Here is a 117,094-nt window from a genome sequence, read left to right as displayed (position 1 = left end):
GAGCCCTCGCGGGCAGGGTCCTCTCTCCTCCTATACCAGTCTGTTTTGTACTATTAAGGATTGTTGTACGTATACCCTCTTTCACTTGTAAAGCGCCATGGAATAAATGGCGCTAAAATAATAATAAATAATAATAATTAGACACTTATGTACGCAATCATTTAAATAAACACTCAGCTATCCTTTTTCCCCTGCTGCTACGGTCTACTCTGGTTATAGTTTGCAGCTCTGCATAATGGGTGTACAAAAGTGAAATCATTGCACCCACTGTGCTTGAGGAACTGATTTGTATGAAAACTTTGCTTAATTGAAACATTAATTGATCTCCTCACAATGCTGAAATGACCATTTACTATTAGCTAAAAATCAACATATTTAATACCACCACTATATCCAATTTCTGTTCCTCGATAACCTTTGAAATGTTTCAAACAAGACTTATTTTCCAATAAATTAGGCAATAAATGAAACAATTATTATTTTTGTTGGTCTAGTTTGCGTCCTTATCTTTTATTGTCTTATAGCTGCGTGTGTTCTTTGTGACAGAGTTTTGGGTTCCCCTGTCTATCTACACCGTGTTCAGAATTATTAGGCAAATTGTATTTTAGAGGATTTTTTTTATTATTGATCAGCAACTATGTTCTCAATCAACCCAAAAGACTCATAAATATTAAAGCTTAATATTTTTGGATGTTGGAGTGGAGTAGAGATGAGCGAACCGGTCGCGGTTCGGCTCGAGGTTGGTTCGCCGAACGGACCTCCCGTTCGAGTTCGGTTCGTCGAACGTTCGACGAACCGAACTCGAACTGCATAGGAAACAATGGCAGGCAATCACAAACACAGAAAAACACCTAGAAAACACCCTCAAAGTTGTCCAAAAGGTCACAAACAACTCACAACACATGGGAAAGTGACAAGGACATATACTCATGCGAAAACAAAAGAGCTGGACAAGGAAAAAGAGGAGGACACACAGATATATGAGTATATGCAAGGAAACATGCCATTATTGTGCAACTTGAGCCCTGCTCATTCTTGGCTTCCAATCTTGATAAATTGCCTGAGCTCGCCACGTACGTCTTGGGGATCTTGTCGTGTCCTGCAGCCAGCGTTCTCTCGGAACCTGTCTTCAGTGCTGCTGTGGGTCTGCTGGCAGATAAGCACACGTGTCTGTCCACTGACAATGTGGACATGGCTCTCAGAGGACTTTTCTTCCCCGGGGTCAGCCAGGGGACGGGAAAGGCACGCGTATTTTTGAGAGTGCTTCATGCAAAGCATCTTTTTCTTTTTCAAAAGGGGGCTCAACCGATGCCAGTCAAGTGGGGTGTGTGTGGCCCAGTGAGTGGCAACGAGGGAGACTGTGGTTGGAGTCCCCTCGCTGTGTTTCTAAAAGAACCAAGATGAACAAGTCATGGCTCTCAGAGGACTTTTCTTCCCCGGGGTCAGCCAGGGGACGGGAAAGGCACGCGTATTTTTGAGAGTGCTTCATGCAAAGCATCTTTTTCTTTTTCAAAAGGGGGCTCAACCGATGCCAGTCAAGTGGGGTGTGTGTGGCCCAGTGAGTGGCAACGAGGGAGACTGTGGTTGGAGTCCCCTCGCTGTGTTTCTAAAAGAACCAAGATGAACAAGTCATGGCTCTCAGAGGACTTTTCTTCCCCGGGGTCAGCCAGGGGACGGGAAAGGCACGCGTATTTTTGAGAGTGCTTCATGCAAAGCATCTTTTTCTTTTTCAAAAGGGGGCTCAACCGATGCCAGTCAAGTGGGGTGTGTGTGGCCCAGTGAGTGGCAACGAGGGAGACTGTGGTTGGAGTCCCCTCGCTGTGTTATACATGCTTTTAGAAGGGCATGACATGGCTTGGAGGTTGACTTTCATAAAATGCAAACTGTTGGCTACCAAAATGCTGCCTTTCCAACAACTGTGGTTATAGGCAATGAGGAACATACTGATGAAGATGAGACGCAGATACCCGATTGGGATGACAACTTAAATATTCGGTCAGGGCAAGAAGAAACTCGGTCTGAGGGGGAGGGGAGTGCAAACACAACAATTGATGATGAAGTTCTAGATCCCACCTACTGTCAACCCACAGTCAGACACTCGAGGAGGTCAATAGAGGCGGTGGAGGAGGATGCAACCGACGTCGAAGTAACCTGGCGCCTTCCTGGACACAGTCGGAGCACTGGTAGCACGTCTACAACTGCATCCTCAGCCACCACTCTGCCTCTGAGCATTATTCGGGGTGGATCAACAGGTCGCATGGCCTCTAAGCCTTGCCTAGCCTGGTCCTTTTTTGACATAAAAAAAGATCGGCCAAATTATGTGATCTGTAACATTTGCCATGGTTATCTTAGTAGAGGTCAAAACCTCAGCAGTTTGACAACTTCTTCCATGAATCGTCACATGAATAAATATCATATGGCCTGGTGGGAAGCTCACCGTGCTGCAATGCGGCCTAGTGGAGCCAACCATCCACCGCCTGCCCCTTCCAGGGCATCCGCGCGCTCGTCATCTTCTAGGACTGTGGGGACAGCTGTCACACCTGTTTTTCCACCCACAACTTCCACCACTGTAACCGCAACAGGCAGTTTGCTTGGTAGGTCGTCAGTTGGTTTGGAAGGGGAAACAAGTGAGTGTGTACAGCTCTCTCAGACATCGATAGCACCAACTTTGGATGAAGGCAACATCATGTCTCCGCCTGCACTTTCCTCCCAAAGCTGCATTTTTCCAGGGACACCCTACTCAACACCGTCTACACACAGCAGCCAGATCTCTGTCCCTCAGATGTGGTCAAATAAAAGGCCACTTCCTTCGACCCATGACAAAGCGAAGAGGTTGACTCTATCCCTCTGTAAGCTGTTGGCTACAGAAATGCTGCCTTTCCGCCTAGTGGACACACAGGATTTTAGAGACCTTATATCTGTCGCTGTGCCCCAGTACCAGATGCTTAGTCGCCACTACTTCTCTAAGAAAGGTGTGCCCGCGCTACACCAGCATGTCGCACACAATATCACCGCTTCCTTGAGAAACTCTGTGTGTGAACGGGTGAATTTCAGCACCGATACTTGGACCAGTAAGCATGGACAGGGACGTTACATGTCGCTGACTGGGCACTGGGTAACTATGGTGATAGATGGTGAAGGGTCTGCTGCACAAGTCTTGCCGTCCCCACGACTTGTGTGTCAATCCTCTGTCTGTCCAAGTTCCGCCACTGCTTCTGCATCCTCCACCTCATCTGGGTCCTCCACCTCCGCCCCAAGCCTGCCTGGTCAGGCCACCAGCGTTCTCACTGCGCAGAAGGAATCACGCACCCCTCATTACTATGCTGGCAGCAGAGCGCAACGGCATCAGGCGGTCTTTAGCTTGACATGTCTTGGGAATAAGAGTCACACAGCTGAGGAGTTGTGGTCAGCTCTGCGGTCCGAGTTTAATAAATGGTTGTCTCCACTCAACCTGCAGCCTGGTAAGGCCGTGTGCGACAATGCTGCAAACCTGGGTGCGGCCCTTCGCCTGGGCAAGGTGACACACGTGCCTTGTATGGCTCACGTGTTGAACCTTGTTGTCCAGCAATTTTTAACACACTATCCCGGCCTAGATGGCCTTCTGACCAGGGCACGGAAACTGTCTGCAGTGCTCACTTCCGCCGTTCAAGCGCCGCAGCTGAGCGACTTGCATCGCTCCAGAAGTCTTTCGGCCTGCCGGTTCATTGCCTGAAATGCGATGTGGCGACACGCTGGAATTCAACTCTCCACATGTTACAGCGACTGTGGCAGCACCGCAGAGCCCTGGTGCAATACGTCATGACGTATAGCCTGGGCCAACGAGATGCAGAGGTGGGGCAGATCACCCTGATGGAGTGATCTCAGATCACGGACCTATGCACCCTTCTGCACAGTTTCGACATGGCGACGAATATGTTTAGCGCTGACAATGCCATTATCAGCATGACGATTACAGTCATTTACATGCTGGAGCACACGCTAAACACTATTCGGAGTCAGGGGGTGGGACAACAGGAAGGGGAGGAACTACAGGAGGATTCATATGCGCAAGACACAACAACATCACCAAGGTCCAGACGTTCATCATCACCAACGCGGCAGGCATGGGACCATGGGGGACAGGGATCAACAAGGGCGCATGGTAGCAGGCGAGATGTTGAGGAAGGTGCAGGAGGACATGAAGATATGGAGGACGAACTGTCCATGGACATGGAAGACTCAGCTGATGAGGGGGACCTTGGTCAAATTTAAGTTGAAAGAGGTTGGGGGGAGATGACAGAGGAAGAAAGAACGGTTAGCACCTCTATGCCACAAACACAGCGTGGACTTGGTCCGCATGGCTGCGCAAGACACATGAGTGCCTTCTTGTTGCACTACCTCCAACATGACCCTCGTATTGTCAAAATTAGAAGTGATGATGACTACTGGCTTGCCACACTATTAGATCCCCGGGACAAGTCCAAATTTTGTGACATAATTCCACCCATAGAAAGGGACGCACGTATGCAGGAGTATCAGCAGAAGCTGTTACTCGATCTTAGCTCGGCTTTTCCACCAAACAACCGTGCAGGTGAAGGGAGTGATTCTCCCAGTTGTAACTTGACAAACATGGGACGGCCTCGTCATCTTCAACAGTCTACCCGTACCAGTAGGACCGTATCTGGTGCTGGTAACAGCAATTTTATGGAATCTTTTCATAATTTTTTTAGACCCTCCTTTGCAAGGCCACCAGAGACATCAAGTGTGTCACATAGTCAACGGATGGAGAGGATGACACAGGAGTATCTCCAAATGAACATCGATGCCATGACTTTGCAAATGGAGCCTTGCTCCTTTTGTGCTTCAAATCTAGAAAAATGTCAAGAGCTCTCCAGTTACGCCTTGAAGATTTTGTCGTGTCCAGCTGCCAGCGTTGTCTCTGAACGTGTCTTCAGTGCTGCTGGGTGTGTGCTGACAGATAAGCGCACGCGTCTGTCCAGTGACAATGTGGACAGACTGACGTTCATCAAAATGAACAAGTCATGGATCCAGAAGGAATTTACTACCCCTGTGTCATCCTGGGGAGAGTAAATGCTTGTGGATTTGGAATGTGCTTGATGCAAATCAAAACATCCTGTTTGCAACTAGGGCACAAGTCCTGCCACTGATGGGGTGTCTGTGTGCCCAATTTGGGGAAAAAAGGTAGACTCCGCTTGGAGTAACCCTTGCTTGCTGTGTTTTTTAAAAATGATACAAGATGAACAGATCTGAAGGCAAGATGAAGGCAACATCATGTCTCCGCCTGCACTTTTCTCACAAACCTGCATTTTTCCAGGGACACCCTACTCAACACCGTCTACAGACAGCAGCCAGATCTCTGTCCCTCAGATGTGGTCAAATAAAAGGCCACTTACTGCGACCCATGACAAAGCTAAGTGGTTGACTCTATCCCTCTGTAAGCTGTTGGCTACCGAAATGCTGCCTTTACGCGTAGTGGACACACAGGATTTTACAGACCTTATGTCTGTCGCTGTGCCCCAGTACCACATGCCCAATCACCACTGCTTCTCCAAGAAAAGCATGCCCGCGCTACACCAGCATGTCGCACACAACATCACCACTTCCTTGAGAAAATCTGTGTGCGACAGGGTGCATTTCAACACAGATACTTGGACCAGTAAGCATAGACAGGGTCATTACATGTCACTGACTGGGCACTGGCAAACTATGGTGAGAGATGGAGAAGGGTCTGCTGTACAAGTCTTGCCGTCCCCACGAATTGTTTCAATCCTTGTTCTGTATGTAGAAGTTAATACACTGCTTCTGCCTCTTCAACCTCGTGTGGGTCCTCTACCTTGGCGCAAACCCTGTGTGGTCAGGCCACCCTTCCTTGCAACTGCGCACAAGGACTACCACACACCTCCTTACTATGCTGGCAGCAGAGCTCAATGCCATCAGGCGGTCAAAGTTTTACTTTGAAATGTATGGGAAATGTGAGTCACACCGCTATTACAGAGAATAGTAGTCAGGCAGGGTCAAAACATTAATTGAGGAACAGGAACAGAATGGGACGGCCAGGAAAGAATCAGAAAACAAGCAGAGGTGAAATGCGTATCGGCCAACAAGGTACATAAACAGCAAGCAGGAAAAGTAGTCAGGTAACAAGCACACAAAATCATAAAACTGAACTGGGGGTAAAATTAACCAGAGGTTCATAGCTATGTCTGGCAGTGGTCTGCAGACAGGATGGGCATAAAAAAGGGTGTGGTGTCTTCCCATTGGTTGTAGCTGAATGATGGTATTTCATCTGTGAGATACCCACCAGCTACATTCAGCCAGAGATTCTGCATCTGTCAAGGTAATGCAGCCCAGTGGGTGAGCATAACCTGCGTCCACCTGCGCCGCTGGCATCGACTACTCTCCCATCATCAGCACTATTCATGAAAGGAACACGTTGTCACCTGGCGACCGGAGTACAAATTGACGGAGCGGACTCCGTTGGTGACTTAACAGCCGTGTGCGGCAATGATGCAAACCTGGCTGCGGGCCATCCTCAGGGCAATGTGACACACGTGCCTTTTAGGGCTCACGTGTTGAACCGAATTCGCCAGCCATTTTTAAAACACCATCACGGCCTACATGGCCTTGTGCAGTGGGCACGCTCGCTATGTGCTCACTTCCATCGTGCGCACACAGCAGCTCAACAACTTTCATCACTCCGGAAGTCTTAGGGTCTGGCAGTTAAACGCCGTAAATGCGATGTTTCGACACGCAGGAATTGGAATCTGCACATGTTGCAGCGTGTGTGGCAGCACCGCAGAGCCCTGCTGAAATACGGTAAGACATATAGCCTGGGATAACTTGATCCAGAGGTGGTGCAGATCACGCTGCTGGAGTGGTGTCAGATCAAGGACCTATGCACCCTGCTACACAGTTTTGAAATGTCGACGAAGATGTTTAGCACTGGCAATGTCATTCTCAGCGTGACAATTCTGGTCATCTACATGATGGAGCACACTGTAATTATTATTCGGAGTCAGGTGTTGGGACAAGAGGAAGGGGAGGAAGTACAGGAGGAGTCATATGCGGAAGGGATAACAAGATCTACGAGGTCCAGATGGTCAGCGGCACCTATGCGGCAGTCATGGTGAGGGAGAGGGATTAACAAGGGCGCATAGTATCAGCAAAAAGTGTTGATGAAAGTGCAGGAGCCCATGAAGAAATGGAGGACGAACTGGCGATGGGCATGGAAGACTCAGCAGATGAGTGAGAGCTTGCTCACATTTCGGTTGTGCGAGGTTGGGGGGAGAGGGCAGAGGAAGGATGCACGATTCTCACCTCTCTGCCACCAACACACCAAGGACTTGGTCCTCCTGGATGCACAAGACACATGAGCGCCTTCTTGCTGCACTACCTACATGACCCTCGGATTGTATGAATTTGAACTAATCCTGAATACTGGGTTGCCACACTGTTAGATCCCCGGTACAAGACAAAATTTGGCGAACTAATTCCTGCCATAGAAATAGACGCACGTATACAGGAGTATCTGCAGAATGTGGTACGCAATCTTAGATCTACTTGTCCACTAAACACCAGTGCTGCACAGAGTGAATCTCAACGCTTTGTCATGGATAGGAGGAAATGGTCTTTTACTTGTCCACATCGGAGGGACCGAGGGCTGGCTCCTGTGCTGAGATGGCATTAAGTACAGTGTCCCTGCACAGTTGCACTTTTGGTCATATCCCAAAATGAGTTGAAAAAGGACAGATGCTGTTGGAAAGGGGAACAGGTGTGTTGGAAAGGGGAAAAAAGTTTTGGTCCGTGGATTTGGTGGTTAAGCAACTGTAACATTTGCTGAAGAAACAACATCTGTTACAGTGGGACTGGCAGATTTGGATAAAGTGGTATATAATCTGTGACCGCTATATAACGAAAATTAATAAGAAAAGAAAGAGAAAGGTATATATCCCCATCAGCAGTCAGTGTCCACCGTGCTCCCAGTTGGAAAAGGAGAGGTTGGCAACTTGAAGGTTTGGTGGAGGATACAGAGCTGTGTGGCTATGAAACTAATAGTAGCCTGAACCGAGTTAGACGCCATTCGGATCTGGAGACTGTGAGCCCTGTTAGCGTCACAGGGTCCACATGCCCACCCAGCCCAGGAACTCCCTGTTAACAACACAGGGGCCATTGAGTACGCTGACCGTGTGCGTAGGGGCCACACCTGTGGACAGCAGGCGCATCAGCAGCAGCAGGCCTGTTAATGCCACTGGGCTGCACAAGCAGGACTGTTAGGACAGGAGCTGGTCTTAACCGTTCTGCGTTACCAACTGTGGTGGTGGCCTGCATCCACCACCCGATCCCTGCCTACCTCTGGCCTAAAGCCGCAATGGGTTCAACACATGGAGGTGTGCTCTTTCGGAGCATAATAGAAGACTGCGCACCTCCTTGTTGGCTCCAGCCCCTTTTATAACCTGGGTCCGCCCCAAACCAGGGTGAACCACAATGCACCTCCTGGAGACAAAAGTAGAGTGACACGTCATGAGTGGCATAACTAGCGTCCTATTTGGAAACGCAACTTCAATGATGACCTCATGGCTGCCATGACCCAAACACCTCACCAGTCATCGTCTGAGCATCAATAATGCGGTGACAAGTCATAGGTGTGGGCCTCTGCAAGCCATTTGGGAGGACACCTGATGCCCTGTGGTCTATATGGGACCCCCACATCAGGGCCAGGGCCAAAGAGTTCATTACCGGACCTAGTCTCTGATGCAGGAAGTGCCTGAGCATGCTCAGTAGCATGAAATACAGTCTCTGAAAAAAGACTATCAGCATTAGCATGGTGTCTATGCCCAAAACAGGACTTATACCCGGCACGGAATGCAAGCACCTGTGCAAAGAGGCTTTTCACACTTAGTGTGGGAGCATGCGCTGTATCCCGAAATGAAAACTTAGCGTCAGGAATGGCACAGTCAGGCTGAGCATACTCACTAGGCGAAACACTGTAATTATGCTGCAGCTGGGGTACATCGGCACACGCATGCGCACTAGCTGCCTCTCCACACTTAGACGTGGAGGGGAAATTTGTCTTGGAGATGCTGTCTATGAACAGAAGGAAAAGCTAAAGGAAGCCTGACTTTCTATCCCTCCGAATTATGAAATGCAGCAATGAATTCCATGAGTTTGCTATAACATTAGCGTAGCAAAATGTGCATGAGGGTGTGATGTAGAGGTGCTAGAAATAGCTTGTCACCAGTGGGGCACTAATGGAATACAACAGCCAGTTCTATGATGCCACAAAATGGCAGTATTTTGTGCTATCATTATAGCTTATTAAAAACAGAGCACGAGGTTGTCATGCAGAGGTGCTGCACATAGATTTGCAGTAGTGTGAATTGACAAAAGTACAATAGCCACGTTTAGGATACAACTAGGTACAGTGAGTGTTTGCTAGTATAATGGCTGAGTTTAAAAAAGTTTGAGTGTGCAATGCAGGCAGACGTGCTGCAAATAACGTTCCAATACTGTGAATTGACAAAAGTACAATAGCCACGTTTAGGATACAACTAGGTACAGTGAGTGTTTGCTAGTATAATGGCTGAGTTTAAAAAAGTTTGAGTGTGCAATGCAGGCAGACGTGCTGCAAATATCGTTCCAATACTGTGAATTGACAAAAGTACAATAGCCACGTTTAGGATACAACTAGGTACAGTGAGTGTTTGCTAGTATAATGGCTGAGTTTAAAAAAGTTTGAGTGTGCAATGCAGGCAGACGTGCTGCAAATAACGTTCCAATACTGTGAATTGACAAAAGTACAATAGCCACGTTTAGGATACAACTAGGTACAGTGAGTGTTTGCTAGTATAATGGCTGAGTTTAAAAAAGTTTGAGTGTGCAAGGCAGGCAGATGTCCTGCAAATAACGTTCCAATACTGTGAATTGACAAAAGTACAATAGCCACGTTTAGGATACAACTAGGTACAGTGAGTGTTTGCTAGTATAATGGCTGAGTTTAAAAAAGTTAGAGTGTGCAATGCAGGCAGATGTCATGCAAATAACGTTCCAATACTGTGAATTGACAAAAGTCCAATAGCCACGTATAGGATGCCACTAGGTACACTGAGTGTTTGCTAGTATAATGGCTTCGTTATAATTAGTTGGAGTGTGCAACGCAGGCAGATGCGCTCTGCAAATGTCTTGGCACTAGTGGGACTATAGCAAAGTCCAATAGCCACGTATAGGATGCCACTAGGTACACTGAGTGTTTGCTAGTAAAATTGCTTAGTTTAAAAAAGTTGTAGTGTGCAATGCAGGCAGACGTGCTCTGCTAATGTCTTTGCACTAGTGGGACTATAGCAAAGTCCAATAGCCACAGATAGGATGCCACTAGGTACACTGAGTGTTTGCTAGTAAAATTGCTTAGTTTAAAAAACTTGGAGTGTGCAATGCAGGCAGATGTGCTCTGCTAATGTCTTTGCACTAGTGGGACTATAGCAAAGTCCAATAGCCACGTATAGGATGCCACTAGGTACACCGAGTGTTTGCTAGTAAAATTGCTTAGTTTAAAAAACTTGGAGTGTGCAATGCAGGCAGATGTGCTCTGCTAATGTCTTTGCACTAGTGGGACTATAGCAAAGTCCAATAGCCACGTTTAGGATGCCACTAGGTACACTGAGTGTTTGCTAGTATAATGGCTTACTTAGAATGAGTTGGAGTGTGCAGAGGACAAGAGGGTACAGTGGCAGGATTGTGGTGCTCTGGGTAGAGGAATGGAAGCCTGCCTTTCTATTCCCTCCTAATGGTGAAATGCAGGGAGGAAATCCCTGACCTTTGCTACACAGACGCTGGCGCTGTTTGCAGGACCTGTCACTTATGGCTCTGACCCTGCTGCTTTGAGCCCTTAAAAGGACTGCTAGAATGTGCTCTCCCTAAGCTGTCTAACGCTGTGTATGCAGCGCATACAGCTGTATCGGCTATAGGACTCAGGAGGACGGAGCTGCGACACTGATGTCTGACACCAAAGACGCAGAAGGCAGATAATGGCGTTCGTGAAGAAAATGTCCGGTTTTATAATGCAGGGACATGTGACATGCAGATCCTATCACACATGCCGTTGCTTCTCTGGCTCAAAGTCCACTTAGGTGTGTGTGTGTCTGTGATTGGCTGACATGCTGGCCCGCCCCACAAGACGCGCGCGCTTAGGGAAGGAAGACAAGAAAAAAAAAAAAAAAAATGGCGATCGCCATTATAGAAACAGCAGTGATCTGAAGGCGCTGTTCACGCACACTATACACTGAAATGTGATAATAGTTTGATTCACAGAGTGACTTACACTATTACAGCAGAAACCAAGCTAGGATTTAGCTGTTTTTTGGCTGCTAGAACCGTTCTCGAACGTTTCTAGAACTATCGAGCTTTTGCAAAAAGCTCGAGTTCTAGTTCGATCTAGAACATGCCCCAAAATCACTCGAGCCGCGAACTGGAGAACCACGAACCACGAACCGCGCTCAACTCTAGAGTGGAGGTTTTATAGATATGGCTATCTTAGGAGGATATCTGTTTGTGCAGGTAACTATTACTATGCAGAATTATTAGGCAACTTAATAAAAACCAAATCTATTCCCATCTCACTTGTTTATTTTCATCAGGTAAACAAATATAACTGCACAAAATTTAGAAATAAACATTTCTGACATGCAAAAACAAAACCCAAAAACATTAGTGAGCAATATAGCCACCTTCCATTATGATGACACTCAGCAGCCGACCATCCATAGATTCTGTCAGTTGCTTGATCTGTTTACGATCAACATTGCGTGCAGCAACCACCACAGCCTCCAGACACTGTTCCCAGAGGTGTACTGTTTTCCCTCCCTGTAGATCTCACATTTTATGAGTGACCACAGGTTCTCTATGGGGTTCAGATCAGGTGAACAAGGGGACCATGTCATTATTTTTTCCTCTTTTAGACCTTTACTGGCCAGCTACGCTGTGGAGTAGATGGATGCATGTGATGGAGCATTGTCCTGCATGAAAATCATGTTTCTCTTGAACGATACCGACTTCTTCCTGTACCACTGCTTGAAGAAGTTGTCTTCCAGAAACTGGCAGTAGGTCTGGGAGTTCAGCTTCACTCCATCCTCAACCCGAAAAGGTCCCACAAGTTCATCTTTGATGATAACAGCCCATACCAGTACCCACCTCCACCTTGCTGGCGTCTGAGTCAGAGTGGAGCTCTCTGCCCTTTACTGATCCAGCCTCTGGCCCATCCATCTGGCCCATCAAGAGTAAAGCGGGCTTTACACGCTACGACATCGCTAATGCGGAGTCGTTGGGGTCACGGAATTCGTGTGAATTCCGTGACCCCATTGCGTGTGACATCGATAAGCGATTTTGCATCGTTGCAAAAACGTGCAAAATCGCTAATCGGCGACATGGGGGTTCATTCTCAAATCTCGTTACTACAGCAGTAACAAGGTTGTTCCTCGTTCCTGCGGCAGCACACATCGCTGCGTGTGACGCCGCAGGAACGAGGAAGCTCCCCTTACCTGCCTCCCGGCCGCTATGCGGAAGGAAGGAGGTGGGCGGGATGTTACGTCCCGCTCATCTCCGCCCCTCCGCTGCTATTGGGCGGCGGTTCAGTGACGTTTCAGTGACGTCGCTGTGACGCCGCACGGACCCCCCCTTTAGAAAGGAGGCGGTTCGCCGGTCACAGCGACGTCGCCGGACAGGTAAGTATGTGTGACGGCTGTGGGCGATGTTGTGCGGCACGGGCAGCGATATGCCCGTGTCGCGCAACAGATGGGGGCGGGTACCCACACTAGCGATATCGGGACCGATATCGCAGTGTGTAAAGTAGCCTTTACTCTCATTTCATCAGTCCAGAAAACGTTTTTTTTTTTGTTTGCATCTTTTTATTAACATTTTACAAATTTTAATACAAGAAATACAAGGAATAAGGGAGGAATTAGGGAAAGGGAAAACAGGAATAGACATGAAGGAAAAATGGAAAAACCAACATTTAAGTGTCGCCTTTATGGCCAATGCTTCCAAAGTATTAACATCAAACGTTTTGTCACCAACGTGCTTGGAACAACAAAAACAATAATATACATGAGAAATAATAATCATTAGGCCCGTTTCACACATCAGTGAAAAACACTGACGTTCTTCACTGATGTGTAAAACACACACATGTCCTTATGTGTTCCGTGATTCACGGAACACGTGGGTTGTCCATGTGCAATCCATGATCTGTGATCTGTGATCCGTGATTGCAAATGGACATTACTCACCTGCCTTCGCTCCTGCTGTCCAAGGGGCTGAACTCCTCGGCTCTGCAGGGTCCGCCCACCGCTCTCTGCAGCTACTTCCGGGTCGGCTGTTCCTGCTTTCATGAATATTCATGAGCCGGGCAGGAGCTGCAGAGAATGGAGGCTGCACAGAGCGTTGCTGGAAAGGTTATTTGAAAATGTATATTATTTGATATGTCAGTGTTTTCTGGTACGTGTTTCACGGACCACACACGGATAACACCATAGTGTGGTCCGTGGGTCATCAATGATGCTAGAAAAAAACTGACTTGTCTCCGTGCAGAATCACGGACATGCGTGCACGCTGCATGGAGACACGTTCAGTGAAAAATCACTGATGTGTGAGCAGATCCATTGATTATAATGGGTCTGCCTATGTCAGTGATTCTGGTACGTACAAAAAAAAAGCACATACGTACCAGAATCACTGACGTGTTAAGGGGGCCTAACATGTCAGGAGGCTGTTATATGCAGACTAGGCATAAATGTTTCCACCCATAAAGACCATCTCAATTTGTATCTCAAAAAGTTATTTTCTTTCAATGCAAAACTATACTCATATGAATTATGTGATGATATCCGTTCAATAATTTCTATTATGGAAGGTGCCTCCACCTGTCTCCATTTTGAAGCAATAAGATGTTTTACAACAGTAGAATACGGCAAATTATGTGTCTGCGTGGGTCTTTAAACACTTCTATACCAATTAACAATAGTGCCAGTTGGGGGGAAGAGAATGAAACTCTGTGATGTAACTATTTATTAGATCACACACTTCTTCCCACATCTTTTTTAAGCTGGACAACTCCAAAAAATATGCAAAAAGACCCATTTTCTCCACACTCTCTCCAGCACAAAGGAGAGTTAAGCCTGCTTTATACCTTTCAATTCTGAATACGATATCGTATGTGATGTGACCCGCCCCCATCGTATGTGCGACACGTTCAATTTGTTGACTGTATCGCACAAACGATTATTTCCCGTCACACGTACTTACATTTCCATACGACCTCGATGTGGGCGGCGAACGTCCACTTCCTGGAGTGGGAGGGACATTCGGCGTCACAGCGACGTCCTGTGGCAGGCGGCCAATAGAAGTGGAGGGGCAGAGATGAGCGGGACGTAAACATCCCTCCCACCTCCTTCCTTCCGCATTGCCGGCGGGAGCTGCGGTACACAGGTAAGCTGCAGTTCATCGTTCCCGGGGTGTCACACATTGCGATGTGTGGTACCTCGGGAACATTGAACAACCCGACATGCAATTTTAAGGAAATGAACGACGTGTATGCGATGAACGGTTTTACGTTCAATCGCAATCGCACGTAGCTGTCACACGCTGCAACAACACTAACGATGCCGGATGTGCGTCACTTACGACGTGACCCCACCGACATATCGTTAGATTTGTTGTAGCGTGTAAAGCCCGCTTTAGATACGTACATTGTGTAGCTTTTGAGGAGTAAAATACCAGCGTGAAGGCACCTTAAAGTAAGTTTCTTGCAACATGGCGCAGGAAGTGTTGGATAACGTTAAATTCAATGATTTTTGTCACTGTTCCAATTGAAAAGTCAGACCAAGATCTTTCTCCCAGTTCAGAATATTTCATCTTTTATCAAATTGGAGGTCTTCATTAATATTGGCGCAAATGTTGCTAGTTTTCCAATATAACCTATTTTGTGGGTTAAATAAAATATCCAACAAATCTACTGGTGGTGAAAAAGTTAACTTTTTGTTTTTATTTAAGTACTGGTTAAGGAGTGTCCAATTTGCCACTTTGTTTAAAGGGAGATTAAATTGATGACGAATTGTCTGGAAAGGTAATAAGCTGTTATTACATGAAATATCATGAAAACTGTTTATATTATACTTCCTCCATGTTGTTAAGTCTAGCCTAGGGACCAATACTTCAAATATTTCAATTAAGATTGTCCTGATGTCTACAAGTTCACTTTTATTTTTACATAAAATCCTATTGAGTTGTTTCCATGCAGAGATTGTAGCTTTTATTGTTAGAAATGTAGGTAAGGGAGTTTTTGAATTTGTAAGGTGAGCTAAGATTGTGGCTCTCATAGATCTGTTTTTATTTGCATTTTTTTCTATTCGTACCCAACTAGATTCCGGATCATCCAAAAGATATTTCTGTGACTGTTTTAATAAATTTGATAAATAATAGGGGTAAATGTTTGGCAAACCAATTCCTCCTCTTTTCTTATGTTTAAACAAAAGCACCTTAGATTATCTTCGCCTGTTGTTTCTCCATACATGTCTAGATAGTTGGGTATGCAGTTTTGAAATTTCTAGCTTTTTCATGAGGATTGGAATGCATCGGAAAAGATACAAACTTTTTGGGAGAACAATAGCTTTATAGGTAATGATTTTACCTAACCATGATATTTCTGTTTTAGCAATATTTGTTATTTTTTTTTAATATCCTCTAATAATATATTTAAATTACTAGGGATCAAGTCTTTCAATTTAGCTGTAATTATACCTAAATACTGGATACTTGTTTTTTCTCATTTAAAAGAAAATTCTGTTTCTATACCTTCTTGTGTCATGGGATTTCTATTAAATCCTAATATGTGTGACTTAAGGCAGCTTTACACGCTGCAATATCGGTACCGATATTGCTAGAGTGGGTACCCACCCCCATCGGTTGTGCGACACGGGCAAATCGCTGCCGTGGTGCACAACATCGCCCAGACCCGTCACACTACTTACCTGCCTAGCAACGGCGCTGTGACCAGCCAACCGCCTTCTTTCTAAAGGGGCGGTCCATGCGGCATCACAGCGATGTCACTAAGCGGCCGCCCAATAGAAGCAGAGGGGCGGAGATGAGCGGGACGTAACATCCCGCCCACCTCCTTCCTTCCTCATTGCGGGCGGGATGCAGGTAAGGAGAGGTTCCTTGCTCCTGCGGTGTCACACGGAGCGATGTATGCTACCGCAGAAACGAGGAACAACATCGTTACTGCAGCAGCAACGATATTCGAGAATGGACCCCCATGTCACCGATAAGCGATTTTGCACGTTTTTGCGATGATGCAAAATCGCTCATAGGTGTCACACGCAGCAACATGGCTAAAGCGACCGGAAGTGCGTCACAAATTCCGTGACCCCAACGAGATCGCTTTAGCAATGTTGTAGCGTGTAAAGCGGCCTTTAGAATAGTTAACCTTATAGTACGAGATTTCTGTAAACTCTTGCAGTACCTTGGTAGCAGTTCTCAGAGAATTTAAAGGACGGGATACTGATAAAATAATATTGTCAGCATACAACGTTATCTTATACTGTTTTCAATTTAAGAAAACACCATTGATTTCGTTATTTATGCTGATATTAATGGAGCCACTAGCGGAGAATAATTCAAACAATATTGGTGACAAGGGACAACCTTGTCTCGTGCCATTGGTTATCCAAAAATCTTTTGATAAGCAGTTGTTGATATATATTATTGCTGACGACCAAGAGTACAGGGCCAAAATAGAGTTTATAATGTGACTCTTAAAGCCAAATTTAAAGCCTTAAAGCCATATCTTCAGGGTTTAGGATGGATTTTGAGAAGGTCCATGGGGTACTTGACTTAGATTGTCCACAAAACTTGAAAGCATTGCAGTGCTTTCTAGGTTTTACCGACTTTTACTGGATATATATTCAAAATTATTCAGCAATTGTGAAACCTCTCACTGACTGAAAAGAGTTGGATTCTTCTAAATGGTCCTACTCTGCCCAGCAGGCTTTTTTCTCTTTAAATAAATGTTTTCAACAGCACCTTTACTCATCCAGCCTTTTTCACAGCCTTTTATTGTAGAAGTACATCCATTGGAGGTGGGGGTTGGGGTTGGGGCTGTGTTGTCACAGGGTCCATCTCCTGGTAATTGGCGTCCATGCTAATTTTTTTCAAAGAAATTGTCTTCAGTCGACAGAAACTATGATGTTGGCAATTTGGCAATAGAGAACAATTGGAGACAAAATTGGCTTTTGAGGAATGGTGTCATTGATTTGAGGGGGCAGTCCATCCCATTAGCATAATCACAGACCATAAAAACCTGTCATACCTCGAGTCTGCCAAACATCTCAATCCTAAGCTGGCAAAATGGTCTTTGTTTTTTACTACTTTCAATTTCACTGTCACTTACCATCCAGGGGTTAAAAACATGAAAAGAAGATGCCAGAGCTTTCCTATTCGTAGTGATCATGTGAACCCTGTCCCCATTTTTCAGGAAGGGGTGGTCGTCTAGGCCTTGTGCTCAGACCTGGAGGAGGAGGTGTTGGAGGCTCAGTGGGATGCTCCGGCCTCATGACCTCCCAGGGAGGTAATTTGTGCCATCTAATTTTCACGGTATAATAATTGGAGAATATTACAATACTGTACTTACGCATCATCCGGGTAGAAAATCAATCTTGGACCTTCTTTCCCATCGCTTTTGGTGGGCAGGGTTCCATCAGGATGTGGTTGTGTGGTGACTGTCTGCTTGCAGTATTTGCTTACTTTCCAAGATTACGCACACTCTGCCATCTGGTTCTCTGTTGCAATTGACTATCCCTAGTAGACCTTGGATGCAGTTGTCCATGTATTTCAATACTGACCTACCTTTGTCTGTAGGTAAAACTGTGGTTTTAATGGTTATGAATAGGTTTGGTAAGATGGTGCATTTCATAGCATTACCAGCACTTTTTGAATGCCAAGACTCTAGCTCATGTGTTCATCAATGAGACTCTGAAGCTTCATGGGGTTCCTTCCAATGTGACCTTAGATTTGGGGACTCAGTTTGTTTCCTAGTTTTGGAAAGCCTTTTGTGCTTGACTAGGGGTACAGTTGTCTTTCTCTCCTGCCTTCCAACCTCAGTCAATGGTCAGACTGAGCGCATAAATCAAAATTTGGAAACATACCTCAGGTGTTTGGGCATCTTACTTACCATTAGCTGAATTTGCTGTAAACAGTCATCCTCAGTAGTCTACTGGCAATTCAATTTTCTTTGGTGTATATGATTTTCAGCCACAATTTGTTTCCTTAAGTGGAAAAGGGGCTTTGACACATGAGTAATAACATTTTGCCTAATCACTCTCTCTATATAGCAAGGGATTCAGAGTAATTTGAAGGTTCCTTCCTGCAATCTGGGACCTAGGTTTATTGGTCCCTAAAGTAATAAGTTAATCACCATCATCAACCCAGCAGCATTTCGTATGGAGTTATCTCAGGCTCTTAGCATCCACAGGTCTCTGCTCAATAAGTGTGTGGTACCCTTGGAACAGTCTCCCTTGCTGCCGGCCCCAATCATGGTTGATGGCAATTCAGAGTTTCAAATAACTAGGATTGCTGATTTTTGTTTTCTAAGTCGTTCCCTTCAATACTTGATGCACTGGAGGGGTTATGTACCTGACAAGAAGAAGTGAATCTGAGCATTGGATGTGACTGTCACAGGATTGGTTCGTTCATTTCATGCTGCCCATCTAGATAAACCTGGTTCTTAATGTCTGGAGACGGAAGGGGGGGGGTTCTGTTCCAGTTGTGTCATGAGTTACAGACAGTCTTGTGGTGTCTGGCAATAGAAGATCACAGTGTTTGGCAGTGCAAACTATTTCCTGACCTTCTGCTATTCCTGCTTGATGTATCTTGATGTATTTGGTATCCTATGTGTCTCCTCTGCTTTGTTTTCATTTCTTTCCCTTTAGGACCCTGCAGAGTTCCTCATCCTTTCAGCTGCTTTTCATCAGCACTTTCCTTGTGTCTATATATACTTTCATTTTTCATTTTCTCATACTCAGTCATGGTGATAAGTCCTCTTCCCTTATTAAGTCTTTAGTGCAAGCAGTTGGCTTGGATTCATCTGCTGTAACCTGGTTGCTGTTTGCAGTTCCTCTTTCTGAAGTATCTGGAAAAAAGTTTTTGTTTTCTTCCATTTCTTTATTATCCCTGGATGTCCTTTAGAGCTCAGTGAGGTTTACAAAGATCTCATTCCATCCACTCCCTATCAAACGCCCAGATACAGGGTCAGCCTAAGGTCAGGTATCCTGCTCAGCACATAGGTGCATAACCTATATAAGGTGGTGAGGGAATCAAGGACCAAGCGGTAGGTTTGGTCAGGGGTCACCATCTCCCCCTTCCCTAGACACAAGGTTTCCTTTCCCTTTCGCCGTATGCTGGGTATTTTCTTCTACCTAGCATGGCATCAGATATATTGTGTCACATACCTAATTTAGTAAATACATACCAAAATAAACCAGAGTAACTAGATATAATGTGAATAGTACCCCTCAAGAAAATGTCATAGTGTAATACACAGATTGACAATTACATACCTGAAACAATGATATAGGTCTTAAAGCGTGTGCCCACAATAACATCCTCCTCAATGCGTGTTTCACCTCCTGTGTGGTTTTGTCAGAAGGTTTGTTGCAAATAACCCACATTACTTTTATAGAGCACCTTGTCCTCATCAAGCCACCAAATGATGTGCATCTGTGCTCTGCACTGCATGTTGCATAGATGCAGTGAGGAAGTGCACACCACACGTCATCAGGTCAAACATCCATATCACATGGGGAGTGGCCATGATGATGCATGCTTCACCGCTAGATTACAGGATGCTGGAGAAGCAATCCATCCCTCAGAAAAAGAGGCACTCCCCACTGCCTCCTTGCAGCACACGCCCACCAAGCGTCATGCATTCCCTGGCCTGAAAGTAAAAGGCAGCAAGTCATGTGTTTGCTTAGGATGTACAGTACAGACCAAAAGTTTGGATACACCTTCTCATTCAAAGAGTTTTCTTTATTTTCATGACTTTCACATTGAAAGCATCAAAACTATGAATTAACACATGTGAAGTGAAATACTTAACAAAAAAGTGTGAAACAACTGAAAATATGTCTTATATTCTAGGTTCTTCAAAGTAGCCACCTTTTGCTTTGATTACTGCTTTGCACATTCTGGGCATTCTCTTGATGAGCTTCAAGAGGTAGTCACCGGAAATGGTCTTCGAACAGTCTTGAAGAAGTTCCCAGAGATGCTTAGCACTTGTTGGACCTTTTGTCTTCACTCTGCGGTCCACCTCACCCCAAAAAATCTCAAGTGGGTTCAGGTCTGGTGACTGTGGAGGCCAGGTCATCTGGTATAGCACCCCATCACTCTCCTTCTTAGTCAAATAGTCCTTACACAGCCTGAGGTGTGTTTGGGGTCATTGTCCTGTTGAAAAATAAATGATGGTCCAACTAAACGCAAAACGGATGGAATAGCATGCCGCTGCAAAATGGTGTGGTAGCCATGCTGGTTCAGTATGCCTTCAATTTTGAATAAATCCCCATCAGTGTCACCAGCAAAGCACCCCCACACCATCACACCTCCTCCTCCATGCTTCACAGTGGGAACCAGGCATGTAGAATCCATCCGTTCACCTTTTTCTGCGTTGCACAAAGACGCGGTGGTTGGATTCAAAGATCTCAAATGTGGACTCATCAGAGCAAAGCACAGATTTCCACTGGTCTAATCTCCATTCCTTGTGTTCTTTAGCCCAAACAAGTCTCTTCTGCTTGTTTCCTGTCCTTAGCAATGGTTTCCTAGCAGCTATTTTATCATAAAAGCCTGCTGCACAAAGTCTCCTCTTAACAGTTGTTCTAGAGATGTGTCTGCTGCTAGTACTCTGCGTGGCATTGACCTGGTCTCTAATCTGAGCTGCTGTTAACCTGTGATTTCTGAGGCTGGTGACTCGGATAAACTTATCCTCTGCAGCAGAGGTGACTCTTGGTCTTCCTTTCCTGTAGCGGTCCACACGTGAGCCAGTTTCTTTGTAGCGTTTGATGGTTTTTGCCACTGCACTTGAGAACACTTTCAAAGTTTTCCCAATTTTTCGGACTGACTGACTTTAATTTCTTAAAATAATGATGGCCACTCATTTTTCTTTAGTAAGCTGCTTTTTTCTTGCCATAATACAAGTTTTATCAGTCTATTCAGTAGCACTATCAGCTGTGTATCCACCAGACTTCTGCACAACACAACTGATGGTCCCAACCCAATATACAAGGTAAGAAATCACACTTATTAAACCTGACAGGGCACACCTATGAAGTGAGAACCATTTCCGGTGACTACCTCTTGAAGCTCATCAAGAGAATGCCAAGAGTGTGCAAAGCAGCAATCAAATCAAAAGGTGGCTACTTTGAAGAACCTAGAATATAAGACAAATTTTCAGTTGTTTCACACTTTTTTGTTAAGTATTTCACTCCACATGTGTTAATTCATAGTTTTGATGCCTTCAATGTGAATCTACAATTTTTTAGAGTCATGTAAATAAAGAAAACTCTTTGAATGAGAAGGTGTGTCCAAACGTTTGGTCTGTACTGTATCTGTGATTATATCACAAATTGATACGGACTGCCTGCCTGTGCATACACAGCAAGTAAGCCATCATGGCACAAATGTGTGCGAGAGTAACTCACCTATATTACGTTCTACTTACTAGGGTGAACCCTGATGCCGCACCAATTGTATGAAAATGCTGGTTGTTTTATTAACTTCTTTGATCTTCTCTTGCACCCTAATGTTTTATAACCATTAAACTTTATGACCAAAAGCTACAGTAAACAAAAAAGTGTCACTGACAATAAACATTGTAGAAAAGGCATGACAATGGACATGAAGGAAAAAAACACTGTGACAAAAATTGTGGTTACTGGTAGCAGAAGCACAGCCACCACTGCTGGCAGCAGCCATTTGGGCATTGACAGTACCAAAGTATGCACAATTGGCCTCCTTTGCCTTTGGAAAATGTATTATTCTGGAGGTAGCAAAGGGTGTAATGGAGAATTTGTCACATCGGGATAATGTTACCTCTGATGGTAACACTGTCAGCTTGGATCAATATTTTGCCCAGATCACTGCCTCTGCTGCCACTAAAACACTCAAAATTGTAATTTGCTGAATTCCAAACCATCAAAAACACCTGTACTATTCTGAACCTTAGTCCACTAACATACAGCACTAAATGGACTAAGGATAATATTGAGCAGTCAGCTTTGTACTCAGATGACACTTGTTTAGAAGATATGGAGGGCACGCGTGAAATGCTTAACTGCGTTGTTGGCTCTGAAAGGCATGGTGGTAGTAACACACTGGGTCAGGGCAAATTTACAAGACAAAAGGTGTAAGGCAGACGCGAAGCCAAGGAGTTGATGTCATCAGAGGAGGAGGATGTTTGCCTTGGTAATACACAGTGTGGGGTATGCTGCATTTCAGGAATCCTCTGGAACAAAGTCTGCTGTATTGCCCCTCTCCCTCACTTTATGTTGGAAGATGAGTCCACTTATGTCCCTTGTTCTCAAAGCAACACTTGACAATACCAGACATAAGGGTGGCTGCTGACACATTTGAGTTTTCTGCTCCAAACTGGCAGAGGAGAGGTGTTGGCATTACGGCAGAGCTGACACTTCTAGGGAAGGAGGAGAGCTGATAGAAAGGTTTACAATGTGATAAAGCTTAAGTTAGATGTTCTGCCCTTCCACTACATGGACCCTATCTGAAAGGTATGCGTCATCGGTGCTTTAATCTTCAAGCATGTTAGATTAGTAGATCAGGGGTGTATCATTAAATCTCATAAACTGAGGAATCTAAGTTTTTGAAGTGACATGTTGTATTTGAGTCTCTACTTGTTTTTATTTTTCTTAAAAAAATAACTATGGGTTGTGCTATTACCCCATTGGCACTGGTCAAATTTCAACTTTTTGTACTGCTGAGATTTGTTTGCCCTTTCCTCTTTGTTCCTTTATTTAATTTTATCAAAAAAGATCTAGGTGAAGGTCCTAGTCCTAATCTGACCAAGACATCTCAAAAGTTTCCAATTTTTTAGAGCTGTTTTGACATCTTTGTTCTTTAAAGTATAAATAAATGGATTTAAGAATGGGACAATGACAGTGTATATGAGAGCAAGGAACCTGTCATTTTGACTGCCTTTGGGTTTAACATACACAATAGTGGTTGAGCCATAGAACAAGAAGGCTACCGTGAGGTGGGATGAACAGGTGGAGAAGGCTTTCTGCTTGCCTCTTGTGCTTTGAATTTTTGAGATAAGGGCAATGATGTGGATATAAAATCCTATAATGATCATGAATGGAACAGTGCTTCCCATTGCAGCTGCTACACTTGTGACCAAATTGCTGACCGTGGGATCAGAACATGCTAGATTTTGTATTGGAGCAAAATCACAGAAGTAATGGTTGATTTCATTGGGTCCACAAAAATCTAGCTCCGCTGTAGCTATTGTAGGTATGGCAGTGATGATGAGTCCGATAATCCATGGGGCAACTGAAAGTTCAACACATAAAGAATTGCTCATTATCCTGGAACAGTGCAGGGGTTTGTTAATGGCTAAGTCCCGATCAAAAGCCATGACTACTAGAAGATAACATTCTGCTACTCCCAAAGAATCAAATGTATAAAATTGGGCAAAGCATCCAATGAATGATATTTTCCTGTTTCCTTCTATTAAATTAACTAGAAGTTTAGGAATGATGACAGATACAAATAATATTTCCAGAAGAGCAAAGGTGGCAATAAAAAAGTACATTGGTGTATGAAGTCTACGCTCATATCTTACTAAGACAAGGATGACACTGTTCCCCACAACGCAGATTATAAATGGCAAAAGGACAAATACAAAAAGCAAAATTTGTAGATGGTGTAAATCGGCAAAGGCCAGAAGTATGAATTCCGTTACCATCGTCTTATTGAAGTCATGGAGTTCGTAAAGTACAAATTCCTATAAAAATAAGAAAAATAGTTAGGTAAATAATGCAAAGTATCTACAGTATCTTAACCCCTTAAGGATGAAGCCAATTTTGTACCGGGTAACCAGGCCATTTTTTTGCAATTCTGACCAGTGTCATTTTCACAGGTTATAACTCTGGAACTCTTTAGCAGATCCTGGTGATTCTGATATTGGGTTTTTTTCATGACATATTGTAGTTCAGGATAGTTATTAATTTAGGATGATTTTCTTTACTTTTATTCATAAAAAAATCAAAAATTTAACGAAAAAAATCAAACTTTTGATTTTTATGCACTTAACCCAGAGAGTGATGTCACCCAAAATAGTTGATAAATAACATTTCCCACTTGTCTACTTTACATCAATGCAATTTTTGAAACAACATTTTTTGTGGTTAGAAAGTTAGAAGGGTTCAAGGTTCATCAGCAATTTCCCATTTTTTCAACAAAATTTACAATGTTTTTTAGGGACCACATCACATTTGAAGTGACTTTGAGAGGCCTAGGTGACAGAAAATACTCAAAATGAAATCATTCTAAAAACAGCACCCCTCAAAGTACTCAAAACCACATTCAAAAAGTTTATTAACCCTTCAGGTGCTTCACAGGATCTAAAGTGATATGGAATGGAAAAAAATATATAATTTTACCTAAAATTGTTGCTCTAGACCCAATTTATTCACTTTTAGAAGAAATAACACAGCAAAATGGAACCTAACATTTGTTACCCAGTTTCTTCTGAGTGCACTGATACCCCATGTGTGGTCACAAACCTTTGTTTGGAAAAATAAAAGTTCCCGGAACAGAAAGAGCAATATTTGAATTTTGGAACACAAATTTATCTGTAATAGATTGCGGGACCATGTCGCATTTGCAGAGCCCCTAAGGGACCTAAACAGCAGAAACTCCTCACAAGTGACCCCATTTGGGAAACTAGGCCCCTCAAGAAATTTATCTAGATGTTTGGTGAGAACTTTGAATCCCAAGGGGCTTCACAGAATTTTATAACGTTAAGCCAGCCGTGAAAAAAAAAAAGATTTTTACCATAAAATTGTTACTTCAACCAAGTAGCTATTTTTTACAATGGTAACAGGAAAAAATGCACCATAAAATTTATTTTTCAATTTCTCCTGAGTATGAAGATATCATATATGTGGTGGACATCAACTGTTTGGGCGCATGGCAGGGCTCAGAACGGAAGGAGCAGCATTTGAATTTGGAAAACTTTAAATAAATTGCGGGATCATGTTGCATTTGCAGGGCCCCTAGTGTACCTATAAAGCAGAAATCCCCACAAATTACTTTATTTTGGAAACTAGACCCCTCATGATATTTATCCAGTGGTAAAGTGAGCATTTTCAACCCACAGGTACTTCACAGAATTTGATAACTTTATGTCGTCATATTGAAATTTTTCATTTTTTTTCAACAAAATGTTGTTTTAGCACAACATTTCTCACTTTTTCAAAAGCAGACACCAAAAAGTGGACCCCACAGTTTGTTATCTAATTTCTTATGAGCACAGAGATACCCCCATGCTGTCAAAAACCTCTGTTTGGACAAACGATAGGACTCTGAACAGAAGGAGCACCATTTGAATTTTGGAAAAGTTTAAATAAATTGCGGGTATCATGTCGCGTTTGCTCTAGGGTGCTGTTACGGGGGGACCAGCAGATTAGTACCAGGGGTATATATCCCAATCGCCAGTCGGGGCCCACCGTGCTCCAGATGGTAATGGAGCTGCTGGCACCCTGTGGGTTAGTTTTTTTTTTGTTTTTTTTCATAGAAAAAACTCACCAAAAATAAAGCCAAACCATAAACTGGTCAGATAGTAGTAAAAGCACATGCAAGATGCATACGGTCCCCCCATGATAAAGGTTAAAAGATCACAGGTGCAGAATGCCTTTAAAACAACCACCCCCAGCCTATTACCACAGGAGGGGGAGGTTGCTGGCAAAATAACTGCACACAAAGATCTAATATAGGGCGTCAGTCACACAGACTCGTGCAATGCACAGTGTCCAGGCAAAGCCTATTGATCACGCCCTTCTATTAGATCATGCGGGCTGCCCAGCACCTAAGTGCACTGGCACAGTGGACCGACATCCCAGAAGACCGGCTGCATCCTGCAAAACTGTGCGATAATAAATGATAAAATTGATAATAAATGTGAGGTATTGGTCATATTTTGGCCATAATATATAAGCTCGTAACCCAAACGTCAAGGGTCCCCACGCTTGTGGGTTAAGCGGAGACTATAGAGCTGGATGGCTCTGAGATAACTCAAGGAACCGGTCACGTGTGTAGGGACACGTCAGACCGGACGACAACCCAGTTAGCGTTTCGGTGGAGCAGACGCTACTCCGACCACGTGTGTAACAACACGTCAGGCCGGATGGTAACCAGTTAGCGTTGACCGAGAAGACCGCTGCGACAGCGTCCTGTCGGCCACGTGTGTAAGACATGTCAGGCCGAGCGGTCCTCCGATTAGTGTTTCTGGCCACCACTCGACTGGCCACGTGTGTAAAGGACACGTCAGACCAGGTAGTCACACCAGTAGCATTTGACTGGGAAGCCGAGGATGATAATAGGGTTCACACACCCAATCCAGGAACACCCTGTTAACTTCACAGGGGTTCTGGGGTGCGCTGTCCGTGCGCGTAGAGGGCACAAACGGACAGGTGGCGCAGCAGGTACACTGTCTGTGTGCGTAGAGGGCACTCTCGGACAGGTGACGCAACAGGTATTCTGTCCGTGTGCGTAGGAGGCACAACTGAAAAGGTGACGCAGCAGCCGCAGCCCAGTTAACGCCACTGGACTGCTCTAGCACAACAGGAACGGTAGCAAGGAAGCACGGCGCCTGACCCTCATGTGTTGAGCCACGAAGCTTGGCGTGAAAAGCACCGTTCGCCTAGCCCTACCTACCGCTTCCAACAAGGCTTATGCCACCAAGAACTCTAAATGAAGACTGCGCACCTCCATGTTGTCTCTAGCCCCTTTTATAACCTGGGTCCGCCCCAAACCCAGGGTGGAACCACCAAGGTCCAATAGCAGAGTGCCATGTCATCAGTGACGTCACATGCGACCTATCCGGAACCGCCACGTCATTGATGACCTCATGGCAGCCATGCCCCAAACACTTCACCAGTCATCATCTGACGACCAATGGTGAGGTGCCAGATCATAGGGACGGGCCTCTGCGAGCCAGTCCGGAGTTGCCACGTCATCAGGACACCTGACACCCTCTGCCCTATCAGGGCCTGCCACCTCACGGAAATGCTCAGTGAGGTCCTTACCGGACCTAGCCTCTGATGCACTAAGTGCCTGAGCAACAGGCTCAGAAAGCAGACTATCAGTTTGAGCATGCTCAGTAGGCACATCCCAGAACTTAGACACAGCACGAAGTCCAAGTACCTGTGCAAAGAGGCTGTTAGGGTTAATTGTGGGAGCATGCTCAGTAGCCTGAACTGAGGACTTAGTCTCAGACATAACACAAACAGGCTGAGCATGCTCACTAGGCAAAACACCGGGCTTAGACTCTGGCTGGGGTAAATCGGCGCACGCATGCGCACTAGCCGCCTCTCCACACTTAGATGTGGTGATAGGAACAGCCAACTCGACAACCCGAGGCACGGCCAGGAACGGCAGCCGGCGCCTGGGCGCAACAGGAACCGCAGCAGACTGCTTGCGGCTATGGCGGCGTCGGTTCGTAACAGGTGCCTATACAGCAGAAACCCCCACAAATGACCCCATTTTGGAGACTAGACCCCTCAATGATTTTCTTCAGGCATATAGTGTGCATTTTGAATTCCGAGGTACTTCATAAAAATGTTGCTGTAGCACCAAATTTCTCACTTTTAGGCTATATGCCCACAATCCGTTGACATGGCATCTAGTACATAGTGTCAGCCCTCCTACGGACATGTAAGTGCTGTCCACAGGAGAATGCAGCTGCTTCTGCCGGCAATCCGGGTTCATGCTGCTGCAGACTTTAGCTCTATTTTCCCTGTGAAGAACACTCTCGTGAGTGAGCCGCAGCATAAATTGACATGCTGAGGCTCAGGAAACCGCGCCACAAGTCAGTTTATGCTTGAGTGAAAAGAAGGACAGTGTGCAAGAGAGTTCAAAAATCCTTCCACTGCACGTATACTGCCCAATGCAGCTTTTTAGATGCAGCAAAAACACTTTGCATCCAAAATGCTGCAAACCCTAATCGTGGGCACATAGCCTAAAATGCTAGGATGGATGGATGTCAAACACTTATATAATGTCCCACCCCCCTGCATATTCTGAACTGGCATCCTTTAGTGACTTTCATGTAGCACTAAAGGGTGTTAAGTCTTGTATTTAGCCAAAAAAATAAATAAATAATTTAAAAAATGATGTGGGGTCCCCCCATTTTTGAAAGTCAGCTAGGGTAAAGCAGACGGCTGCAGCCCGCAGTCCACAGCTGGCAGCTTCACCTTGGCTGGTAATCCAAAATGGACGGCATCCCTGGCTGTTTTTTTTAATTTATAAATAAACAATTTAAAAAAAAAGTGGGGTTCCTCACAAATTGGATCACTAGCCAAGGTAAAGCGGACAGCTGTGGTCTGGTGTTTTCAGAGTGGGAAGAGCCATGGTTATTTGGCCCTTCCCAGCCTAAAAATAGCAGGCCGCAGCTGCCCCAGAAGTCGTGCATCCATTAGATGCAACAATCCTGGCTCTTCACCCTAGCTCATCCCGTGCCCTGGTGTGGTGGAAAACAGGGTAATATATGGGGTTGATACTATCTGTAATGTCACCTGGCATCAAGCCCAGCAGTTAGTAATGTCGCGGCATCTATCAGATACCTGACATTACTGTCAGTAATAAAAAAATAAAGACAAAAAAAAATTATTTGAAAAAATGCACCTCAACACATTCTCTCTTTCACCAATTTATTGAAAAGAAAAAAAAAATCTGATCCTTAATAACCCATTTTGGAATATGGGGGACACGCTCAGGGAATGTGTCTCCCCCATTTTCTGGAAGTGCAGGCACTCCATGTGAAAAGTGTGGATGCAGTTACCTGAGAATATTGTAGCCAATCTTCCCGGGTCCACAGCATATCAGTGTGAGCTACAGTAAGCTCAGTGTCACTGCTTGCAAGGCCTGCTTACAGCCACTCTGCACATGCAGCCGGCATCTGTTGAGAAGGAGGAGGGATAGCGAGCATCATCACTGCAGAGGGTAACGAGAGAGTCCGGTGGGTGACAGTGGGTGACGGGGTGACTTGGCTGGACCTTGGGAGGACTTTTCTGTCGCATCTGACATGTCACTTGCTACAGAAATCAGTGTAGGAGGACGAAAGCAGAGTACGTGCCACCATTTTAGATCATTGGGAGGGGGAAGGGGTGGGGGGCACTTTGGCCATACCAGGGGCCTGGGGAGGAAATTAATCTCCCATCTGACATGTTTGATCATGGAGATAAATATTTTTTTACCGGCGCTGTCATTTACTGTAACATGAACATCTTTATATGGTCTATAACTGTGATCACATGACCTGGGACTGGAAAAAAACAGTCCGAATTGTGATCTCCAGGGTCTCAGCTACCCCCAGTAGCTGAGACCCTGGAAATTTTCCGATGCTGGGGGCGCTATTCACCTTTTTCTTGATGCTATTTTTAAACTGCAGATAAGTACTCTTTCCTACTGCTATTTTATTTTATGTAAGGCTGTGGGGTTAAAACCTGTTATCAGATTGATTAATGCTGCCCTAATTGCGAGCAGCATTAATTAGCCACTGACTGTGTACAACTGCAGTAAGGTATGTTTTACTGTGAATTTGCCAAGGTACATAGTCCATAAAAAGACATAGTACCCATTTTTTTAAGTATGTTTACACTAAAATGCCACAATTGCTCATGTAATGGAATGTGTTAAATTATCTCTTCCTCCTTATCCTTTAAATCTTCTGAATTTGTACTAAAATCTCATTTTGCATTATAGTACAGTTGGAATAATTTGTGAATTTACAATTTTTATTTTTTGCATGCCATTCTCAAGCAGTGCTGGCTCTCACTTTTTATTGTTAAGAATGAGATATGGTTAAACTATTCAGCTCACCCAAAGACTTTGATAACCTGAATGGGTATGATATTTATTGCTACATGTTTTGGATTTTGGATTGGTTTAGTTTGGGTTGATCAAGTAAAAGAATGAAGTTCCCCTTCAATTAATTTAGGATTTAGTGGTTCTTAGTGGAAGAGTGTTTCCCATTCCAAAAATGGTGGAAAGATGCAGACTTACAGAGATGTCAGTTCAATAACTATACTCAAAGAGAGGTGACATGCTTGATGGATTCCCTGTCTCATTAAAAGTCGATAGTTTATACTTATGACAATTTGCTGGCAATCTCCTCAGCAGCACTTCATTCACTCTGTAACATTCTTTGGTAAACGTTCTCAGAATAATACTACCACAGTGCTAGCAACATTCACATCTCTTTGGCATCAATAGCCTATAGCAGTGTGTCTGGAAATATGCAAAATATTGCAGCTTACTCAACACAGTTACTGTGTATCAGTTTTTGTATTTTTTTATATTGCTCTCCTCACAATCAGATATAACCATCTAGACTATTCTAATGTGCTCCTCCTTGCTCCTCTGGAGGAACTAATCCCTCAACTAACAGTGTAATGCATGTTATAGAATAATCTTCTATGTACCTTTTTTAGTGAAGAATACCTCACTCTCTGATGTGCACAAACATTAACTGCAATTTTGGTTGGAGCTTTATAAGTGGTGCACCTTCATAGAGAGCGCTACTCACTCCCACCTGCTAGTTAACTAGAAAGCAGGCATCTATCTTTGCTGCACAACATCTCCAGCTCTCATTTGTCTGACCTCAACTGTTATGACAATACTTTGAAAAAGTAGAATCCAGCTATTATTTGTCCTAAACCAAAAATAGTCTTGGGCAGGTTGAGGATTAGAATTCTCACCAAGAGACTAAGGCGGGCTCACCGATGCTGCGATGCCGAGCACGATAGTCCCCGCCCCGTCGCAGCTGGGATATCCTTGTGATAGCTGCCATAGCGAACATTATTGCTACGGCAGCTTCACATGGACTCACCTGCCCTGCGACGTCGCTCTGGCCGGCAAACCACCTCCTTATTAAGGGGGCGGGTCGTACGGCGTCACTGCGACGTCACACGGCAGGCGGCCAATAGGAGCGGAGGGCCGCGGTGACGCCGGTAGGAGATACTCCTTGCTCCTGCGGCTTCACACACAGCGATGTGTGCTGCTGCTGGAGCAAGGAACAACATCGGACCATCGCGTCAGCGTAATTATGGATTATGCCGACGCTGCTCCGATGATACAATTATGACGCTTTTGCGCTCATTAATCGTATCATCTTGGCTTTACACACTACGATGTCGCCTGCGATGCCAGATGTGCGTCACTTTCAATTTGACCCCACCGACATCACACCTGCGATGTCGTAGTGTGCAAAGTACCCCTAACAGACACAACTTTCATCGGTCTAATGCAGGAAACCAATAATGTAAATTTGATGTTACGATACATATGAGGTTTTCTATATGTAAATGTATGCAAAAAATATTTTGCTGCAGAGGAAAATTAAGGAGATTTATGGCTACTTGGAAACCCTGTGTAACTAGAGACGTCAGAAGACATTAAGAATTGTTGGTTGGTATTTTTTTAGATAAGGAAGTTTTTTTGTTGATAAAGTATTTTCTTTAGATGAGGAAGTTTTTTTTTTATAATCTTTGTTACAACCATATCATAGTTGACGTGCCCCCGGGGAATTTACTCATCACCGGGCCGCGGTGCTTCTCCTGGGACGCCGAGGTGGCCTTGCTCAGTTTCGTGACCCAAGGTGTCAATAAAATGGCTGGGAATGGGGACGATGGGGGTAGTGGTTGTTTGTGATGGCACCTGTGGTGTCCGGCCAATATGAGCTGCTACTGCGGGACTTCTCTGCTGGGGCGGATGACTACACAGCTTGGATGGTTTAGCTCTCCATAGGAAGAGCTGTGCCCCAGGGAGGATGATGGGGGTGGTAGTCTCTCAGACGCCAATAGCGCTGGTGTGGTGTGGAGGCCGGTAATAATGGGTTAACACAAGCGGTGCAGTTCGAGGTCTCTTTACGCACTGCTCACACATGCAGCCGTGGAAAACGGCCGATCCCTGCTGTGATGGGTGGAGGTCGTGACTGGTGGTCCCTTCTGTTAGTTTCCTTTCTGTGGTCTCCCTCCACCCGTGGAACGGGTCACGGTTGCCTGCTGCACTGCCCACAAACCCTGGGATTTCCCTTCTTTTAGTAAGAACCCATGTCGAGCTTCTAGCTCCAGACCATGGCCCCAACTGTTTGTTGTTTGCTGCTCTTCCCTAGTGCGACCTCACACGGACACTGTCCGGTGCTGACTTCCTATTGTGAGTCTGATGGCTCCTAACTTCCCTTTGTTGAAGCCCCACCTCCCAGGTTCCTGACTAGTGGGCATGAGGTCCCATACCTCGTGATGGCCACCCCAGCTGCTACGCTAGCCCGGTCCCAGTGACAGAACCCCCATGTTATGTGTTGCTTGTGGCACTACCGAGGACGACCTCCTTCGCATTCAAGATAAATACTGCACCTTGAGTGAGGTGCAGTAGCCTGTGGCAGAGTATGCCAGATATACTGTATTCAATAATCAAATATGTTGTTAGGAACAAGTTAAGATGTATATTAACTTCTACAAGTAAAGTTTTATTTATAAGGCTGTGTCTGTTACATAGCTAGTTATATAGTTACTAAGGTTGAAAAAAGCCCTAGGTCCATCTAGTTCAACCTTCCTCCACCAGTTCTACATTTAGTCACTAAGTCACTTATAACCAACAATGTTGTGTGTACTGAGGAAATCCTCCAGCCCTGATATAAAAGCTGTTATAGTATCTGCCATTACTACCTCTTGTGGTCGGCATTCCACAGTCTGACTGCTCTAACTGTAAAGAACCCTTTCCTCTTTAGCTGTCAGAATCTCTTTTCTTCCACTCGCAGTGTATGCCCCCTTGTTCTTAGTATTGTCTTTGGAAGGAATAAGTCATGCGCCAGTCCTCTATATTGACCACACATGTATTTATACATATAAATGAGATCTCCTCTGAGACGTCTTTTTTCTAAGCTAAACAAATCTAACTTTTCCAACCTCTCATCATACGGGCGGCCTCCATTCCTCATCATACAGGCGGCCTCCATCCCCTGTAGTAGTCTAGTTATCCGCGCCTTTGAACTGCCTCTAACTTCTGAATGTCCTTTTTAAAATGTGGAGCCCAAAACTGGATCCCGTATTCCAGATGTGGCCTTACAAGTGATTTATAGAGGGGTAACAATACGTTGGGATCACGGGATCTAATCTCTCTTTTTATACACCCTAAAATCTTGTTTGCTTTTGCAGCTGCTGTTTTATGTCTGCAAAAAAATAGACTGTGGTGCTAAAAACAAGCCTTTATTAGACTTTATCTTTGGAATCAATCCAAAAGCAAGATAAACTTCCCCAATTTATTAGTATAGGTAAAAAGGGTCCTGGACAAGTAAAAATATTGCATCAAAAGTAAGAACTGTCCTTAGCAATTTTTTGAAACAGTGTTAAAGACGTGATTTAAATAGAGAAAGCAGCTAAAACAAGACAAACCCAATTGATTGAGGAAGTAAAAAAGAACAGGAAAATTGTGGAACTATTGACTAAAATGTGAGAAAGCAAAGGCAGTAACTCAACAGTTCACAGATAGCATGAAAAAAAAACAAGATCAATATTAAGGAGCTCAAAGATCAATCAACAATCAAGTGCTGAAGCCTACTGTCACACTGCACTAGAAAGATACAAACGTTATCAGCAATGTAACTTCAGAGTGCAGTTAGCAGGTCAACCAGCAGAGGGCAGCAGCGCAGTCAACAAACCAAGTCAGCAGCAGGAGGTCAATATTGGTCACCAAAGGAATAACCAGAGAAGTCAGGTGGTATGTCAGGGTCAGAGGCGGGATTTCACGTATGAAGCCGAAGTCACAATCAAAGCAAAGTCAGAAGCCAGGTAAATGACTGGAGTCGGGGTACACGGGTCGGGACAGAGAAAGACAAACAAGATAGGACAAATATACAGACCGGGACAGGGAGTCAGGGATGAGGAACAAACGAAGGGAGCAGGGGAACATAAGTCTGGGTGAGGTAGCGGGGAGGCAGGACAGAACAGGTATTCACAGGAGCCAGGAATGAGCATTGCAGAGCAAAACTATTACTGGCACCGGACGACAGGTGCGGAGCCAGGATATAGTGCTCTGCAACCCAGAATGAGGCTGCACGAAGTTAACTCTGTTATGCCCTGAAACCCGCACACATGACAGCTTACCAGGAGCTAGGCCAGGCCTAAACTCCTCAATAGCAGTTGTCAGTGGAAAGAAGGATCAAGCAAGTTGGTGGTCAACATGTCTGGTCCGATGAGGTTTCTGGCAGTGTCTCCCATATAAGAAAAAAAATCTGCAGATTTAGATCATGAATTAAACAAGTGAATACAATAAGAAGCTATTTTCAGAAGTGTTGACGACTTACAGAAAATTTAGAAACATTTATGCACCCATGAACATGACAATATTTGTCATATCTCTGGATCTGGCAGGCCTAGAAGCAATGGATTTTCTGAGTGAAAGCAATACTAAAAGTTGCAACAAAGTACAAAACTTTACAATTGAATAGGCAGTATGGGAAATACGTAAACATATTTCATTAACCCCTTCATGCCATGGCCATTTTCCGTACTTTTTTGCTCTTTTGTTTCTTCTCCCCTTCTTCCAAGAGCCATAACTTTTTAATTTTCTGTCAACATGGCTTCTTTTTGCAGGACGAGTTGTACTTTTGCAGGACACCATTCATTTTACCATATAGTGTACTGGAAAACAGGAAAAAAAATGAAAATGATTTAAAAATGCAGGAAAAAAAAGTATTCCATAATTATATTTTTGTTTTTTAATTTACCATGTTCACTATATGGTAAACTGGTCTAGCAGTATGATTCCACAGGTCAGTATAACTGTGTAGAAATCAATTATTTATATATTTTATTTTTTTTTTTAATTTGTGATTTTTTTTAAAAAAAATTGTAAAAAAAAATTGTTGCTTTTGTCGCCATTTTTCGAGACCCGTAGCATTCTCATTTTTTAGGATCTCCAGTTGTGTGATGGATTTTTTTTTTTGCACCCTGAGCTGATGTTTTTATTGATATAATTTTTGGGTAGATGTGACGTTTTGATCATCTCTTATTATATTTTATTGCACTGTTGCTTCAGCCAAAAAAACATAATCCTGTTATTTTTTTTCATTATGCTGTTTACTGATCGGATTAATTTATTTTATATTTTGATTGATAGAAAATATCTGTACTCAGCGATACAAAATATGTGTACTTTTTTTATTGTTTTATTTTCAATGGAAAGAAACCTGCCATTTTTTTTTAATTTTTTTGAATACTTTTTATTTACTAATTCACTTAGGGGACTTGAAGCTGTGATGGTCTGATTGCTTGTGGTGTACACGGTAGTGCATCAGCACTGCTCTATACAGCAGAAATCATGATCTCCTATGAATGTCGCTCACAGCTGGCATTCACAGAAGGATATTGAAAAAGAAAATATTTTTCAATGCTTCCATGGAATAAAAAAGTTTTTTTTCATTGAATATCAATCTATAAAATAAACTGTCAGTGTGGGAACAAACTAAGAAGGATCATAACTAGGGATGATTGAATACTTGAAATATTCGGCTTCGCGAATATTTTCCGAATAGGTCGCCGCTATTCGATTTTTCTCGAATATTCGATGTGCACTGTAAGTCTATGGGAAACCCGAATAACAACTATTCAGAACTATTCGGGCTTCCCATAGACTTACATTGTGCATCGAATATTCGAACAGCGGCAACCTATTCGTCGGATATTCACGAAGCCGAATATTTCAGGTATTCGATCATCCCTAACATAATGAAAGACACAGAGGTAATCAGCTGATCCCTGGCCATCATGACAATCCATTGGCGCCCTGCAATAACATTCCACGAGCGCCAGTCAGAGCGAGGAATGACGCACTCCCATCCGGCCCATTTTCAATCAGTAAGAGGCTGAGTGGGATTTAACAAGTTAGCAGCCGCGGTCAGATCTCCGATCCACACACGGCTATTAATGGCATTTTATGGCTGATAAGATCAACCATTATGCAGGGACAGATGTGGGCTCAACATGTGAGCCCACATCAAAGGCACGGATACAACCTATGACGTAAGTATACATCATACAGTTAGGTCCAGAAATATTTGGACAGTGACACAATTTTCGCGAGTTGGGCTCTGCATGCCACCACATTGGATTTGAAATGAAATCTCTACAACAGAATTCAAGTGCAGATTGTAACGTTTAATTTGAAGGTTTGAACAAAAATATCTGATAGAAATTGTAGGAATTGTACACATTTCTTTACAAACACTCCACATTTTAGGAGGTCAAAAGTAATTGGACAAATAAACCAAACCCATACAAAATATTTTTATTTTCAATATTTTGTTGCGAATCCTTTGGAGGCAATCACTGCCTTAAGTCTGGAACCCATGGACATCACCAAACGCTGGGTTTCCTCCTTCTTAATGCTTTGCCAGGCCTTTATAGCCGCAGCCTTCAGGTCTTGCTTGTTTGTGGGTCTTTCCGTCTTAAGTCTGGATTTGAGCAAGTGAAATGCATGCTCAATTGGGTTAAGATCTGGTGATTGACTTGGCCATTGCAAAAGGTTCCACTTTTTTGCACTCATGAACTCCTGGGTAGCTTTGGCTGTATGCTTGGGGTCATTGTCCATCTGTACTATGAAGCGCCGTCCGATCAACTTTGCGGCATTTGGCTGAATCTGGGCTGAAAGTATATCCCGGTACACTTCAGAATTCATCCGGCTACTCTTGTCTGCTGATATGTCATCAATAAACACAAGTGACCCATTGCCATTGAAAGCCATGCATGCCCATGCCATCACGTTGCCTCCACCATGTTTTACAGAGGATGTGGTGTGCCTTGGATCATGTGCCGTTCCCTTTCTTCTCCAAACTTTTTTCTTCCCATCATTCTGGTACAGGTTGATCTTTGTCTCATCTGTCCATAGAATACTTTTCCAGAACTGAGCTGGCTTCATGAGGTGTTTTTCAGCAAATTTAACTCTGGCCTGTCTATTTTTGGAATTGATGAATGGTTTGCATCTAGATGTGAACCCTTTGTATTTACTTTCATGGAGTCTTCTCTTTACTGTTGACTTAGAGACAGATACACCTACTTCACTGAGAGTGTTCTGGACTTCAGTTGATGTTGTGAACGGGTTCTTCTTCACCAAAGAAAGTATGCGGCGATCATCCACCACTGTTGTCATCCGTGGACGCCCAAGCCTTTTTGAGTTCCCAAGCTCACCAGTCAATTCCTTTTTTCTCAGAATGTACCCAACTGTTGATTTTGCTACTCCAAGCATGTCTGCTATCTCTCTGATGGATTTTTTCTTTTTTTTCAGCCTCAGGATGTTCTGCTTCACCTCAATTGAGAGTTCCTTAGACCGCATGTTGTCTGGTCACAGCAATAGCTTCCAAATGCAAAACCACACACCTGTAATCAACCCCAGACCTTTTAACTACTTCATTGATTACAGGTTAACGAGGGAGACGCCTTCAGAGTTAATTGCAGCCCTTAGAGTCCCTTGTCCAATTACTTTTGGTCCCTTGAAAAAGAGGAGGCTATGCATTACAGAGCTATGATTCCTAAACCCTTTCTCCGAATTGGATGTGAAAACTCTCATATTGCAGCTGGGAGTCTGCACTTTCAGCCCATATTATATATATAATTGTATTTCTGAACATGTTTTTGTAAACAGCTAAAATAACAAAACTTGTGTCACTGTCCAAATATTTCTGGACCTAACTGTATATCCTGAAAAGGTTAAAATTCTTGATTTGTGCCAAAATATACACACAATATGATGTAAGGATTAATGGTATTTACCTCTGATTTATTCCCCATATTTTAATATAGGTGTTCTTTGGTGACAGCACATTATCTTCTTGTATTTCATGGATGAATAAGGGCTGCGATCAAATAATACAATGATCCGCGCTATTTATAATGATCTGCATTGGAAATGATGTTGTAGAAAGTAATCCTTAGGGAAGACTTTCCATTGGAGAATTCACAACCTGAGCCAAGATTTTTTAATGGAGGAGCTAAAAATGTCATTACACTTGATATAGGAAAATGATCTGCACTGTATGGCAATCTATCCATAGTATTAACTCAGTATTCTGCTTTATAATACCTCAATCATGTCCTACAAGGAGAGCCAACTTTCTTTTTTGGCATGATCTGGACCAAGAACATGAGAAACAAATGATAGTATTATCCTAAAGTAGACAATGAACTGAACATTTGATATCTATGTAATAAGGATGTATTCTACGACAAGGGTCTCAAACAGGTGGCCTAAGAGCCTATGTGGCAGTCATCTAGATCCCACTGAGCAACAAAACTCCAGAAACATCCTCCAGACAGCAAATAAAAGGCTAAACGAGGAACGCAATCGTGTCCCATAAAGGGAATATGTCAGCAGCTTTTTGCTATGTAATCTGACAACACCATGAGGTACACAATGATTCCAGTGGGTTGAGCTGTGTAAAACCCTGCCCATATTATTGATTGGCAAGTGTCTGTGTACAATTTTAGTGTTAGGACTGCCCCAACAGAGATTTGCCGTGAAGTGGCAGGGTGGCTCAAGAAATTGCAATTATTTGCCAAAAATCTCATATTTATAATAAGTACAGTTTGGAATTTTTAGTGCTGTAGTGCACATTTAGTGCTGGCTTTTTGTTTTTTCTTCATTGAATTGGTCGGTGGCTGACCCCTACCTTGCTCTGCACCCCAATTTGGGATGTATTCCATCTGTCTGGATTTTGGCGGTTGGTGACTGTTCACATTAAGTCATCAGGCTTTGTCCACAGGCTATTTACTTCATGCAGCATTTGCTTGGACCTGTCCCGCCCACAGCCATGACTCAGTCATGGGTACAGGATTGAAATAGACCAGGTGAGTGCTGCTAAGAGCAGTTCTACTATTCATATGTGAGGCCGTTTGGCACATTTTATACAAATATTTTAGTGTTAGGACTGCCCCAACAGAGATTTGCCGTGACGTGGCGAAGCAGCTCAAGAAATTGCAATTTTTTGCCAAAAATCTCATATTTATAATAAATACAGTTGGAATTTTTAGTGCTGTAGTACACATTTAGTGCTAGCTTTTTTGTTTTTTCTGTCTGTGTACAATGTATACTGACAAAAAGCTGCTCATTAGTAGTTTGGGCATAGTTGGACCAGAAGGCCAGTTATCCAGTAGTGATGACATCCATCTGTTGACAGATCTAATGACGTTATGCTGGAATACAGTGTGTCAGAGCTGAGGTGTCTCTGCAGATTATTAGATCAGCGATCCAGCAAATAAAACTTAAAGCTCCATATGGGAACCAAGTAAAAAAGTTATAATAATTTTTTAAACAAAAAATATAAAAAAAAAATGGAAAAATACTTTGCTGCTAAAAATGCTATTTTAGTTACAAACATCCCAAAAAGTACACGTTTGGTATCACCGAATCCGAAGGGACCAAAGAAATGACATAAAATCATAACCCATATTATATCACTGTTAATAACCATCAGACATGTACCTACTTCATAGCTATTGATTGATTTTTTCATGTTGCAATTTCTTTGAACTTTGGAAACAATTTTATTCTTCAATAAAGAATTAGATTTTATTCTTGAAGCTGGATCTTTTCTTCTATATGACCCCCATAGTCCTCCATATACAGTATTTACTATGCACCCCCATAGTCCTCCAAATAGTATTTTGCACCCCTATAGTGTTCCATATAGTATAATGTCCCCCATTAGTCCTCCATATATTATAATGCTCCTCCTTACTCTTCCATATATTTAAGTTCACATCTCATTGTTCTCCATATATTAGAATGCACCCCCCATAGTCCTCCAAAGAGTATAATGCACCCCCATTATAGTCTTCCATATAGTAAAATGCACCACCATTATAGTCTTATGGCCATTACCACTAGTGTACTAAATGATTTAAAAAAAAATAATAAGTACTCAACTATCCTCTTTCCCCTTCTTCTCTGGTCTCCTCAGTATGTAGTTTGCAGCTCTGCACATCTTAGCACAGCCGACACTTAGTGGGGATGTCATTGCATCCGCTGAGCTGAAACATCAAAGAGCAGACACATAAGGAAAATGAAGGCAGTGGGAGAGGAGTGCTCACTCTTTCCTCATTGCTTTTAACTGTATCCGCAATCACAATACCAATACAATTGGGAGTGCGATGCTGGGCGTGGGGGAGTCTGATGCCCACTGCCAATGCATGCTCTGCCTCCGACTCATGGGCCAAATAGTGGGTGCATGGTCTTCTGCCATTGATGGTATGCCACTACTTGAGTTATTGTATGTGCTAACTATCCAATTAATGTAGGACTGTCCATGTGACTTCACAATACAATATTTTAGTGATACAAACTCTCTTTGGCCTTGACGAGGTTGAACTTTGTGTTGTTCGTCCTAATAATAATTTGTCAATTCACTGTGTCAGTTTGGTCCTCCTCTTCTTTCATGGGGTATGTGCATAATGTGCACACTTTACTATTCAGCCATGTATTTAACTGACAACTTAAAGAAACCTAAAACTGTAATATCCCAATGCAAAATCTCTCTTGATTATCTAGTCATGGGTATTGAGTGAGAGACACTGCTATGAGCAACATGGACCAGAGGTATTGATGCTGCGGAGCTAGACTTGCCAGATGGCATGAGGACCAGCAAGGGCCAGTACAGCTGGATATGGCAGGTGGATAGGCAAAGTTGTAAGTACAACATATATTAGAGTCAAATGTGTGTACCGCACAGGAGCAGCAGTGTATTGTAGTTTGAAGTATAAAATTGAGAGGCATTAAACATGGCAGTTGGACAGGGTAGGACACAGATGAGCCATTTAAATAAATCTGTTTGAATCATTTATGTTCTAGCACCTGCATTGTTTAAAATTCACCACCCTCATACAATCTGTGCAATCCATCCATATCAGGTCCTCTATCATTATTTCACGTTTTAACCCCACAAATCAATCTATTCCCCCCGTACAACACAAGAGATGACCTCACAAATCACTGAACTATTTGCCTACTCTCTATTCTCCTTTTGCTAATTGCAAAAGACATCTCCCCAAACCTAGGCTCTCCTCAAACTAGTAAATGTAATTCCTTCACAGCTGCACACAGAAACTTTCCTAACCTCATTAACATCCTGTTTCTTTTAATTGCGAACTTTGGAATGCCAGATCTGTGTGTAACAAACTCTCCTAGATCCATAACATTTCCTTTCATATTCTCCTAATCTTCTGGCTTTTACTGAAACCTGGATCCAGCAATCAGACACTATTTCCATTGCTGCCCTCTCACATCGTGGCTTACATCTCTCACATACCCCAGGACCTGAGAACAGACAAGGTGGAGGCATTGGTTTCCTTCTTTAATCAACGTGTGCATTTTATGTAATCCCCTTCGTATTCACACTTATCTTTCCTTCTTTTGAGGTCCAAACCTTTCTGGTCCTCCTCTCTGTGAGAAGCAGTCGTGTGCTGCACTCCGGGCCATACCTAAGAGTTTTTGGATCTCTTTGCCACCTTGCATCCACACTTTCTATCCTGTGACACCCTCAATCTTATCTTAGCAGATGTTACCATCTCATTGATAATCATCTCTAACCATCTGCCACGCATCTTCTGTCCTTAACGTCCTCTCTTGGACTTTCACAGCTTTCTAACTCTCTTAAGCAAGAAGATGGGAATACAATTGACTTGGTCTTAGTCAGTGCATGATATTACTGATTCCCCTCTCCTACTTTCTGACCACAAATTGCTTTCCTTCTCTTTCAATAGCTTTCAATAACATTTGCCCAGCTCAGAAAATCCCTCCTTATCACAGATACAGATATCTACTTGCCATCAATACAAGCAACTTATGAAGAATCTATAGTCATCATTGGTCGTAATCTCCTCCCTTTTATGTCCCAAATCAGCTCTGAAAGATTATAATAAAACGCTGGAAAGTGCAGTTGATAAAACTGAACTTTCTACACCCAGAACCCTGTAAAAACGGCGGCAACTCTGGAAGACACTGCAAATGCGTCTTTTCAGGGTGAGCCAAACATCAGTGGATAAAATCCCTTTTGACTGAAGATTTCATCCATTATAAGTTTATGATTAATACATATACCTATGCGCTTCTCCTCACTATTCAAGTTTCCAGAAACATTCTCGAGTTTCCTATTGACTTACATAACAAGTTGACTCTATCCGACCATCAAAATGCTTGTTACGAGTACCGCTGTTTCGGTATGGCTAGCTGATAGACTAATAGATGGAGAAATACGCGTATCAGAAGTCAGGGTCCACCGTGCAGTGATGTTATGGCTGCTGCTGGTAGATAGGAGCCTGAACTGCAACTAGGCAAATGCTACTAAATATCAGAGTTCCCTGAGTTAAACAACCCACAGGGAGGAAAGTAAAGTTAAGACCATGATGTTACGGGGGGACCGGCAGATTAGGACCAGGGGTATATATCCCAATCGCCAGTCGGGGCCCACCGTGCTCCAGATGGTAATGGAGCTGCTGGCACCCTGTGGGTTAGGCGGAGACTATAGAGCTGGATGGCTCTGAGATAACTCAAGGAACCGGTCACGTGTGTAGGGACACGTCAGACCGGACGACAACCCAGTTAGCATTTCGGTGGAGCGGACGCTACTCCGACCACATGTGTAACAACACGTCAGGCCGGATGGTAACCAGTTAGCGTTAATCGAGAAGACCGCTGCGACAGCGCCCTGTTGGCCACGTGTGTAAGACACATCAGGCCGAGCGGTCCTCTGGTTAGCGTTTCTGGCCACCACTCGACTGGCCACATGTGTAAAGGACACATCAGACCAGGTAGTCACACCATTAGCATTTGACTGGGAAGCCAAGGAGGATAATAGGGTTCACACACCCAATCCAGGAACACCCTGTTAACGTCACAGGGGTTCTGGGGTGTGCTGTCCGTGTGCATAGAGGGCACAACCGGACAGGTGGCGCAGCAGGTACACTGTCCGTGTGCGTAGAGGGCACTCTCGGACAGGTGACGCAACATGTATTCTGTCCGTGTGCGTAGGAGGCACAACTGAACAGGTGACGCAGCAGACGCAGCCCAGTTAACGCCACTGGACTGCTCTAGCACAACAGGAATGGTAGCAAGGAAGCACGGCGCCTGACCCTCATGTGCTGAGCCACGAATTTTGGCGTGACGTGCACCATTTACCTAGCCCTACCTACCGCTTCCAACAAGGCTTATGCCACCAAGAACTCTAAATGAAGACTGCGCACCTCCATGTTGTCTCCAGCCCCTTTTATAACCTGGGTCCGCCCCAAACCCAGGGTGGAACCACCAAGGTCCAAAGCAGAGTGCCATGTCATCAGTGACGTCACATGCGACCTATCCGGAACCGCCACGTCATTGATGACCTCATGGCAGCCACGCCCCAAACACTTCACCAGTCATCGTCTGACGACCAATGGTGAGGTGCCAGATCATAGGGGCGGACCTCTGCAGCCCGTCCGGAGTTGCCACATCATCAGGACACCTGACACCCTCTGCCCTATCAGGGCCTGCCACCTCACGGACATGCTCAGTGAGGTCCTTACCGGACCTAGCCTCTGATGCACTAAGTGCCTGAGCATGCTCAGTAGCCTGAGCAACAGGCTCAGAAAGCAGACTATCAGTTTGAGCATGGTCAGTAGGCACATCCCAGAACTTAGACACAGCACGAAGTCCAAGTACCTGTGCAAAGATGCTGTTAGGGTTAATTGTGGGAGCATGGTCAGTAGCCTGAACTGAGGACTTCGTCTCAGACATAACAAAATCAGGCTGAGCATGCTCACTAGGCAAAACACCAAGCTTAGACTCTGGCTGGGGTAAATCGGCACAAGCATGTGCACTAGCCGCCTCTCCACACTTAGACATGGTGGAAGGAGCAGCCAACTGGATGACCCGAGGCACGGCCAAGAACGGCAGCCGGCGCCTGGGCGCAACAGGAACCGCAGCAGGTTGCTTGCGGCTATGGCGGCGCCGGTTCATAACACATGAACTCTATTACAACACAGAGAGGTATGGGGTATAGCTGTAGTAATGGGAACTCTGTTCCTGCACAGAGGGGTATGAGGTATAGCTAGAAATGGCAACTCTGTTACTGCACAGGGTGCCAAGGCCTGAGATCTTGTGTTACAGATCACATGGATGCTCTAATATAAACTCTACTGAGCACTGTTATGTCACAGCGTCAGGTTACGACTTATCACTTATGTTACTTCACAGAAGCAAATATATATATGTGGCGTATACAGTATGAATAGGGTGTATTTAGTGAACACTAACCATATCCCACAATGGAGGAGACTCAAAGGGTGTGTAGAGGAGTCAATGAGGTCACTAGCTCCTATCAAGGACTACTGTGGAGTTACACCGGCTAACCACCAGTGAACCCAGTAGTAGCCCAGAAGCTCTGCCTAAATGGAAACTGACCCTAAACCGGTCTGATGTGACTGCAACGCCTCGCCCTACACCTGCTTCGTAACCCTGTATCAGTCCCAGAGGACTTCGACACCTGGCCCTATACTAACATGGTAAGTGCTTGCTGCACCACATATGAAGACAACTGAGCGCAGCCATGTGGGTGCCCAAGGCTTATATAACCTAAGGACAGCCCACAAGATGGAGATCCCTGTGGCCAGCCCAAACCATAACCAATGAGCGGTATTCCATGTGATCCCACATCACTGATGACTAGAGATGAGCGAACCGGTCCCGGTTCGGCTCGAGGTCGGTTCGCCGAACGGAGGTCCTGTTCGAGTTCGGTTCGTCGAACGTTCGACGAACCGAACTCGAACTGCATAGGAAACAATGGCAGGCAATCACAAACACATAAAAACACCTAGAAAACACCCTCAAAGGTGTCCAAAAGGTGACAAACAACTCACAACACAACACAAACACATGGGAAAGTGACAAGGACATATACTAATGCGAAAACAAAACAGCTGGACAAGGAAAAAGAGGAGGACACACAGATATATGAGTATATGCAAGGAAACATCGATTCCATTATTGTGCAACTTGAGCCCTGCTCATTTTAGGCTTCCAATCTGGATAAATTGCCTGAGCTCGCCATGTACGCCTTGGGGATCTTGTCATGTCCTGCAGCCAGCGTTCTCTCGGAACCTGTCTTCAGTGCTGCTGGTGGTCTGCTGGCAGATAAGCACACGCGTCTGTCCACTGACAATGTGGTCATGGCTCTCAGAGGACTTTTCTTCCCCTGGGTCAGCCAGGGGACGGGAAAGGCACGCGTATTTTTGAGAGTGCTTCATGCAAAGCATCTTTTTCTTTTTCAAAAGGGGGCTCAACCGATGCCAGTCAAGTGGGGTGTGTGTGGCCCAATTAGTGGCAACGAGGGAGACTGTGGTTGGAGTCCCCTCGCTGTGTTTCTACAAGAACCAAGATGAACAAGTCATGGCTCTCAGAGGACTTTTCTTCCCCTGGGTCAGCCAGGGGACGGGAAAGGCACGCGTATTTTTGAGAGTGCTTCATGCAAAGCATCTTTTTCTTTTTCAAAAGGGGGGTCAACTGATGCAAGTCAAGTGGGGTGTGTGTGGCCCAATTAGTGGCAATGAGGGAGACTGTGGTTGGAGTCCCCTTGCTGTGTTTCTAAAAGAACCAAGATGAACAAGTCATGGCTCTCAGAGGACTTTTCTTCCCCTGGGTCAGCCAGGGGACGGGAAAGGCACGCGTATTTTTGAGAGTGCTTCATGCAAAGCATCTTTTTCTTTTTCAAAAGGGGGCTCAACCGATGCCAGTCAAGTGGGGTGTGTGTGGCCCAATTAGTGGCAACGAGGGAGACTGTGGTTGGAGTCCCCTCGCTGTGTTTCTAAAAGAACCAAGATGAACAAGTCATGGCTCTCAGAGGACTTTTCTTCCCCTGGGTCAGCCAGGGGACGGGAAAGGCACGCGTATTTTTGAGAGTGCTTCATGCAAAGCATCTTTTTCTTTTTCAAAAGGGGGCTCAACCGATGCCAGTCAAGTGGGGTGTGTGTGGCCCAATTAGTGGCAACGAGGGAGACTGTGGTTGGAGTCCCCTCGCTGTGTTTCTAAAAGAACCAAGATGAACAAGTCATGTCTCTCAGAGGACTTTTCTTCCCCTGGGTCAGCCAGGGGACGGGAAAGGCACGCGTATTTTTGAGAGTGCTTCATGCAAAGCATCTTTTTCTTTTTCAAAAGGGGGGGTCAACCGATGCCAGTCAAGTGGGGTGTGTGTGGCCCAGTTAGTGGCAACGAGGGAGACTGTGGTTGGAGTCCCCTCGCTGTGTTTCTAAAAGAACCAAGATGAACAAGTCATGTCTCTCAGAGGACTTTTCTTCCCCTGGGTCAGCCAGGGGACGGGAAAGGCACGCGTATTTTTGAGAGTGCTTCATGCAAAGCATCTTTTTCTTTTTCAAAAGGGGGGGTCAACCGATGCCAGTCAAGTGGGGTGTGTGTGGCCCAGTTAGTGGCAACGAGGGAGACTGTGGTTGGAGTCCCCTCGCTGTGTTTCTAAAAGAACCAAGATGAACAAGTCATGGCTCTCAGAGGACTTTTCTTCCCCTGGGTCAGCCAGGGGACGGGAAAGGCACGCGTATTTTTGAGAGTGCTTCATGCAAAGCATCTTTTTCTTTTTCAAAAGGGGGCTCAACCGATGCCAGTCAAGTGGGGTGTGTGTGGCCCAATTAGTGGCAACGAGGGAGACTGTGGTTGGAGTCCCCTCGCTGTGTTTCTAAAAGAACCAAGATGAACAAGTCATGGCTCTCAGAGGACTTTTCTTCCCCTGGGTCAGCCAGGGGACGGGAAAGGCACGCGTATTTTTGAGAGTGCTTCATGCAAAGCATCTTTTTCTTTTTCAAAAGGGGGCTCAACCGATGCCAGTCAAGTGGGGTGTGTGTGGCCCAATTAGTGGCAACGAGGGAGACTGTGGTTGGAGTCCCCTCGCTGTGTTTCTAAAAGAACCAAGATGAACAAGTCATGGCTCTCAGAGGACTTTTCTTCCCCTGGGTCAGCCAGGGGACGGGAAAGGCACGCGTATTTTTGAGAGTGCTTCATGCAAAGCATCTTTTTCTTTTTCAAAAGGGGGTTCAACCGATGCCAGTCAAGTGGGGTGTGTGTGGCCCAGTTAGTGGCAACGAGGGAGACTGTGGTTGGAGTCCCCTAGCTGTGTTTCTAAAAGAACCAAGATGAACAAGTCATGGCTCTCAGAGGACTTTTCTTCCCCTGGGTCAGCCAGGGGACGGGAAAGGCACGCGTATTTTTGAGAGTGCTTCATGCAAAGCATCTTTTTCTTTTTCAAAAGGGGGGGTCAACCGATGCCAGTCAAGTGGGGTGTGTGTGGCCCAGTTAGTGGCAACGAGGGAGACTGTGGTTGGAGTCCCCTCGCTGTGTTTCTAAAAAAACCAAGATGAACAAGTCATGGCTCTCAGAGGACTTTTCTTCCCCTGGGTCAGCCAGGGGACGGGAAAGGCACGCGTATTTTTGAGAGTGCTTCATGCAAAGCATCTTTTTCTTTTTCAAAAGGGGGCTCAACCAATGCCAGTCAAGTGGGGTGTGTGTGGCCCAATTAGTGGCAACGAGGGAGACTGTGGTTGGAGTCCCCTCGCTGTGTTTCTAAAAGAACCAAGATGAACAAGTCATGGCTCTCAGAGGACTTTTCTTCCCCTGGGTCAGCCAGGGGACGGGAAAGGCACGCGTATTTTTGAGAGTGCTTCATGCAAAGCATCTTTTTCTTTTTCAAAAGGGGGCTCAACCGATGCCAGTCAAGTGGGGTGTGTGTGGCCCAATTAGTGGCAACGAGGGAGACTGTGGTTGGAGTCCCCTCGCTGTGTTTCTAAAAGAACCAAGATGAACAAGTCATGGCTCTCAGAGGACTTTTCTTCCCCTGGGTCAGCCAGGGGACGGGAAAGGCACGCGTATTTTTGAGAGTGCTTCATGCAAAGCATCTTTTTCTTTTTCAAAAGGGGGGGTCAACCGATGCCAGTCAAGTGGGGTGTGTGTGGCCCAGTTAGTGGCAACGAGGGAGACTGTGGTTGGAGTCCCCTCGTTGTGTTTCTAAAAGAACCAAGATGAACAAGTCATGGCTCTCAGAGGACTTTTCTTCCCCTGGGTCAGCCAGGGGACGGGAAAGGCACGCGTATTTTTGAGAGTGCTTCATGCAAAGCATCTTTTTCTTTTTCAAAAGGGGGGGTCAACCGATGCCAGTCAAGTGGGGTGTGTGTGGCCCAGTTAGTGGCAACGAGGGAGACTGTGGTTGGAGTCCCCTAGCTGTGTTTCTAGAAGAACCAAGATGAACAAGTCATGGCTCTCAGAGGACTTTTCTTCCCCTGGGTCAGCCAGGGGACGGGAAAGGCACGCGTATTTTTGAGAGTGCTTCATGCAAAGCATCTTTTTCTTTTTCAAAAGGGGGGGTCAACCGATGCCAGTCAAGTGGGGTGTGTGTGGCCCAGTTAGTGGCAACGAGGGAGACTGTGGTTGGAGTCCCCTTTCTGTGTTTCTAAAAGAACCAAGATGAACAAGTCATGGCTCTCAGAGGACTTTTCTTCCCCTGGGTCAGCCAGGGGACGGGAAAGGCACGCGTATTTTTGAGAGTGCTTCATGCAAAGCATCTTTTTCTTTTTCAAAAGGGGGGTCAACTGATGCCAGTCAAGTGGGGTGTGTGTGGCCCACTTAGTGGCAACGAGGGAGACTGTGGTTGGAGTCCCCTCGCTGTGTTTTACATGCTTTTAGAAGGGCATGACATGGCTTGGAGGTTGACTTTCAGCATCTGCAAACTGTTGGCTACCAAAATGCTGCCTTTCCAACACCTGTGGTTATAGACAATGAGGAACATACTGATGAAGATGAGAGCAGATACCCGATTGGGATGACAACTGAAATATTCGGTCAGGGCAAGAAGAGGCTCGGTCTGAGGGGGAGGGGAGTGCAAACACAACAATTGATGATGAAGTTCTAGATCCCACCTACTGTCAACCCACAGTCAGACACTCGAGGAGGTCAACAGAGGCGGTGGAGGAGGATGCAACCGACGACGAAGTTACCTTGCGCCTTCCTGGACAGAGTCGGAGCACTGGTAGCACGTCTACAACTGCATCCTCAGCCACCACTCTGCCTCTGAGCATTATTCGGGGTGGATCAACAGGTCGCATGGCCTCTAAGCCTTGCCTAGCCTGGTCCTTTTTTGACATAGAAAAAGATCGCCCAAATTATGTGATCTGTAAAATTTGTCATGGTTCTCTTAGTAGAGGTCAAAACCTCAGCAGTTTGACAACTTCTTCCATGAATCGTCACATGAATAAATATCATATGGCCCGGTGGGAAGCTCACCGTGCTGCAATGCGGCCTAGCGGAGCGAACCATCCACCGCCTGCCCCTTCCAGTGCATCCGCGCGCTCGTCATCTTCTAGGACTGTGGGGACAGCTGTCACACCTGTTTTTCCACCAACAACTTCCACCACTTTAACCGCAACAGGCAATTTGCTTGGTAGGTCGTCAGTTGGTTTGGAAGGGGAAACAAGTACGTGTGTACAGCTCTCTCAGACATTGATGGCACCAACGTTGGATGAAGGCAACATCATGTCTCCGCCTGCACTTTCCTCACAAACCTGCATTTTTCCAGGGACACCCTACTCAACACCGTCTACACACAGCAGCCAGATCTCTGTCCCTCAGATGTGGTCAAATAAAAGGCCACTTCCTGCGACCCATGACAAAGCTAAGAGGTTGACTCTATCCCTCTGTAAGCTGTTGGCTACCGAAATGCTGCCTTCCCGCCTAGTGGACACACAGGATTTTAGAGACCTTATGTCTGTCGCTGTGATCCAGTACAAGATGCCCAATCACCACTGCTTCTCCAAGAACAGCATGCCCGCGCTACACCAGCATGTCGCACACAACATCACCACTTCCTTGAGAAACTCTGTGTGCGACAGGGTGCATTTCAACACAGATACTTGGACCAGTAAGCATAGACAGGGTCATTACATGTCACTGACTGGGCACTGGCAAACTATGGTGAGAGATGGAGAAGGGTCTGCTGTACAAGTCTTGCCGTCCCCACGAGTTGTTTCAATCCTTCTTCTGTATGTAGAAGTTAATACACTGCTTCTGCCTCTTCAACCTCGTGTGGGTCCTCCACCTTGGCGCAAACCCTGTGTGGTCAGGCCACCCTTCCTTGTAACTGCGCACAAGGAATACCACACACCTCCTTACTATGCTGGCAGCAGAGCTCAATGCCATCAGGCGGTCAAAGGTTTACTTTGAAATGTATGGGAAATGTGAGTCACACCGCTGAGAAGTTGTGGACGGTTAGCTCTGGAGACCGAGTTTCATCAATGGTTGTCTCCACTCAACCAGCAGCCAGGGAAGGCCGGGTGCGACAATGATGCAAACATGGGTGCGGCCCTTTGCTGTGACAATGTGACACACATGGCTTGTGTGGTTCACGTGTTGAACCTGGTTGTCCAGCAATTTTTAAAGCACTATCCTGGCCCACATGGCCTTCTGCAGAGAGCACGGTGTAACGCCTTCCTTGATCCACACACTCAGATGGGCTGTTAATGATAGGCTAGAGGGAAGCCACTCACCAAGTAGGACCCCTAGAACCCTGAAACCCTTTAACCCCTATACAGGGATTAGGAATTACACAGGGCCCAAGGTGATTAATACCTGTGGAAGGCTGCATTTCCAGAGAATAGTAGTCAGGCAGGGTCAAAACATTAATTGAGGAACAGGAACAGAATGGGACGGGCAGGACTTAATCAGAAAACAAGCAGAGGTGAAATGCGGATCGGCCAACAAGGTACATAAACAGCAAGCAGGAAAAGTAGTCAGGTAACAAGCACACAAAATCATAAAACTGAACTGGGGGTAAAATTAACCAGAGGTTCATAGCTATGTCTGGCAGTGGTCTGCAGACAGGATGGGCATAAAAAAGGGTGTGGTGTCTTCCCATTGGTTGTAGCTGAATGATGGTATTTCATCTGTGAGATACCCACCAGCTACATTCAGCCAGAGATTCTGCATCTGTCAAGGTAATGCAGCCCAGTGTGTGAGCATAACCCGCGTCCACCTGCGCCGCTGGCATCGACTCCTCTCCCATCATCAGCACTATTCATGAAAGGAACACGTTGTCACCTGGCGACCGGAGTACAAATTGACGGAGCGGACTCCGTTGGTGACTTAACAGCCGTGTGCGGCAATGATGCAAACCTGGCTGCGGGCCATCAGCAGGGCAATGTGACACACGTGCCTTGTATGGCTCACGTGTTGAACCTAATTCTCCATCAATTTTTAAAACACCATCACGGCCTACATGGCCTTGTGCAGCGTGCACGCTCGCTATGTGCTCACTTCCATCGTGCGCACACAGCAGCTCAACAACTTTCGTCGCAACAGAAGTCTTTAGGTCTGCTGGTTAAACGCCTGAACTGCGATGTGCCCACACGCAGGAATTTGAATCTGCACATGTTGCAGCGTGTGTGGCAGCACCGCCGAACCCTGCTGCAATACGTTATGACATATAGCCTGGCCTAACTTGATCCAGAGGTGGTGCAGATCACGCTGCTGGAGTGGTGTCAGATCAAGGACCTATGCACCCTGCTACACAGTTTACAAATGTCGACGAAGATGTTTAGCACTGGCAATGTCATTCTCAGCGTGACAATTCTGGTCATCTACATGATGGAGCGCACTGTAATTATTATTCGGAGTCAGGTGTTGGGACAAGAGGAAGGGGAGGAAGTACAGGAGGAGTCATATGCGGAAGGGATAACAAGATCTACGAGGTCCAGATGGTCAGCGGCACCTAGGCGGCAGTCATGGTGAGGGAGAGTGATTAACAAGGGTGCATAGTATCAGCAAAAAGTGTTGAGGAAGGTGCAGGAGCCAATGAAAAAATGGAGGACGAACTTGCGATGGGCATGGAAGACTCAGCAGATGAGTGAGAGCTTGCTCACATTTCGGTTGTGCGAGGTTGTGGTGAGAGGGCAGAGGAAGGAGGCACGATTCTCACCTCTCTGCCACCAACACACCAAGGACTTGGTCCTCCTGGATGCACAAGACACATCAGCGGCTTCTTGCTGCACTACCTACAACATGACCCTCGGATTGTACGAATTCAAAGTAATCCAGAATACTGGGTTGCCACACTGTTACATCCCCGGTACAAGACAAAATTTGGCAAAATAATTCGTGCCATAGAAATGGACGCACGTATACAGGAGTATCTGCAGAATGTGGTACGCAATCTTAGATCTACTTTCCCACTAAACACCAGTGCTGCACAGAGTGAATCTCAACGCTTTGTCATGGATAGGAGGAAATGGTCTTTTACTTGTCCACATCTGAGGGACCGAGGGCTGGCTGCTGTGCTGAGATGGCGTTGAGTACGGTGTCCCTGCAGAGTTGCACTTTTGTTCATATACCAAAATGAGTTGAAAAAGGACAGATGCTGGTGGAAAGGGGAACAGGTGTGTTGGAAAGGGGAAATAAGTTTTGGTCCGTGGATTTGGTGGTTAAGCAACAGTAACATTTGCTGAAGAAACACCATCTGTTACAGTGGGACTGGCAGATTTGGATAAAGTGGTATATACTATGTTACCGCTATATAACGTAAATTAATAAGAAAAGAAAGAGAAAGGTATATATCACCTTCAGCAGTCAGTGTCCACCGTGCTCCCAGATGGAAAAGGAGAGGTTGGCAACTGGAAGGTTTGGTGGAGGATACAGAGCTGTGTGGCTATGAAACTAATAGTATCCTGAACCGAGTTAGACGCCATTCGGATCTGGAGACTGGGAGCCCTGTTAGCGTCACAGGGTCCACATGCCCACCCAGCCCAGGAACTCCCTGTTAACCACACAGGGGCCATTGAGTACGCTGACCGTGTGCGTAGGGGCCACACCTATGGACAGCAGGCGCATCAGCAGCAGCAGGCCTGTTAATGCCACTGGGCTGCACAAGCAGGACTGGTAGGACAGGAGCTGGTCTTAACCGTTCTGCGTTACCAACTGTGGTGGTGGCCTGCATCGACGCCCTATCCCTGCCTACCTCTGGCCTAAAGCCGCAATGGGTTCAACACATGGAGGTGTGCTCTTTCGTAGCATAATAGAAGACTGCGCACCTCCTTGTTGGCTCCAGCCCCTTTTATAACCTGGGTCCGCCCCAAACCAGGGTGAACCACAATGCACCTCCTGGAGACAAAAGTAAAGTGACACGTCATGAGTGGCATAAGTAGCGTCCTATTTGGAACCGCAACTTCAATGATGACCTCATGGCTGCCATGACCCAAACACCTCACCAGTCATCGTCTGACCATCAATAATGCGGTGACAAGTCATAGGGGTGGGCCTCTGCAAGCCATTTGGGAGGACAGCTGATGCCCTGTGGTCTATATGGGACCCCCACATCAGGGGCAGGGCCCAAGAGTTCATTACCGGACCTAGTCTCTGATGCAGTAAGTTCCTGAGCATGCTCAGTAGCATGAAATACAGTCTCTGAAAAAAGACTATCAGCTTTAGCATGGTGTCTAGGCACAAAACAGGACTTAGACCCGGCACGGAATGCAAGCACCTGTGCAAAGAGGCTTTTCACACTTAGTGTGGGAGCATGCGCTGTATCCCGAAATGAAGACTTAGCGTCAGGAATAACACAGTCAGGCTGAGGATACTCACTAGGCGAAACACTGTAATTAGGCTGCAGCTGGGGTAAATCGGCACACGCATGCGCACTAGCTGCCTCTCCACACTTAGACGTGGAGGGGAAATTGCTCTTGGAGATGCTGTCTATGAACAGAAGGAAAAGCTAAAGGAAGCCTGACTTTCTATCCCTCCGAATTATGAAATGCAGCAATGAATTCCATGAGTTTGCTATAAAATTAGCGTAGCAAAATGTGCACGAGGGTGTCATGTAGAGGTGCTAGAAATAGCTTGTCACCAGTGGGACACTAATGGAATACAACAGCCAGTTCTATGATGCCACAAAATGGCAGTATTTTTTGCTATCATTATAGCTCATTAAAAACAGAGCAGGAGGGTGTCATGCAGAGGTGCTGCACATAGATTTGCACTAGTGGGACTATACAGAAGTCCAATAGCCACGTTTAGGATGCCACTAGGTACACTGACTGTTTGCTAGTATAATGGCTTAGTTATAATGAGTTGGAGTGTGCAATGCAGGCAGACGTGCTGCAAATATCTTTCCACTAGTTTGAGTAGACAAAAGTCCAATAGCCACGTTTAGGATGCCACTAGGTACACTGACTGTTTGCTAGTATAATGGCTTAGTTAAAAAAGGTGGAGTGTGCAATGCAGGCAGACTTGCTGCAAATATCTTTACAATAGTGTGAATAGACAAAAGTCCAATAGCCACGTTTAGGATGCCACTAGGTACACTGACTGTTTGCTAGTCTAATGGCTTAGTTATAATGAGTTGGAGTGTGCAATGCAGGCAGACATGCTGCAAATATCTTTACAATAGTGTGAATAGACAAAAGTCCAATAGCCACGTTTAGGATGCCACTAGGTACACTGACTGTTTGCTAGTATAATGGCTTAGTTAAAAAAAGGTGGAGTGTGCAATGCAGGCAGACGTGCTGCAAATATCTTTCCACTAGTTTGAGTAGACAAAAGTCCAATAGCCACGTTTAGGATGCCACTAGGTACACTGAGTGTTTGCTAGTATAATGGCTTAGTTAAATAAAGGTGGAGTGTGCCATGCAGGCAGACGTGCTGCAAATATCTTTACATTAGTGTGAATAGACAAAAGTCCAATAGCCACGTTTAGGATGCCACTAGGTACACTGAGTGTTTGCTAGTATAATGGCTTAGTTATAATGAGTTGGAGTGTGCAATGCAGGCAGACGCGCTCTGCAAATGTCTTTGCACTAGTGTGACTATAGCAAAGTCCAATAGCCACGTATAGGATGCCACTAAGTACACTGACTGTTTGCTAGTATAATGGCTTAGTTATGAGTTGGAGTGTGCAGAGGACAGGAGGGTACAGTGCCAGGATTTTGGGGCTCTGGATAGAGGAATGGAAGCCTGCCTTTCTATCCCTCCTAATAGGGAAATGCAGGGAGGAAATCCCTGACCTTGGCTACACAGACGCTGGCGCTGTTTTCAGGACCTGTCACCTTAACTCTGACCCTGCCGGTTTGAGCCCTTAAAAGGACTGCTAGAAAGTGCTCTCCCTATGCTGTCCAGCGCTGTGTATGGAGCGCATACAGCTGTATCAGCGATAGGACTCAAGACGGAGCTGCGACAGTGATGTCTGACACCAAAGACGCAGAAGAGATAATGGCGTCCTGGAGGAAAATGTCCGTTTTTATAATGCAGGGACATGTGACATGGACATCCTATCACACATGCCGTTGCTTCTCTGGCTAAAAGTCCACTTAGCTGTGTGTGTGTCTGGGATTGGCTGACATGCTGGCCCGCCCCACAAGACGCGCGCGCTTAGGGAGGGAAGACAAGAAAAAAAAAAAAAAAATGGCGATCGCCATTATAGAAACAGCAGTGATCTGAAGGCGCTGTTCACGCACACTATACACTGAAATGTGATAATAGTTTGATTCACAGAGTGACTTACACTATTACAGCAGAAACCAAGCTAGGATTTAGCTGGTTTTTTGCTGCTAGAACCGTTCTCGAACGTTTCTAGAACTATCGAGCTTTTGCAAAAAGCTCGAGTTCTAGTTCGATCTAGAACATGCCCCAAAATCACTCGAACCTAGAACTGGAGAACCACGAACCACGATCCGCGCTCAACTCTACTGATGACGTCACTGTGGCCAATGGAATTGTTCCACATCATCTGTGATGTCACAAGGCCAATAGGATCGCGCACGTCATCTGTGATGTCCCAACGGCCAATAGCATTGTGCCACGTCATCTGGACACCTGATGCACTAAATGCCTGAGCATGCTCAGAAGCCTGAACCACTGACTTTGTCTCAGAATTGAGACTATCAGGCTGAGCATGCTCAGAAGGCACAACCCAGGACTTAGGCTGAAAACACCTAGATGTTTGGGTCAGTACCTGAGACTCAAGGAAGCGAACTGAAGGAGGCCAGCATTTGGGGAAATCGTCCCAGGAGGCATCCGAGAAGACGCCGCAGCTCGGTTTGTGACAACTGCGCACCGGAGCATGGGAGTGCTCTCTCATCAATCATCATGAGTGGATCGATTTGTGAAGGAAAACGTTTGAGTCAAACTTACTGAAATGTGTGTTTTGATGTGACTTTGAACACTATTAAACTAGATTCACAGTTCCCCTCCCCCCAAAAAAAGAAAACTTGCATGGTACCATTTCCCACATTGCTTAAGCATCAGAGAGCAGGATTTTTTTTTGCATTGAAATGCAGGAAATGTTACTACAGTGTTTATATCTTATAGATTTACATAATATATACTGTGGCGGTCAGTACCTGCAACATCTTAGACCACTGGTTTGCAGTGGAGCACGGTTCATATGGCAGAGTCATTTTCCATCTCCAGAGTCAATGGGTAAGTCACTCTCTTCTGAGAAGTGTAGACTCTTAAGTAGAGATGAGCGAACCTTCAGCCTTGAGGCTCGGGGTTCAGGCTTGGAAATGACATGAAAACCCCCATGGTGAGTATCGCGCTGTGCTAGGTGTGTGATCGGCTCAAAGTTGACTTACATTCTATGTTCTAAGATGTTTTGTTCATGGAAAAAAAGAAAAAAAAATCAAAACACCACCCACCCATCTCCGGAAGCGTTTTGCTGTAGGCTAAAAGCAAAACATTTCCGGAGGTGAGTTCGCCGTGCAATTTTTTTTACATTTTTCCGAGAACAAAACATCTTAAGTCAAATTTGAGTTTAACATGCACTTCCTGCAGCACGCACAATGCTGTGCATCACTCAGACACCTAGCATAGCGCGATACTCACTACGGGGATTTTCACATCATTTTCCAAGCCCAAACCCTGAGCTTTGAGACTGAAGGTTCGCTCATCTCTCCTCTTAAGGCCAAGCAAGGTTCCAACTCTCCCTTACTACTTCCCATTTGTATTTTAGTAGGGATTAAGTAAATAACTTTACAGTATTGAATTTTTTTGCAGCAAATCAAGTTTTTGGGGAAAATTTGATGTAGTCTGCAAATTTGAATTTAGAGAGTTTTATGATTTTTGGTAAAAGGACTGAAGATATACTTTTATACATAAATAATGACAATTTGATGAAAAAATATTTTATCATTTTTTTTTACTGGAGACCCCGAAAATTCAATAAAAAGATACATATATTGTATTGTGCTTTTACAGCAGAAATATCCTTTGACTCAAACAACTAAGCCTCTTGTACGTGAGTTCTTCAGTCTAAAAACATCTAGACTGGTCTTGCCGAATGTGTCTTAACTTGACCAAGGACTTTTACTAGCTTGGATTTTCTTAGAGCTGCTTTGACATTGCTGTTCCTTAAGGTATAAATAAATGGATTTAGGAATGGGATAATGACTGTGTACGTAAGGGCAAGGAATTTGTCATGTTGGCTGCCTTTGGGTCTAACATAAACAACAATGGCTGAGAAGTAGAACAAACAGGCTACAATGAGGTGGGATGAGCAGGTGGAGAAGGCTTTCTGCTTGCCACCAGTGCTTTTAATTTTTGAGATGATGACTATGATATGAATGTAGAATCCTAAAATAATCAAGAATGGCACCACGGTGGCAAATATAGCTGTTGAACTTGTGACCAAGTTGCTCACTAATGGATTAGAACATGCTATGTTTTGCATTGGAGCCAGATCACAGAAGAAATGGTTGACTTCATTGGGGCCACAAAACTCCAGTTTGACTGTAAATGTAGTAGGTATAGCAGCGATGAAAAATCCAATAATCCACGGGGCAATGGCAAGTTCAATGCATCGAGTCTGGTTCATTATCCTGGAATAGTGTAAGGGTTTGCTAATGGCTAAATCCCGATCAAAAGCCATAACTGCTAGAAGATAACATTCCACGACTCCCAGAGAATTAAATGTATACAACTGGGCGAAGCATCCGGTAAATGATATCTTTTGACTATCTTCCATTAAATTAGCTAGAAGTTTAGGAATGGTGACACAGACAAATATTATTTCTAGAAGTGCAAAGTTGCTAATGAAAAAATACATTGGTGTATGAAGAGTAAGCTCATATCTTACTAAGACAAGGATGACGCTGTTCCCCATAAGACAAGATATAAATGCCAATAGGACAAATATAAAAAGTAAAATCTGTAAATGTTGTATTTCGGAAAAGGCCAGAAGAATGAATTCCGTCACCAAGGTCTTGTTGAATTTGTGGGTTTTGTATAAAAGTAATACCTACAGAACATAGAAAATTACACATTTCAAATATTAGTAACTAGCCTTATATTACATAGTTACTGGCATAGTATAAACATTTGACAAAGAATGAACTGTAAAATATATGTTTTCACCCCCCAAAAAATATTTTTCTCCTCCTATGAGCCATTTCTTTTACCCGCTCCCTGCCTCTCTCCTCCTGAACTCATCACTCATTCTGAAAAACAGCTCAAATAAATACTGTTATGATTCAGGGACCGAGGAGGATCAAAAAATGTGGAATCCCAACAAGGTAACAGGGTAGCTGGAAACTTAACGGACTGCAGACCTAATCCTGACACACAACTAACAGTTGCTGTGGGACGAGCCTACGATGACCTGGACACCTCGACAAAGCCGGAGAACTAAATAATCTCACAGATAGAAATATAAAAAAGCTAATCTGCCTCGGAGTAGTCCCCAAAGATAGATAGATAGCCCCCCACATGTAAAGGGTACGGTGATATTGAAAAACACAATACAAAGCCAGAAAAGACAGATTTCAGCAAAGGTGAGGGCCAAACTATCTTTATAGGATAGGATAGGAAAGAGCAACTGTCTGCAGCCGTAAAAACTCTAATATATACCAGCACTACTGATATGGAAAAATCCTGAGGTCACACAACCTCTCCCCCACTGTACCAGCACTCAGATGTTACTGGGATCCAAAAACACTAATACTGATAAGGGACTGAATTAATACCAAGCATGAGCATGACAAGCACAAACCTTGCAGAATCATGGAGCTAAGTATAGAGACACTCCCAGCAGGAAATGATCCCATTCCACCACGAATTACACACAGACAAAAAAGGAATCATGCATCAGTATCAAAGCTGAAAAAACAACAAGAAAGTGGAAAACAAACCGCAAAGGTATAAAAAGACCACTTATCTGAGAGGAGTTCTGGAAGTGAGCTGAGCTGGTTACAGAATGTCCTTAACACACAGGAGCAATTGACCATTGGCAAGTAACAAGAGAAAGCTACTAAGTTAAATAGCCCAATCTGACCCTGATTGCCAGTCCTCTGCAGGTGTGTGACTTTCATTCCACACATCAACTGCACCACCAGCACTGATCACAAGGGGGAGCCCCAAACTGGAAAACGTATTCACAACAATTTCATAGTTAAAGAAAAGTTGACTGGCAGATCACAGATGTTTTAGACTACCTGACAGTTTATCTGAAGTGAAGTGAGGAGACACAGGCAGATCATGCTGCAGCTTCTAGCAAATATATTTCACATCAATACTGAAATTATATCCCACAGCTCATAACTGCTGTATAACATCTTCAATGCTTCTATCGTTCTGCTCCAGAGATACCAGAATAGGAATTCATCTCTTTCTGTGTGCTGTGCATGTGAGACATCATAGCAGTAAGTCTCTACCCACTAGCTCAAAGACAGTGAAGATAGAGCCTGTAGAGAGGAAAAATGATAAAAAATGTAAGACACATCATAAAATGGTCAGAATTACTGTTATCTATGATGTAAACACAGTTTAGCCTATTCTGAAAAACGACAGGCACATTATAAGAAGGTATTTAGTAAAGATATAGGCCTTATCTCATCTTTTCTATTATGACTATCTTCTTTTGTCTTACAGTATTAGTTGCTATGTTTTAATGAAAAATTCTTTAAAATGGCCCCTGTGAGTAATAAATTTGAGGGAGAATAAAAAAAAAAAAATCTGTCCTAGGTCTCTTTCACACGTCCATGAAAATCACGCATGTTTTTCACGGTCGTGTCAAAGGTGCGTATTGCCCTCTGTTTGCCGTGTTTATGGCACACGTGTGTTCTCCATGTGCTATCCATGATAACACACGGAAAACGGGAACTTTCTGCTCACCCGTCCCTGGCGTTGCTGTCCGTGGTTCTGATTTACAGTCTCTGGCCCTGCCAACACCCCGCTGCTGCTGCTTCTGAGTGAATATGCGATGAGCATAATGAGCGGGGGTCGGAAAAGCAAGTGACAGCAGCGGCAGAAACAGCAGTGCTGGAGAAGTTGAGTATAGAAATTCCTTTTAATTCACAGACATGTGTGTTTTCTCCGATGAGTGTCACACGGATCACAACCATGTGGTCCGTGTGCGGTTCGTAAAACACCCGTGATACCGGAGAAAAATGGACATTTCTATGTGTGGAGCACACGGGCACACATAAGCTCTACATGGACACACGGTCAATGGCAAAACTTGCACGTGAGCACAGACCCATTGATTTTAATGGGTCTACGTGTGCCCGTGTCTCCGGCACATGAGGAAATGGACCAAACACGTACCGGAGACACGGAAGTGTGAAAGGGGCCTTAAACAAACTTAAAAGGCAATAATGAATAGCAAAGTAGTTACATTTAGTTCAATTTTCCAGAATAGTTCCAAACAAAATCTACAAACTAGCAACAATTATATCTGAAAATCAAATGTGTTTAACATGTAGTACAATAAAAAAAATGATGCATGTGCTTTTTTGGGTTTTTTTTTTGTTTTTTTTTTTGTTTCAAGCTTTGGCATGTAAGTATTCCTTTTCTGTCTGTATATAATGTGTGTAGATTATGTCCATTTGACTGACCGCACTTCCAGGCCCCCCTCTCCCATTAACCACAGGTGTTTTTATCCTATAATTTATTATATATATATATATATATATATATATATATATATATATATGTATATATATACAGCACAGACCAAACGTTTGGACACACCTTCTCATCTCTAGAACAACTATTAAGAGGAGATTTTGTGCAGCAGGCCTTCATGGTAAAATAGCTGCTAGGAAACCACTGCTAAGGACAGGCAACAAGCTAAAGAGACTTGTTTGGGCTAAAGAACACAAGGAATGGACATTAGACCAGTGGAAATGTGTGCTTTGGTCTGATGAGTCCAAATTTGAGATCTTTGGATCCAACCACCGTGTTTTTGTAGAGAAGTTGAACGGATGGACTCTACATGGCTGGTTCCCACCGTGAAGCATGGAGGAGAAGGTGTGACGTGTGGGGGTGCATTTATGATGACACTGTTGGGGATTTATTCAAAATTGAAGGCGTACTGAACCAGCATGGCTACCACAGCATCTTGCAGCGGCGTGCTATTCCATCCGGTTTGCGTTTAGTTGGACCATCATTTATTTTTCAACAGGACAATGACCCCAAACACACCTCCAGGCTGTGTAAGGGCTATTTGACTTAGGAGAGTGATGGGGTGCTACGCCAGATGACATGGCCTGCACAGTCACCAGACCTGAACCCAATCGAGATGGTTTGGGGTGAGCTGGACCACAGAGTGAAGGCAAAAGGGCCAACAAGTGCTAAGCATCTCTGGGAACTCCTTCAAGACTATTGGAAAACCATTTCCGGTGACTACTTCTTGAAGCTCATCAAGAGAATGCCAAGAGTGTGCAAAGCAGTAATCAAAGCAAAAGAAAGGCGGCTACTTTGAAGAACCTATAATACAAAACATATTTTCAGCTTTTTCACACTTTTTTAAGTATTTATTCCACATGTTTTAATTCATAATTTTCATGCCTTTAATATGAATCCACAATTTTTAGAGTCATGAAAATAAAGAAAACTCTTTGAATGAGCTTTGAACTTTTGGTCTGCACTATAGATATATAATATAATAATAATATAATTTAAATAATTTATGTAAATATATACATTTATAATTTATATATAATTTATATTTATAATATATTTATAAATATAAATTTATATAACATAACCTAAAAAAACTTTCCAGAACCGGAAAGGTCCACAAGCAATGAAACCTAGAAAATATAACCCAATGAAAGTATCACCCTGTGCTTAATAAAATCATTTTGTATTCAATATTGACAATTCTTGTGGTCCTTTCTTTCCCTGTATCCCCTTTTTTCATATACCTTTGTACTTTCATTGGAGTTACAGTTTCTAGGTTTCATAAATTTATATAATTTAAATATAAATCTGAATATATTATTTTATCTTTTCCCAAATGTATGTTTTTAAACCCAAAAAGAAGTAGTAATATAGAATAGGACACAGAATAATGAGAATACTGTGATGTGGCTACTGGGCAGGTATGAGAATGGCCATTCTGATATGCTAAACACTTAAAAAAATGCAGCATATTTTTTGCTTTTTTGTTATTTTAGTTTCAAGCTTTGGCATGTTAGTTTTCCTTTTCTGTCTGAACAATAATAAATAGATTATAGACTTTTTTTAAAACATTAAAAACAATACTAGATTAGGGGTATTTAATTTACAACATTTTCTGACAAATTTACTAATTAAAAAAACACTATTGTGGATTTATAAGAGGGTTTAAATGATTTGCCATTATGGAGATTTTTTTTTTCAATTTTGAAACTTAATAAAACATTTAGAATTCTTAAAAATTCAGAAATATTTTGAAAAACTGAATTATCAAATTATTCAGATTTTCTTGGTCGCCATATGTGTAGATTAGATATATTTTGTTGTTGTACAATATAGAACTCATAAAAAAAAAGAAGAAAAAAATGAGCCAGAGAATAAGTTGGTATATGTATAATAGGAGCAGGTTCACACTGTGGCTATTTCACAAACAAAAAATGAGAGAAAAACATAAAATGAGCATATACCCTATAATAATGTAAATAAGTAAATAATAGTAGCACATATAAATAATATAGGGCACTTGGTTAACACTGTTTGATAAAAATAGTTTAAAAGCCATCCCACCACGACGAGGTGTACCCATAGGGATGGTCCTATTCTAGTATCTAGTATCACCTGTCAATTTTCAATTTTTTTGTTTTCATTTTTTCCTCCAATAAATGCAGGAGCCATAACTTTTTTTGTTTTTCTATCAACGTAACAGTATAAGGGCTTATTTTTTTGTTGAATGAAACAATTAATTTTACCATATAGTGTACTAGAATATGGGGAAAAAAAATTCCAACTGCGGTGAAATTACAAAAAATAAGTGCAATTCCACAATTGTGTTTTTTTTTTTTTATTTACCCTGTTAACTATATGGGAAAACTGAGTGGCATTATGATTCTCCGGGTCAGTACGAGTTTGTAGATACCAAACATGAATAGTTTTTCTTTCATTTAATTGGTGAATAAAGTTCAGAAGTTTGTAAAAGCAAATTGCATTTTGGCGCCATTTTCCGAGACAGGTAACATTTTCATGTTTTGGGACTGGGTGATGACTTATTTTTTGCGGTCTGAACTGATGTTTTTACTGATACCACTTTTGGGTAGATACGATGTTTTAAACGCCTCTCATTGCATTTTATTTGTATTGTTGCGGCGGCCAAAAAAATATATAATTCTGGAGTTTTATTTTTTTTTCTGTTACGCTGTTTATGGATCTGAATATTTTATTTTATATTTTGACAGATTGGACATTTTTGAGCTCTGTAATACCAAATGTCTATTTTTTATGGATTGATTTTAACTTTTGTGTGGGTTTTATTTTTTTACATATTTCCAAAAAAAATTTCTAACTTTTTATTGTATTTACCAGTCCCCTTAGAGAACTTGAAGCTTTAAATATCATATTGCTTTTGCCATATGTGTTGCCCCAGCGATGTCGCTCCAGCTTCAGGGATGCCACAGGACCTTTTTCTGTATATATGGCAACAGGTAAGTTAGTTTTTATTATCGTGATGCCACTCACGGTTTGCGGTCAAGGATATGGGTGACCGCCACTGCAGTTTTAACGAGTGTCTGGGGCTGATGGAGCCTGCAGTCTGGTGGTGTGGCCTCCTGTGAGTGAGGCTGGCCCCAGGGGCTCAGGTGTGAAGAACAATGGGTTCCAGAATAATTCAGTCTCAGTCCAGAAAGTCTTTCAACTCATTTTTACTCACTTTAGTTGTTATTGTGAGGTAAACCAGGCGATGCTGCAATAAACCAGGTAAGAACAAGGGCTCTTTCAGACCAGTCTGGGGTTAACAGGATAGCTCGCCTTCCTAGCACTTCTGTGTTTGGATAACCCCTGACTTGAAGTACCGTGGGGTCTATCCAGGGAGTCACAACTGCCTTTTCTCCCCTTTTTGGACCGTTTGACGGCAGTGTGGACCAGGTGGGATGGCTTCTGGCTCTGTCTCCTTATGGGTCCCTGTGTTGCTGCTGAGGCTCGGACTCTGTGTGGTTGGTGAGGTACTTGAAATTCCCCTCACCGGCAGATTTATCAGATAGTTAAAACTGAAGTCTGCTCTAGGGACCTGTTCCCCGTACGTGCCCAGTCACCGGCAGCCCCCGTCCTCTCTGACTGAGTGACTGACTCGGTAACCGTTCTCCCCCGCTATCGGCTACTCCATGCGCAGGGTCTGACTAGTGTGAGCGCGCATCTGCGTCTCCTAGCAACCGCCGCTCTCCACTACCAGACTGGCTCACTCCACTCCTTTCCATTCAGCCTCTGCATTTTAGCTCCCAGGCCCTCCATTACACCCATTGACAAGAATTGAAGGCCATACCCCTCTAGGGACTGCCCAAGGGTCCCATCTAATTGGGTTGGAGACCTGGTTGCTATGTGTCTGTGCGTACAGACCTCATTCCGGCCATTAGGATTACCTGGAAGTACAGTCCCAGCATAGGTGCAGTATTCAGTGGTGCCTGACCAGGTCAGGGGCGCTACACATACAGAGCAGGATCAGCATTAGCACCGCTCTGTACAATACAAATGCTGATCTCCTATGAATGTTTCTTGTAGCTGGCATTTACAGAAAGAGCGCCATGATAGACACCTCCTCAGCTGACCCGAGGCTGTTATGGCATCTCATCAGCGCTCCACCATCTCATCACAGGATGCAGATAGGCGCGGTGAATGGTGCGCTCCCCACTGGCGCACGTTAAATCCTGCTGTCAGAGACTGATAGTGGAATTTAACTTGCTAACAGCAGTGGGTGGATCTTTGATCCACCAACGGCTGTTAGAGGCAGGTGTCAGCTGATCAGATCAGCCAATGTATGTGCAGGAAAAGTTGTGGTCTCAGCATGTGAAACCAGCATCAAAGTCAGGGACATGTGAGGTACCAGCAACAGGATAGGTCATAAAAGAGTGAAAACCTTAACTTGCATCAGTGTCATCAATGTGAATAAGGGAAGAGAAGTACAGTGCTCCAAATACAGCCACTTGTCCATGACTGCTCAGAGGCCAGGACAACACTTCCATATATACAGAGTAGCACAGCACTTCTCTGCCCTTATCCACATTGCTGTCTCTAATGCAAGGTGAGGTTTTACTACTAGAGTAGGCACATTAACAAAAGAAGAAAGCTTGAGCAAAATGCTAAACTAAATTCAATATTTATTTAGAAAATTCTTAAGTGCATAGTGCAAACAGGAAAACACAGTTAAAACATGGGATGATATTGGAGGAAGAAGGAGAGGACAAGGAACTATTAGTATCAGGTACAGACCATGGCAATGCCAGTATGGGAGACACTCATATATAGAGCCTTTGAAAACATATATTTTATACCAGGTAAATTATTAAAGATCCCAAAATTGTGCCAATTGCCTATAGAAAAAATGCCCAGCAACATCAGTGCTCATATAGCATACATATTGCTGATATAGAGGGATCAAAAAGACATACCCAGAACATAAACAATTTAGGCATGAGTGAAACATTAACCACCTAGTGCAGAGAGCATTACCAATGTCCGGTGGTAGAAGAGAGAGCCCGACGTACGTTTCGCGGCCTTTAGCACATCACTGGCCTCTTCCTTAAGGGGGAACGTAAAAGGTACCTATCTATGGTGGAATAGCTTTTATGCTCTTTGATCAAACAGTGTTAACCAAGTGCCCTATGTTATTTAATTGTACTACTATTATTTACTTTATTATATGGTTTATGCTCAGTTTGTATTTTTAATACAGAGCTCAATTTTAGTAGAACACCCCTATTAATGCGCTTTATGCTTATTTAAGTATTTAGTATTTCATTGTGTTTTGTTAATTTTTTTTTATTCTTTAGTTCTAAGTTTTACACATTGGAAATTTGCAGTGCAATTAAGTGACACATAACAGATTTCAATTCAAATGCAACTAAATTAATATAACATTCTTCCACTTACTTCTTCTGGATTAAGTAGGTCATTTTATCTTTGGAAATACAAATGGTAAAATCCTTGGCTAAATTTGTAGCTAAAATCGCGATACACAGACATATATGAGAAGAAAAATTAAATTTACCTCTGATTTATTTCCCATGATTAAATGAAGATAATATTGCTTAGCCCCAAAGCATTATCTTCCTGTACTGTTTGTAGGACATGGATGAATAAAAGCTGAGATCACAGTCAACAAAGAGCCACTTCTTTTATAATGTGTGGGCATTGGAAATTTTTCAGGAACTAATGCCGGCTGGGAATATTTTCCTATGAGCTTTGACAATTAGAAATAAGAACTAACAAAGAAGTAATAAAACAATTATGTGATGTTAACTGAAACGTATTTGTTTTATGATGGTGGTCCATTAGTATTCATATATTGCAGATAGAAAAGTGGTTAAAAAGTCTAAGATGATAAATTTATAAGATTGTCCAGCAAACAGGTCCAAAATTTAAAAGTAATTTTTTTTTTCTTTATTTCATCATAGATAAAATTCCATCATGTCAAGTACCCAAAACATAGAGCAGGAGGACACGTTTCGGATATCACACCCTTATTCTTTCTCCAGAGGCAGAATAAGGATGTGATATCTGAAAAGCGTCCTCCTGCTCTATGTTTTGTGTACTTGACATGATGGAATTTTATCTATGATGAAATAAAGAAAAAAATTTTTACTTTTAAATTTTGGACCTGTTTGCTGGACAATCCTACAAATTGATGTCCTTATCTGATTGGAGTTGGCTTTCTCCATCTAGTCCGTGCACAGTCAAAAATTTCTGGTCTCCAATGAATCACAACAGGTGAGCTGGACTTTTCCTTGTAAAAAGTCTAAGATGCAGGACCCTGGAATCAATGCCTTCAGCATCAAGGTAAATTAATTCTGGTATGGCCATTTACACACGTGGTCGAAATTGTTGGTCCCCCTCGTATAATGAAAGGTAACCACAATGGTCACAGAAATAACTTGAATCTGACAAAAGTAATACATTTAAAAAATCTATGAAAATGAACAAATCAAAGTCAGACATTGTTGTTTTTCTGCTTCCAAAGAATTTTTTTAAAAATAAAACTCATGAAATTGGCCTGGACAGAAATGATTGCGCCCTCCTCCTCCTCCTCCTCCTCTTCCTCCTCCTCTTCCCCCTCCTCCTTAACTTAATATTTTGTTGCACAAACCTTTGAGGCAATCACTGCAATCAAACAATTCCTGTAACTGTCAATGAGACTTCTGCGCCTCTCAGCAGGTATGCTCAAGAGCAAACTGCTCTAAATTTCTGGTGTTTGAAGTTTGCCTTTTCCAGATGGCATGTTTCAGCTCTTTCCAAAGATGCTCAATAGGATTTAGGTCAGGGCTCATAGAGGTCACTTCAGAATAGTCTTGGGTGGTTTTTAGCTGTGTGTTTTGAGTCATTATCTTTTTGCAGGACCTGCAACTGAGACCAAGCTTTCTGACACTGGGCAGCACATTTCTCTCTAGAATCCCTTGATAGTCATTGAGATTTCTGCACATATTCAAGATACTCTGTGGCAGATGCACCAAAACAGTCACAGAATATAACAGAGCCTCCTCTATGTTTCACAGTTGGAATTGTGTTCTTTTCTTGATATGCTTCATTTTTCCATCTGTGAACATAGAGCTGATGTCCCTTGTCCATTTTTGTCTCATCTGTCCATAGGACATTCTCCCAGAAGCTGTATGGCTTGTCAACATATAGTTTGGCAAATTCCAGTCTGGCTTTTTTATGATTTTTTTCAACAATGGTGTCCTCCTTGGTCATCTCCCATGAAGTCCACTTTGGCTCAAACAACAACGAATGGTGCGATCTGACACTGATGTTCCTTGAGCTTGACGTTCACCTTTGATCTCTTTAGACGTTTTTCTGCGCTCTTTTGTTACCATTCATATTATCCATGTGTGTATATAATCTAATGTAAAAAAAAACTCTCTCTTTTTGGATTATCAAGGGATCATGCATGTAGCAATATTAAGTGCACACACCTGAGAGGTAAAATAAGGGTCCCCAATGGTTCATATTACAGACTAATTGGATTCTCTATGTGCCCTCAAACAGTACTGTACCTTCGAAAAATACTGTGTTAATTTCAAAAGGATATAATCATGGAAAAGTTCCCTTTTTTCTTGTGTGGTTAACATTAGTCTTCATTATAGAAGAGTTTGAACCCGAACTTTAACCCTTTATCCCTAAACATGGTTTCCATCTTAATAACAAGGCCAATTTTTGCAATTTGACCAGTGTTACTTCGAGAGGTTATAACTCTGGAACGCTTAACAGATCTCAGTGTTTCTGACATTGTTTTTTCATGACATATTGCACTTTATGATTGTTGTAAATTTATTCTGATACTTTTTGCATTTATTTGAGAAAATATTGGAAATTTGGTGAATTTTTTTTCAGAACTTTGAATTTTTATGCCATTAAATCTGTGTTATGTCACACAAAATTGTTAATATAAAACATTTGCCACGTCTACTTTACATCAGCGTAATTTTTTAAACATAATTTTTTTGTTAGCGAGTTAGAAGGGTTCAAATTTTATCAGCAATTTTTCATTTTTCCAACAAAATTACAAAATATTTTTTTTTAAGGACCACATCACATTTGAGGTGACTTTTAGGGGCCTAAATGACAGAAAATACCCAGAAGTGACACCATTCTAAAAACTGCACCCCCCAAACTGTTCAAAATGACATCTAAGAAGTTTGTTAATCTTTTAGGTCCTCCACAGGGACTAATGAAATGCGGAAGGAATAAATAAAAAAATAAAAATTTTACTTTTTCCCACAAAAATGTTACTTTTGATTTGAATTTTGCATTGTGACAAGGGTAACGAGAAAATGCACCATTCAGTTTGTTGTGCAATTTCTTCTGAGTAGACTGATACCCCACATGTGGCGTAAAACTACTAGTTATGTGCATAGCAGAGCTCGGAAGGAAACGAGCAGCATTTTTGAATAAAAAAATAGCTGGAATCTTTATAAGATGTGATGTCGCATTTAGAGAGCCATTGATAGGCCCCACAAATAACCTCAATTTGGAAACAAAACCCCACAAGGAATTTATCTAAATGTTTAGTGAGCACCTTGAATCTCCAGATGCTTCATAGAATTTCCAAATGTTGAGCCGCAAAAATTAATAAATATATTTTTACCACAAAATTGTTATTTCAACCAGACAGCTTTTTTCTCAAGGGTAATGGGAGAAAACGCACCATAAAACTTTGTTGTGCAATTTCTCCTGAGTACGCTAATATCTCACATTTTATGGAAATATTCTGTTTTAGTGTACGGCAGGGCTCGGATGACAAGCACCGCCATTTAGCTTTTTAAATGCAAAATTAGCTGGAATCTTTACCTGATGCAATGTCGCGTTTGGAAAGCCCCTGAGATGCCTAAAAAGTAGAGCTCCTCCACAAGTGACCCCATTTTGGAATCTAGGCACTTCAGGGAAGATATCTAGATGTTTGGTGAACACCTTGAACCCCCAGCTGCTTCACAGAATTGTATAACATTTTTAACCACAAAAATGTTGCTTTAACCCCCAAATTGTCATTTTCACATGGGATAAAGGACAAAATGGATCATAAAATTAGTTGTACAATTATATCTTATAATGCTGATACCCCATATGTGGTCGAAAACTACTTTTGAGGCACAGTACAAAGTGATGAAGGGAAAGAGAGCTATATTTATGTTAATGTTTAGTTGGAATGGTTTGCGGGTGTCTTGTCACATTGGCAGAGCCCCTGAAGTGAGAGAAATCCCCCACAAGTGACCCCATTTTATAAACTGTACCCCTCAATGAATTCTGTGAGAATATTGACACCAAAGGTGTGTCACAAAATGTTATACTATTGGGCAGTGAAGAAAAAATAATTACATTTTTACAACTAAAATGTTGTTCTAACTCCATATTTACAATTTTCACAAGGTGAAAAGATAGAAAAGGCCCCATAATGTGTTACACAATTTATCCTGAATGTGGCAATACCACACGTGACTGTACAGTACTGTTTGGCCACATCATTGTGAACCACCATCTATCTCAAGAAAGAGGAACATAAATGTCCATTTATAACAGAGTGGGGGCATTATTTTTTAAGGGACACCTGAAGATTCATAGTCAATGAATGTGCAGGCAATACACATGTATGTATAAAACTTTGGCTTTATTTCAAAACAGGATGTGCATTAATATATCAATGGTGAAGCCATATGCTCACTCCCCCAGGATGACGGCCGTTTCGCACTATCAAGTGCTTCTACGGGTTTGACCCATAGAAGCACTTGATGCAAACCAGCTATCATCTTGAGGGAGCCCGCATACGGCTTTGCCACTGCTATTTTAATGCACATCCTGTTTTGAAATAAAGCCAAAGTTTTATACAGATGCTAAAGTGGGACTACTCTTTCTTTTCTACATGTGAAAGTGCCTAGGACGTGAGCTGTCTCAGGAGCGTGCACCTCCTTATACTTTGCCTTACATGACAGACCGGAGCTGCCTTCCTACAGCCACTGGAATTCTAAAGGTAACCCCAGATGTGTGAGATCAAACTCTAATTTTTGTTTCTTGAAGATATATGTGTATGGCCACTGCTTCAATCTAACAGGGCATTTAAAAATCCCATTTTGGGGATTACTGGTCATCTCAGCAGAAGGATCTCTGGTGATCCTGTGGATCGGGGATAATTTGCTAATTTTGGATAACCTTTTTAAATTTGTCATTCAGAAATATAAATATCTTATAAATAAATTGGTGAAAGAGGTTTTTTTTGAATTTTATTTCAATTTTTTTTAGTGTTTGTGTTTATTTCTTTTTATTTACAGATTAGTGATGGCGAGTCTCTTAGATGCCTCCCATTACTAATCTAGGGATAGTGGCAGCTGTGGGCTGTTATTAACCCCTTATTACTCTAAATGGCACCGTACCAGCACAATTGGGATGAGCCTGGTAAAGTTCCAAGACTGTCACATCTAATGGATGCTTTAATCCTGGATGGCTGCAGGCTGTTATTTTTAGGCTTGGGGCCAAATAAGCATGGGTCTCCTCAGTCTGAGAATACCAGCTCCAAGCTATCAAGCTTTATCATTGCTGGGTATCAAAAATGGTGGGACCATATGATGTTTTTTAAAATTATTTAAATAATTTATAAAAAGGCTGCATGTGGTTCCTCTTATTTTGATACACAGCCAAGATAAGCACAAGGCTCGGGGCTGAATCCTGTAGCCGTACTCTTTATCTGTACTGGACATCATATTATAGGAGTACCCTACGACAATTTTTTTATTTATTTTATATCACGATAGTGACCCACAGACAGGGTCTGTGATCTCAAGCAGTCAGACACTGTCACACAGTGTGGGGGTGCATCTGACTGCAACTAATCCAGACACCAGGACTGCAAGTGGGTGGAGGAAGCAGTGAATATGGCTGATTAATAATGAGCAGCCTCGGAAGAAGAGTGAGTGGCTTGGAAGTAGTTACAGCTGTGCCAGAGACACGGTAAGTATAGCACGCTTGCTTGATTCTTACTTTTCCTTTATTTTATTTTCTGAGTAGCTGGACCCTGATCATTAGCCAGAATTTCCTGAGAACTGCAGGCCTGGGATACTTTCAAACCACATGGATTAGGATTTTTACAGTCCGAGTCCGCAAATTACTACTCTAAAGTGAAAGGGTCAGTGTAAATAAAGAATGTCATGACTGTAGCCTGGCTCTGACAAAGTTAAGTCAAATGGGATGGGTCTGTTCTGTTTTGCCTCTTTCTGATACTCAGACACTTTATTATGGTGTGGAGACCTCCGAAACGCTGCCAGTAATAGCTCCTGCTCTGCAGCATGCAAAACTGATTCTTGTGAGTTAAGGGTGCTTTACACGCTACAATAAATCTTACGATGTGTCGGCGGGGTCACGTCGTATGTGACGCACATCCGGCATCGTAAGTATGATTGTAGCGTGTAAAACCTCCGTGCAATTGCGATTGAATGAATGAAAATCCGTTCATCGCATGCACGTCGTTCATTTCTCAAAAATTGAATGTGCGGTAGTGCAATGTTCCCGAAGCAGCACACATCGCAGTGTGTGACACCCCGGGAACATTGAACGACAGCTTACCTCCGTCCGTGGCTCCCGCCGACAGTGAGGAAGGAAGGAGGTGGGCGGGATGTTTACGTACCGCTCATCTCCGCCCCTCCGCTTCTATTGGCCGGCTGCCGCGTGACGTTGCTGTGACGCCGAACGTCCCTCCCACTCCAGGAAGTGGATGTTCGCCGCCCACAGCGAGGTCGTATGGACGGGTAAGTACGTGTGACAGATTTTAAACGATTGTGCGGCACGGTCAAAAAATTGAACGTGCCGCACATACGATGGGGGCGGGCCACATCGCATACGATATTGTAAGCGAAATTGAAAGGTGTAAAGCAGGCTTTAGCCAATATCCATCCCACTACCCAGCTTACCACTCCCTGGCCTCTCTTTTCCTTTTACTGTTTGTCTGCCCTGTTTCCCTGACCCCGGTCTTGTTCTGTGTCTCGGTTCCCTCTCCCTCCTTTGTACTTACTAAACTTGGCCTCTGACCATGGTAATGTTTCCTGACCATGGCTCTGCTTCCCCTATTTGGCTTTTGATGTGACTTCTTGGCTCCTGACCCTCGTGTTTCCACTTGTTTACAGCTTGCTCACTCCCCTGTTCAGACGTGACTTTCTGGTTTAGACTTAGGCTTGCTGACTTCCCTTTTACTCGGGCATGGACTTTTTGGAGTTCAATCTTCATTCTGCTTCAGTGCCCCCTGATGGAAACCTCCGGCACTCTGGAGGAGTGAAATTGAATTTAGCTTTATTAGCAGGTAATTATCAGTAATTCAGTTTAATTCAGTTAACGTTTCGGCTCATGCCTTCTTCACAAACTGAAATTTACATACAAAGAAAAAAATGGACAAAATCAGTACCTTGTACATAATTCAATAGGCATGAGCCGAAACGTTAACTGAATTAAACTGAATTACTGATAATTACCTGCTAATAAAGCTAAATTCAATTTCACTCCTCAAGAGTGCTGGAGTTTTTTGCTATATGTATATTTTATTCTCCTGAGCACCAGGTACAGTGAGCACGATCATTACACTTTACAACCCTGATGGAAACCTGGCAAAAGTTATTGATGGAATAGAAACACAACTCTGAATATTACATTTGGTTTATCCTTTTCAAATCTTTTTGTTTCATGTAAGTGGCTATTTACATGATTCGCTCAAAGTGAGTCACAGGTCTTTGAATCTGCAGGCTGAAGAGTAATTTCAATTTGATTTTCTCATCTCTTTGTGAAAATTAGACAACACTTTGAAAAATACCCTTTTGACATCCCTGTTTCTAAATGTATAAATAAATGGATTTAATAATGGAACCACAATCGTGTATACAAAAGCAAGAAATTTGTCATGTTGGCTATCACTTGGTTTGACATACACAATGATACCTGTACAAAAAAAAAGACTAGAAACTATAAGATGTGAAGAACAGGTGGAGAAGGCTTTATTTTTACCTTCTATACTCTTTATTTTTAAGATTGCGATGATGATATGAGTGTAGAACCCTACGATTATGATGAATGGGAGAAGAACCACAATGATGGCTGTCATACTCGTTACAAGGTTACTGACAAAGGGATCAGAACATGCTAACTTCTGTAAAGGAGCCAGGTCACAGAAAAAATGGTCAATCATGTTGGGTCCACAGAAATTTAAAGATGCTGTGAAGATGGTGGGAATCAAAGCTGCAACCAAACCAACAACCCATGGGAATACAGCCAGCCTCGTAGACCATTGACTCATTATGATCAAATATTGTAATGGGTTTGTGATGGCAAAATGTCTGTCGAAAACCATAACAGTGAGAAGATAACATTCTACTACACCAGTGGTATCAGCACAGTATAACTGAAAGAAACAAGCCCCGAAACCGATGCGGTTTCTACCTGCAATTAGAATATCTAAAAGTTTGGGAACAATAATAGAAACAAATATGATTTCCAAAATAGAAAATCTGCTAATAAAGTAGTACATCGGGGCATGGAGACTGGCATCAAAAAGTATAAGCAAAAATATAATCATGTTCCCGATGATACATGTAATATAAACAAAGAAACAGGTGATAAAAAGCAAAATTTGAAATTGAAGAAAATCCTCAAATGCTACTAAAACAAATTCTGTGACAATTGTACTGTTATTATCCATTTTTTTGGGGGGGGGATGAGAGAGATCACTCACTTTGAAATGTCTTTTTTCCTAATAGAGAAATCTGAACACAGTAAACATACAAGATAAGGAGCAAATTATAAAATATAAAATAAAAAAAGAAAAAAATTAAAACTAAAAAGTCTTTGATTTGAATCACATAAATATTTTCACCTGAAACAAACGATCCATTGATAACCATAGTAGTGATCAAGCAAGAGGCAACTGCCAGTATGTACCATCCTTGCCCTACCTCATAGACGTTCAGGAATGTAAAACTAAGGAGTGTATGTATGTATCTCACTCAGACTCTTAAAGCTGGGTGCAAAGGATACTAACATTGAGGCAATAGTATATTTATATATACTAGCTGTACTACCCAGCTTCGCCCAGGTTAATAACTGCTGTTAACAAAATAGAATGTATTAACAAAAATGTATTCTGCACACAAAAAACACAAAACAAATAGATATAAATGTAATTATAATGTCTGTCTCCCCCTCTGTATATATCTCTCTGTCTCTCTATCTCTTTGTTTGTCTGTCTCTTTCCCTGTCTGTCTCTGACTGTCTCTGTCTCTTTCTCTGTCTGTCTCAATCTCTTTCCCGGTCTGTCTCTTTCCCTGTCGGTCACTTTCCCTGTCTGTCACTTTCCCTGTCTGTCTCTTTCCCTCTCTTTCCCTGTCTGTCTCTTTCCCTCTCTTTCCCTGTCTGTCTCTTTCCCTCTTTCCCTCTGTCTCTTTCCCTGTGTCTGTCTCTTTACCTGTCTTTGTCTGTCTCTTACCCTATCTGTCTCTTTCCCTCTCTTTCCCTGTCTGTCTGTTTCCCTGTGTCTGTCTCTTTGTCTGTCTGTCTCTTTACCTATCTGTGTCTGTCTCTTTACCTGGCTGCATTGTGACACGCCAACATTCCATTTAAGGGCATGGCTGCGCATTCTTCTGAAGTTCTGGCTGCACTGTGGCTCCCAGCTCCATTCGCTTTAATGGATCCAGGTTTTTTGGTAAATAGATGTAAAGCACGGGGTTAAAATTTCCTTTCAAAACATAGCCTGTGACGCTCTCAAGGTCCAGAAGTGTGAGTGTGCAAAATTTTGTGGCTGTAGCTGCGACGGTGCAGATGCTAATCCCGGACATACATACACACATACACACACACACACACACACACACACACATACACACATTCAGTACAGAACAAAAGTTTGGACACACCTTCTCATTTAAAGAGTTTTCTTTATTTTCATGCCCCTTGAAATTGTAGATTCACATTGCAGGCATCAAAACTATGAATTAACACATGTGGAATGAAATACTAAAAGTATGAAACAACTGAAAATATGTCTTATATTCTAGGTTATTCAAAGTAGCCACCTGTTGCTTTGATTACCGTTTTGGTTTGGGACCGTGGAGAAGGCGGTTGCTACCGCCGAAACGTGTAGTCTGCTACTGCGTGTACCTTGCATTATACAGTGCCTACAAGTAGTATTCAACCCCCTGCAGATTTAGCAGGTTTACACATTCGGAATTAACTTGGCATTGTGACATTTGGACTGTAGATCAGCCTGGAAGTGTGAAATGCACTGCAGCAAAAAAGAATGTTATTTCTTTTTTTTTTTTTTTTTTAAATTGTGAAAAGTTTATTCAGAAGGTCATTTATTATTCAACCCCTCAAACCACCAGAATTCTGTTTGGTTCCCCTAAAGTATTAAGAAGTATTTCAGGCACAAAGAACAATGAGCTTTACATGTTTGGATTAATTATCTCTTTTTCCAGCCTTTTCTGACTAATTAAGACCCTCCCCAAACTTGTGAACAGCACTCATACATGGTCAAAATGGGAAAGACAAAAGGAGCATTCCAAGGCCATCAGAGACAAGATCGTGGAGGGTCACAAGGCTGGCAAGGGGTACAAAACCCTTTACAAGGAGTTGGGCCTACCTGTCTCCACTGTTGGGAGCATCATCCGGAAGTGGAAGGCTTATGGAACTACTGTTAGCCTTCCACGGCCTGGACAGCCTTTGAAAGTTTCCACCGGTGCCGAGGCCAGGCTTGTCCGAAGAGTCAAGGCTAACCCAAGGACAACAAGGAAGGAGCTCCGGGAAGATCTCATGGCAGTGGGGACATTGGTTTCAGTCAATACCATAAGTAACGTACTCCACCGCAATGGTCTCCGTTCCAGACGAGCCCATAAGGTACCTTTACTTTCAAAGCGTCATTTCAAGGCTCGTCTACAGTTTGCTCATAATCACTTGGAGGACTCTGAGACAGACTGGTTCAAGGTTCTCTGGTCTGATGAGACCAAGATCGAGATCTTTGGTGCCAACCACACACGTGACGTTTGGAGACTGGATGGCACTGCATACGACCCCAAGAATACCATCCCTACAGTCAAGCATGGTGGTGGCAGCATCATGCTGTGGGGCTGTTTCTCAGCCAAGGGGCCTGGCCATCTGGTCCGCATCCTTGGGAAGATGGATAGCACGGCCTACCTGGAGATTTTGGCCAAGAACCTCCGCTCCTCCATCAAGGATCTTAAGATGGGTCGTCATTTCATCTTCCAACAAGACAACGACCCAAAGCACACAGCCAAGAAAACCAAGGTCTGGTTCAAGAGGGAAAAAATCAAGGTGTTGCAGTGGCCTAGTCAGTCTCCTGACCTTAACCTAATTGAAAACTTGTGGAAGGAGCTCAAGATTAAAGTCCACATGAGACACCCAAAGAACCTAGATAACTTGGAGAAGATCTGCATGGAGGAGTGGGCCAAGATAACTCCAGAGACCTGTGCCGGCCTGATCAGGTCTTATAAAAGACGATTATTAGCTGTAATTGCAAACAAGGGTTATTCCACAAAATATTAAACCTAGGGGTTGAATAATAATTGACCCACACTTTTATGTTGAAAATTTATTAAAATTTAACTGAGCAACATAACTTGTTGGTTTGTAAGATTTATGCATCTGTTAATAAATTATGCTCTTGTTTGAAGTTTGCAGGCTCTAACTTATTTGCATCTTATCAAACCTGCTAAATCTGCAGGGGGTTGAACACTACTTGTAGGCACTGTAACTTTCTGTCAAATGCTCTGGAATTTTTAACTAGTGCACAATAAAGTTGGAAAACATTTTTTTACTGCCACCTGGAGTTTTATAGACAATAATGCTATATATAAGAACATGCAGCACTTTAAAAACAAGGGCTAAAAAATGACTTCTGAATTCTTTCTACTGCATTTGATATTTCTATTTCATACTACCACTAGCAAAATAATGGGAAAATATGTCATGAAATTTTTTTTTTTTTGTAAAAATAATGTGAGTTAAACTGCTAGTTAAATAGAAAAAGGAATACATATTAAACACAGGAAAATAACCTCATGTGGTCATCACAAACACAACTCAGCTGGCTCAAAACTAATGCAGAAATACACAAGTCACCATCAAAAATTCTTCTCCATTTACTTTCAAGCACAATCTGTGTCCGGATTACATTACTTGAAACATAATCCGGCCTCTGATCCTGCACATGATTGAGCAATTGCTAATGATCCCCTGCAAATAATAGGATCAGTTACTATATTAATTTACATCCTGCTTTTTTGCTAAACACTGATTGGAATCATTAACACAGCACTGGAGATGACTGGACCAAGAATAAAGTGCTTAATTTATTTATTTCATTCCTTCCCTTTTCCTTCCTTCCCTTTTTCCTATCTTCCATCCTTCCTTTCTTCCATCCTTCCTTTCTTTCTTCCCTTTCTTCCATCCTTCCTTTCTTCCCTCTTCCTTTTTTCCTTCCCTTTTACTTTCTTCCTTCCTTCCCTTTTCTTCCTTCCCTTTTCCTTTCTTCCTTCCTTCCTTCCTTTCTTCCTTCCTTCCTTACTTCCTTCCTATCTTTCTTCCCTCTTCCTTCCTTCCTTCCCTTTTCCTTTCTTCGTTCCCTGTTCTTTTCTTCCTTCCCTTTTCCTTTCTTCCTTCCTTCCTTTCTTCATTCCCTTTTCATTTCTTCCTTCCTACCTTCCTTCCATTAGTTTTGTTTCTTTCCTTCACTACTTCCACTCTTCCCTTTCTCTTTGCTGCATTTTCTCAGGATTTTTCAGGTGAAATGATTCAGTCCTGACTTCCTTCTACCCCAATCTTTCTTTTTCTCTTCCTTCTTTTCCTCTCCTCTCCTTTACTTCCTTCCTAACCCCCCCCCCCCCCCACACACACACACACACACACACACACACACACCACACACACCACACACACACACACACACACACACACACACACACACACACACACACACACACACACACACACCACACACACCACACACACACACACACACACACACACACACACTCCCTCACTCCTTCAGGCAATTTGCTATTTTTTATTTTGTTTTCATATGAAACTTTTAGCCATTTAACCCCAAATAAAAGATTAATTTTGAGCTTTTCTTTTCTATTCTCTGTGGGAAAGGTTCACAAAGTAAAATAATGTAAGTGAATACATACATGCATAGTAAGGATAATTTCTGCTATATACATATTTGCACTTTTTGCCTCAATTATCCCAACAAGGTTATCAAAACCATATCAAAGATTTTCCATTTATCATTCGAACATCATTATTGAGATGTCCTGAATCTGTGGATGATTAAGGGGCTTTGGTCAATCTCCATCGTAGAGAAGATACTGGAGGAGATTGTGGACATGACGCTGATTTATTTCTATTATACCAAATAATATTACATAGCCCAATTATGGACCTATAATAATTAAATATTTGGAACCAAATTATCTTGTTATTCATATCCCTGGATACTTACATGTTAAATGTCTGAAAAATATGTTAGTGTTAGATTATATAGTTTGATTTGTTCTGCTCTTAGAAACAGTATTGGTGAACTTATATAGATATTGTCTCATCTGATTAGTGTCTCAGTTATTCTCCTTACCATGGGATCAGATCCCTAGGCTTCATTATAGTAAATCTCTTGAGAACCATAAAGAAGAATACATTTCAAACAGGTTTTATTAACTATGTATTTTCTACCTAAATACAGGGTAAATGGATAAAATAAATTATTGGTAGTTATAGGGAATATACTACTTGGTGAATTTATTTTTCTGTTACAAATCGCTTTCTTGAGTGCACGCTCGTACATGTCTGGTCTTGTAACAAACATTACAACCCAATTATTATTATTATTATTATTATTAATAATAATAATAATTTATAGAGCACCATTGATTACAAGGTGCTATACATAAGAAGAGATTACATACAATATATAGATAAAAGTAGACACTAGAACAGAGGTGAGTCGGCCCTGACCTTGCGGCTTAAATTCTACAGGATAATGAGGAAAAGACGGTAGGTTGGGGGGGTTGCGGTAGCACCGGTGGCATGAGGTGGCAGTGGCAATGGGATCATTGTAGGCTATAAGCTTTGTTGAAGAGATGGGTTTTAAAGTTTCTTTTGAAACTTAGGATTGTATCATATTAGATGTGTTGGGGCACTGAATTGGATGGTGCACAAGTATCTAGAGCTCAACATCGATGCCATATTGGGAATTGGACCCTTTTGCATTTTGGTCTTCAAAAATGCAAGAGTGGCCTAAAGTTGCCAGTCACGTCTTGGACGTTTTGGCCTGCCCAGCAGCCAGCGCTCTCTCAGAACGTGTCTTCAGCGCTGCTAGCAATGTATTGACTGATGAGCAAATCCAGTCATCCCGTGAAAACGTAGACCACCTAACGTTCATAAAGATGAACAAGTTATGGATGTCCAATGACTTCACCACCCCAGTCCTAGACTGTGCATGTAACAGGATGGTCGAGCCCCCTGGGAGAATATACCCCCCAGAAGGCATCACATGTTTCTAAAATGTGGTTATTAATGTTTATAGTGTGTTATAAGGATGCATTAGAGTTTTATGTATATTGTAATGCTGCTTGGTTGTTTCACCACTAGATGTCACCCAGGAGTAGGACACTCACTAGGAAAACTGCCTGGTAACAGTTGACAGTTGGTGATAGACTAGGGAAAGGAGTCAGTGGCAATTACAGTTGTGACAGGAAGTGAAACCAGTCTAGTCTAGTTTGGGACACAGACCTGACAGGGAGTTGAAGCAGCAGAGAAGAAAGAGACGGCAGTGGAAAGCTGTGGAACATCTGTAATGTAGTTAAGCAGAAGAGAGAGGGAATCGCAGATAATAGCTTCCATATTAATGTTCCTTACCAGAGCCGGAGACTGGCACGGGTACCTGAGGAAGGCCTGAAAAGTACCTTGGAGTTAGGTATTGGCGAGCCCTGGAACAGTGCGGCGACTAGAGGATAGGTTTTATGAGCCCCTTTAGAGGACAGGAAGGTGAACCAGTGCTTGAGTGTACTATTTCTTGGAAGTCTGAATCAACAGCTGCGCGGTGGTGTAAGCTGAGGGCTAAGTAACAGAGCCCTGAGAGTAACTACATTTGACTGAAAGTGTAACCTAAAGGAGAGAATGATTTCAATTGATAGATGTGCTGCAGACCTGTTATGTAATAAAGAAGAACTTGTTGAGTTATATGGCTGTCTTGGACTCTTTCCTGTTGCCAGGGACAATGCTGAACTTCACCAGCAGAGAAATGGCCCGGACTTGACATTTGCTGTGTTGTGGGACTGTCCTAATGTCTCTATGCTGCATCTCCTATGTGCTCTATGTGTCCCGGATTTATCTGTGATGGCTAGGTCTGGGGTGAGCCTGCCGCCCCAGGGGCGAGTGCCACGACTAAAAAAGAGGCGCCCCCGATCCCACCGTTACATGCAGACTAGGCAATGGTGTACTGCCAGGGTTCTGTGAGTAAGAGGCCTACGTCTGTCCATCATATATCTCATGACCTTTAAAATCTCATGCTGCTACGTTGCGGCTTTCCACTATTTTTAGTCTGTGCCAATTGTTGACACTTTTCCTGCTCTTTGAACTTAATTTTTGGAAATGTAGAGACTCCAAGTAGGGTCTCCTAGTTGGCTTTGGTCTGTGGTGCCAGTGTTCAATGAGAAAGAGGCCTACACCAGTTATTGTAGCATTACTTCATTTTTCAACTACTATTGCTGGGCCACAGCTCTTTTAAATTCCTTTGGGGAGGAAGCAATTGATACTAGTGTGCTGCTGTCTGCCTAAAAGGATTTTGAAAGTCGAGAGAGACTCCAAAATGGGTCTCAAAGTTGTGTCTTGTGGGTGGTGCCAGGCTTCTGGGAGGAACAGGCCTACATCTGCCACTCAGGCATGTGTTCATTTTTAAAATTAAAATCCCAGGACACAGCCTGTGTGTTGCATTGACCATACCACTCTGCTTTTTTAAAGTCCTATGTGGAGGCACAATTGATGCTACTGTACTACTGTTTGCTTGAAAGGATATTGAATGTCTAGACTCCAAAATGGGTCTCAAAGTTGTGTCTTGTGGGTAGTGCCCTATGGAGAGGGGGAAATTGATATTGTGAAGCCCCACAGGTGTTGTGTCGGTGCATTACCTTCAGGGACTCCACGTGGCGAAACGGTCTGGTCACAGGTAGGGAATCTTCTCTTAGGATTGTTGTGACGCCACTCTCGGTATTGCGGTCAGGGTGACCGCCACTGCAGATTAAAGGGTGCCTGGGGCTGATGGTGGGTGCAGTCAGTTGTAGTGGCCTCCCGAGAGTGAGGCAAGCCCCAGGGCCCTGTGTAAGTGTGTGGCACCACAAGTCGCAGAATGACTCAAACACAAGCAGAATGTCTTTCAGGGGTTTTACTCACATTAGGTTGCAGAGTGAGTAACCCGGGTGTAGCTGGGATGAACCAGGCTGGAACCAGGCATCCTTCAGGCTGACTTGTGAGGGTGGCTACTGGCTCGCCTTCTCTAGCCCTTCTGTTGTTTAGGATGACCCTGACTTGCAGTCCCTACGGGGGTCACCCAGGGAAGTTGCTGATCCCCTCGTTTCGGCCCGTTTGCTTGTAGCCTGGACCAGGTCACTCCGGCTGCTTGCCTCCTGTGAACTATGGGCCCTCTCTTTGCTATGTGGCTGCAGACTCTGTGGTGGTGTGGTCTGGGCTTTAAGGGCCCCACACCGGCAGGTTTGGCAGAAGAAAGGTGAATCTATCTCTGCACTGGGACCTGTTACCCCTGCAGGCCTGGTACCTCCCTGGCAGTCCCCTTACTCTGACACCCCTTTGCACTCTCTAGCCTTGGGTGGATTTGTGTTGCTTATCTTCAAGGTCACTCTTTGGCTGTTACATCATAACTGTTAGGAGATTGCTGGGCTGCGGCTCGTTTTGCGTGGGCGCGGCGTGAAGCTCTAGTCGTGGGGCTCCTCTTTACTGCAGGCTCCCAGGTCACATACATACTTGGTATGGTGATGGTTAGAGGTTCTTCTTCTGAGGGTGTTGGGCTCTCTTCATCCCAGCGGGAATACGGCAGCATTTCTGGCATCAGCTCCTCAGCCTCCTGGCCTCCCCTGCCTCTTAGTTCTCCTGAGCACTCCTCTTGCGGCAGCGCTGGGGATGGATTTTTGTCAGCAGGCCAGGGTGGTGGACTCTTTATCGTGGATGTTACTGGAGTCTTCTTGTGGGCATGTGGAGGGAGCAGATACCGGTCCACCATCTCCTTTGGGAAATGAGCCTCTAGATCAGTCTTCAGCTTCCAGTATTTGGGGTCCTTGCCCAGCGTGAGCGGGAGGTCTAATTCCTTGGGCTGGGGAGCGATGTCTGCTCTGGCCTTACAGGCCGTGGTAGATGACCTTGCAGTCTTGTCTTGGCGGGCTGCGCCCTGCATGGCGGTGGCCTGGTCTTGGCGGGCCACGCCTGGCATGGCGGCGGCCTGGATTGGAGTCACTGCAGTGACCGGTTCTTGGCGGGCCAGGCCTAGCATGGCTGCGGCCTGGGTCAGCGTCACTGCTGCGGCGTGGATTAGCGTTGCCACTGCGGCGGGGTCTTGTCTGGCCGAGCAGGGCATCGCTGCGGAGGCCTGAGCTGGACGGGCCAGGCTGGGCGTCACTGCTGCGGTGTGGATGGGCGTCGCTGCTGCGGCGGGTTCTTGGCGGGCTGCACCTGGCGTGGCTGCGGCCTGGATCGGCGTCGCTCCTGCGGTGTGGATTGGTGTCGCTGCTGCAGTGTGGGTGGACATTGCTTCTGCGGCGGGATCCTGGTGGGCCGAGCCTGGCGTGGCTGCGGCCTGGGCTTGGTGGGCCGCACCAGGCGTGGATGCGGCCTGGTTCAGCGTCGCCACGCCGGGCGTCTCTCCGGGGACCATGGGCATGACAGCGGGGGTTGGGGCACTCGCGCTGGCAGGGGCATTAGATGACTCACCCCTCAGCAGCATCTCCGGTGTTCTGGTGGTCGCTGCTTCGCGCGTCGCTTGCCTCGCCGTCCACTTCTCATGGGTCCGAGCGATTACAGCCATTTCTGAGTTCTGCGTGTGCTTCCCGGATCTGATGCAGCCCCTTCGCCTCCAGCCTCTCACACCACTGGTCCAGCTCCCAGTTCCACCAGGCAGCGGAGCCCATCTCTGGATCGCTGTGTGTGAACGCCATTTTCTCTGCGTCGTCGCTGCTCTCCAGATCTTCTCTCTGTAGCAGGCTTGTCACTTCCTGTAACTCTTCTCCCAGCAGCAGGCTTGTGGCTTCCTTTCCTTCCCGCCGTCTCTGCATACCTCCGCTCTCATCACATGGCTTCTGGGAGGAACAGGCCTATACCTGCCACTCAGGCAAATCTTCATTCTTAAAATTTAAATGCTTGGCCACTGCCTGTGTGTTGCATTGACCATACCTCTCTGTTTTTTAATGCCCTATGGAGAGGGGGCAATTGATATTACTGTACTGCTGTTTGCCTGAAAGTATTTTGAATGTCAAGACTCCAAAATGGGTCTCAAACTTGTTCTTTGATGTCCACTCATGACACAGCTCAGTCTCTGCCTGAATGGCATCAGCCACCGCATTGTCGGCATGCGTTCTGATTGTTGTGGAACAGCATGGTCCCTGACCGGTAAAACTACCTTAATGGAGGACGTATTTTTGGATGGCATGGTTATATTCTTGTCATGTGCTGTGGTCTAATTGAGGAAAGCCCCTGATGAACCTCCAACTGATTCCTTTTGCGGGAGAAACGTGTCGGGCAATGAGCTGCTGAGTGTAGCTAAGTACTGGCGATTTGGCCGTGTTTTTATCATCAACTATGATGAATATTGATATTGTTGCACGCATATAATGAAGATTGCTTTGCTGTTTTGACACCAATAAGTGACAATATAGCTGAGATGGTCTATGCCCCAGAACCATTATCTAAAATTGGTAGTATTGTCTACAAGAAGCTATCTATAATTGCAGGGTATTTGAACTTAATTTTAAATCGAAAATCCATCTGGGATGCTATAAACTGATCTGAATGAATGTGGAATATTCACTGTAGATTATGTAAGGCCTTCATTTAGATCAGCAGCACTGTACCTGTCAGTATAGGGTCAGAAGGGTTAGTCTTCGTTGAGCGGGGGTGCCTTTGCGTTATATAGAGGGTGCCAGACTCCGCAGTCAGAAAGAGAGATATCCAGAAATTTTTGCCCGGGGCCCCTTCCTTGACATCGATATGAAGCAACCTGGTTTTACTTGCACAAATTAATTTTTGGTTAAATAAAGTTTGATATTTTATAGGGGTTTTCTTTCGGTGTCTTCTTGTAATTACCCCTTTGATGTATTTTTGGTAGTTTTTTTTTCCAATAGCGGAGTGCCACGTCATCAGCGACATCACCAGCGGCCTATCCGGAACCGCCATGTCACTGGTGACCTCATGGCTACCACGCCCCAAACACCTCACCAGTCATCATCTGATGAACAATGGTGAGGTGCCAGATCATAGGGGCGGGCCTCTGCGAGCCAGTCCGGAGTTTCCACATCATAAGAACACCTGATGTGTGTCGGCCTATCAGAGCCTGACACCTCACGGACATGCTCAGTGAGTTCCTTACCGGACCTAGCCTCTGATGCACTAAATGCCTGAGCATGCTCAGTAGCCTGAACAACAGTCTCAGAAATCAGACTATCTTCCTGAGCATGCTCAGTAGGCACAACACAGCACTTAGACATGGCACGATGTCCAAGTACCTGTGCAAAGAGGCTTTTCGCATTCTATAGGAGCATGCTCAGTAGCCCGAACTGAGGACTTAGCCTCAGAAATGGCACTATCAGGCTGATCATGCTCACTAGGCAAAATACTGGACTTTGGCTCTGGCTGTGGTAAATCTGCGCGCGCATGCGCACTAGCTGCCTCTCCACACTTAGACTTGGAAGAGGAAGCAGCCAACTGGACAACCCGAAGCACGGCCAAAAACGGCAGCCGGCGTCTGGGCACAACTGGAACTGCAGCAGGCTGCTTGGGGCTATGGTGGCGCCGATTCGTAACAAATATAATGTAGGTTACAGCCCTTTCGAATCGAAAAAGAAGAAAAAATGTAAAAAACGAAACATGTGAACTTATGCTAAAATGATTTTTTTTAGGTCGGAGCTTGATTTGACGTTTTATTACAGTTATTAGGCATAAGAAACTGTTTCTTCTCAATTTCCCCTCTTTTACGATGGTTTGAGAGCTGTTCCGGCGACTACGTAAACGCCGCGTGCTGCTCTGAGCACGTTATTCAAAGACACCAGAAATGCAGTCAGGCACCTTCTACAGGCTGTGCCCACACTAATTCAGCCTTTTCCCATCTATTTCAGCCCTTTCCTCAATCACCACAGGTCACCGTTAGGTCCGACGGGAAATTATTCTGGTTTCCCATAGACTTACATTGGAGGTCAAATATTCTGAATACTCGAATAGCGGCAAGGTATTCGCCAAATATTCGGTGAAGTGAATAATAGGGTATTCTATTATCCCTAGTTATGATGTATAAAGTATAGTGGAAGATGAGAGCTCTGCAAGGAATTTATGGGGTGTCACAATATACATCACTATGGGAGACAGTGTGTCTTCCACACATGCAAGGCTTACTGAGCTTTCACGCCTGGAAGCAGAAAGGGATAGATAGGTTCTCTCATATACTTGCGAGAGGTCTACTGAAGGAATTCTCTCAATTGCAGGTTGATTTTGATCTCCCTCACAGTGAATTTTCCAAGTATCTGCAGTTGAGACATGGGCTCCAGTCCGAAAGGCTTCCCCATGAGGAGGGGGTTCCTCTAAACTTTATTGTTCACAGAATTGCTCAATACAGAGGATCGAGGGGTTTGATCTAATTTCTCTATATTGATATTCTACAACTAGTCCTGAAGGGGCTGACACCAAATTCTAAGGCAAAATGGGAATGGGAAGGGGAGATGGACCCTATTGAGAACATTCAGTAGGATGAGATCCTGGAAAGGGTTCCGGTCTAACTCTGAGCGAATCACATAGGCAGCTGTATTTAGTACACCATAAATACCATACTCCACATTTTCTGTTAGAAATTGGTGAGCAATCTACCCCTACGTACAGCAGTAAAGTTAATGTTTCGGGTCTATTGCACATGATGTGGTCCTGCCCTATTCTAGAAAGGTTTTGGAAAGTAGTAACGAACATCATTAATTGGGTGTACTCAGTGGAAATTGAGATGACACCATTGGTGTGCATACTAGGCTATGTGAAGGATCTGTTATTCGATGATTATGGCAAGACAGCCGTAGCATGGATACTGTACATGGCCAGGAAATTGGTGGCACAGCAAGCACTGGATATCTGAGAATCCCCTGGGGAGGTTGGAATATATGGAGAAGTAAATTTTATTAAGCAAAACTGTATCAGTAAGTTTGACAAGATATGGGCTCCCTGGATCGATCATCCGCGGCTGGCTTCTAGAGAACTTGCCAGATTTACATTAGGCCTGCTGTAAAGACTCTTTTTGCTAGCGTGTGAGCCGAATTCTTGGGGGGGGGGGGGTTGACGTCAAATGATCAAAGGGGGCTATAGTCTAGGGGTAGGGTAAAATATTATTATTATTTATACTATGATATATGTCTCTAATTTGTGCACCCGAGGAATTGACATTGAATATATGTGCCAGATGTATGTAGAATCATCCTTATTCTTAGTTCCTGCGGTGTACATGGAAGTTTATCCTTTTTTGTGTATTTGATTATTGTTGTTCTACAGCTGGTTTTCCATGCAGTCTATATTTATAAACTAAGAAAGCTTTCAATAAAAACTTATGTAATTTATAAAAAGAAAGGGAAGGTATGAATTTTAGAGGTCAAAATTGTCCAGAATAGATAGAGGACACGATGTTGTGTTTGGCGAGCCCCTGATGTGCCTAAACCGTGAAGCCCCCCCACAAGTGATCTCACTTTGTAAACTAGACCCCTCAAGGAATTAATCTAGATGGTTGGTGAGCATCTTGAACCCCATGTGCTTCACAGAATTTTATAACGTTCAACCGTGAAATTTAAAAAAATACATTTTTAACCACAAACATTTTGCTTAAACCCCAATTTTTTAATTTGCACAAGGGTAACAGGATAATATGGACCATTACATTTGTTCTGCAATTTCTCACAAGTACGGCAATACCCCATATATGGTTGAAAACTACTTTTGAAGCATAGTACAGTTTTCACAAGGGTAATAGGTTAAAAAAGTCCCTATAATATGTTACACATGTTCTCCTGAACTTAGCAATAGTTTACATGTAGAGTAATGTTTGGCAGCATCATAGGGCTCGGGAGGGAAAGAGCGCCATTTGATTTTTGGAGCACAGATTTTCCTAGAATAGTTTTCAGAGCTCCTAAGTGCCAGAACAACAGAAACCCTCTCCAGTGACAAAATGTATATGTACACCTCTCTGTGACTTAATTTAATTTATGAATGTAGGGATGGTTTAGTCTCTAGAAAAAAGTCTAGCACAGTGAATGTTGCAGAATTAAAATTGCAAATAAGTCCTTGTCATGCCCAGTACATTGTCATGACTGTAAATTGTGCCCAGCCCATGCTTCTGGAGACCATTACCCTGTACAGGCTCTTCTCACTACAACAATGCAAAACATGTGGATGCTAACTGTAGCTTAGACACATTGCAAGGCTCAGAAGGGAAGTGGGCATTTGGATTTTGGAGTGTACATTTTGCTGGAGTTATTTTTTTGAGAAGGGAGCCATAGCATTTTTTCCAGAACCTGTGTATTACCAGTAACATGGAAACCCCCTATATTTCCATTAATAGATGACAGACTTGTGTTTTTGTGGATTGAGTTGAATGCTATATGGCGGTTTGGGTACAGAACATTTTGGATCAAGCCCTGTTTATCCTGTGCTCTATGCTGGCCACTTACCTTGGGGTTTCTATGTACATCTCCAAAATACATGATTCAGGTGAAACTCATGACAGATCCATTCACTATAATGAGGCAGCAGAGCTAAGGGTGCTTTACACGCTGCGACATCGCTAGCAATTGCTAGCGATGTCGAGCGCGATAGCACCCGCCCCCGTTGTTCGTGCAACATTTGTTGCTCTCTGCTGTAGTGAACATTATCGCTACAGCAGCGTCACACGCATATCCTTTGTCAGCGACGTCGCTGTGACCGTCGAACAATCCCTCCCTCAAGGGGGAGGTGTGTCCGGCGCCATAGCGACGTCACTGCGGCGTCACTAAGCGGACGACCAATAGAAGCGGAGGGGCAGAGATGAGCGGAACGTAGCATCCCGCCCAGCTTTTTCCTTCCTCATTCCCGGTGGAGGGAGGTAAGGAGATGTTCGTCGTTCCTGCGGTGTCACACATAGCGATGTGTGGTGCCGCAGGAACGACGAACAACATCGTACCTGTGGCAGCAATGATATTAAGGAAAGGAGCGACGTGTCAACGATCACCGTTTTTGAACGATTTTGCGATCGTTGATCGTCGCTCCTTGGTGTCACACGCTGAGATCTCGCTACCGGCTGTGATGTGCGTCACTAACGAAGTGACCCCAACGATATATCGGTAGCGATGTCGTAGCGTGTAAAGCACCCTTTATTCTGGATTCTGCTTGGCATCTGTCCAGCAGTGTCCATCTCTTCAAAGGTGAACAAAACTGTTCATGACTGCACTTGTGTGCACACCTAAAAAGATGTGTAAAAGATGGACACTGGCAGACCACAGGCCAGACATGAGGTCAAAGTGACTCGCTCTCTCTCATTACAGTAAATTTTTCATTGGGAATTTTGTCTGAATCATGTTTTTCCATGATTTGCACATAATCCCCAGTGTAAGTGCTCAGTGTAGAGCGCATGATAAATGTGAGCCACGTTGTACTGCGATCTTTGGGGGGCAGAATGAACAAATCAACATCAATTGAAGAATTGGCTTTATTTATATATTTTTTTACCCTGTTTACCCTATGGTGTAAGTGATTAAGCGGCTTTATTCCTCAGGCAGTATGATTACACAGATACCAGATTTTTATATGTTTTTTAGGTTTGGCTAATATCACGCCAAAAAAACACTCTTACAAAATAAGGCTTTTTTGCATCACTGAATTTTGAAGGCTATAGCTATTTTATTTTTCTGCTACAGAGAATGTGAAAGCTTGATTTTTGCAGGATGAATTGGAGTTTTTATTGGTATCTGTACCCCCACAATCGCCATGATGTATGACTCATGTCAATGTTTATTTTAGGTGATTCGCCCAAAGTGAATCACAGGTTTGTGAATTTACTGCCTGAAAATTCATTTTAATTTGATTTTCTCATCTCTACATTTTTTTTCATTAATAAGATCCATTTAGACAACAATTTGAAAAACACTTTTTTGACATCTCTACATCTCACGTTTCTAAACGTATAAATAAATGGATTTAACAATGGAACCACAATTGTGTATGCAAAGGCAAGACATTTGTCATGTTTTCTATCACTTGGTTTGACATACACAATGATAGCTGTCCCAAAGAAAACGCTAGAAACTATAAGATGTGAAGAACAGGTGGAGAAGGCTTTATTTTTACCTTCTACACTCTCTATTTTTAAGATTGTGATGATGATATGAGTGTAGAAATCTACGATTAGGATGAACGGGAGCACAACCACAAAGACGGCGGTTATACTCGTCAGAAGTAGAGATGAGCGAACCGGTCGTGGTTCGGCTCGAGTTCGGTTCGTCGAACGGAGGTCCCGTTCGAGATCGGTTCGTCGAACGTTCGACGAACCGAGCTCGAACCGCATAGGAAACAATGGCAGGCATTCACAAACACATAAAAACGCCTAGAAAACACCGTCAAAGGTGTCCAAAAGGTGACAAACAATCCACAACACAACACAAACACATGGGAAAGTGACAAGGACATATACTCATGCGAAAACAAAAGAGCTGGACAAGAAAAAAGAGGAGGAGACACAGATATAGGCATGGCATCCCCTTCTAAAATCATGTAAAACACCGCAAGGTGACTCCAAGCAGAGTCTCCCTTTTTTCCAAAAATTGGGCCACACAGACACCCCATCAGTGGCAGCACTTGTGCCCCAGTTGTACACTTCACAGGTACATTTGCATCAAGCACATTCAAAAATATGCCATCCTTAACCGTCCCCAGGATGACACCGGGGTAGGTAGCAAAGTCTTTCCTGATCCCAGCTCTGTTCATCTTGGCTCCTTTTTAAAAACACTGTAAGCAAGGGTTACTCCAAGCGGAGTCTCCCTTTTCTTCCAAAAATTGGGCCCCACACACACCCACCCCTTCAGTGGCAGCAGTTGAGCCCCAGATGTACACTTCACAGCTAGATTTGCATCAAGCACATTCAAAAATACGCCATCCTTAACCGTCCCCAGGATGACACCGGGGTAGGTAGCTAAGTCTTTCCTGATCCCAGCTCTGTTCATCTTGGTTCATTTTTAAAAACAATGTAAGCAAGAGTTACTCCAAGCAGAGTCTCCCTTTTTTCCAAAAATTGGGCCACACACACACCCACCCCTTCAGTGGCAGCAGTTGTGCCCCAGTTCTACACTTCACAGCTAGATTTGCATCAAGCACAATCAAAAATACGCCATTCTTAACCGTCCCCAGGATGACACCGGGGTAGGTAGCAAAGTCTTTCCTGATCCCAGCTCTGTTCATCTTGGCTCCTTTTTAAAAACACTGTAAGCAAGGGTTACTCCAAGCGGAGTCTCCCTTTTTTCCAAAAATTGGGCCCCACACACACCCACCCCTTCAGTGGCAGCAGTTGTGCCCCAGTTGTACACTTCACAGCTAGATTTGCATCAAGCACATTCAAAAATATGCCATCCTTAACCGTCCCCAGGATGACACCGGGGTAGGTAGCTAAGTCTTTCCTGATCCCAGCTCTGTTCATCTTGGATCATTTTTAAAAACAATGTAAGCAAGAGTTACTCCAAGCGTAGTCTCCCTTTTTTCCAAAAATTGGGCCACACACACACCCACCCCTTCAGTGGCAGCAGCTGTGCCCCAGTTGTACACTTCACAGCTAGATTTGCATCAAGCACATTCAAAAATACGCCATTCTTAACCGTCCCCAAGATGACACCGGGGTAGGTAGATAAAGTCTTTGCTGAACCATGACTTGTTCATCTTGGATCATTTTTAAAAACAATGTAAGCAAAGGTTACTCCAAGCGGAGTCTCCGTTTTTTCCAAAAATTGGGCCCCACACACACCCACCCTTTCAGTGGCAGCAGTTGTGCCTCAGTTGTACACTTCACAGCCAGATTTGCATCAAGCACATTCAAAAATACGCCATTCTTAACCGTCCCCAGGATGACACCGGGGTAGGTAGATAAAGTCTTTGCTGAACCATGACTTGTTCATCTTGGATCATTTTTAAAAACAATGTAAGCAAGGGTTACTCCAAGCGGACAATCTCCCTTTTTTTAAAAAATTGGGCCACACAGACACCCCATCAGTGGCAGCACTTGTGCCCTAGTTGCAAACAGGATGTTTTGATTTGCATCAAGAACATTCCAAATCCACAAGCATTACTCTCCCCAGGATGACACAGGGGTAGTAAATTCCTTGTGGATCCATGACTTGTTCATTTTGATGAACATTAGTCTGTCCACATTGTCACTGGACAGACGCGTACGCTTATCTGTCAGCACACACCCAGCAGCACTGAAGATACGTTCAGAGACAACGCTGGCAGCTGGACACGACAAAATCTCCAAGGCGTAACTGGAGAGCTCTGGCCATTTTTCAAGATTTTAAGCCCAAAATGAGCAAGGCTCCATTTGCAAAGTCATGGCATCAATGTTCATTTGGAGATACTCCTGTATCATCCTCTCCAGCCGTTGACTATGTGTCAGACTTGTTGTCTCTGGTGGCCTTGCAAAGGACGGGCTAAAAAAATTATGAAAAGATTCCATAAAATTGCTGTTACCAGCACCAGATATGGTGCTACTGGTACGGGTAGACTGTTGAAGATGACGAGACCGTCACATGTTTGTCAAGTTACAACTGGGAGATTCACTTCCTGCACCTGCACGGTTGTTTGGTGGAAAAGCCGAGCTAAGATCGAGTAACAGCTTCTGCTGATACTCCTGCATACGTGCGTCCCTTTCTATGGCTGGAATTATGTCACAAAATTTGGACTTGTACCGGGGATCTAATAGTGTGGCAAGCCAGTAGTCATCATCACTTCTAATTTTGACAATACGAGGGTCATGTTGGAGGTAGTGCAGCAAGCAGGCGCTCATGTGTCTTGCGCAGCTATGCGGACCAAGTCCACGCTGTGTTTGTGGCATAGAGGTGCTAACCGTTCTTTCTTCCTCTGACATCTCCCCCCAACCTCTTTCAACTGAAATTTGACCAAGGTCTCCCTCATCCGCTGAGTCTTCCATGTCCATGGACAGTTCGTCATCCATTTCTTCATGTTCTCCTGCACCTTCCTCAACATTTCGCCTGCTACCATGTGCCCTTGTTGATCCCTGTCCCCCATGGTCCCATGCCTGCCGCGGTGGTGATAATGAACGTCTGGACCTTGGTGATGTTGTTGCCCCTTGCGCATATGAATCCTCCTGTAGTTCCTCCCCTTCCTGTTGTCCCACCCCCTGACTCCGAATAGTGTTTAGCGTGTGCTCCAGCATGTAAATGACTGGAATTGTCATGCTGATAATGGCATTGTCAGCGCTAAACATATTCGTCGCCATGTCGAAAATGTGCAGAAGGGTGCATAGGTCCTTGATCTGAGACCACTCCATCAGGGTGATCTGCCCCACCTCTGCATCTCGTTGGCCCAGGCTATATGTCATGACGTATTGCATCAGGGCTCGGCGGTGCTGCCACAGTCGCTGTAACATGTGGAGAGTCGAATTCCAGCGTGTCGCCATATCGCATTTCCGGTGATGAACCGGCAGGCCGAAAGACTTCTGGAGCGATGCAAGTCGCTCAGCTGCGGCGGTTGAATGGCGGAAGTGAGCAGACAGTTTTTGTGCCCTGGTCAGAAGGCCATCTAGGCCGGGATAGTGTGTTAAAAATTGCTGGACAACAAGGTTCAACACGTGAGCCATACAAGGCACGTGTGTCACCTTGCCCAGGCGAAGGGCCGCACCCAGGTTTGCAGCATTGTCGCACATGGCCTTACCAGGCTGCAGGTTGAGCGGAGACAACCATTTATTAAACTCAGTCTCCAGAGCTGCCCACAACTCAGCCGCTGTGTGACTCTTATTCCCAAGACATGTCAAGCTAAAGACCGCCTGATGCCGTTGCGCTCTGCTGCCAGCATAGTAATGAGGGGTGCGTGATTCCTTCTGCGCAGTGAGAACGCTGGTGGCCTGACCAGGCAGGCTTGGGGCGGAGGTGGAGGACTCAGATGAGGTGGAGGAGGCAGAAGCAGTGGCGGAACTTGGACAGACAGAGGATTGACACACAAGTCGTGGGGACGGCAAGACTTGTGCAGCAGACCCTTCACCATATATCACCATAGTTACCCAGTGCCCAGTCAGCGACATGTAACGTCCCTGTCCATGCTTACTGGTCCAAGTATCAGTGGTGAAATGCACCCGTTGACACACAGAGTTTCTCAAGGAAGCGGTGATGTTGTGTGCGACATGCTGGTGTAGCGCGGGCCTATCTTTCTTAGAGAAGTAGTGGCGACTAGGCATCTGGTACTGGGGCACAGCGACAGACATAAGGTCTCTAAAATCCTGTGTGTCCACCAGGTGGAAAGGCAGCATTTCGGTAGCCAAGAGCTTACAGAGGGATAAAGTCAACCTCTTAGCTTTGTCATGGGTCGCAAGAAATGGCCTTTTTTTTGTCCACATCTGAGGGACAGAGATCTGGATGCTGTGTGTAGACGGTGTTGAGTAGGTTGTCCCTGGAAAAATGCAGCTTTGTGAGGAAAGTGCAGGCGTAGACATGATGTTGCCTTCATCCATCGTTGGTGCTATCGATGTCTGAGAGAGCTGTACACACTCACTTGTTTGCCCTTCCAAACCAACTGACGACCTACCAAGCAAACTGCCTGCTGCGGTTACAGTGGTGGAAGTTGTGCGTGGAAAACCAGGTGTGACAGCTGTCCCCACAGTCCTAGAAGATGAAGAGCGCGCGGATGCAGTAGAAGGGGCAGGCGGTGGATGGTTCGCTCCGCTAGGCCGCATTGCAGCACGGTGAGCTTCCCACCGGGACATATGATATTTATTCATGTGACGATTCATGGAAGAAGTTGTCAAACTGCTGAGGTTTTGACCTCTACTAACAGAATCATGTCAAATTTTACAGATCACATAATTTGGGCGATCTTTTGCTATGCCAAAAAAGGACCAGGCTAGGCAAGGCTTAGAGGGCATGCGACCTGTTGATCCACCCCGACTAGTGCTCAGAGGCAGAGTGGTGGCTGAGGATGCAGTTGTAGACGTGCTACCAGTACTCCGACTCTGTCCAGGAAGGCGCAAGGTAACTTCGTCATCAGTTGCATCCTCCTCCACCACCTCTGTTGACCTCCTCGAGTGCCTGACTGTGGGTTGACAGTAGGTGGGATCTAGAACTTCATCATAAATTGTTGTGTTTGCACTCCCCTCACCCTCAGACTGAGCCTCTTCTTGCCCTGACCGAATATTTAAGTTGTCATCCCAATCTGGTATCTGCGTCTCATCCTCATCAGTATGTTCCTCATTGTCTATAACAACAGGTGTTACAGTTGGTAAAAAAGGGTCAACATTATGCTCAGAAACTTGGTCCTCACGGCCTGAATCAGAGTCACAAAGGTTCTGGGCATCACTGCAGACCATTTCCTGGTCTGTACTCACTGTAGCTTGGGAGTAGACCTCTGATTCCCAGGCTATAGTGTGACTGAACAGCTCTGCAGACTCAGCCATCTCAGTTCCACCATACTGTGCAGGGCGGATGGAGACTTCAGAGCTGGGAGAAAGCAAGTTTGATTGGGATGACAACTCAGAGGACTGGTGATTTTTGGATGCGGTAGTTGAGGTGGCGGAGAGGGCACTTGTTGGACCACTTGAGATCCATTCAAGCATTTTCCTTTTTTGGCCATCATCTACCTTTGTTCCAGTTGTCCGTGTCCGTAAAAAAGGGAGCACATCGGATTGTCCACGGTAAGTAGTAGACATCTTACTTTTGCTGGAAGATGGTCTATCTTCAGCAGATGTCAATAGAGCTTTGCCACCTTCCCCACGGACAAACCCTTTTTTTCCTTTTCCAACACGCCTCTTACCCTTTCCACCAGCATCTGTCATTTTGCCACTCATTTTGATTGCGACAAGATTGTGCACTTAAAATGTGGTAGTAAAAATTGAGAGGTGGTGTAGATTGCAGCGGTGGTCTATCTTTATTAACAGAAGAATAAACAACAATAACTATCCCTGACAATGCAACTACGGCCCTTAAACTGGCAGCAGTGTTTGCTAGTATAATGGCTTAGCTACAATGAGTTGGAGTGTGCAATGCAGGCAGACGTGCTGTAAATATCTTTGCACTTGTGGGACAATACAGAAGTCCAACAGCCACGCTTAGGATGCCACTACGTTTCCTCAGTGTTTGCTAGTATAATGGCTTAGTAACAATGAGTTTGAGTGTGCAATGCAGGCAGACGTGCTGCAAATATCTTTGCACTTGTGGGACGATACAGAAGTCCAACAGCCACGCTTAGGATGCCACTAAGTTCACTCAGTGTTTGCTAGTATAATGGCTTAGTAACAATGAGTTTGAGTGTGCAATGCAGGCAGACGTGCTGCAAATATCTTTGCACTTGTGGGACGATACAGAAGTCCAACAGCCACGTTTAGGATGCCACTAAGTTCACTCAGTGTTTGCTAGTATAATGGCTTAGTAACAATGAGTTTGAGTGTGCAATGCAGGCAGAGGTGCTGCAAATATCTTTGCACTTGTGGGACGATACAGAAGTCCAACAGCCACGTTTAGGATGCCACTAAGTTCACTCAGTGTTTGCTAGTATAATGGCTTAGTAACAATGAGTTTGAGTGTGCAATGCAGGCAGAGGTGCTGCAAATATCTTTGCACTTGTGGGACGATACAGAAGTGCAACAGCCACGTTTCGGATGCCACTAAGTTCACTCAGTGTTTGCTAGTATAATGGCTTAGTAACAATGAGTTGGAGTGTGCCAAGGGCAGGAGGGTACAGTGGCAGGGTTGTGGGTCTGGGTAGAGGAAAGGAAGCCTGCCTTTCTATCCCTCCTAATGGGGAAATGCAGCGAGGAAATCCCTGACCTTAGCTACACAGACGCTGTCATCTTCTGTAGCTGTTAAATTCTGTTTTCAGGACCTGTCACCTATGGCTCTGACCCTGCCGGTATGAGCCCTTAAAAGGACTGATAGAAAGTGCTATCCCTATGCTGTACAGCGCTGTGTATGGAGCGTACACAGCAGTATCGGTGATAGGAGCTGCGCCAGTGATGACTGACACCAAGGACGCAGAAGGCAGATAATGGTGTGCTGGAGGAAAATGTCCGGTTTTATAATGCAGGGACATGTGACATGGACATCCTATCACACATGCCGTTGCTTCTCTGGCTAAAAGTCCACTTAGCTGTGTGTGTGTCTGGGATTGGCTGACATGCTGGCCCTCCCCACTACACGCGCGCGCTTAGGGAAGGAAGACAAGGAAAAAAAAAAAAATGGCGATCGCCATTATCCCAGCAGCAGTGATCTGAATGCGCTGTTCCCGCACACTATACACTGAAATTTCATAATAGTGTGAGTCACAGAGTGGCTTACACTATTACAGCGGAAAGCCAGCTAGGAATTAGCTGGTCTTTTTGCTGCTAGAATCGTTCTCGAACGTATCTAGAACTATCGAGGTTTAGCAAAAAGCTCGAGTTCTAGTTCTATCTAGAACAGCCCCCAAAATCACTCGAGCTGCGAACTGGAGAACCTCCAACCACGAACCGCGCTCAACTCTAGTCAGAAGATTACTGACCAAGGGATCAGAACATACTAATTTCTGTAAAGCAGCCAAGTCACAGAAAAAATGGTCAATCACATTGTGTACGCAAAAATTTAAAGACGCTGTGAAGATGGTGTTAATCAAAGCTGTAACCAAACCAGCAACCCATGGGAATACAGCCAGCTTCGTAGACCATTGACTCATTATGATCAAATATTGCAATGGGTTTGTAATGGCAAAATGTCTATCGAAAACCATAAGAGTGAGAAGGTAACATTATGCTATACCCATGGAATGAGCACAGTATAACTGAAAGAAACAAGCCCCGAAACTCATTCGGTTTCTACCAGAAATAAGAATATCTAAAAGTTTGGGGACAATAATAGAAACAAAAACGATTTCCAAAATAGAAAATCTGCTAATAAAGTAGTACATCAGGGTATGAAGACTATTTTCAAAATGAATAAGCAAAAATATAATCATGTTCCCGATGATACATGTAATATAAACGGATAAGCAGGAAATAAAAAGCAAAATTTGAAATTGGAGAAAATCTTCAAATGCTACTAAAACAAATTCTGTGAAAATTGTACTGTTATTGTCCTCCATTTTTTTGGTGGGATGAAAAGAATCCATCACTTTGGTATGTCTTTTTTCCCTAAGAAAACAGAAATATATTAACATACAAGATAATAACAAAATTATAAAATAATATGCATTTGGGAAAAAATATTTTATTAAAGAACTAAGAGAGGCTTTGATTTGATTGCCATTAGTATTTACACCTGAAACAAAAGTTCCATTGATAACCATAGTGATCATGCAAGAAGCAACTGCTTGTTATGTGTCCCTCCCCAGCCCGGCCTCATAGACAGAGACTTTCCTGCCTTGTAGACAGTGACTCTCCTGCCTCGTAGACAGTGACTCTCCTGCCTCGTAGACAGTGACTCTCCTGCCTCGTAGACAGTGACTCTCCTGCCTCGTAGACAGTGACTCTCCTGCCTCGTAGACAGTGACTCTCCTGCCTTGTAGACAGTGACTCTCCTGCCTCGTAGACAGTGACTCTCCTGCCTCGTAGACAGTGACTCTCCTACATTTCTCTCCTTATCAATTTTTATGTGTATTGTTTGATTTTCAAAATACTCTGATCTTTTTTTACTGCTGTCCTATTGTGCACTAACTGTACAGTTTCTTCAAAGTTTCATTACTTTCTTTTCCTATCTTGTCTTTTCACTATTCAGGTTTACCCAGAAATGGCTGCTTTATTTCCTGTTTTTGCTTTCATATAGCTCACTCCTGTGAGAGCAGGATCCAATTTGTCCTTTTGTGAGAGTCTGTATTCTGTCTCTGCTCATGTAATGCAGAGAGAGACCACTGTTTACTTATATAAGAAAGTATTTAATCTCCTTATTAAAAGTGAAAATAAAAAAGTTTAGGAATGTGAAACTAAGGACTGTATGTCTCACCCAAACTCTAAAGGCTGCTTTACATGCTTCAATTAATCGTGCGATCGCATTTGCGATCGCACCCGCCCCCATCGTTTGTGTGGCACGGGCAATTTCTTGCCCGTGTCGCACAATGTTGTAACCCCCGTCACACGCACTTACCTTCCAAATGACCTCGCTGTGGGCGGCGAACATCCACTTCCTGAAGGGGGAGGGACATTCGGCGTCACAGCGACGTCACACAGCGGCCGCCCAATAGAAGCCGAGGGGCGGAGATGAGCGGGAGGTAAACATCCCGCCCACCTCCTTCCATCAGCATTGCCGGCAGCAGCAGGTAAGCTGCAGTTCATCGTTCCCAGGGTGTCACATGGAGTGATGTGTGCTACCTCAGGAACATTGAACAACCGGATGTTCGATTTTTAGAAAATGAGCGACGTGTCAACGATGAACGAGAAGGTGAGTATTTCAGCTCGTTTATAGCCATCACATGCTACGATATCACTAACGATGCCAGATGTGCGTCACTTACGACGTGACCCCGCCGACATCTCGTTAGATATATCGTAGCATGTAAAGCCCGCTTTAGAGCTGGGTGCAAAGATTATTTTAGATATATTATATACACACACACTGGAGATCAAAATTAGAGAACAACACACAATTTCTTAAATAAGTAAGGTCATGATGTGCAGTCCTATGTGATTATATCCTTACATGAGGAAACTCGCAGCACTTTAACCTTATTTCATAAATTTAGTTTTTTCAAAAGCACATAATAAAAATGTAAATGAGATAAATGTAAAAGAACACTGATCAAAATTAGAGAAAATTTTCAGATACCTGCAAGTTATTGGTGTTAATCTGGCACCTGGTGATAATTTTCTTAATTATCTGCCAAACCCTATATAACTGGCAGTCTAACTTTCCAGGTGCAACTGACTTTGCAAAAATGGTGTGCTACTCCAAAGTGACTGAAATCCTCCGGCAGCAGGTTATCCAGACGAAGGCCAAAGTTGTGAGCCTATCAGCCATAGCAAGAGAAGTTGATCAGCCAATCACTCAATTAACCAAGGGGGGAAACGCGTCGAGGTGAAGGATTACTTGGATAGGGCCGTCGTTTGACACGTCTTGGCGTGTGCTCCCTCCCCCACCAGCCCTCTCCACTCATGTAACCTCCACGATTGAATAAATCGCACATAGCACAGCAAAAAGATCTGGTGAGTGCATTTTTTATCTTTTACATTGGATGACATCTATTTCTGCAACTATATGCACCCCGGAGCTGCGCTAACTTCTGCCTCTGTACAGGACTGTTATTATATTGGACATATCGAGTGCTGAGTAGTGCCCTGAATCCTCTTTTTCTAAATGAAACTTGAATTCTTGATTATTGCCGGTCAAGCATGTTGTATTGTGTCCAAATGAAATAAAGGGAAATTATGGATATCTGAAACTAATATATACATCTAATCCTACTAATTCCCTGAAGAAATTCCTGGAGTGGAGATATTCAGGATATGTTCATCAAGAGCTTGAGTTTTACTAACATGGACTAACAATTTTTCCTGGACTAATAATAACTACAGCTTGGTTGGCTTTAATTAATTTAGACCATCGGGTATAATTATTGCATCTGCATCTGTTGGAATATTTATTGTCTACATAACAAAAGTGCGGGTCTTCTGGTTTTTGGATATTCACTGGTACCCACTGCGGATGTAATGAGTTTCTAAAATGCGGTAACCGATGAATGTCCATTTGATTTAAGGAAGAGTGGCCTTTCTGTGAATTTTTTATCTATGGGGGATCGGAGGTATCATTTACCCTGATCAATGGTGGTGGAAGCCAATGAAGGGACTTTTTGTTCAATCTGTTGGTGTGTTTGTATGGTACAATTATAGTCTCGACATGATCCGCCTTACTAAATAGAACTAATTCTGTCTTTTACTCCCTTTCTCCTTACATTCTTCAACCTTTGGTCTCATTGCATGATCTCATGCGACCAGTGTAGTGTATGTTATATCTTTCTTTGGAGTGGGGATCTGATGGGAAGAGTTTTCTAAGGTTTCTGGCCTTTCATCAACTGAAATAAAAATTGTAATATCTATGTAAAGTGGGTAACTTGATGCTTTTTTGATGCTTCTGTGTAATGAGTTTGTGGGTGTTTTTTAGTGAATTATTAATAAAGTTATTTTAATAAAATAAATTGGGGTATTTTGTTATAATTGCTGGCATAAACCTAAGAGTTTGATCACTACTCAAAAGAGAGCCAATGTGATCACACAACCTCATGTAGTTCACAGTGAACCATACAACCTACAAGGAACTACAATGCTTTTACATAGAAAATATCTTTATTGAGAAAATATGGAATTTATTTCAAAAGTTCATCCGACTGAAAAATTGAATGCTTTGGCCAAACATACAGTGAAAAAGTCTCAAAAGCTGAACCCAAAGTCTGTACACGCTGTACAGCAAATGGATGGCAAGAAAGAATCAGGACAGTATGTCTATAGCAAGAGTGACAGATGTGACACTGCACTGACGGTAAAAATGCATGAACATTTAGTAGTGTGATGGGGAATGTCAGGAATCAAAGCCATTTATAAAAAGGTAATGCCATAACCAAATGAATGGAATATGGAGTAAAAATAACAAGGAATAAGAGTCCTGCCATGCCGCAACACACAAAGTAGATAATCACATGCAAGTGTACAAAAACATCTAGAGTAAGCACATACTGTATCTTACCATGGGACATCCTGACGCGTTTCGCCAATGCTTTATCTTGGAGACAAAGAAAGAGCTACTTCTAATACATTATTGCCTCAGCGCGGGGCTTCTCCTATAGGTACGTATGTGAGCTCTAAAATTTTATTAGAACCACACACAAAGTCATACATGTCGCTATGCTGAGTGGTGACGACACTCCCATCCGGTCAAGGCTCGCTGAAGTCCATACCTTACGCCAGACATACGGTTTCAATACAATATTCTATCAAAGCTTACCTTAATAAATTATTTGTTTTTTTTTTTGCTGTGAAATATTTGGAAATATAAAGCCAACTATATACAATTACGTTTGGTCTATGATCTTAAATTGCCTTTTTTCATGTTTGTTGTTTTTTCTGATAGACTTCATAAAGGGACCTAAAAACACATGCAAAAAATTATAAACTAAAATGTCACAATCATCAAAAATATATTTCAGAATTTTTATTTGATTATAATAAAATGTTGGGGTTTTTTTAAATCATTTTTATACTTTTCTTGCTTTTCTATTTTGTTTAATTTTTAAGGTTTCTAAAAAAAAATCTATATACTGTATATAGGATATGCAACACTTTAGAAAAAAAAATGATATAAAATGACTTCTGAATTATTTCTCGTGCATTTGGTAGTTCTATACATACTACTACTATCAAACTAATGGGAAAATATGGGCATGAAAATTTTTTTTTGTACAAAGTATGTAATGTGTGTGAGTTAAACTGTTAATTAACTAGAAATAGGTGGCAATATTAAATACTAAAAAATACAACACAAACACTTTTTACAATAACTGTAAAGCATTAAAGATATAATAGTTCTTAGCTGAACAAAAAAAAAATATAGCAAGAAATGACGTTATCAAAAAATACTGTAAAGTGCACTTAACACTATCATTATTCCCTCGTATTTATGTCCTAATAATCAAATTATTACACAATCAAAAGCAATTCTAGCAAAATACTATTAAAATAAATTTACAAAAACTAGAATTAATGTTTGCCATAAAATTTTGGTGACGATTTTTTTATTTAAAGGCAATTTTACAATTTTGGAGATTTAGAACAGATCATTAAGACTGGCTGTGTTGTAATATAATCATTGAATTAGGCTTTGTTTATTAGAGCCTTAAGGCCCCGTCACACTAAGCAACATCGCTAGCAACATCGCTGCTAACGAACAACTTTTGTGATGTTGCTAGTGATGTCGCTGTGTGTGACATCCAGCAACAACCTGGCCCCTGCTGTGAGGTCGTTGGTTGTTGCTGAATGTCCTGGGCCATTTTTTAGTTGTTGCTGTCCCGCTGTGAAGCACAGATCGCTGTGTGTGACAGCGACAGAGCAACAACTAAATGTGCAGGCAGCAGGAGCCGGCTTCTGCGGAGGCTGGTAACCACAGTAAACATCGGGTAACCAAGAAGCCCTGTCCTTGGTTACCCGATATTTACCTTTGATACCAGCCTCCGCCGCTCTCACTGTCAGTGCGGCTCCTGCTGTGTGCACATGTAGCTACAGCACACATCGGGAAATTAACCCCATGTGTGCTGTAACTAGGAGAGCAGGGAGCCAGCGCTAAGCAGTGTGCGCTGCTCCCTGCTCTGTGCACATTTAGCTGCAGCACACATCGGGTTAATTAACCCCATGTGTGCTGTAACTAGGAGAGCAGGGAGCCAGCGCTAAGCAGTGTGCGCTGCTCCCTGCTCTGTGCACATTTAGCTGCAGCACACATCGGGTTAATTAACCCCATGTGTGCTGTAACTAGGAGAGCAGGGAGCCAGCGCTAAGCAGTGTGCGCTGCTCCCTGCTCTGTGCACATTTAGCTGCAGCACACATCGGGTTAATTAACCCCATGTGTGCTGTAACTAGGAGAGCAGGGAGCCAGCGCTAAGCAGTGTGCGCTGCTCCCTGCTCTGTGCACATGTAGCTGCAGCACACATCCTGTAATTAACCCGATGTGTGCTGTAACTAGGAGAGCAGGGAGCCAGCGCTCAGTGTTCGCTGCTCCCTGCTCTCTGCACTTGTAGCTCCGTGCGGTGGTAACCAAGGTAAATATCGGGTTGGTTACCCGATATTTACCTTAGTTACCAAGCGCAGCATCTTCCACGCGGCGCTGGGGGCTTGTCACTGGTTGCTGGTGAGCTCACCAGCAACTTGTGTAGCCACGCTCCAGCGATCCCTGCCAGGTCAGGTTGCTGGTGGGATCGCTGGAGCGTTGCAGTGTGACATCTCACCAGCAACCTCCTAGCAACTTACCAGCGATCCCTATCGTTGTTGGGATCGCTGGTAAGTTGCTTAGTGTGACTGGACCTTTATACAACTAAGCCGGATCTAAACTAATGCAGAAATACACAAGACGCCATTAGACTTTCTCTCCATTTACTCTCAGGCACTAATCTGTGTCCGGATTACATTACGTGAAACATGATCTGGCCTTTGGTCCCGCACCTGATTGAGCAATTAGTAATGATTCCCTTGCAAACAATAGGGTTAGTTAATATATTAATTTACATCCTGCTTTTTTGTTAAACATTGAGTAGAATCATTAACACAGCACTGGAGATGTGTGGACTGAGGATAACATGGGCAAAATTTCTTTCTTTCCTTACTTCCTTCTATTTTTCCTTCTTTCCTACCTCTCTCCCCTCTACACCCAATATCCTTCAATTCCTTCCTCCCTCTTCCTCCTAATCCCCATCGTATATTCCTTCCTTCATTCTAGCCAGCCTTTCTTCCTTACTCCAAACCAATACCTTCCTTCCCTTTTTCCTTTCTTTCTTCCTGCCTTTCCTTTTTTCCTTTCTTTTTTCCTGCCTCCCTTTCACTTTTTTCCTGCCTTCCTTTACTCTTACCTTTTTCTGGCCTTCCTCTTAGTATTTGCCGGTCTTCCTTTACTCTTACTTTTTTCTTGCCTTCCTTTCCTCTTACTTTTTTCTTGCCTTCCTTTCCTCTTAGCATTTTCCTCTTACTATTTTCCTGCCTTCCTTTCCTCTTAGTATTTCCCCTGCCTTCCTTTCCTCTTAGTATTTTCCTGCCTTCCTTTCCTCTTAGTATTTTCCAGTCTTCCTTTCCTCTTACTTTTTTCTTGCCTTCCTTTCCTCTTGGTATTTTCCTGCCTTCCTTTCTTCTTGGTATTTTCCTGCATTCCTTTCCTCTTGGTATTTTCCTGCCTTCCTTTCCTCTTGGTATTTTCCTGCCTTCCTTTCCTCTTGGTATTTTCCTGCCTTCCTTTCCTCTTGCTATTTTCTTGCCTTCCCTTCCTCTTACTTTTTTCTTGCCTTCCTTTCCTCTTACTATGTTCCTGCCTTCCTTTCCTTTTACTATTTTCCTGCCTTCCTTTCCTATTGGTATTTTCCTGCCTTCCTTTCCTCTTACTTTTTTCCTGCCTTCCTTTCCTCTTAGTATTTTCCTGCTTTCCTTTGCTCTTACTATTTTCCTGCCTTCCTTTCCTCTTAGTATTGTCCTGCCTTCCATTCCTCTTACTTTTTTCTTGTCTTCCTTTCCTCTTAGTATTTTCTTGCCTTCCTTTCCTCTTACTTTTTCTTGCCTTCCTTTCCTCTTACTATTTTCCTGCCTTCTTTTCCTTTTACTATTTTCCTGCCTTCCTTTCCTCTTGGTATTTTCCTGCCTTTCTTTCCTCTTAGTATTTTCCGGCCTTCCTTTCCTCTTGGTATTTTCTTGCCTTCCTTTCCTCTTAGTATTTTCCTGACTTCATTTCCTCTTGGTATTTCCCTGCCTTTCTTTTCTCTTAGTATTTTCCTGCCTTTCTTTCCTCTTGGTATTTCCTGCCTTTCTTTCCTCTTAGTATTTTCCTGCCTTCCTTTCCTCTTACTATTTTCCTGCCTTCCTTTCCTCTTACTATTTTCCTGCCTTCCTTTCCTCTTAGTATTTCCCTGCCTTCCTTTCCTCTTGCTATTTTCCTGCCTTCCTTTTCTCTTGGTATTTTCCTGCCTTCCTTTCCTCTTGCTATTTTCTTGCCTTCCCTTCCTCTTACTTTTTTCTTGCCTTCCTTTCCTCTTAGTATTTTCCTGCCTTTCTTTCCTCTTGGTATTTTCCTGCCTTCCTTTTCTCTTAGTATTTTCCTGCTTTCCTTTCCTCTTACTATTTTCCTGCCTTTCTTTCCTCTTAGTATTTTCCTGCCTTCCATTCCTCTTACTTTTTTCTTGCTTTCCTTTCCTCTTAGTATTTTCTTGCCTTCCTTTCCTCTTAGTATTTTCTTGCCTTCCTTTCCTCTTACTTTTTTCTTGCCTTCCTTTCCTCTTACTATTTTCCTGCCTTCCTTTCCTTTTACTATTTTCCTGCCTTCCTTTCCTCCTGGTATTTTCCTGCCTTCCTTTCCTCTTAGTATTTTCCTGCCTTCCTTTCCTCTTAGTATTTTCTTGCCTTCGTTTCCTTTTACTATTTTCCTGCCTTCCTTTCCTCTTGGTATTTTCTTGCCTTCCATTCCTCTTACTATTTTCCTGCCTTCCTTTCCTTTTACTATTTTCCTGCCTTCCTCTCCTCTTACTATTTTCCTGCCTTCCATTCCTCTTACTATTTTCCTGCCTTCCTCTCCTTTTACTATTTTCCTGCCTTCCTTTCCTTTTAGTATTTTCCTGCCTTCCTTTCCTTTTAGTATTTTCCTGCCTTCCTTTCCTCTTAGTATTTTCCTGCCTTCCATTCCTCTTACTATTTTCCTGCCTTCCTTTCCTCTTAGTATTTTCCTGCCTTCCTTTCTTCTTAGTATTTTCCTGCCTTCCTTTTCTCTTACTTTTTTCTTGCCTTCCTTTCCTCTTAGTATTTTACTGCCTTCCTTTTCTCTTAATTTTTTCCTGCCTTCTTTCCCTTTTTTCCTTGCTTTCTTTCCTCTTACTTTTTTCCATCCTTCCAACCTTCCTTCCTTTCCTCTTTATTCCTTCCTTCACTACTTCCACTCTTCCCTCGCTCCCTATTACTTCTCCGGTCTTCCCTTCCTTTCTAATACCCCCCACACTCCCTCTCTTTTTCAGGCAATTTGATTTTTGGGGTTTTGTTTTCATGTGAAACTGTTAGCTATTTTACTACAATGAAAATAAAATTTTGAGCTTTTCTTCTCTATTCTCTGGGGGAAAGGTTCACAAAGTAAAAGCATATGAGAGGATACATAAATGCATAGTAACAATTTAAGCATTTGAATATTTGCACTTTTTGCTTCATTTATCCGAACAAGCTTAATAAAAACATATCAAGATTTTTCATTCATCATTCTGCCATTATTATTGTGATATCCTGAATCTGTGGACAATTAAGAGGCTTTTGGTCATTCTCCATCGTAGAGAAGATGCTGGAGGAGATTGTGGACATGAACATGATATATTTCTATTCTACAAAATTATATTATATGGGCCATTTACTGAGCAATAATAATTCATAATTCAATGTTTGGAGCCAAATTATTCTGTCGTTGATATCCCTGGATACTTACATTTCTGAAAAAAATTGGTAGTGTTAGATTATGGAGTTAATTTTTTTCTGCTCTTAGAAATAGTAGTGGTAAAGCCTATAGCTTATATAGATATATGCTCTCAGCTGATTAGTCTCTCAGTCATTCTCCATACCATGGGATCAGATCCCTTGGCTTCATTACAGTAAATCTCTTGATAACCGTAAAACAAAATACTTTTCAAACAGATTTTATTAACTTTGTAGTTTCCACTCAAATACAGGGTAAAGCGCATAATAAAATAGAAATCAAGTCAAAATTATTGGGAATAGTGATGAGCGAAACAGAGGATGTTTGGATTGCCCGAACCAGCACAGACGTGAAAAAAAAGTTGGGTTCAGCTGGTGAACTTGACCCCAAATAACGAAGCCCATACAATCAATGGGTAGCCCAAGTTTAGGGCTGTAAAATGACTGTAGTCCAGCATATCTAATTTATCAGCCATTTTCATCAAAAAACCAGTGACAGGGGGCAGGGGACTGCATCTTATGTGGCTCCAGTTGACTGCAGGGCGTGGTGGGTGTCTGGACGGCCGACTCACTCTGGTGGGTGGGAGGACTTCTTTCTCTGCTTCTTCTTCCTCTACTTCTTCTTCCTCATCCTCCAATATCATGCAGTGTTCTGCTCCTCACTCAGTAGGTGTCATGGTAACTTCAGACTCTGTTCACATTGCAGAGTCTGGTGTAGCACCCCTGCGGCACCAGGTGCCACTGTGGTGCCCTCGACTAGCCAGGTAGCCACAGACAAAACACACACACACCCCCACCCCCGGACAGTTACATTAGTCAGACACATAACCCTTGTTGCCTCCCTCCAGGGCCTGATGTCCACACAAGGTGGGGCGGAGCCAGGTGGTTGGCCCCACCCACCGAGGAGTTCACAGGCTGGAGGCGGGAAAAGCAGTCAGTTGAGTTGGAGTTTGGAGGAGTTCAGTTCAGGAGGTGACAGAGAGAGGTCACGTACTGCAGGTGTCTGGGTAGGAGCCCAGGCACTGACAGCAAGGTTGGCAGATGGTGGTGGCCGTCTGCAGGAATTGGTGGAACTTCGCAGAGCCGTAAGGACCGGGGCTGGGCGGTGGCCCACCGGTACCGGACCGGGGAATGGTGTGAAGCTAAGCACACCCAGGCAGGGCCATCGGACCCCAACCAGGCTTGGAGCCGCCGTCAATAGTCAAATCTGAATGTGACAGGAACCCCCGGGGTTCCCTAACAACCAAGTCCCGATTGAAGGCAACCGCTCACACCATGAGGACATACAGCCACCGTCACTGGCTAGAAGTCCAAGGGCCAGCGCCTGCAGGCAAAACGGGCTCCTCCGGTATCTATACACTGGGGAGCGGACTACCGTTGGGAAGCCATTGGAGTCAACTCAGTACACAAAGGTGCAGGGAGAGACAGCCACCATCACCTGTCCGGGGAGAGACACTGCAGCCGGCTTCCTGACCCGTCCATCCAGCCATTTGGTTTACCGGAGACTTTGTGCATCTCTTGCTGAGTGAGTACACCCGTGCCATCCGGCGCCGCGCTGTCCCTGCAACCCTACACCTCACCAACCCTGCCTCCCCGTCACACCACCGGGACCAACAACCCCTACCCACGGAGGGGGAAATCAAGATCCCAGCTGCTCCCTAACATCGCTCCCGGGATCCTCGTCACCAGCAGCGGTGGTGCCCATCTTCACCACAACCCGTGTGTGGCAACATGGACAAAATCCCCCAAACAAACCACCCCTTTTCACTCACGGGTGAGGAGCGCCGCTCGAGTCCCCGGATCCGTCCCACCGCTCGAGCCACCGAGCAGCAGCAGCAGCGCCGGACCCGAGCGTTAGCAAGCGCAGCGCCCCGCCGCCCGCGACAGCTTGGCGTCACAAACAGGATTGAACCCATCTACTTACCAATAGAAGTGCGCCGTGTGGTCTCCGCCGGCGGTGTCCGGCCGAAAATTTTGAAGCGCCGCCATCTTTGGCGCGAAGATTTCCCGCTCGAGCGTCTTCCCCGAGCAGGGAAGGCGCGAAAGCAAAGCCCCGCCCCCAACAAGCGGAAGTGCTGAAGAGAACCAAGGGGGGGCGGGTGAAAACCTGCCTAATGTAACCGAGGCCATAAAAGCGGGGACGCCAGGACTCTGCAAACATTTGGTTCCTGGAACACTGCTGCGCAAGATGTCCCATCCGTCCGGCACTGCTGAAACCCCAGAGCCCACGCCAGGAACAACGGCGTGGGTGGAGGTCCGGACCACACAAATGTGCAGCCATCTGCAGGCCCAAGTGCAGTCCCTCGTGGAAGAATGGATGGCCGACATGGCAGAAGTGGAGGCGGCCATGCGGAGACACGAGGTGGAGACAGAGTTGGAGGAGCGGGTAGGTGACCCACGCCCCTGTGTCCCCGAGGGACCGGTCGCTGCGGCTGAGGGGCCCAGTCTGCGCCCGCTCACCCTGCTGCCTCCCCCGCTATCTATCTCCGCTGTATCCAAGTGACATACTCCGGGCTGTCGGCGAGCTGGATCTTCTCCTGGGACTTGGCTCTCATCGGTAGCTGGAGTGCGGCGAGGATCCGGGTGAGGTCTTCGTCCATGCGTCGGACCTGCGAGGCCAGCTCTTCCATTGTCCCAACGGGTGCGGCAGAGGCCGGTAGAGCCAAGGGAGGGGGCGATACCGAGACAGGAGCAGTTTCGACCGGCCAAGGAGTCACATCAGGAGCGTCAATGGTTGGTGCTTGCAGGGCCCTGATGGCCCACTCCTTTATTACTGTAAAGTCTAGGTCGGTGTGCTCCATACCCACAATTGTTTGCGATATTCTGCAGACCCCAGTACCTGCAGGAACTGCTCCACTAGCATCTTGTTGCTGTCGGCCTCACTGATGGTGTCCACCCGCCTCAGCGTACGGAGGGCGGTCTGCAGGTGCAAGGCATAGTTTCTTATACTGTCCGCGGGCCGTTGCCGACATTGGTAGAACTGCATCCGCAACTCAGCCTCGGTGCAGGATTCAAAGGCGGTCTGGAGCTTCTCGAAGATAGTGGTCACCGAGGCCCGGTCCGCGTCTACCCAGGTCTCCAGCTCCTGCTCGGCTGCGCCGGTCAGCTGCCCTAGCACTACCGTCGCAAGCTGTCTGCCGGTCATGGCATACAAGTCAAGGATCGTGCTTATCTTTTTCCGGAACACCTGCAAGGCATCAGGCTTCCCATCGTACTGAGGTAGCCAGGTAGCAACTGGCACGTAGGGCAGGGAGATCGGCATTATCTGGGTGACCGCCGGACCCGCGGCCTCCCCAACTCCTGCGACCGGAGCGAGGGCCGATACATTCTCGTCCTCGGGCGCCGCCACTCCCGCGGCCGGCGCTCCTCCGCCATCCAGGTTAGGCATGGACATCTTTCCTCCGTTACCCCTTGGTCTTTTCAGGGCAGTCTGCTTTCTTTCTGCACCGCTCTGTTCTCAGTTTCCTTGGAGAAGACGGCTTTGGCGGGAAATTTCGCGCCAAAAGATGGCGGATTCTGCAATTTTTCAACGGGACTCCGCTGACGATAACGTCAAGGCGCACTTCCACAGGTAAGTGGATGGGTTCAATCCTGTTCATGATGCCAGAAGAGCAGATGTGTACCACCCCGGGGCTCAGCCGGCTGCCGAGCCGCTCGGATCTGGGCTCGTCGGTGGGTGGCTCAAGCTCCTCCCGGACCCAGGGGGTCATGTCGCTCTGAAAGGATGCTAGCGCTATGTGAGAGGTGGTGTTGGGTGGGGAGGTCCACGGCCGAGGCCGCGGTTGTTTGGGGATTAAGTTTGTGACGCCACCCATGGGTTGTGGTGAATGGATGGACACCATTGCTGCCGTTGACTAGACTCCCGGGGACAATGTTGCGCAGCTTGGTGTTGACCGCTCCATGTGTAGGGGAATGATGGTCCTGGGGGTCCGAGGGTGCTGAAGCGGGGGGTTGCGTGCTGGTGTGTTGGTGCGGTGCGCGGCCCGAGGGCACTGTTGTACTCACTATTACAGACACACTGGAGTCTCTGGTAAACCAAACAAGATGGTGGACGGTGCCCGCAGCCGGCTGCACTTTTCCCCTTTTTCAGGTTGGTGGTTTCCGCCTTTCTCCTGCACCTCACTTTTGGTAGAAATGAGTAGAAATGATGACCCCTATGCCTGAGCAATGGTAGTCCGCTCCCCAGCTTTGTTTGTGCCAGTAGAGCCCATTTGCCCGCAGACGCTGGCTCGTGGGATCTCGATGCCTGGGCGGTGGCTTTCTATCCCTGTGGTTGGGCTGTTGTCTTCAGTAGGGTCTTGGGTGTGAAAGGACCTAAAGTCCAGACCTCAATCAGTGAATTCGACTCAGTCCAGTGGTTTTTGGGCCTCGTACTGGGTCTGAGTACCCCTCCTGGTGCTCTGGTTTCCAATCGGTTCCCCGGTTCGGTCACTACCCGGTCCCGGTCCCTTACGGTTCCACTGGCTATATTCCCAGCTCCTGCAGGCGGCCACCACTGTCTGCCTCCTGGCCACAGGGTATCCGGGCTCCGACCCAGATCCCTGACAGACGTCTCCTCTTTGCTACCACTCTCCTCAACTCCTGTCACTACTCTGCTTGTTTTTCCCACCTCAGGCCATCCAAACTCCTCGGTGGGTGTGGCCGCCGCCTGGCTCCGCCCCCCGCGTGTGGACGTAAGAACCTGAGAAAGGTGACTCAGGGTTTTAAGGTTGGCTGCTGGTACCTTTTTAGGGGAAAGTGTTTGTGTAAGGGCCTACCTGTGACTACCTGCCTAGTCCAGGGTGTGACAGGGACAGTAGTTGGATTTCAGGTTGTCAAATAGTGAGTAACATGAAAGGTGTGGGGAAGGTATAGGATGGACATACTGTTTGAGGAGTTTAGATGGTAACAGGAGTAATAACATGGAACAACAGCTGGTAGTTCAGGTCGGATCGAGCGATGATTTCTTTAGGGTAGGTGTGACTGTTGCATGTTTGAAAGCAGAAGGGGAAGTACCAAAGGTTAACAATAGGATTAAAAGTTTATTTAAAGCTGGGATAAGCATGGTGGTGAGGTTGGGGAGGAGGTGAGATGGGATGAGATGGAGTCAAATGCACAAGTCTTGAGGTGCAATTTGGAATGAAGGTGAGTAAGGTCTCCTTCAGTGATGGAGGGTAGGTTAATTATGGGAGAAGAGCATTGCTCCATTATAAGGAGGGGCTGTAGTGATTGTGCAGAAAAAAACTTGCCTTGTTTGGTTAATTTTACTTTTTAAATGTGCGGCAACGTCTTCTGCAGAGATGAGGGAGGTTGAAGCAGTGTGTTAAAAGTGTTGAATAACTATTTGGGGTTGTGGAATAAAGACAATACGAGTGTTTTGCAGTAATTCTATTTAGCAGTGTTGAGGGCCAAGTGGAATTTGAAAATTGCCTTTTTAAATGTGGGGAAGTCATCTTGTGAGTGTGTTTTCTTCCAGCACCGCTCAGCCACACTCGACAGTTGCCAAAGCTTTTAAGTGAAGTTATTGTGCCAGGGTTATCAATTAGTTTGTCGCACTCTGTCATGCACGAGAGGAGCATCTGAGTCAATAGCCAATTAGAGTGTGGCATTGTAGAAAATGGAGGCACTATCTGAGTCGGGAATTGTATATATGCAGGACAGAGGTAGCATAGAGTCAGAGAGTGTGTGAATGTCTAGATGTGCAAGGTTGGACAGAGAGTAGATATGGGCAGAATGCACTTTAGAAGAAGGGAGGATAATGGAGAGTAGAGGTATGCTTGGGTTGAAGCTGCAGTTGTTAGAAAAGAGAAGACACACTCCTCCACCCAATTACCAGCTCGAAAAGAGTGGGTGAAGTGTAGGCCGCCGAAGCACAGCACAGCAGGGCAGTCCATGTCAGAGGGTGTTGTCGCGGGTGGAGGGGTGGGAACGCCGCTCGCCTGGAATCGCTGGCGCTCGGGTCCGGTGCTTCTGCTCCTCGGTGGCTCGAGCACGGGTCCGGACCCAGGGCTCGAGCAGCGCCTCCTCGCCCACAAGTGAAAAGGGGAGGTTTTTGGTGGGTATTTGGGATGTCGGTCGTGACGCCACCCACAGGTTGTGGTGATGGTGGGCACCACCACTGCTGGTGACGGGGGATCCCGGGAGCAATGGCGGAGAGCAGCTGAGGTGTTGACCCCTCCGTGGGTAGGGGCTGTTGGTCCCGGGGCCCTGGTTGGGGAGTAGGGAGGATGTATAGGTGCAGGTGCCGAGGCAGGGAGGCAGCGTGGGCGCAAGTACAACGTTGCGGTGCAACGCAGTGCGGTGCCGGATGGCACTGTTGTACTCACTCAGACACAGAAGGACATGTTCTCTGGTAAACCAAACGGCTGGATGGACGGGGCCCACAGCTGGCTGCGGTGTTCTCACTCTCCCCGGACGGGTTAATGGTGGCTGTCTTTTTCCTGCACCTGTGTAAGTGTATTTGACTCCTATGGCTTCCCACAGGTAGTCCGCTCCCCAGCGTGTACATGTTGGGAGAGCCCGTTTGCCTGCAGGAGCTGGCCCTTGGATCTCTGGCCCTTGGCGGTGGCACTTATCCGGACGGGTTGGGCTGTTGCCTTCTGACGGGACTTAGGTGGGAATTAACCCCTGAGGTCCAGACCTCAGATAATTTGACCTTTTCGGCGGCTCCTAGCCTAGTCGGGGTCTGAGTACCCTGCCTTGGTGCTTGGCTTCAATCTGCTCCCCAGTTCGGTACCGGCAGGCCACCGCCCAACCCCGGTCCTACGGTTCCGCTGACCTACACCAACTCCTGCAGACGGCCACCACCGTCTGCCGACCTTGCTGAAGGTGCCTGGGCTCCAACCCAGACACCAGCAGTTTTCACTCCTCTCACTTTCACTGTCCACCACAATCTCACTACTGTCTTTTCCCGCCTCCAGGCCTGTGAACTCCTCGGTGGGTGGGGTCAACCGCCTGGCTCCGCCCCACCTGGTGTGGACATCAAGCCTGGAGGGTGGCAACAAGGATTTGATTGACTGGTGTCACCTAACCAGGGGAGGGGGTGTATGTGTGATTTTAGTGTACTGTGACCCCTGGGGGTCCAGGGCGTCACAGTGTCAGCTATGTTTCTGTGAGGCCCAGGAAGGATAGATTGTGATAAAGATAGATAGATAAAGAGCAGTGGAGTGGGCGTGAAGGGAATGGATTTGCAGTAGTTGGGAAAACAGTATATGGGAAACAATAGATAGGAAAATTAATGAGGAAGTATCAGTTGTGAGGTTCCTGGATTGGGATATATATCGCCAGCACTGAGGAGAAGCAGACAGAGGGAGAACAGAAGGGAGAAAGACAGTGTTTTAGAAAGAGAATTTTCATGTTTAGGAGCAGGTCAGCAGATGAGGTCACTTGTGGAGGTAAGGGGGAAGGTGAGAATTTTTTGGAGAGTGATGGGGTAAGTAGGGATTAGTGGAGCAAACACTGTAAGGGCAAATGTCAGCAATGGTGAAAGAGGAAGTCTGGAAAAATGTAAAGGGAAACTCAGTTAATAAACATAGATAGCTCTCATCTTCTGGTCACTTCTGAGACATTTCTAGTTCCTGACACTACCCACAGTGCGTGGTAAGATGGAGTACTACCGCTGCAATTGGGAGCGCCCGGTGGCGGTGGTATGGCAGCAAGGTGTTTGACCCCTCCGCTTGTAGGGGTTTTGCCCCGGGGCCCGGTGATGGTAGCAAAGGGATGCCGTTGGAAGAGGAAAGGCTTTCTGCGTACTCAGTCCAAGAATACTGACACTGACAGCTTGTAAACCAGAATTCTGAGCACCGCTGCAGCAAGGAGGGAGCACGCTTGGATCCGTGCCCTTGGTGTTGCTTGTTAGGCTGTGACCTTTTCAGTGGCACCTTCTCACTTGTTGGACCCTGAAGTGTGGAACTAGTTGGGTCCCGCTCACCCGTATGGCTAATGGAGTGAGCTTGCTCTCAGGGTTCACAATTTGGGATTTTCTGGACTGTGTTTTGGAAGAGTCCTATCCCCTCACGCTAGTACCCTGATTTTGGAGCGGGTGAGGGATGAATCTTGAAGACTTCCCCCCCGTCGGGTAAGTTACCAGGACGCTTGAAGCTAATTCACGGCCTAGGGTCCACATACCCCGTCTAAGCCTTGGTCCCTGCCCGGAGATGGCTCAAGGCCATTGCACTTGGACTAAGAGCGATTAGCTCGAAACGTGTACCATCATTATTACGGGTCCTAGAGGATCATAATGTTTTGGATGTGACTTGCATCACCCCCTGTTTTTAATGGAATCTGAATAAAGAATTTACTTTTATTTACCTGGACGTGGATGCTGGATATTTTCCTTTTTCCTGGAGCTTCCTGGCTTGGCCGGCCTTTCCATCCGTGCACCTGTCCCTCATTGGAGTCTCTACAAACCTGGGTGAGCTGATTTCTCTTTTCTCATAGCAACTAAGGGTCTGCTAGAGCCCCCCCAAGTCTGATCTTAATAAGAAACCATGGCTGAGCTCCACAGGAGACCATGATTTTTCATATATGCTGCGATACTGTGATGTTGCACAATATGCAGTAGTACCATTGATCAAACAATTGCAGGTTCAAGTTCCCAAAACCTGTCAAATAATTAAATTTTCAAACAAAAATCTTAAAATGATTTAATAAGTAAAAAATATATAAACATTGCGTGCTCACCACACAAAAAATAAGGTTTCATAAAGCTCCATGAGTAGAAGCATGAAAATGTTAAGGGATTTGGAAAATGTTGAAAGAAGGCAAAACAATATTTTTAGCAAAATTCTGAAGTTCTGAAATTCAATTCGATACATTATAATCTAACGCTATTGCTTTAATCACCTTGATCTGGACAATCATGTTTTCAGGTCAATTTGGAGTATTTGTAATTTGTAGTCAATCAATTTGCTCAAAATCTGTTTTGGAAAATCGACAATTCTGGTCAAATCATATTTCAAAATATTAAATAATCTCAGGGCTTTTCTTGTAGAAATGATACTGAACCATTATGTTGGCCACAAATGTAGTAATACATTTTTTGATATATCCTATATTTTATATATTTTTTTACTTGTATAATCTTAATACCTCATTTTTTATACATCATTTTTTAATAAAAATCCAATTTTAATGTATTTTTTAATCTACAATATTTCTCTGTTTTCTGTGTTTGCATTTATTTGCATTTACCGGTGAGCACACATT

General features: G+C 44.4%; 3 protein-coding genes and 1 pseudogene across 3 annotated transcripts; all 4 read right to left on the bottom strand.

Annotated features, from left to right (window-relative positions):
- Positions 1-23,077: 23,077 nt before the first annotated feature.
- Positions 23,078-24,007, bottom strand: LOC142257638 (olfactory receptor 6N1-like). Its single transcript, XM_075329775.1, has one exon. The coding sequence runs from the start codon at positions 24,005-24,007 to the stop codon at positions 23,078-23,080; it is 930 nt and encodes a 309-aa protein (XP_075185890.1).
- A 25,825-nt stretch (positions 24,008-49,832) lies between these two features.
- Positions 49,833-73,518, bottom strand: LOC142257637 (olfactory receptor 10A7-like). The gene is made up of 3 exons (XM_075329774.1): positions 73,324-73,518; positions 57,683-58,615; positions 49,833-49,901 (listed from the first exon to the last, which is right to left on the bottom strand). Exons 1-3 carry the CDS (start codon positions 73,516-73,518, stop codon positions 49,833-49,835), a joined length of 1,197 nt encoding a protein of 398 aa, XP_075185889.1.
- Positions 73,519-74,041: 523 nt separating this feature from the next.
- LOC142257636 (olfactory receptor 10A2-like) lies at positions 74,042-74,977 on the bottom strand. Its single transcript, XM_075329772.1, has one exon. The coding sequence runs from the start codon at positions 74,975-74,977 to the stop codon at positions 74,042-74,044; it is 936 nt and encodes a 311-aa protein (XP_075185887.1).
- Positions 74,978-75,002: 25 nt separating this feature from the next.
- Positions 75,003-110,538, bottom strand: LOC142257635 (olfactory receptor 13D1-like; annotated as a pseudogene).
- Between the last annotated feature and the right edge of the window lie 6,556 nt (positions 110,539-117,094).

Source organism: Anomaloglossus baeobatrachus, chromosome 12 (assembly GCF_048569485.1).
Source record: "Anomaloglossus baeobatrachus isolate aAnoBae1 chromosome 12, aAnoBae1.hap1, whole genome shotgun sequence".
NCBI classification, from domain to species: domain Eukaryota; kingdom Metazoa; phylum Chordata; class Amphibia; order Anura; family Aromobatidae; genus Anomaloglossus; species Anomaloglossus baeobatrachus.
The sequence above is the reverse complement of the archived record's forward strand: the minus strand, read 5'-3'. Positions and strand labels throughout refer to the sequence as shown.

Bases quoted from the DNA above. Each gene is read 5' to 3' on its own strand.
- LOC142257636 (XM_075329772.1), bottom strand. From the start codon at position 74,977: ATGGATAATAACAGTACAATTGTCACAGAATTTGTTTTAGTAGCATTT.
- LOC142257637 (XM_075329774.1), bottom strand. From the start codon at position 73,518: ATGAAGATTGAACTCCAAAAAGTCCATGCCCGAGTAAAAGGGAAGTCA. The intron at 58,616-73,323 runs GTCAGAGGCCAA...TATGTTCTGTAG, and splicing joins GGTCAGGAAACATTACCATG to GTATTACTTTTATACAAAAC. The intron at 49,902-57,682 runs GTCCTTGGTCAA...GGAAAAATGCAG, and splicing joins GAAAATCCAAGCTAGTAAAA to GTTTGTGAGGAAAGTGCAGG.
- LOC142257638 (XM_075329775.1), bottom strand. From the start codon at position 24,007: ATGGTAACGGAATTCATACTTCTGGCCTTTGCCGATTTACACCATCTA.